At 44.5% G+C, this 125000-nt stretch overlaps 3 protein-coding genes across 7 annotated transcripts; all 3 read left to right on the top strand.

Annotated features, from left to right (window-relative positions):
• The first annotated feature begins 10320 nt into the window (after nucleotides 1–10320).
• det1 (DET1 partner of COP1 E3 ubiquitin ligase) lies at nucleotides 10321–17782 on the top strand. The gene is made up of 10 exons (XM_030365175.1): nucleotides 10321–10631; nucleotides 10896–10953; nucleotides 11102–11499; nucleotides 12047–12313; nucleotides 12790–13002; nucleotides 13934–14157; nucleotides 15315–15444; nucleotides 16157–16347; nucleotides 16757–16948; nucleotides 17202–17782. The coding sequence occupies exons 3-10, from the start codon at nucleotides 11242–11244 to the stop codon at nucleotides 17389–17391; spliced, it is 1665 nt and encodes a 554-aa protein (XP_030221035.1). The 5' UTR covers nucleotides 10321–10631; nucleotides 10896–10953; nucleotides 11102–11241; the 3' UTR covers nucleotides 17392–17782.
• A 5205-nt stretch (nucleotides 17783–22987) lies between these two features.
• On the top strand, nucleotides 22988–29052 carry map1lc3b (microtubule-associated protein 1 light chain 3 beta). The gene is made up of 4 exons (XM_030365176.1): nucleotides 22988–23252; nucleotides 26152–26207; nucleotides 27296–27402; nucleotides 27559–29052. Exons 1-4 carry the CDS (start codon nucleotides 23213–23215, stop codon nucleotides 27734–27736), a joined length of 381 nt encoding a protein of 126 aa, XP_030221036.1. The 5' UTR covers nucleotides 22988–23212; the 3' UTR covers nucleotides 27737–29052.
• Nucleotides 29053–48002: 18950 nt separating this feature from the next.
• On the top strand, nucleotides 48003–118480 carry tmtc2b (transmembrane O-mannosyltransferase targeting cadherins 2b). Of its 5 annotated transcripts, none has more exons than XM_030365172.1 (12): nucleotides 48003–48439; nucleotides 78668–79244; nucleotides 93650–94508; nucleotides 95743–95857; nucleotides 96382–96467; nucleotides 99010–99194; nucleotides 99908–99986; nucleotides 102531–102652; nucleotides 105929–106010; nucleotides 107456–107570; nucleotides 111361–111424; nucleotides 111524–114766. In XM_030365172.1, the coding sequence occupies exons 1-12, from the start codon at nucleotides 48357–48359 to the stop codon at nucleotides 111614–111616; spliced, it is 2460 nt and encodes an 819-aa protein (XP_030221032.1). In that variant the 5' UTR covers nucleotides 48003–48356; the 3' UTR covers nucleotides 111617–114766. The 5 variants fall into 5 exon arrangements, with proteins under 5 accessions (XP_030221032.1, XP_030221031.1, XP_030221030.1 ...); XM_030365171.1 differs by having other exon boundaries at nucleotides 111468–114766; XM_030365170.1 differs by lacking the exon at nucleotides 111524–114766 and adding an exon at nucleotides 115809–118480 and having other exon boundaries at nucleotides 48004–48439.
• Nucleotides 118481–125000: the final 6520 nt, after the last annotated feature.

Below are 125000 nucleotides of genomic sequence, written 5' to 3'. Positions count from 1 at the left end.
AGGTAGTAGACATTTGCGACATGAAATACAATTGAATAAATCAGTTTCAACCAACTGTGGAAGGAATTAATAAAAAAAAATGCTGTTTTTCCTCAAGGTGGGAGACGTTAAAGCACTGGCTTCGGCATTTTGAATGATTGGAATACATAGCTTCAGTGGTGTTTTTTCCGCGGGACCCTAAAGTTAACCGAGAAGCACTCTCCGTTGCATAGGGGAGCTGTCCAATATTGTGGTGCTGAAATCTCGCTCTTTCGGTCGAGCAAACATAGACATTCCTCGAAATAGTATACCTCGACAATCACAAAGCATATACGTTTCAAGATTGTTATATTATTGGAATCAATTTGCTTTTAGTTTGGATACATTGTTGTCGGTCAAAAAACATTTTAAAAAAATAGGCTACATCTTAAATAGGCCTAGATATTATTGACTTTGATTTATCCTGTCCCAGAATTAATCGTCATCCCAAAAGCTATATTTTGTAGTGATGAAGTGACTATAAGAAAAGGTCAGTAAAGAAAGAGCTTGAGGTCTGAGTGTGGAGGTACCTGTTGATGAGAGCCGCCGCGCGCCGCCGTCCTCGTCCCCGCGGAACCGGACTCAGTAGAGATGGACATGCCCGTACTAGGACCAAAACCAAACATATACACGTCACAAGTCATGCTCCGGGACAACCAGCAGAAGTGCTGAACAAAAGCTACAGTCTTTTGCGTGATAGGTAGGCTATGCTGTAACGAATACATTCGTGTGATTTAAATCGATTATCGTGTGTCATTACACTTTGAGCATGCGGCTTCTAGTTTTGTAGAGGCTATATTTGCATTCACGGCCTACATCCTTTTTGATAGATTTCATTTTCTTTACATGTTCCAGCGGTCCTTTTATTGTCAATGACAAAGCCGGCTATTAAATAGCCTACATTGCTATTGCTGCATGCACATTGTACTAAAACCAGGGGTCTCGCCTCTTCTTCCATCTTCCCTTGCCTTTCCCCATTTTTTCCGTGAATTTAAAAGAGAAATAAGATCGACAGAAGATCCCAAACGTACCTGAATCGGGCTCTGACACTTCACCGCGTTGCGAGGCTGATGGTTGGAGGTGGTGAATAAATTCGTCCAGACTGGAGTGAGTAACTGAAGGCGAACTAACCTCCGGCTGGATGACGCGTGTTCCTTTAAACCCCCCCAGTGGTCCAACAGGTGGCCCGGCATCCTCATTGGCCGTGACGTCACCGCTCACACAACCCCCCGCGGATGGTTTTCAATCTCAAGAAACTAAAAAAAAGAAAAATAATTACACCGTGGCAAGTAGTACTGGATGTTCACATGCACTATTTGATTTCCTGTGTGATGGACTGCCTTTTATATGTTTTTCTGTTTATACGTGTTTCTGTTTCTGTCTATATGTGTTTCTATTCCACTACTTATCCTTATTCTTTCTCTTGTCATCAGCTCCAAAAAAATATCACCTTATTCTTATCTCAATACATGGCCCAAAGAAAAAAGCCTTTATTGTTGCTACGCTATTCAAGTTTCTTGTTATAGGTTGACTTATGCACGTGGCTGTAATTTGCTTCTCTTACATCATGTTTGGCCACTTTTAGATCCTTATCGTCAACAAGCAGATGGGTTTATGAGCAGCATCAATATCATATATCGATAGGTTGGATTAGGCCAATCTATGAACTGTTATATTGGAGAGAGGAGTGGACATGAGACGCATGGTCTGTATACAACGACATCATGTCAGTGTACTCATCATAGCGTCCATATTGACCGGTTGCAATAGTTTTCGGGCATACATTTAATCGATAATGCAACAATTATCTCCATTATTTCCAAACGACGCACAGAGCCATTCTGCCGCTGAACAGATCTCCTCTTCACATCTAAATTCAGTAAGGAAATGACAAAGTGGTGTATTTCACTCTAATCTGAATTCTGTACGCTTAGAAACTGACAGCTCTTTGCAAATTTCAAAATTTTCTATTGTGGTTGTCCCTCGTGAAGTGATAAATTAATAAATGGGCTACTTTTGCCGACACAAATGAACAGTTTTTCAGGGCATTGTGTGCCACGCGCATCCAGTTCTGCTTCATTCCCCGCACAGAGGACCCATTGTGTGAAAGGCTTTGTGTTGGCTTGTGCTTTCTGTTGTTACACTTGGGACTTTTTGACGCCTGTTCACGATTGACATTTGTTTGTTCTTTTATTTTTGTTTGGTGTCTGTTCACACAAAGCTGCAGTAGCACAACATTAAGCACATGGAGGACGCATGAAACACTGGTAGGGAGTACTGCTGCAGGACATCACAGCGCAGCACTGCCAGTCAGACTGGTGTAGCTGGATGGCTGTTGCGCCTCACACTGACCATGTTGCCGTGTGCTTGAACACACCGGTCTACAGAGGCCAGTGGAGACCTCTGCACTCTACCTGACTCTCTGGTTATCTCTGCACCAAGTTGTTCACAACTCCTCCAGGGCATGGGAGGCCAGAGAGGGAGAGAGACAGAGAGAGAAAGGGAGAGAGAGGGATTGGGAGGCCAGAGAGTGAGAGCGAGAGAGAGAGAGAGAGAGCTGGAAGAGAGAGAGTAAAGAGAGAAAATATAGAGTTACGGAGAGAGAGGAAGAGAAAGATAAGGATTACCATATCCATTTTCCTTCATCACACTAAATGACCTGCAAGGGGACAGAGTCCTGTCGACAGTTTCAATCATCTGCCAAAACCTAACAAGGAAAGACCCTTTCTACTTGTAACTATCTAGTTTTGGTTTTAGAGGTGTTAGCAACTACCTACCAGGCGGGGAGGGGGGGGGGGGGGGGGGGGGGGGGGGGGGGGGGGCAGTAGTAGAGACAGTGTTAGCCCTGTCTCTCCAGAGTGCTGCAGTTTGGTTTCCCCTCATCGTAACAATGCACCCACTTATGATTTGATCAAAGATGAACATGATTTCTTCTCAATTTTCAAAGTCTCAATGTATCAAATAATCAATCATTATTAAACCAATTTGAGTTGATAACTTTATTTATAATAATAATCCATTAGACCTTCCTGATATCTGAAACTCTTCAGAAAAGATTGACTGAGATTGGGAGGGGTCTTTAGATGAAAATAACATATCCATGGTTATCCATCGATGAATCTGATGAATCTGAACCAACCTGTTTACTGAGCATGAAGTGTGTTTCACTATATTCTATATATCGCATTACTTTTAATCCTTAGCATTTAAAATCATGGTTTGATTTCACAGTTGTTTCAATGGCTTCAAATTTGGGTCGGACCAACAACCTTGGGTTGATATTTTCTGCCTCTAGAAGGAAATACAAACTAAATGTCCCATATTGCAGTCAGTGAAAAAAAAAAAAATCAAATTTGAATAGTGATGGCTGTTAATGAAAAGAAGAAATTGATATGTTTCAGTGTATAAATTAAGAATCCAATGAAACTATGGGATAAATGTCCTGAATTAAATGACATGGCACAGAAAACCCCATTACTCCCACCACCACCACCACACTAATATACACACACACAATAACCAGCAGCCTCTGTTACATGCATAAAGGCACAATTATAGCACGATGGTGTTTTTAATGAGCTGTGGAGTGCCACCCTGGCAGAGAGATCTCTGGTTACCTGTGTCCAGAGAGAGTGGACAGAGCCCGCGCACCTAGGCAGATGGCCCTATCGGGGGTGAGTAAACCAGCGCAACGCTCAGCCGTGTTTGGCTTAGTGGACTATAAGTAATTCATTGTGTTTGTTAAGAACCAGCATCTGTCGACCCTCCTTGGCCCCTAGATACACACACACACACGCACGCACGCACGCACGCACACACACACACACACACACACACATACACACACACACACACACACACACACACACACACACACACACACACACACACACATACACACACACACACACACACACACAAACAGACGGACAGACATACACACACAAACACACACACAAACGCACACACTTACATTTACACACACGCACCCACCCACGCACGCACCCACACACATGCACACACGCATGCACACACACACACACACACACAGACATGGATGCACGCAAGAGCCTACACAGAAACAGATCTGCATATATAGTCAAGGCACCACAGATCTATAGGACAGATCTAACGCATAACAATATCTCACTGCTAAATAAGAAAAGAAGTGGTGCACATTTGTGTGTATGTAGAATCTTTGGGCCCACAGGATTATTTTAAATGCAAATGAATTGTGTTTGGAGGAAGTGTAGCTCAGTACTTAAATCTCTGCAGGGAATGGTTTACTGAAAGGACTCAGATTTCCTCCCATGCACCTGAAGACAATTCAGACGATTCATTAAACTATATTTAATTGCACAAACATGCTAGATTGGCAAGATTTCATGATTAAAAAGGGCTCACCCACCGAGTGGGCAGGTGGGTGGAGGAGAGGTGAAGATTTGGTTCCATGTGGCATGTTCAGATCATAGCCTGACCTTTGACCTCATTACCCAGTGCACCTCATTGCCAAGGCCGCATAGGACAACTGCTACTCCTGCTCCTTCTTCTCTTCTTCCTCCTCCTCTTCTTCTTCTTGTTCTTCTTCCTCCTCTTCATCACCTTCTTCATCTTCTTCTGCTCCTCATCATCTGCTCCTCTAAATGGGAGCCTGAAACCATTAGTAGAAGACATATAGAGAGTGGTACCAGTGAGGGGAACTTCAGCTCCATTTTCTTTTTCCTGCTGAATCTTATTTTTCCCAATCTATGTTCTCCTGTACATTCTTCATCCGGTATGACTCTTGATTGACATGCTTATTGTATTCAGATTTACATTTTGGAAGAGAGAGAGAAATCTTAAAGCTAATGCAGCCAGCCATTTTTGTCATAGTTTTAGTAGTTTTCGTTTTAAAAAGCAATATGAGTTTTAAGAACCTCTGGTGGGTATTTTTGAAATAAATGTCAGCATTGAGATGTGCTCTTAGTGGTACTGCCATGCAGGTCCAGTATTTAATATTCCCTGATGCTGACAGTCAATGCCTTCTTGAAAGTACTTGTGCCTTCCTCTGTTCTGCACAATGCTAACCGAGTAATAACAGAAAAGTGGCCATCACTGCCCGCTTTCAACACTCACTCTCAAATGGCAGAAATTGCAGTCCTGCTAAGAGACCCTGGCTGTTAAGAGGGTGGAGGAGGGAGGATGGGTTGGTGGGGGCTAGGGGTGAAGCAGGTGCAGTGGGCTCAAAAATCTTCCTTTAAGATGGATTTTATCCCCCAAATTCTCTCTTGGGGTGACTGACCCTTATAGTTAAATTAGAACATTTCACCCATAGTTAAAAGGTTTGGATTTTCTCTGCTTGCACTCCATCTTGCTCATACAAGTGAGCCCCTCTGTCTGTTATTCAGAATTAAATTAAGGCAACATCGTTCATATATACACATACACAAACACACAAACACATACACACAAACACACTAACACTCACACAAACTCACAGACACACACACACACACACACACACACACATACACACGTGCGCACACACACACACTTACACACTCTCTCAAACACACACACACACACACACACACACACACACACACACACACACACACACACACACACACACCAACACACATATACACACACACACACACACACACACACACACACACACACACACAGACACACACACACACACACACACACACACACACACACACACACACACACACACACACACACACACACACACACACACACACACACACGGTGCATGTGACAGCAAGTGTTTTTTTTTGTCACACTTACATACACAGACAAAAACAAACATGATGGTAATTCCTACTCTCAATGACCAAAACATAATCATTCTTTTTGACATGTGCCTACACTGACATGTGTACTGGTGGTGTGTTCTCTGTTTTTTTTGCCTGGTTTTGGCTTTCCATGGGGTAACCCAAATCTGAAATTACAACTCACTTGAAGGTAATCTAACCAGAAAATGTGGAACATTTAGCAGTAAGGGTTCTCTTCTAATTCACTGCAAACAGCGACCGGGGAGAGACTAAGATATCATTTCAATGTTTTCAGCTTCTATAAAAGTTCATGTTATCACCGCTGAATACATTTAGATGAATAGATAGGGTAATTTATTTGTGGTGTTAGATGTGGTTTATTTATGCAAAAATAACGACTACAATTAGGATTGGCATTTGGTATGAATATGAATGAATGAACTGTGTAATTGACGTGTACACCACATTTCTTTCAATAATTCAGAAGAGGGGACTCCAAGAGAACCTTCATAATGCTGCGTTGATTCCAAACAGGAAGTACGGGAGACGGATCATCACAGGCTGCATAATGTTCTTTCTACTATGCGTACATGCGTACCTGCCACCCATATTAATGTATATATACATATACATACATATGTATGCATGTATATACATATACATATATATATATATACACATTTATATGTATATATGCATATTTTATATACATATATACATATTTTATATACATATATATACATGGAAAGAAGGATTAGAAATAAGGTTCTTTGATTACTGTAATTGTTTTCCCTTCCATATAATCACCACGAACAAACACATGAAAAGTTCACCAACATAATCAAGATGTCCTACTGAAATAAGGATGGATTGAAAAGTTCAGCGTTCACCCTTTAAATGTCAAATACAACTATCAATTGAAAGAGTATTTTTCACATGTGTGCCTTAGAAATCGTTTTAACACTTATTTTTGTAGTTTGATTGTGGCAGAATACTTTTCATTAAGATGTACTTTGATTGCAATGGTAAAATGTGGTGCACGTGAGGAAACTTAAAATGGAATAGCCGGCAATTATCACTCAATTCCCTAGCGAGTCATGAAGCAAATGCGCTGCATTTGGTGGCTGCGGGGGATGCATTAAACTGTGCGCCTATATGTGAAAAAATCACAGAAGATGATTGATTATTTATTTCTCCTGTGTGAATGACTTCCAGCAACAGAGTTAACAGTTATGTGCGTGGACACAGGGTATTTTGGTATATTTTGGTTAAGTGAGAGAGTGTAATCATCTTAAATATGTCCTCCTTAAATATGGAACAATTTCCATATTTTTCGGTGAGAAAAAACAAAGCATATACTGCTATGCATATGCATGCGATTTTATGGAAGCTACTGGCAGATGGCAAAACTGTTTAAAAAATAATTGTACATTTTTCCAGTAGAGAGGCCTCAATGGCCATTTTGAAGGGGTACGATTTTAGCCCCATCCTGGCAGCCCCATGAGGAAATTTTCATTCCGAGAACATGCAGGCACAAAATAAGAGATAAAGGGCAACATTGGGATTTTCTATTTGCACATTTTACAACTTTCTCTGGATTTCTGTGGTGTGGTGGTTTCTAAAGTTTCCCCTTCTAATTACACAATTACCAAATGCATGCACTTAGTCATACAAAGAGACATAAATAGTAACGAGAAAACAGGTATTTCAATAAAAGACACGCAAATGCATGTAAGCCTGCACGCATTCACATACTCACGCATGTATTCTTAAACAGACACCGACAAGCACGCACACACACACACACACACACACACACACACACACACACACACACACACACACACACACACACACACACACACACACACACACACACACACACACACACACACACACACACACACACACACACACTCATACGCACAGGTCATGCTGAAAAGAAAATGTCATTAGATTTTGAAGTAGGTAATTTCACATCCTTTTCCTGATGCTTCCCGGCAGTTTTCTTTGTAAGACCTACATTTATGGCTCGCTGAATTTGCTTTTACTGAAATTACAACTTGGTTCTTTGGTCAAGGATAATTGTACACTGCACCATTAACTTCTTCCAACACCGAGGTACTCAGGTTGATAGGGAGGAATAATATATGGAATTTCCGCAAGGTATTTGTTTCAAATAACGCCATTGCAGTAATGCTAATAATACAAAAATGCTGTGGTAACATATCTGCATCCAGAAGATTGACACATGTTGGCGTGCACATAATGCAATGTCGGTGGAGCGGTACCATGGGTTCTCCCCTGTCTCATCTGGACAGAGCTCAAGGATCAGAATGGAATCTACTAGAATCCTCCTGGGAGCAAACTGTGGCTCAGGTGACCTCAGTTGGGCTGATGTCAAGATGTGGTGATGTCGTTAAATAAATAATACAGTTACCCATTTCTTTGCCGTTGAGTTCAAATTAAATCTAGAGTAGGTTCAGCGATGACAAAACCCAATTTGTTGTTCTGTGAGCGAACATGGTGTCAAGACCATTGTGACATTACTAAATTCACTACAAAGCGCACACCCAACCAATCCTGCCCTCATTGGGCTTGCAACAGTCCTTTAAAAACGGTGCAGATTACAGTCATTAAATCAGGATGCTTGAGTTAATGTTACTCATTTGTAAATACATCTTCAAGTTAACTAATCGTCATAAGTGTTGGTTTTAAGACGGTTTGGTGAGAGTGGGGTTAATGATGTATTGATTGCTGTTAGCTTTGACACCACTCATGTATTTATTTTGCTGTGTGATTAAAGCCTGGCATTTACTGACAAAGAGCACAGTATTCTGTTGCACTGCTTTAAAAATTGCGTTAAGCCGAAGGGAATGGGCCCGTAATGCTTTTAGTGTTGCTCACTACGGTTTTCATCTGGCAACATACCATCTTATTATTTGTGTCTAAAGATACCTAGGTCCCTGGAGGTCCAGTGGAATATGTTGCTGAGATTATCCCTCGTTCAACCAAGAATTTTTGCAAACCTGAACAAATACATCCTGATAGCGATATATAGAATAGTATTGGATTAGATAGAAATAGAGAAATATAAGGCCTTCCGTTTCAGCTCTAGCATTTAGATAATATACAGGCTCACATATAATATAACATCATATCCTATAATCTCAATATCATATAACATAATTTGACACCTGAGGGTCTTATTATATTGTTGACTTATTGTTATACCCATGGATGTGTAACAATAAGTCACCGTTGATATTCCAGTTTTTTAACTTGAAGTTTTTGTTGCTAAAATAAACACGTGTAAAAGCGCTGCTTTGCAATTGTGCAACACATTGCTCCTTTCTGCAACACACTTCCTCCTGCATACTACACACTATTTCATACGAGACTTAGTTCAAAAATGAAATCTCAGCGTACCATTTGGAAAACACATTTATTCAAAATACAAAACAAAATTGGAAATTGAAAATAGGCCTACCGGTGTGTAAATACAACCCTGACCTGAAAACACTTACTTACAAAACTGAACAACAATCAGCCAGCTACAAAAAGGCCAAAGGGCAATTGTGCACGTCCCGGGGCAGCGCAGGGGAAATATATATCATTGAGTGCCTCCAAAAGACTTCGAGGGTAACTGCACCATCATGCAAAAATAGGTCCCTACAATACCCTACATATCATCACATTTCTAGATGCACTTCATGATGCAGCTGAAGAGGACAGATCAGTACAGCCCCAGTTTGTTGTTGTCTGGGACTATGTTAGTTTCCGTCGGGCTGTTTTGGTCCGGAACTGGTTCAAAATCCACGAACAATTTGAAGTCCACGAACAATACTTGCCCCCTTACTCGCCATTTCTAAACCCTATAGAAGATTATTATTTTTTGGCTTGAGGATGGCGCGTATATGCCAACCACATGCCCGCATGCCTCTTCTGCAGGCAAAGGAACAGGAGACATTGAGCTAAGCCTTAGGTCAATCCATGGATGTTTTCGACACACAAGGCGAGGATCCATAAGTCCACCCACGCACAATTTACGTGTTTTTCTGCGTTTACAGTACCGTAGGCTTCTGGAATGTGCAGGATTGAGTATTAGATTTCTTTTGGTTGTTGTGAAAAACGTGCCTTTCTGTGGAAGTGAATAAAAACACTGAACATGAAAGACTGCAGTGTTTTATATAAAGTAGAGTAGTGTGTTACTGCTGATCTGAAAGTGTATTCATGATACAAGTGTTGATAATTTTGTCATCAGAGTGACATTTTGACAGAGGATTGTTAGGTTTCGATAGCAGAGTTTCAATATGACATAGATGTGAATGGTATATTTCTCAGTGTTGTGTCTTATTTGCTTGTGAGTTGAGTTTTGACACAATGAGCCAAGTTTTGGAAAACGTGTTCAAGCAACGGGCAAAAGCTGTAATGGCGGGTCGGGTCCAAGTTTAAAAGATGCAACGCGGTTTCCATCCTGAGATGACGCTGTTGATTCCTACTGCCGTTAAGTCATCAACAGCCAAACTCCGTACCAACGAGTTCTGGAAGCTCTTCTTCCCTGCTTTCATGCCGTCGCCCTGTAGCTTTAGCTATAATAATATCAGGCATATCCACGCCGTTTTTATAGAAATGTAGCTAGATTGAATACACGTGAAAAACTTCTAATTTCCGAAACGTTCCTATTAATACGGAGACCATTTGCGAATAACATTAACAGCAAAGCTCCACAAGTTCAAATACAAAGCTAGATAGAGAGCTCAGAAAGTTATCCAAGACTGGGATGTATGATGCTTCTTGAAAAGCTGGACGGTTGACTTTCTTGAACAATGAGTGAGTAACCCGTTTATAGTTTAACATAGTAGTGTCGTCGTCCTGGTCGTTCCAGCGCTTCTTTAAATACTTTAGTAAATGTGGCGCTGCCTGATGTTTTCCCAATGCAATTATAATGTGTGTTTACAGAGCAACGCGCCTCTGGTACACTGAACCAGAGTTGATTGAAATCTAACGTTCCTTGACGCCTATGTTTCTGTAACCTTGTGGTAGGTCATTTGAGTCAAATGTAGCAATTAACATAGTTCTCTTCTTGCTTTTAAGATCAAGGGGCAACGTGTTATCCAGCGTCTTAGTTGAATTTACAGCATTCCCACTGATGGTGAGTTAATTACATGAGGGATGGCTGTAGTTGAGCTTTTGAAAAGCAAATCACAGAATAATCTGTACTTTAGCATTAGTATATCATGCTATGTATGACTATGAATGGTTCAGTATTTTTGTCTCCTATCTCTACATGCATCTTGCAGTTTTATGTGCAAGAAGTACCTACACCCAAGATGACTGAGAATAGTTTGTGACGCAAGTCCTCCCGTGTCACCATATTTGGCACCACCACCACAAGTCCTATCCGGCCACTGAGGACACCAACACACTCCCACTGCATCCGATGCGAGCCATGGAAGATGACAGCCCCACGCTGAAGCCCAGGAGGATCCAGAACCAGAACGTGGTCCACCGCCTGGAGAGGAGGCGGGTGAGCTCCGGCCGGGCCGGCGCTCACTGGTACCGCGTGCGCTGCTTCCACCAGAACCTGTTCCCCAACTTCACGGTGGTCAACGTGGAGAAGCCCCCGTGCTTCCTGAGGAAGTTCTCTCCCGACGGACGCTGCTTCATCGCCTTCTCCTCCGACCAGACGTCGCTGGAGGTAAGCCAATGGAAATCCAGGAGATACCTGGGTTGACTTCAATTGAATACACTTTATTGTCTCATCGGGACAGTTGTTCTTGGACTCTGGTTGATGACTTGGTACTAACACACACTGTATGTTAAGCAGAAGTGGAAAGCACTCTACTGCTCCTACAACCAAAATAAAAAAATACAAAATAATTAAGTGATGCTTACTATTTTTTCTTTGATTGTTCCTGTCCGTACTTGTATCTTGCTCAATAAGGATACATGTAGAAGCCTCATCTAAGGTTGATTGGCATTATGCTCACCAATAATGAGTCATTAGTCGGGTAAAGGGATGCAAAATAATAAGAACCTCCTTCAACCTAAAGTATGATGTTTCAATTGTAATGTAGCCCCCAATCCTTCTTTAACTCTGCTACTCACAAAGGACGTGAGAAATGAACCATTGCTGCAAGACAAACACGTCCCCAATAGCGTGAAACCTCTTCAAGCGGAGAGGCTGTGAACAGTTGAACCAACAGATTAACCTCAGGCTCCCCTGTCTCCCCAAACGTCCACAGATCTATGAGTACCAGGGCTGCCAGGCGGCCCAGGACCTGCTCCGGGGCCAGGAGGGGGAGACCCTCTCCACGGCCAACGACCAGCGCTCCCTCAACATCCGGGGGCGGCTCTTCGAGCGCTTCTTCTCCCTGCTGCACGTCACCAACGTGGCGTCCAACGGGGAGCACCTGAACCGCGAGTGCAGCCTGTTCACCGACGACTGCCGCTACGTCATCGTGGGCTCGGCCACCTACGTCCCGGAGGACCCTCCCCCGTACTTCTTTGAGGTAGCGCAGCAGCTCTCTCCGCTCCACACTCGCCCTTCGTCGTCTCCCCGGTCTCCGCTCGTCCAACCAGGGCGGTCTCTGGAGGACGAAGGGATGATGAGTTAGGGGTGCTTTTACATTGAAGTTAGTTTTGTTTGTATGTGGCGTTTAAAAAAAAAAACGCCACAAAGAGGTTTTGTTGCATGTTAGTCGTAATCGACGCATGCAATCGTGCATTTATTCCAAAAGTTTAGTTGGGGATTTCCTCTACAGGGCAGGATGTGTCTTTACTGGTCTACACAAAGTGCTCCCTACAGGGCAGGATGTGTCTTTACTGCTCAGTAAAGACACAGTAAAGATACTGGTCCTTTTTTTTACTGTTGACTGCCAAACCCGGCAGTGCTGGTCTGGGAGTCAGGGACCATCATCGGCCCCTTGTCCCCAGGGCCGTGGTGGTGAGGAGTGCCACTTACGCCGTCCCCTCCTCCCCTGGCCAGGTGTACCGCAACAACGAGTCGGTGACGCCCAACCCGCGCTCGCCCCTGGAGGACTACTCCCTGCACGTCATCGACCTGCACACGGGGCGCCTGTGTGACACGCGCTCCTTCAAGTGTGACAAGATCATCCTGTCGCACAATCAGGGCCTCTACCTCTACAGGAACATCCTGGCTGTGCTCTCCGTGCAGCAGCAGACCATCCACGTCTTCCAGGTGGACTGGCACGCACACACGCACACAGGTTTAATCAGTCATAGAGGGTCATGTGTGGTGTTCAAAGCTCTGTACAGAGTGTCTATGTGCTGCGGGCCACAAATCGTTTTCACACCGTCAAAAATGCCCATCTTATAGCCGCCTTTTTCCCGGCATGGTCTGCTCGTTTACAATGACTGAGGTAATATACCGGCTTGATTTCGCAGCCCAATTCCCGTCTCGAAACCTACACATATTTGGGGTTTCATTTTCATTACCGTGATTCGACGGCATCATGTATCAGGGGCGCGATATGGGTAGCGTCGTTGGATTAGGGCTGGGCGATTAATCACATTTTTTATTTACTTTTCATCAAATGTTTTATAGAAAGTGCAGAACAGCTGGAATCATATCTGTACGTTAATTTAAATTTGAAATTTTTGACCATTCGTGTATGTATAAGGCGAAATTTCAAAGTTCTTAGTTACTAAGTGCTTTTGGGAGAGACATGCTGAATAAATACATCATGTTTTTCAAACTCAAAAATAATCGTTTGAATAAGCGCAATTTCAATATTGACCAAAATAATCGTGATTATGATTCTGTCCATTATCGAGCAGCCCTACGTTGTCTCTACAACAGAAACAACGCAGTGACATCAACAGGAGTTGTTCTAACAGTCGCATTTGACGAAGACGGTGAAAGATGGCGCAATCTCCGAGAAAGCAGCAGAGGAGCTTTCCTTACCAGGCTTTCGCCGGGATCAAATCGTGTTTATAGCCTTCACTCAGAGTAGCAATTTATTCGTAAGAGGTCTACGCTCCGTGCGCAGCCCCGCTTAATCCAACGAACCAAATCACGACCCCACCCGCTTGGCAGTGTAGAAAGGCCTACAGTGGTTAATGTGTGCTGCAGGCCACAGAGGCTCATGTGTGTGTGGTGGCCCCCCCAGGTGACGGCCGAGGGGACCTTCCTGGACGTGAGGACCATCGGACGCTTCTGCTACGAGGACGACCTGTTGACGCTGTCGGCCGTCTCCATGGAGACGCAGGCGGAGGGGCAGCCGGGCTTCCCCCGCCTCTACACCGACAAGACCATCAACTCTCTGAAGCACCGCCTGCTGGTGTACCTGTGGCGGCGGGCCGAGCAGGACGGAAGCGCCATGGCCAAGAGGAGGTGCGTGCTGCCCCTCTCTGCTCCTCCCACTCTCTCTGCTCCCCTCTCTGCCCCTCCCACTCTCTCTGCTCCTCTCTCTGCTCCTCTCTCTGCCCCTCCAACTCTCTCTGCTCCTCTCTCTGCCCCTCCCACTCTCTCTGCTCCTCTCTCTGCCCCTCCCACTCTCTCTCTGCCCCTCCCACTCTCTCTGCCCCTCCCACTCTCTCTGCCCCTCCAACTCTCTCTCTGCCCCTCCCTCTCTCTCTGCCCCTCCCCCTCTCTCTGCCCCTCCCACTCTCTCTCTGCTCCCCTCTCTGCTCCCCTCTCACTCTCTCTGCTCCCCTCTCTGCCCCTCTCACTCTCTCTGCTCCCCTCTCTGCCCCACCCACTCTCTCTGCTCCTCACTGTCACCTTACTCCTCAGAGGCTAAATACAACGTTTGTGAGCTTACTATAAGAGGGTCAATAATATGAATCTCAAAGGCCATTGGAAACAACATGACAGGGAAACATGTCAACAATTTGAATTGTTGATTCATCTTTTGATAATTTTTCTGATTACGTTTGGTAAATAATTGCAGGTTACAGGAGCCCTGAGTGATTTTGATTTCAGGTTGCTTTATCGGCATTGTTTATTGGTGTTTATAATTTCTTTATTATGTTCAACCAAAAAATATTTCTTAAGCTATCAGTAGATATTTGTTGTTTTTACCTAGATTATGACTTGAATTAAATATTCAATAATGGATTTAGGAGGAACAACAACATTCTGCGTTTATCACCATCATTCACAAACCCCAGGTTTGTGAAGGATAATTTCTATAATTTCTTTTTCAAGTCATTATTTAAGTAAAAATAACAGATCTACCAATTCCATAAGAAGGGTCAGTATTTGGTTGCACATAAGGTGCAACCAAATACAACGGCACAGGTGGTGTTATTGTAATGGTCTCCCTCATGTGTTCACCTGCTGGTGGTGCTGTGGTAATGGTCTCTCTCCTCATGTGTTCACCTGCTGGTGGTGCTATGGTAATGGTCTCATGTGTTCACCTTCTGGTGGAGCTCTGGTAATGTTCTCCATCATGTGTTCACCTGCTGGTGGTGCGGTGGTTATGTTCTCCATCATGTGTTCACCTGCTGATGGAGCTCTGGTAATGTTCTCCATCATGCTTTTCCCAGGTTCTTCCAGTTCTTTGACCAGCTGCGGAGGTTGCGCATGTGGAAGATGCAGCTGCTGGATGAGCACCACCTCTTCATCAAATACACCAGCGAAGACGTGGTCACGCTTCGAGTCACCGACCCCTCACAGGTAGGAGAGCAAGCGCCAGCAATGACCAGAGATAAGCAGACATTAGGTGACAGTGGATTGTGTTGGGACTTCTCCTGTGTTATGCGTTCAATATCCAAATGTTTCATATAATGGCCTGGTCAGAAGGGAAACGTAACATCATTTTTTAATACATGGCTTATCGTCATAATATTTAGAAATTGAACATTGGTACATTTTGTTATGGAAATGTGTATGATGTAGCAAAAAACTGACCAATTACTTGTAGAATAGTAAATAGAGAAATGTGCGTGTTTTTAAAAGAGGGAGGTAGCATGGGTGATACCACCGTGAGGTCGACCAATTATTGGCCCGGCTGATATTTGTAAAAAATAGTTTTTTCATGTTTATTATTTTTACTTAATATTTGTGACTGTTGCGTCTTGAATAAAACGGAGCCTAATTTATCGGTGACTATGGGTCCAAATATCGGTTTCCGGGAGGATTTTTTTAAAAAGACGTGGAAATCGGCCATGAAAAAGCAAAACGGGCTGAGGGAACGGCCTTCAACAGGCAGGGTGCTGGGAAGCCCAGGGAACCCATGAAGGCCACCACACGGTGCTGATCCCGGTTCTATCCCCCCACCCCTGACCTTACTCCAACCAACACACACATGGTGCTGTTCTGCAGTCAGAAGCACTGTTTGAAGAGCGAACCATTGACTGACAGCTAGTCTCCCCCCCCCTTCCCCCAGCCGTCGTTCTTCGTGGTGTACAACATGGTGTCCACCGAGGTGCTGGCCGTCTTCGAGAACACCTCGGACCAGCTGCTGGAGCTGTTTGAGAACTTCTGCGACCTGTTCCGCAACGCCACGCTCCACAGCCAGGCCGTGCAGTTCCCCTGCTCGGCCTCCTCCAACAACTACGCCCGACAGGTCCAGAGAAGGTCAGAGGAGCGCCGGGTACTCTGGGGGTTCCACTCATTACCATGACTTCATTTTCTCCGGGTTTGACCTCAGCCATGTGGGTTTTGGTTGTCGCTGGCGGCACAACAGTGTTCTGCGGTGTTTGCTGGGAACTGGATCTCCCCCGGCCTGAACCCAGAGGAACTGGAGGTGTCCCCCCCGGCTGCACATCACGATGTGAACCGGAGCTCGGCCTCCGACCGGGGCTGCCTCGGGAGGGAACCCATTGTGCAACCGTTGCTTCTGATGATGCATTACTTACTGATTTTCTCTGATGGTTATTGTTAGAACCCTCTGGGTTCAGCAGTGCTTATTGAACATGCTAAGGTTCTCCTCCTCCATCCACGGCGTCGTGGTGGTCTACCTAGTGACCACGTCTCCCCCTCCCAGGTTCAAGGACACCATAGTGAACGCCAAGTACGGCGGGCACACGGAGGCGGTGCGGCGGCTGCTGGGCCAGCTGCCCATCAGCGCTCAGTCGTACAGCAGCAGCCCCTACCTGGACCTGTCGCTCTTCAGCTACGACGACAAGTGGGTCTCGGTGATGGAGAGGCCCAAGACCTGCGGGGACCACCCCATCAGGTACCAGGCTGCCGCATGCATGCACCCACGCCCAGAGCCTCCCACCCACGCACGCTCGCTCCCTAACACCCACCCTCCCACCTTATCAGGTACCCGGCTTATGCAACCACCCTCCCTCCCTCCCTCCCCATCAGGTACCGGGCTGCCCCGCCTGCCCTCGCCCAGACCCTCCCACCCACCCACCCACCAACCCTCTCCAGATCAGTGTCAATTGAGTCCTCCAACCGCGCGCCTCTCGCCCTCTTTTCCCCAGGTTCTATGCGCGGGACTCGGGCCTGCTGAAGTTCAAGATCCAGGCTGGTCTCCTGGGTCGGCCCGTCAACCACGCCGTGCGGCGCCTGGTGGCCTTCACCTTCCACCCCTTTGAACCCTTCGCCATCTCGGTGCAGCGCACCAACACGGAATACGTGGTCAACTTCCACATGAGGCATGTCTGTGTGTGAGGCTGAGCGAGAGGTGTGTGTGTGTGTGTGTGTGCGCGCGTGTGTGTCTGTGTCTGTGCCTGTGTGTGTGTGTGTGAGATTGTGTGTGAGACATGCGCTCACACCTGTGGCACCGCGCTGGCGATGACTACACCTTCAATCAGCCCCTCGGTGGGGGGCATCATTGTACGGCGGCCCCCTCCATCCCGCCAGAACAGCGGCCGCCTCTCCATCAGCCCCCCCGCACAGCGCAGAGCTCCGCGGGGAGGGAAGCCCCTGATGAGAGGCTGGGGTAAATTCCCATCCAAGACATTTGCAGGGATTTTAAATGACATTTTAAGTCTTTTTTTTCTATATATTTCTTTATGTAAATATTTTATCGCAATAAAGTGATCGATCTTATATTATCTAACTATTTTGTGTTTGTTCAATAAGGGTGCTTGTGTGTTAGTTCTTTGTAATAGGAGTATATATTGCATAACCAACGCGATGCTTTTTCCTAAATGCCTGGAAAGGCGAATCTCCCGGGAATCCAAACAAACAGCGTTATGTTGTAAAAGACCATTCATGTGCAAAGTCTGGTGAGCAGACGGGGGTCTGAGGGGCGCGGGGGGGGGGCCTCCGGCTGGGACCTGGAGGCAGATGTCAGGGGTCAGGTTGGGGTGGAGAGCAGATGTGAGGGGATTAACTGTCCAGGTAGCCTCTGGTTACATACGGTCCACCAGCAGCGCGCGCGTGTGTGTGTGTGTGTGTGTGTGTGTGTGTGTGTGTGTGTGTGTGTGTGTGTGTGTGTGTGTGTGTGTGTGTGTGTGTGTGTGTGTGTGTGTGTGTGTGTGTGTGTGTGTGTGTGTGTGTGTGTTTTTATGAGCGAGTGAAAGAAAGCAAATAGGCCGTATTAGAATACAGACGGCTCTCGATGGGAGGATGGAGAGAATCAGATAGCGTGGGATGGAGGAGGAGAAGAGGGATCTAAGCAGCGGACAGGGCAGGAAGTGAAATGGGTTTTCAGGCAAACAAGGACAATAAATGTTTATTCATATGTCCAGCGGGTTGTTTGTGTGTGTGCACGCGCACGCGTGCAACTGTTGGTTAATGAGTGCTCATGGCCAATGAGTGTGTCTGACCCCAGCGCATAAGCTCCCTTTAGGTCACGATGATCGGCAGGTTAGTGTTTGCGTAACCAAGGTGACAGCGGGCTGTGTTAATCAGTTAGTGGTGGGGCCCACCCACCAAGCAGGCGCAGATAAGATGACCCGCAGTGGGACATGACTTACCTGACTGGCCCTCTCAAACCAATTGGACTCAACGTTGATACACAACAGCTTTATTCTCTTGGATGTGCCATTGATCACTTATCTGAACCTCAGCAAAATGAAGTGAATGCTTGTATTTTCAATTGCATACCTACTGTTACCTATTCAATGTGCTGAATAGGTTGACCAAACCGAATGTTCGTCAAAGGTGCCATTGATTGAGTGCCTCTCAAATCCTCTGAAAAAATGAGGCCAACACTTTTTAGCATTTTCAATTGCATACCTGGGAACCACTAAGCTGGAATGGAAAATTGAAATTTTAAACCACTCTAAAATAATGACTAGTTTGAAATGGGTTAGATTTTTCTTTTTTAAGCCAGCGAGGGAACCGGATTCTGAATATCAGTTCACTGCCCTAGAGGGCATTCCGTGGACCACTACCAAATTCAACATCCATAAAACAGAAACACTGAAATAACCTCCATTATGGTTTGTACAGCGTATTAAAGCATACAATATACGTTGTAACACTTGTGTTCTTTGTATCCGATAACCCTAGAGCCGTTTTGCCGGGCCGTGGTTGCTACGGAAACATACCCACTCTGCATGGTAACCCAGCCTCTACTAATTGCTGTTGTCTTGGCAACGGTCCAGTCAATATAATCCAGAAAATGGCATAATCCTTGATGTTTGCTATTGCAATGGTGGTTTGTTCAAAAACTTGCCATCGTATTTGACGCACCATGACAAAATTCCGCACATCATTTGGAATGTTAGAAATGGGTGTATTGAATGTAGTTCCAATTGACTTGATCAAATAAATCAAAGTACTGCAGGTAGATTGGCAATCCATTTGCACAGTACCGATTTACATCTAGGCATGGTAATAATATAGAATAAGCCTTGTGTTGATGTGTGATAAATTAATTAATCATGACATTGAAGATGAGAGTATGTGTAAAATGTGTGACACAGAAGTAACACGTTTAGGAGGAATGTGTTTAGTGCCAAAGACATTTGGCACAGCTATTTCTCCAAGCCTGCTTAGGAGGGCTGGGGGATCTGAAGAACCCCCCATGTACTCTCTGCTGTTTGCGCTGCTGCATTATGGACAGCCAAACAATATACACGTCCACAGCTTTGTGTTTTTTGCGTGTGCATTCATTTGACACATTTAATCACAAAGGCCTATTTTGTGTTCTCAAATCAAGACTTTAGATGGCCTATTCTAAGCATACTTGCACAAACCCTTTGGTGCCAAGTTTTTTCTGTCTTTGGTATGGGGTTCTTCATGCAGATTTCATATATCTCATGAGATTATTTCATTTGGAATTATTCGATAATGCATTTAGTGTTTTTCCTTGAACAGGCTTGGCTTTATGGCACATATGGATTTTCTCGCGAGGTTGTGGGCACTGGCAATAGAAGTGTAGTGGTGGAGGAGGGGGGATGTAATGATTTTCCAGAAGCATAATCTAAGACCACTTGGGCATAGACCTGCTGCTTCTTAAAGAGCTGGATTTGTACAAAATATTTCCTGCTTTTCTGAGATGCTTGTGGAAGACGCTGGTCTGTGGAGCACAGGAATATATATTTTTCTTAAGTAGAGGTTTTGTTGGATTCAGCATAAATGGGACAATGTTGAACTCCATTGTCATCTTATTCAACTGGATGGAGAAAATAATAGGAATAAATCAGTTGTAGCATCAGTTCCTCGTTTTACAGTGCCCTCTAATAGTTTAAAGGCAGATGATTATTTTTATGTAAGAGGGTTAATCACAAATAAAGTATTAAATACAATACAGGATGGTGTGCTGAGAGACCAAATACTAACCGGTCTGAATATCTTGAATTGGAAGAGTTACTGCCATTTACACATTAGAATTTATTTTATGAAGACTAGTGCCTGCAAAAAACAGACCATCGGAAAACCAATAGAGGTAAAATAAATGTACATAAATTTCGACCTAAAACTTTCATTCTTTAGATTTGAAATACCACAAGCACGCACGCACATTAAGTAAAGCCTGCTGCCCACCTAGCCTCTTTTTCCCTACAGGGGATGCTATCGATGAACGCACCATTGTTTGTTTCTCAACATGGATTCTTGCAACAATGTCAACATTTAATATCATAAGGATAATCTGGTGGCTTTTTAGGAGGAAGGAAGGGTAGATGGGCTACACCTGGTCTGGAAAACAAAAATCAGTGTACTGAGGGGCTGTCTGGAAATATGAACAACTGAAATATATTAATATTTTATTTGAACCTACGTTGAATTGCAATAATTCAATTTTGAACAAATGTGTTGAGCTGGAGGAGGAGTGTCTGTTCGCCTGACACCTCAGGAGAATGGACACTGAGATTGATGTTCTGTTAGGGAGAGAAGAAGAGTAAAGAACCTAAATATTGACAGCAAATATTTGATGGAGACTCAAGGGCACTACCTGTGGTTTGATATTGGAGACAAAAACACACTTGCCGACACGTGTGTGTGTGTGTGTGTGTGTGTGTGTGTGTGTGTGTGTGTGTGTGTGTGTGTGTGTGTGTGTGTGTGTGTGTGTGTGTGTGTGTGTGTGTGTGTGTGTGTGTGTGTGTGTGTGTGTGTGTGTGTGTGTGTGTGTATTCATCTGGATCGAACACACACGCATGCGCGACTGCACATCATTGGGGGGTCTGGGGTGGAAGTCCGCAGGGCAGACCTCACTGCATGGCAAAACTAAAAATACAACTCATAAGCTGGTCCTTTCTGAAAAACAATATTCCTTTAGGCTGACATAGAATGATAATAAGAGGGGCATGTGATAAATATAAACTGAATATAATTTTACACATTGTTACAGTGCAAACACAAAACATTGTGCCGGCTAATTTCGTTAATAAACTTCTTAACCCCACAATAGCAAATTAACGAGCATTTTGCCATTCAAACCTTTAAATAAGCTACTTCTTAACAGCGAGAAACCACTTGAGTGAGCCAGTGGGAAGCAACTTGTGATCACAGCGCTCCTCCTCCTGGTAGAATGGTAGACGTGCAGTGTCGGCGTCGCTAACTGGTATGGTATTTTAGTTTGACAAGTTTTAACTGGCTGTATGAAGGCTCAAAGACGATGTTGTTTCCATTTCTTATTATTGTGGTTGCAAAGCAACCCACACTATTTTATTCTTGTGTCTTCTCTTTCTTGCTATTACTCTTCCGCCGATTTGGCGTAATTATCATTATTATATTATAAATATTTGCAATATTATTATTTAATATGGAAGAAATACATATATATCAAAAAAAGTTACAAGTAAACCCAAATGACCCATCATTTGGGCCACAAACTCATTCTACTGCGCGACCTTATGGTAATATTTTTGTTTTGATTGTTTTAAGATCTAAGTGTAAATAATACGATTATGCAAATGAGCTGTAATTGTTCAATAAATCCCATTTCCGCTTCACAGTACCCCAGGGAACTATAACTGGGTGGGCCCAGGACAGCCCATGTAATGTGGACATTTTTGTTATAGTTTAAGAAGATGACGTCACTGGGTCAATTTCAAATGATCACTGTTGCAAGAGGTGCTCAGCTATAATAATGGAAGTCAATGGGGATAAAACGCTGTCGTCCACTATTCCGAAGGTTAAAAAGGATTTGTCAAGGTTGGTAAGTATAAAACCCGCACGTGAACAGCACTCCTAAAATAAAGTAGGCTTACTCTTTGCCGACAGGGTGCGCCATATCTCGCAATAAAACAAAGATAATCATCCCCCATTATTGAGTCAATCAAAAGTCCCCTTCAAGCAAGGAATAATGCGCGCACGATGAGTTTGCCGACGCAACCACACGTATTTTCTTCAGCAAATGCACATGTATAGTTGAATTGGGATGTTTTAAATCTGAAAGGGTCATTACCAGTCGATTGTGAACAAAATGTTGGCTAACCGAACCAATTAAGAATTGATCCAATGGGAATGACTTTAAACATGATATGAAGGATGAAGGGGGCACCAGATAGGAGCTTGTTGTTATTTCGAAGGGACATATTTTTGCCTGTGGTTACGTAAATGGACTACCTGGCCTCTTCTGAAAGGACCAAAAACACATATGGCACATGGCCCCGTATACACAACTACTGCAACCCTACAAGGGGTAGGGGGATCTGACGCATGCTGGGACATGTCACTGATAAAACGCGCATTCAAACCATACGTTTGAGCAGATTTTTTTTAATTAATAGATCAATATAATATATTTATAGTTCTTTACAATTTTACGTTGCTTTGCTGTTTATTCATTCAATATTTTCACTTCAATGAGACAGTATTTCCTTTGACATTGATTACCAGGGATTTATGGACCGAGGACAGCGTGACGTCAGAGACCAGCTGACCTAGTTGTTGTGCTGCTGAAAGCTGGTCCTCAGACGGCAACGCGACGAGGAAGCGAAGACATCAAACGACTTTTAAAATACGCAATTTCTCACTGACCATTTTATATTTTAGCAGTTTCTATTTTTAATGCGTGAGTTATTGATATCTTTTCCATAATTGTACAACCAACGCTTTCTTCAACCGTATAACTTGTTGACTTTGACGCAATATGCCTTCCGAAAAAACCTTCAAACAAAGAAGGACATATGGTAGGTAATGTTTAATCAAGTCTCTTTACATCCAGCCAATGCTTTCTGCTGGGACAACATCGGTACATATGTGTTTATTCCCTGCCGACGGTGTTACACTCTGTGTGTTGTTTATTTGAGTATTTTATATTCAACTGAGTCATGGTGTTTGCCAGGCTTGTCTGCTGGTCTGTTTACATTTTATATTAACGTATGTTGGCTACATCTTGACTTGGTAGCCTATAAAAAGTCATCCACATAGTGATTTGGTAGGTTAGGATCTCCTTGGGAACTGTTGTGTCATCGAAAACATTAAAGACACAACTTCTAAAGGATAACTGATCATAAACACATCAAAGCTTTAATCCATTTTGTTTGCACAATGTGTTATGAACGTGTGTGTATGAACGATCATCACATCGAGGTAGGTTGCATTAACGATAGGAGATGAGAGCCACAAAACTGCATTAGAGGTTGTTTTTCCGCTTCACCCCACAGGCCTCCGTATTTGTGTGGTTGGAGAAAAACAAAGTGGTGTCGAAATGCAGAGCAGGGAGAGCTGCAGGATTGGGGGATGGGACTGGCGATGGAGGGGGGGAGTACACAAGTGCTACTGGCACGAAAGCAGCATATATAGACCTAGAGTTGACATGGTTCAGGTTTGTTGCTTGAATGCATTGGTTAGGTTAGCGTAAGCCAAAGTCAGTTTGGGTATTATGTTTCGGTTTCTCATCTGCCTGCCCCAGTTGAGGAGTGGCTAAGCGGTACACAACAGAGGCAAAAAAAGTATTAGATTCGGTGCCAAAGTGTGTATATGTTTCACTTAAATATTGTCACTTGGATGGGTAGGAGAACATGTCTTTTAGGCCTACCTCCAGTTCCACAACATGACTAAGCCAACGGGTTACCAGCAATACCACACTAGGCATTACAAACTTTATAGTTCAGCCATGCGATTAGGTTCAATATTGAAATATGAACTTCATAATTACCAAGCAGTTATGCAAACAAATATATTGATGACGTTGGAGCAATTCAAGTCTTTCCAGCCTTGCAAAAGGTGGGGATGTCATGAGACATCTGTGGAAACCACCTCGTATTCTCCTTAATTATGGAAGTCAGTTTTTCCATGACTTCCATATTTAAATTTGACGAATGTATGGTGAGTCACACAGTGGAGCCACAAGATATGGAAAGTAGGGCAAAAAACCTATCACTATAAAGGCAAGCAAGAGATATTTTCATATTTTGACTTGTCATGGGCTGATCATCTGACAATGAGTTGATGTGGCATATTTTGCCATTATTGGCAAATAGGGATTCAAATGGCCGACATTTGTGTTTCATAGTATTGGAGAATAGTATTTTGTTTTTCAACTTTTCATTACATTTTATATCAACATGACAATGCAGTTATTGATGTTGTTGCACAGTTCAACCAACTAAATACTTTCTACAAGTGTAGAAACTATGTTTTATCTTTACTGTGGTATCATTTATTTAGGATTAGGTACAGATGGGCCAAATAAGGTCAAAATCCTGCCATGGGAGGGGCTTGCTGGTTGGTCAGATCGCCTTTTAATTCTACTGTTAACAAGACGTTGTGTCTATGACATTGTGCGTGGCCAAGGCTTTGGGAGTAAAGCAGTTCATATTCTGTTCAACTCCGAACAACGTAGTTTAATTTGGTGTTTTTAGGGGGAGTTAACTCAGTTCCTGCTCCTTGAAATGTAACGTGTATTATCTTGCTGTGTTGTAAGTAGACAAGAGGAACAGGGAATAGACCGTCATGGCCTAATTTGGTGCTGTTACTGCCCAAAAGGTCCACTACAGGACGTCTGAACTTTAAGAAAGCTCTGTACATATTAATTGTTACATAATGGGCAAACTCTGTGAGGTCTACCAAAGGTGCTACCTAGGATCTCTCTGACCCTAGCGATTATGGTCTGTGGGCCTGAGAGACCAATGTTGGTACCTTTACATCTGAATGAAAAAAATGTATCCGGGTTCGTCTTCTCCTGTGTACTGGAAGGTACTGCAAGAGTTGATGATGAAGTGAAGGAATTTGATTTCTCCTACAAGTTACTTATTCATTTTTATCATCTGTCTGTTTGCACTGATGTGTCAACATGTTTATTCATTTTTATTGCTGGTTGTTAACATGTTTTGCTAATCGAGCCTTTTAGAGCTCGTAAGTCTGCCCCTTCCGGGAGACCCCAATGGGACCTCTGGGCTAGGAAAATTAGAATTGGTTTCAATGGAGAGAAAGTAATTATTTTCTGGTCCCAGTCTTTATATGCCCTGGATTACACTTATGTTGTGTTTTTATTTAAATTATAATTTTTCATGCAAAGAAAACAAAATAATTTTGCGAAGACTTTTGATAATGTTAGGTTTTGCCTAACATCACCCCTCGCTGCTCTCGACGTTAATGTTATACGTCACCACCCCTCTGGTACAGACATGGTGATCTCTCTGCTCCACTTCTCCGCTTTTTTTCCAAGGGGAGGATAACGGCATCGAAAGAGGTGAAAACCATTATACGTCTGGGCATGTGGAGATTTTCAGTTATGCCGATGGGGAGATTGTCGGTCTTGTCCACGCCAGTCGCAGGGAGAGTGACGTCCCACACGAGACGTGTAGTCTCTCTCATTGTGTTTTCTCTACAGCCTTCAACTGAACAATTGCACAATAAACGGTCAAACTGTTGACCTTGAATTTGGATTCATATTATCATTTAAATCCACAAACAACATATGTGTTATCCAGGGCATATACATAACTACTTTCTCTCCATTGAAACCCATTCATATTTTACAATCTCAAAGGTCCCATGGGGGTCTACCGGAAGGGGTGGACTTACGAGCTCTATTATATTAGCTAACTGCTCAATGTGATTTGTCCTGTGTTTTTCCAACAGAGCAGAGAGTGGAAGATGTGAAAATCATCCGTGAGCAGCACCCCAACAAGATCCCTGTAAGTTATGCATCCAATAACCATCAAACTGTGTTTTGTTATGTTAGACCACGGTAAGAGCCACATTACATTATAACAAACGCCAGTGTCCCAGGAATATAATATGGAGTGTCTTTTAGTCATTCTAAAACATCCAAACAGACATAGTGGCATTGACCAGCTTCGTGACCACTGACACAGAAACCCTAGAGCGCTCTGATTGGCTGGTGGTCCCTGGTACCTGTGTCAGGTTGGTCTGGGGAGTCTGCGCTTTATCAACCGGTGTCTTTTGCACCTTGGGTTACACCTGCTCAACCTGGAGATAGAATATCACTGCAGCTCTCCATCTGCTCCCCCCTCCGTGATCATGCCCCCCCCCCCCCCCCCCTTCATGTTTCCCGTCTTTACTCTTGGGGGGGGGGGGGGGGGGGGGTTTGGACCACATGGTGTTCTGCTGCTCAGTGTAATATGACTCCACTCCACTCCACAGGACACAAGCCAGAGACAACGGCCACTCCTCTGTGTAGCTATAGCCCCTCCCCCTTCTCTGTAGCTATAGCCCCTCCCCCTTCTCTGTAGCTATAGCCCTGTCCTCTTCTCTGTAGCTATAGCCCCTCCCCCTTCTCTGTAGCTATAGCCCTGTCCCCTTCTGTGTAGCTATAGCCCCTCCCCCTTCTATGTAGCTATAGCTTCGCGCCCTTTTGTGTAGGTATAGCTCCAGCCCCCCTCTGGAGCCCATATCAGCCTTCTTCATCAGCATATTTGTAAAGATCTACGAAGATCCAGATCACTACACACAGACCTGTACACTGTTCTGGTTGCAGAGGTATCCATCCTCCCTAAGTTTAGCAATGCATCACCTCTCCCCACTTATCCTTGATTGGTCGAACAGGCAACCTGGGTTGGGTTTTGCTTTTCGACAGAAAAATATTTAAACGTATCGAACCCACTTCAAGACACAAACCTTATTTTTTGCTTTTTGTTTTTTACTCATTTACACATGACTGGTGCATACAACGTTCTCTTTCCAGTTGATTGATGAGACCTACTGCTATAACAAGGTTGAGAACAGCATGATAGCAATGTGTGTGTGTGTGTGTGTTTCCTAGGTGATTATTGAGCGGTACAAAGGAGAGAAACAGCTTCCCATCCTGGACAAGACCAAATTCCTAGTGCCGGACCATGTGAACATGAGCGAACTCATCAAGATCATCAGGTACAGTCTTCCTTCTCCCTCGTTTGTCTTTCTCTCTTTCTTCCTATCTCTTTGCCTTGCTCTCTTCCTCTGCCTTGTCTCCTGCTGCCCTCTGCAGCTGGTGTACCAGCTGACCTTCACCCAGGTCTTCCTCCTGACCTTGTCTCCCCCCTGCAGGAGGCGTCTGCAGCTCAACTCCAACCAGGCCTTCTTCCTGCTGGTCAACGGACACAGCATGGTGTCTGTGTCGGCGGCCATCGCTGAGCTGTACGAGCGGGAGCGCGACCAGGACGGATTCCTCTACATGGTGTACGCCTCCCAGGAGACCTTCGGAACGACCGCCGCTGCCCAATGAACGGCTGCGGACCCGCGCCGCGACCCGGCCCCTGTGGCTGTGACAATGATGTTGATGAAGTCCCGACTCCCTCCTCCTTACGTCATTGTGTCATTCGGTAGTTCACTACGAGAAGTGGCCAATGGAGAGCTTGAAATCCCAATCTTCCACTGGTTATAATCTCGTGGGATCATTCGTTGTAGCATTGTGTTGGGCTCTGCCAGAAGGGCCGCTTGCTTCCGTCAGCGCTACAACATCTGTAAACACACATATACGTATATATATATATATATATATATATATATACAGCACATACCATAGGAGATACTTGCGTTATGTCTTTCTGGGTTCCATATTTCATTGTACTCATAGTTAAACCAGAATATGCTTGATTCGACCTCCCGGGTGACCTTGAATGATCAGGATTCAGAATAGGGATGATGACATGATAAGTAGGATCAGAGAGAGATTGCCATCTTCTTCTCTGCTTAATCTCCCTTCTGGGCCCTTTGTGTCTGTATGTTTGAGTTCCTACTTGGTCTATCTACGTTCCTTTGCTTGCTAATATTACACTTTGTTAAAATGAAACTGATTCTTCAGAAATAGATTTTTTTATTGGGAGATTGTGCAAAGGCATTTTTTGACAACATAAGGAGTGTCATTTTAATAGATGGTGGTTCTCAAATGCACGTAATCCCATTGAATGGCAATCCAAGTGTTCTTGAACTTTCAAGCGGAGACCTAGAATGTCTGTTGTGGTCCATGTCCTCTGAGAGACATGGTCTCTACCGCAGTTCGCAGAATCAAGAGGAGAAGTGCATAAGCTACCCTATTTACGAGTGTAAGCGGGCATGGACAAATCAGTTGGCATGTCTGGGTCTGGATAGACTAGAGGCTTGATTAGAGGCTGTATTTACCAATCGGCCCACCTGTTAGGTAAAGATTGCGCCATAGCACTTTACATGCTTCCCTTGCTCTGCTCACTTCCCTTCACTGGTTTCTCCCTGCCATTTGGGGTTGTCGCTTTTATAATTGCAGTATTTTTATCCATTTTGTCTGTTTTTTATTTAAGCTAATTTTACTTTTATGTACTATGTGTGACTCGCTGTTCCATGTGGAGTGTCAAGGTGACTAGTTTGCTAGTTCTGTCTTTCTGATTACCGATTAAATGCATTATATGTAAGTAACAGACACATTCACATTTCCTTTCGATGTAGTCTCTGTGCTTGCTGTTTTAAAAACATGTGCACGTTCAACACAAACGTACACAGTAACAACGCCCAGCTTTCGTATTTATGTTTGTATTTTTTCAACAATAAAAATGAAGAGTAAAAACAGTTTGGGGTCCCTGAAAAGCATGCTGAGGATAAACCTTTAATTTGTAATGTATGGTTATCTTGAAACTGGTTGTCAGATTTGTCATTTTATGGTTAACAGATACCCGATGGTCAATGTGGTTATTTTATGTACATTTTGTATTTTAAATACACAATTGGTAATTATTAATATGGAAGAGATTAAGGAGGTGTAAAACATAGACTTGTTGGTTCTTACTTATGACACACTGACTGCTTATTGACTTAAGTATTATAATCATTGATCAGGGTGTTTCATGATTGTAATAGCGTCTAGGTGGAATGGAAAAATGGAAACAAAACATCCCCGAACCTGCAGAGGGGAGGAAGAGATGAATTGGATCGTGTCAGAGACGCGATCCAATTCCAGCCGACAAGGAGGTGATGTAAATTAGGCCAATTAATTCATTTCAGCAGTGAGGAAACAGTCAGCAGCAGATCACGACAAACAATCAATCCAGTATTCTGAACTTCAAACAAACGGTTAGAAATAGGTAACTGTTTAAAGATAAGCCCCTCAAACACATTTCCCCCGTTCCTAGCGATGTCCACATTAGATATCAGTAGGTACTGCTGGATCCAAGGTTACTACCGAGCTAAAGTTTTTCTCATATTCAGATTTAGAGAACAATTCGAGCAGCCATATGGCAAAACATGTCAGCATTTTTATGTGTTATGCTGGAAAACAGCCACAATATGGGGCTGAAACCATTGGATCCGTGGCTATAAGTAAAATGAGCTAAATATTTTCTAAAATAAAAGACCCATCGTTATATGTAGGGGTGCGTATAAAATGGTAACTAATTGAAAAATATTCTGGCGCCCATCCCCATACAGACCAGCAGAGGGCAGCATCGCATTCCCCTGTGAGACCCTGAGTAGGGCCAAGTCACCTGACCTATCAACAAGGAGGCGCTGGAGAGTGGATTTGTTAATTCGTAAGCATGATTTCTTTGATTATTATTGTTAAATAATATCCATTGTTATAAGCTCTATATATATATCTTTTGTCCATCATGGATCCATCTAATGTTAATTAATGCGATTTGCAATGGGTCGGTTTGTAATGGTTCAAATTAAACATTTTATCTCTTTTCAGATTTCTTAGTAAACGTGGTCACCTTATGTTTTTAAATCTATAGCCTGTTGAAGTCCTGATTTATGTCATGACTCTGACTGATCAAAGAAGAAAACCTTTTGGGATGATTTAAAAGCATTCACTTTTGGCTATAGAGGAACTGAAAAAGGTGGAGGTACTTGCAGCCATGCTTTGGAAACGCCCCAGCTCTTTTTAATAGATTCCCACTAGTTTCAGAAATGAAAAAGATGGAGCATTGCTGCTTAAAGATACTGAGAGTCTTAAAAGTGGTAACATATTCAGTTCCCGCTTAGCTCTTTCTAAATTAAATGTGTGTGTTTACAGGAGTTTATACATTATCAAGTACAGATACGTGTTATCAACAGGCTGCAATCAACTCTGATTCCTACAGAAACAGAATGTTTAATGTTTTTAAATGCCTTTTCAAAGGGGAAGTGATACATTCAGGGAATATCTTGAAAACAGGGGTTTGAGTTCTGAAGTATACACAATGGTGAAGGGTCCTTGTTATCACCAAGGATTCTCTTTTAATGAATGATTTAAATGTGTGGCAATGCAAAATATACCTGACACTGAATCAAAAACCTTAGCATGAAATCAAACCTTCAGTGTTGGCAACAGCAGATTACAGGTATTATATTGCAGTGTTGTCAATGATGTCATCATGGCGCTGCATATTTCCACCTGATGCCCTGGGCTCCTCTTCTCTGAAGCGGCAGCGACGTGGCCAGTGTAGTGCTGGTAAACCGATCTCACCACCACAATCAAACCATGGAGGGTCCTTGATGACCATGGGCCCCCCCAACAGGGAGATTTGTCAAGGCAGAGTCGATGCACACAACAACCCAGCGACGATCTGCTCATGTGAAGTCATTCCTAGCCTGTGATGGATGACCACCACTGTTCCAATGTTCTGCTCGAAGCATGGTTATGTAAAGGCCATCTGCATATCAATCATTGTGTGTGCTTGCTAGCCCAGAAAACGGTTCTTTGGAAATGTCTCTTTACATTGTCTCAGCTTGGCAAGACGCTGCGGAAACACCATGAGGAAATACACTATATTAACATACTGCTTTGAACTCCATCAGCAGAACTCAGCCATTGTATTGGTGTCTGAGTCAGACAGCTCTGCTGAAAAGCTGTCACACGCTTTTAGGACCCCGGTGTCTCTATTAAAACAACCCGCTGGGTGTATGTGCGTGTGTGTCTGCGTGTGCTTGTGCGTGTGTGTGTGTGTGTGTGTGTGTGTGTGTGTGTGTGTGTGTGTGTGTGTGTGTGTGTGTGTGTGTGTGTGTGTGTGTGTGTGTGTGCGTGTGGTGGCCATTTGAATTCCTTAGAGTAATACATGGATAGTCTAGTGATTTGACAGCCAACTCTGTAGTAATTGTTGCATATGGGGGATGTGCTTATTACTGTCAGAGATAGTTGGCTGGATAGCAACGGCTGCACCATGCTGCCATTCTTTTTTGTGTATCTTGGATAACTTTGGGCTGTGGAATCTGCTGTGACCTAATTTGCTAAATTATGGTGACCTTTATTCTAGAATCGGTTATTGTTTTCTGTCTCACACCAATGAAATGACAAATTAATAGATAATGTGAGGGCTGTTTAAACAAAGATTAAAAGATCCTGCATATTTGGATATTCTGTCCCAAAGAAATTGGGGACCGAAATTTCCCCCCTCCTATCTACTTCCATCTTTGTTTTGGAGGTGTGTGTGTGTGTCACATGTGGTTTATGCATGCAGATGTGTGGAAGCTTTCCTCAAGTGCTTTGTGTATCAGGTGTATTCTAGTTGTGCGTCTGAAGCCTCACTGTGGACCCGTGCCCCCTCCTCAGCCCCTCCTCACTATCCCCCCCCCCCAAACACACCGTTTCTCATCTCAGACCAGAGCGAACAGCGCCGGGCCCTCTGGTTGCAGTTGCGTTTCAGCAAATGCTTTGTGCCTTTTGTTTTCTTATTCGTCTGTGGAAGATAAATGTTGTTGGGAACGAAAACCCATCAAACTGACAGAAAACCTGTGAATGAAGTCTGCTCCTCCACCTCTTCCACGGTTTGTGAGATATGAGAGGATGAGATGTGAGGGTGAGTCTGCAAATCACATGGGACACACATTCTGTCTTATGCTTGGAACCCTGGATTTGTTAAGAAGATCCTCAATCTTTTTGCAACGTTGTGTTGTTTATGGGCTCATAAAATGTAGGTGATGATGAGAAAGTGTTGCCGTGTTGGACTCAAACATTTGATATAATGCTTCGTCGTGGCCTTTTTCGTTTCCCGATCCGGACACAAATCCATTCCAAAGTTAGTGCTTTGGAATGGATTTCAATACCCCAATTGTTTTAAGGACTCAAACTAACTAAACATAAAATGTATTAAAATAAAAGATTTTCATATATTTATATTCATACAGTATTTATATTCAGGCTAAAACATAGAGAAATAGTGTGGTCTGTCTATGTTTTATAATTGTGTCTTGTAAGCCCTTGTGGGCTGGGCATGCTAATGCATGACACAATAATAATGTGTCCTTCAGTATGAAGGACACATGGTTCACCGTTTGTCTTTGCTACTTATTTTCTCCTGTTGCACTGTGGCTTTAGTGGGTCTGCCAGAAGAAGGACATCCGGTCTTTTTTCCACATCAAAAGCTGTCTGATTATGGCACCTCATATATTACTGTGATACATGTTAATTCCTGGAGGTCATTTACATTCCTCTTTTTCTTAGATCTTAAGGTTTGACAACATAACCCCATATACCAAATAATAATATGACTCTAGGAAAACAACCCATACTCAAACCAACAACACGCACTCCCTGGTAGTTAGATATCTGCAATGGGCACCATCCACCATTTGGTTTAGAGCCAGGGGCGTTTCTAGGTGTGCCCTTGGGTGGCACGTGCCCCCAAAACATGTTGTTTGGCCACCTGGAGTTGGTTGGATTTTATGCTGTCAATCAAAATCGTACAGACAGCAGTTGTATTTTAAGTACGTTCTTTCATTTTATTCTTTATTGTCCCTTCTATTTGTGGACAGATAATGGGATGCGATATTTGTCAAGTTAATTGTACAGTTTTGTGCTCCGTCGCCTCATAATTCGGGATTGGCGGATGTATCCACAGATGCTGTGAGCATCCGTGAGTGGAGTTTAAAAAAAAATTCTTGCTTCGTCCATCGTAAGCAAAACAAGCGTACAATTCTTGCGTAGCTGGTTTTTATTCATCACAACGAGCAAAATAAATAGAAAACACTAAATGTTTTCTCTTGATAAGTTTGTGTGTGCACCAAACTTTCCCCTCAAGGAACGCTCACAAATCTGTCTCCTGAAGACTGTTACACATACTCCAACATCCACAGTTATCCGTCGTCTAGATGAAAACTCAAGCCCTACATCAGACATATTGATACACGGGAATGCGGACATTTCCTTTCTGTTTTCATAGCCAAAGTTTACAGAACGGCGATGGTTAGTGTAAACAGGGTGATGCATGTGTAGACAAGTGATCTCTGGTGAGAATACAGGGAAAGAATAGCAGTGGAGGCCTGCAACAACAACATCTCTGCTGGCCATCCGTCAGCCAGGTGGGGCTCTCGCGGCGGACTCATGGCTTTTCCTTTCACCTCGTGGAGATGGATACGCTCTGTGCACCGGGGCTCACGACTCTGCTACCCAAAGAATAAATCCAGCTGTTACACACCGCATTATGGGTCCTCTGCCAACAAACTGCGGCTGAGACCTGCTTTGTTTTCTCTCCCCCTCTTCTCCTCACAGAAGTATTCCCTTCCGTTCAAACCCCTTCTCAGGGATACAGAATCAACCATGATTGTAATTGCCTTTGTGGTTCACTGGATTTGTGCACTTTGAAAAAAGTATTTGGAACTGTAGCTTAATCCCAGAAAACAAATCATAAACATAAATCTAATTCATCTAATGCAGGAATATAGTGACATAATGATATTGTTTTATTATGGGAAACGACACTGATTTTATTATGTTGCTGATTATCTCTCAACAAAATCCTGTAGATATGATTTATGATCAATTGCATGTGCACCTCTAATGCATTGTGCATGTACAGGTAATGAGATGCATGGCCAATTATTGCGATGATTAATGGATGCACGAATGCACTCATGCATACAAATCATCCGGTAACACTAATTTCAATGATACAGTAATGTGGTTCAGGAGTTACAACTACAGAAACATATTACAACTACTGTGACAGTAAAAACAAACTGCTTGATGGTAGCATATAATGGTATAGCTAACAGATTGTTTACAACCTTCAGATACTAGAGAACATTTTATATGTACTCTAAATTTGTGCTTTTCGACATGAAATCATATCTGATAATCTTTAGAGAATGTGTACTTTACACACATTTTACTTATTACTCAGCCATATGGCGAAAACTATGCTTGTTGACAGCACAGCCATTACCGTAATTGTGTATTGGAGGTTTGTAGTGCACATTTAGTTAAACAGAAAAGACCATGTATGTGTGTACTGCCGTCGACATGGAAAGCACTTTACTGGTGGAAACAATTCAAATTGCCTCCTGAAGGCTGCGTCAGGGTCAGTGACTCTGACTGTCCGTCCACACCAGAAGCGAATTGAGCGACCAAATCGCCGGAAGTCATTCACTTTCTATGGGCAAGAGCGACCAAAGCGACCAAAGCGACCAACGCTACCAGCGGCCAAAGTTGAGCGACCAGAGCGTCAAAAAGAAGTTGAAAACTTTTTAACTTTATGCAAATGACTATTATTCGCTTCAGCGACCAAACACTGACAGCCAATCGGAATGTAGACGCTCTTCGCTTGCGTGGATCCCAGGGAACATCGGCAGGCACTTTGGTTCCTACCTACTTTTATTCACTCACAGAACAAAATGTCGGCTGAAGTATTAATCGCGGCTGTAACTGGGCACCCGGTGTTGTACGAACCCACCCTTTTTCAGTTCAGAGATCGAAACGCCGTAGTGGTTTGGATATCAAGTGATGATAAGCGGGAGTATTTATAGGCTACATCTAGAACGTTCGTATTTAAGCAGGAATCATTATAATTTGCTACACACATTAAAACACATTATTACACATTAAAACTAGACACGCGTTGATAGATAGACAGAAAGGCCTAGATAGATAGATATGTTCCATTATTTGCCTTGCGGAGCCAACCAGTCCTGTGCACGTAGGCCTATGCAAATTAGCCATGTGCGCTAATGTCCATTTGTTTTGAATGCGACGATGAGTGCAGATCCAGATCAGTGAAACATATTTTAACTACTACAGCACGCAGGGTTTTTTGTTCTCGGTTGTAATTAGCCTACATTTTAGGATTTTTTGTATATTGGGGGGAATCACTGTCCTACTTGTTGTCGAAGCACTTTATCGAACAAGCAAAACCGTCTCGGCAATATGGCCAAGGTGTATGGGAGAGTTCACTGTTTGATATGGCTGTCTGTAGGGCCTACTAAACGCATACGGCTCCTTTAAATGCGTCTGCATAATTGAATTGTACGTCATGAGCGACTTGAGCGACCAAAGCGAACAGAAAAATTCGCAGCGAAACTTTGTGAGCGACCAAAGCGTCTTTGACGCTATGGTCGCTCCTGGTGTGGACGTACAGTGAGGCTGATGAAGTTCAGCTTTTGAATCTAAATTATGTTTTTTTATTTCTGTCTGTGGCACACATGCACATCGTAGCCTCTTAAACACTGCAGATGAAACGTAAACGAGTTCTCTGCTGTACTGCTTGCTAAATGTTTGAGGGTTTTGTGGCCGTCAAAGGTTGCCAAAGAAATTGGGTTCATGTAAAGATAATATTATGTTATTTGGTCAACACAATAAATCTACTTGTACCCACGATTAATGCTTAATATTTTCTACAGATAAACATCAAATCTGACTGAATTCTTATCTTCTTTAACTATGATAATCATAGTTAAAGAAGGAAACAAATTGATCATGGAAACAAATTGATTTAGTTAAATCTGATCATTTTAAAATGACAATGCAACTGCAACATTACCCTCAGGGACAGCCCAACCATTTATTATGTGTTTCCATCTCATCATTACTGGTTGATTTTCTCCACATGCACATCGAGTTCAGACATGTTGGTACCAGCAGGAGAGGGTGTTACTGCTGAAGGTTGGTCAGGTCCAGTGAAGGTCGCAAAGTACTTCTAACTCAATGCCACTGTCTTCAAGGCTCCGTACATTGGGCTTCAATTCCACCAAAGACGTGTGTGTGTGTGTGTGTGTGTGTGTGTGTGTGTGTGTGTGTGTGTGTGTGTGTGTGTGTGTGTGTGTGTGTGTGTGTGTGTGTGTGTGTGTGTGTGCGCATGCGTGGGTGCGTGTGCACATGCGTGTGTGTGTGTGTGTGTGTGTGTGGTTCCAGCAGTGATATGTCATGTTAAGGAGGTCTGTTCACGGGGGGGTCACGTTGTCATGGAAAGCTTGAAGCAGACAGTGATAAGCGATCTGGAAGATCCAATATCCCCTGGATTTATGGCACCAGGTGACGGCGTGCACGCTCACACTGATTGCTGACAGAGTACCAGCCCGGTTCTGGAAAAAGCCACTGTGGTCTCGGGGTTGGGGGGGTGAGGGGGGGGTGTAACCCCACACCCAGAGTAGCGGGGCTTGGGAGTGGATCAGGGAAGACTCAGGCCTGGGACGGGGGAAGCAGGAGCATGTCAGGAGCAGACGGTAATCCTTCTGTCAAACAAGTGAAAGGAGATAAGTATGAGAGATGGAGCGCGGCCCTGCTGCTACCGGGCCCAGAGGGGAGCTGTAGGGTGGGAAGCCGTAGTGGAGCCGTGCCGGGGGATGGAGATCAGGGGGAGGAGCCCTACCCTGGTGCACGATGGGATTTTGAAGCCAATCCAAAACGAACCAGCATGTTTTATTTTTTGTGCAAATTGGTGAGGTGTTGTGAAACTGTTTGGAATCTCGAAGTACAAGGATAAGTGTCTTACTTCAAATCCTGAGTTTACAGAACCCATGTGATCACATGACCAACTTCTGCGCTGATGCGCTTGTTTCATCTCTCCTCTGAGACAAATTCATACCATTGGGCCCGGACAGTCACGTCCCTGAGCATAACCAAGGAAAGACAGACCATCCGCAGACCAACTCAAGGCAAACTCAAGAAAGTAAAATATGTTTGCGATAAAACAAGAAGCAGTAACTGTATTGTGGTCGGTTACTCGTTCAGCGAAGGCTGCTTCAAAGAGCTTTCATTGTTTTACTGTTGTCTTTCATTTGATAGAATACAGTGGGAGCAGAACTTCACTTCATCAGGTTGAACGTCTCCAAGTTTAGTATCTATTCCTCCTCTGCTTTTCATAAAGTGAATTTTATTTGGTGGAATTTCCTGGAATTAAGTCAAGATGGCTACGCTGCAACAAATCAACTGTAAGCTGAAATGAATGTGGAAATGTCTATGTTTAGAAGCTTTACGTGGCTCTGACTTGGAGACGCCTTTTGTTCTTTATTTATGCGGTGGCCGTGACACATCACTATTAAAGATGGGTCCCAGGTGAAAGAGAGCGTGCTTCATGAGAGTAGTCATGGATCAACGCATTAAGGTCATTCTCTCTGTGGCGAAACATCCAGAAATGTACCTTATGTTGCATGATACTGATCCTTTGACTAGTCCACCGAGACAGAAATACAAACTCTCTTTGGACACAGCCTCAAGGGAAGAGAGAGGGTGTGCTTCTGAACGGGTCGATACGGCAGCTCGCTCTCCCCTAACCAAGCCTTGAAGGTGGGCCACCCTTTAGACGCTGCAGCGTGCTGAGAGACACACTGCGGGACACCGGGTGTGTTGTGGGAAACATCTGAAATAATATGCAATACTATTGTCATCCCCTAAAGGGGCTCTCTCTCTCAGATATACGGGGTGGATTTGATGACCTACAAAAAGGTGGGAGAGGGGAAGGGACGGCTTCATTCTGCAAGCCCCTGTGTTTTTAGTAGAAATATCGTCTTTTTTTCTAAGAGATATCCGTTTTATAGTTGCATGGAGGGTCATTGATCTATGACCATCAACAAATTCAAGAAAAGGCAAATCAAAACTGAATACTCTGAAGTGAATACTGACGATTGCCATCCAGCTTTCAGACTATTAAATTCAAACATTTAATGTCAAGGGATTAATGTCTAAACTTCAGAAAGGATGGTTTAATGTAACACTGTGTTTGTGAGCATGGCTGTCGTGACATGATACTAAGGGTGTTCATAGCCATTTGTATACCAACTGTCACTCAAATACAGGATTGACCAGAGAGTTGTCTACTGATAATCACATTTACACTGTAAACAGTGCTGGATGCTTTGCTGTTAACTGCATTTGGAATAAAAAATATTCAAATACAAACCTGATTAACAACTAGACTGATATGTTCTTCAGTTTGTCAACTGTGTGTTGTTATTATGCACACAAAAGAAGAATACAGTACCTTTTTGTTTTGCCAACAATGTGGTGTGTGCATGAATGTATTTTAGTGTCTGTATTTGCATCACTGTGTGTCACTTGTAAGTTAGTTTGGCTATGTAATACCTGTGTATCAATGCGTGTGGTTTGGGGTTGTGGTCTCTGGACATGCATGTGTCCTTGTAACAGGAGAGCCTGTATAATGTGATAAATAGGATTCATGTGCTTGGGCCCCTCCACAGAGATGTGTGTGAGGAGGTTCGCTGCCCTCCAGAGAGGGCTTTTGTCTGTCATCGTGGGCAGATGCGTTCCAGATGCCTGGCTGACTGGGGGTGTAGGAGGGGAGATGAATGGCTGAACAGTGGCTGAGTTACGTGGACATGGGGATGAGGAGGAGGAGCTGCTGTTTGTGTGCAAAGACCGTGTGGTAGTGCGACCAGGCCCCGAGTCGCCTGAGGCCCCGAGTAGAGAGACGAGGAGCCGCGTGACCATGATCATTGTATAGATGGTTTAATTGGCAGGCGGACTCTGATCTGGTAATCATTTCAGTCTCACAGATGATGTTGCTCACACACACACGCACGCACGCACGCACGCACGCACGCACGCACACACACACACACCTTACAACACCTGATTATTGACATTAACAATCATCAGGTGTGTCTCTGTCCCTCCTGTTGGGGGCGCTATTTCCCAAGGGAGATGCCCTCCAATGCCTTGTGATCTTCTGAACAGGCCTGTGTATGGGTTGAGGCTGTGGGAGGGAGATGACAGATGAAACAGGAACAGGAAGCCCTTCAAGGTTGCCTGCAGGTTATTTTAAAGGTAAAAGGGAAGAGGCTACTGCGACCATTTGATGGTCACATCCTGTTCATTGTATCGCTAGGCTCGTCTCCTCGTCATTCTCTCGCGTGTCAGGCGCACCACGGTGGCCACGTGTTGGGGAGTGATGCCGTGTGCGTCAACACAACACAGGTCAACGCACGCCTCTGTTTCCTGGAGTCGGGTGGATGACAGTAAGAGGTCATGTGATCGATACACCTCAGTGTGGCGCTGGACTCACAGCGGTCTTCATGGAGAGCTGCTGACCCTGATCAATCTGACCAATAGCATAAACAATAGGAGTGTTGTATATGTGAAGGTGGAGAATGTTTTGCTCTTGTGTTGCCAGATGTACAATTTGCTGAGATGGATTGGATTGGATTTGGATTCTTGTAGATGTTAAGTACAGGACAAGTAGATCCAAGTAGCTCAAGTCCCTGTTTGTGGTTCAACCATCCATTATCTTCAGGGGGACTGTGGGCTGGAGCCTATGGGGAGATCTGAATGGGACGCATGCACGTACACACATCTGCACACACACACACACGCACACGCACGCACGCACACAGACACACACGCACACGCACACGCACACACACACACACACACACACACACACACACACACACACACACACACACACACAAACTTTAAAAGGAGAACACGTTTAATCCATGCGTGCATGCATTCTAGAATACAGGAATGACCCCCAGTTAACAGGGTTAAGAGACAGCAGCACTACCCAGAGTAACCACTCTCCATATTCAAGAATGAAAACCCTGCTAAGAGACAGCACCAGTACCCAGAATAACCACTCTCCATATTCAATAATGAAAAAGCAGCACATTGAATTATGGAAGAAGGGCCTGCTTAAGTTTCAAGATGCCGTTTCATGGAAGTAGAATAAAAGACCAGTGTGTCTCTCTAACACACATGGCTCGTATTGTGCCTGGCACCGTGTCCTATTAACCACAGCCAAAACATGGGAGATTGCCCACAGAGGACCACAGTGATAAGACTCACGAGTGGATAGGAGGTGAATGAGAATCTCACACCATGTGAAACAAGAGACCCGAGCCCACTGTAGACCATGTGTTCTCTGAGTGTGAACGATCAAGCCTGCTGGAGACTAGTCTCACAAATCAGACATTAGCATAATAATTATTAAATAATTATTAAAGCGGCAAATGCTTGTCACCCTAGCCAATGGGTGATTGAAATAGGTGACATTCATCACCATGTTAACACTGGGATATTTGCCACTTATCTTCAGGGCCTCTGGCTAACCATTATTCTGCAGCACAAAGGATTCTGTTTTCCTTAGCATTCATTTTAGCATTTCGGAAAATAACATGAACGAACATGAATATTATATTATACAATGGGCTACTATATGTCATGTTCTGTCGGAAAAACATGTTAGCAATTATACCTGATATTTGGAATTAGGTTTATTATTTTATTTTTATATATTGCAATTCCATGTAGCCTACTAGCCTTTAACAGCCACTCACTACCAGTGTGGACCTGCGAAGCATTTTGACCCAGAAAGGATCGCAAGGTCAAAGGTTACCGCTCGGCTCAGCCCAGGAAGCAGGAAGAACTTCCCGGCATTTTATGAATCATAGTTATACAATAACATAAGATACCCATATAAGAACAGGATGCACAAAAGCACTGAATAAAACGCCCAACACTAAATCATGAGGATCATTTATTGTACAAAACAATAAACCCTAGGATAAAATGAAGACAATCAAAATAAACATTTATACTGACAAAAAAAGAGACAAAATTAACACAGTTTAACTACTGTTTAGAAAAAAACCTGCATAATGTTGCCAGTCTCCGCATTGTTAAACACCACATTTAGCAAAAGATAAGGGATGATATTTGTAAAAGGATACAGGCATTCTTTCCAAATGACTCCCTGAGCTGTTTATCAACACTCAGTCAACAAGTCCCCCCACCACCTCTGTCTACTGTCTGGTGCAGGGCCCAGTGTTGAAGGGACCCAGCGATTAGACAGGGCTCATTAGAACACAGACTTACACAGTGTCGGTATCAAGGGGAGGGGGGATTACAGAGGGAATTACGTTACCAAAGGATTCTGCGTAACCCCAGACGACGACGCAAACAGTCCCAGAAAACATGGAAGATGCCCTTTAAAGGGCAACTGCGGTCTGGGTGAACAAACCACCAAAGCCCACTCTTCTACCTTCCCTCAAACATCCGTTACCAATATCAGTAGTCAAAATGACTTCCTTATATCCATTCTGACGATGAGCATTTAGCATAAAAATGCCTGCCATGAATGCTATTAATGGCAATATGGCCCATAGAGACATTTTGTGAGTACTTGTATTGCGATTAACTGTTATTTGTTCAAACTGCATGCATATTTATTTTAACACTTTTTGTCAAATTTGTTGAAATTCGCAATCAATTAATCAATGCATGGTATCTGTGGCGGTCGCAGGCCTGTATTAGGCCCATCCAATAATTTTTTTAACCCAAATTAAATGATTGGACCCCTAACCTACCTGTGGGCAAAGCTGCCCATGCTCTCACTTCGAATGACTGGAGTCTTCCATGAGGCCAACAGACCTATTGCTAAAGCTAGAGAGCTAGTCACGTGTTCTGGGGCCATGGCTTTGGCGGGAGGCCTGAAGGGAGGCCTTTTTCAGTTGGATACTTTCAAAATCGAGCTTACTCTGGCTGGTTTCTCCAAATGCAATGCATTTTTTCTCCTTCCCTAAGGCAAGAGCACCAATGCTTTTCAGAGCGTCTGACTCTATGAGCATGTTTTTAGATCATGGAGGTGGTCGGTAGCGCTACAGGAGCAATGGTATCAAAGGATTTCCTTTAATTTCATAGGGTGCATGGGTGTTTTCCCCCCTAATCTTGATCTCCTCTTGCCGTTAACCACGCTGTAGACAGAAGCTTCAAGGTCTTAATTCAACGGATTATCTTTAATATCCTGAAAACGATACTGGAATGCTCCACTCATTCCTTCACTGTGAATTAGATATCTGTACATCTCAGCTCTACAAAGATTTTGGAAATTCCACTGCCATTATACTTCTGCTGTACTCCAACAGTTTATCTTGCTCCCAAATCAAAGGACTATAGTTATGAGTTCTCTAACTTCTTTGATCACTGAACAAAATCCACACAGCCACTGATATTGTTATGGTTCTATTGGATCAGGGCCAGAATCAGCTCCTCACACACTTTGGAGAACAAATAATACAAATTATACTTGATAGTGAAGTATGTTTGTCACCATATCGGTGCTGAATTTGATGCTGAAGAAACTGATATAAAGCAGGTTGGTTGGTTTTCTCTCTCTCTATGTATGAACCAGTTCCTTAACCTTAAGTAACTTGAACAGATCTTACTGTGGTACTGCCGCTCAAAGCAGTAAGCATCCATGTGTGTGCATTCAGCCATATTAATGACCAAAATGGATTCTGATTCGATGGCCTCACACAGACTGGGGGGGAAATGTGAGGGTATATTGGAAGCAGCAGGAGGCTGAAGGAACATGCTTGAGCCATTTACCTCACATAGCGTGTTGCTGTGACTACTGAAACCAAGGAGTCCAACAAACTGTCACTGTGTGTTTTCTTCACCTCCGACTGGAGACTGATTAAGACCGGCAGCAAGAGAATTAGCGAGTACACAAGAGAAAAATGGAATGAAATAGGGGGTGAAACCAACTAGAAACAGTGCACATGTGTGTGTTGGCAAAGAAAAATAAATGAGTAAGCAATGCTGCATACTCTGGAGCCATTAGCACTCAGCCACTAGCCACTCTGCTATTTCGGCGATGGTTCAAGTAGTATGTTAACGAGCGAGGTCATATATTTTAGCATAGCACTGCCAAATGCCACAATGAGCACAATTAATGAAGTAATATACAAAGCTGCAGGACTTAATGGTTATTTTCCAATGCGGAGTCGTTATATTGTGTAAGACAAACAAAACAGTTAGTACATACATACACAGAATTACTTTTGCTAGATTGCATAGAAAGTCACCTACAAAGTGGGGGTTGTTTCCGGATTACCTCATTGGGTCCTGGGGTGAAGCCACAGGACCCAGTGGGACAGAGTGTGAAGAGTGTGTTAAGAGGTGTTGCTGGGTCATGTGATCCTTCGAGTGCTTACCATGGCCCACCTCTACCGTTAGAAACCTTATTTCTGTTTGATTGCTTGAAAGGAGAAAGTAGTTGTTAAAATAAAAATCGCTGCTTATGGAATCATTAGCTAAAGATTTGAGATAATGATCATCAAATCCTCCTGGAGAGGTCCTGAGGAACAGGAGAAGAGGAGGAGGTCTTTGAGAAGAAGAGGAGGAACAGGAGAAGAGGAAGAGGAAGAGGAGGGGATGAGGAAGTCCAGGAGGAGAAGGTCGAGGAGAAGAGGTGGAGGTCTTGGAGGAGAGGAGGAGCAACAGGAGCAGTGGGAGGAGAGGGTTGCAGGCCCAGGCGATCAGAGCTCTAGCGATCAAACCATCACTTGACAGGCTTCTCCCCCTTGGAGCCCCTGCCCAATAAATGAGTAAGTCTGGGATTGTCATCAGAGGTATTCAAGTGTTTCAAATTAAGGCCAGCTGTAAGTATGCTGGTGCTCATATAAAAAGGACTGCAACATTCACTCACACTAGAGCATAGATGAAAGAACAGGAATCAAGCGCATCCTCGGTCAATCTAACACTCAAGCTAAAATACAAACACAATGCGTCGCCCACTGGGTACAGAGGTGACACTAGCATTCTCACCCATTCTAATGTCTTCGATATGTTTTGGTTTGCCTTATAAATTGTAGTCTAAAGTCTCTTGGTGTTTGGTATGGGGCATGGAGATGGTCTTAAATCGAATTTACGAACTTTAAAAAATGAATTATAATAAAAACCACTTAAATCTATAGATGGTAATCAAAGGCTTAGGGTAGTAAGTCGTGGTAGGCTTGGCAAAGAAACACTCTGATTTTGAAACTTTGAATCGCATTGTGTCAGAATAAATCGAATTCAGAAGGAAACCACAGAGCATCTGCATGCCCTGAAACGTGAAGCTGGCCATCAACTCCCTGGCTCGGTAACTGATCTCCTCTGACACGAGTCAGAGGAGGAATAATGGCTGGTTTCAGCCAATTGTCTCCACAGTGAAGAACGTTGATTCATCCATGGAGAGACCTCACTCCGGTCTGGATAACTGCATTATTCAGATGAGCACAGTGGCAGAGTGCTTCTTGCTGGGCTGAAAAGGGCCCAGATGTGGGGCTGGTGGGACGGCGCTGCGCTGGTAGTCATGCGGGGAGGAGTGCCACCACCGCAGCCACCATTATCGCCACACTCACCCCCCTGATCAGAGGCACTTACCAACCCCTTCCTGGGGCTGCTTGAGAGGGAAAACGGTATCCATGAAAGCCACAGCATTCCTTAAGAATGCCTATGTCTGCATAGCATAAACAGATGAGACTTGGTTAAACTGAGGGTGGTTGGACTTGACTTGAAGAATGTATTGTTCTCCATTTAGAAAGCTCCATACTGCTCTTTCCACATTAGTGACATTAAAAATACCAGATATTTGACAGCTGAATGATTCTGAATATGAAACGATGGATAAGCTGTTAAAGATCACGTTGGGAATTTTAATAACATCTAATAAGAAGGAGACAATTGATGCTGGCATTTGATCATTGCTCTTTGTGGTGTACCAGCAGTATTTTACAGGCTATTGAAAATCATACCAATCTTAGCGTGTGTCTGTGTGTGTGTGTGTTAGTGTGTGTGTGTGTCGGTGTTCTTGTGCAGGTATTCGTGAAGAAATGACACAAGATATTGTGATGTGATGAGCTGTGAAGGAACGCTGTCAAACTATGAATGCTGAACGGAAACTTACCATGACAGACATTTGATTATCAACAGCACACAAATCACTCGAAAAGCCTTGACAAGCTTAAACGCTCAATACATGAACATGGTGAACAAACTGTATCCACGCCTACATCAGCAAGGGGCAAGGTTGAGAGCTAGTTATAGCCTGTTAATTCGAAGCTCATGGACTCCAAGATATGAATGAGCGGTAAACAATATAATGTAAGAAAATTAACGTGGGTTGTGTGTTCCTCACAGCCGCTGAGTTAATTGTAAAGGTGATGGAAATCATAATGCAGTAATCACTCACATGTGTGGGCTTCTTTCTAAATGGGGATTGTTGTCCTTTGTCGCATCATAGACGGCCTATTGGGCTTGATTGCTAAACACTACACCTGTGAATGCAATGCGTGTGTCTGTGTGCTGATCCAGGATGGAGGGTTGGAGACCAGATGTATACCTCATAACTCATAACCTTTCCTGAGTACTTTCAGTCGTGGTAAGGAGGGTAGCAAGCAATGCATTAGTCCAGACAGCGGTATAATTCTCATGCAACACGGTCAATCATGCCTTTAGGCCCTTAGATTCAATCACAATTAATAATGCTGCCGTGTGCACATCCTCGCGCCCTAATGGAGAAAGGAACTGCGAGTAATATTAATGGAAATGTCACTGATGCTTGCTTGATGAACAGAGGCTTCCACTTGCGTCCATGCTCAACGTATCCATCACCAGAGCCCCTTCTCTGTAGCGCCGTTAAATCTAATGAGTTGTGTGTTACTTTGTGGCTGATGCTGACCAAGCAGGAGCCCTGTCCTTCTCCTTAATGGTGCTAGATCGTCACTTCTTGCAGCTCCGCCATGCCAAAGAGATGGGGCCTTTGGAGCAGGAGACGTCCTGTGACAGCCGGATAATGTAAACTACGAGGCCAGGGCTGCAGAAGAACCAGAATGGATTGCGGTGAGGAGGAATAACACTACGAGGCTTATATTATATTAATGGCTGACGCACTGAGTCTCCAGCCGCAGTACATTTATTTGTATATTGTCGGCTCGGAAACGGTTATCGGAATACTGCTGACACTCTTTCAGCGGTGGGGACGGAATTGAGCAGAAGTTGAACCGCTTTTCAGGTGTGAGAAGATTTCCTGTCAGAATTTTCTCATTTATTTTTCCGTTAATGAATATCCTGCGTCCCCATTATTCAAAGCAAGTGCAGAATCTCTGGCCGTGCCTCACTCTGGGCTCCGCCGCTCACGCTTCTTCTGTACAGAAGGGATTGGGGCCTGAGTGTGTAATTATATAGCCTTTAAATCGTTTGCTGCCTGTAATTTCTCAGGATCTTGAAGAGCTTCAGGGAGGTCTCAATGCTCTGTCGCTTACAGCCTACTGTCTACCCGTGCTCATTATCTGTTTTCCTTTAGTAAAGTCTGTCTCCTCTCAATCAAAATAACTTCATCTACTGATTGACTTCAAAACTGACTTCTACATTTGTAATAGACATTGACGGATAAAAAAAAAATATGAATGTGAACTACATGTCATTTAAATACACTATACAGTAATATCAACTTAATATTGACCAACCATTATCTAGCTTGCATTATCATTAGTAATGTTGAATACCATATTTGTGTGTGTGTGTGTGTGTGTGTGTGTGTGTGTGTGTGTGTGTGTGTGTGTGTGTGTGTGTGTGTGTGTGTGTGTGTGTGTGTGTGTGTGTGTGTGTGTGTGTGTGTGTGTGTGTGTGTTCGTGTGTGTGTGTGCGTGCGTGTGTGTGTGTTAATGTATTATAAATACATTATGAATCGATTTGTTATAACATTATACAAAGTGTCAGTTTATTTAACTAACTTTATTGCCCTTAGAAATACCAGTAATAGATGACATCATAATTTCATGATGTTTTCTCCTAAATATGTACATTGGCGTAATGAGTCTGTAATTATTGCTAGTCAGCAGTATAAATAAAGGGTGGGGCATGCTATTCCTATATTGTTTATTTAAATTAAGTTCCCTTCATGATTGGAAGAAAGTTATTTCGGCATATAAGAAGGCCATAGTATTTGTGTAAAACGCTGCACTGTAACCCTAACCTTGCGAGCCCTCTAGTGGTCACCTAACGTAGGACCGTTCACTCTCATCCTGGCGGATCTCAGGAACTCTGATCTTACACCATCCTTACATCTTTTCAGAGACTGTTTTATACTGTGGAATCAGGCTATGAAATGCTGGCTTAACGCTGGCAACCAATTTAATACTAAGAACACACTCGGATTAAATTCATGCTTCACTGTAGGATGTATTTGTTTTGAAAATGTTAAGCCCATAATTCGTCCACTGGAATTGTGCAATCTACTCTCATCAATAATTACATTATAGAAGTAGATTGACGGCTGTGAGGAGGGCTTTCTAAATAAATTGGTTCAAAGAATCCGTCTTTTTTTTTTTTTTTTTTTTTTTAAGAGTCTGAAACAGATACATGGCAACTCATCGTGACTATTGTTTTTACCTCTCTTAAATTTCAGAAATTCTTAAACACAAATAAAGAATCAACAATAAATAAAATAGGTCAAAGATAAATCAAGGCAAAGCGTAAAATACTGGGTTTCCTAATTGATGAGGGTGTCTGGAGTCCAGCATCCCTTTATTCAGTCGGGAGCTGGATCAGTGCGCATGCGCCAAGACCTAGCCACATGCGGCTCAATCACGACGTTTATCTGTGGACTGCTATGCATCAGACGGCTGTTTCCCTGGTAAAGGCGTGCAAAAGCTGTCAGAGATTCAGTGTATGCTGGCTGTTTGTCCCGTTACATTCGGATGGACGATATCTTGATCGCGCCCAAAATGGGTTAGAAGATGAACCCATGGATTATCCACTTACTACACTTCGGAAGGATGGGACATCGGACTGTTTTCACATAAATACCTTGACAAAGACGAGGACTGAAAGAAAACAGCGGAATTGATTTCGTCCGGTGTTCTGCCCGTTTTTAACCTTTTTGTTCTGTGTTCTTGCGGGAGAAATGATTGCAGAATTGGTGTGCGGCGTTGTGGCTGTGCTCCTCTATGTCAACACTCTGGGTGCCGATTTCTGCTACGATGACAGGTACTTGAATGAATGACACCACACAACTTGACCACATCGTCCCCTTACTGTAACACTCGCCACACTGTTTGTCTGTAGTTCGAAGTGAACGGCTGCTGTGCGTAGTTATTTGTCCGTTGCGTGACGGTGTCAAACTTAAAATAAACCAAAACAAAGTCCTGGAGGCATTAGGCGGCAGGATGACTCGTGTTGTGCGAGCTACGGTGGGATGGAGACCCGAGGATGGCTCGAGCACGGTGCTGCTCACGTACCCGGCTTTTAGCGCCAAGTGACAATGTGTAAAGTGGTGCCAGCGTAATCAAAACGGAGCAGTTTAAATGAGCTGTCTTTAATCTTAGACCGTGGCACTATACCAAGGCTGTTATTTCATTTGATTAATTGTAGAAAGTCGCATTACAAGTTGCGTTAAGCCTACTTTTTAGAGGCTCTCAATTGTGTCAGAACAAAACTTGCTTTCGAACGTGCATGCCGTCAGCAGTACTCGAATTCTTCTTGAGACACCCGCGATTAAGCCACCCAGATGGTTTTGTTTGGGATGCATATCAGCCACCAGTCTTTTGAGATTGTGTTCCTACTACAGTTGAAGTCATAAATGAAATAATTAGTCTCTGAGGAAGATGCCTCAAGAGACAGACTTTTCCAGACGTAGCCTCTTGAAACGTGACCCAATGAAGTTCCCATTTGACCAATGACACATGGAGATGGTAGTGCTTCCACTCTACGAAGAACAACAAGCCAGAACAAAGCGTCAACATAAGTAGTCCACTTGGGCAGCACCAACCTCCCATTTGATAATTAGTGATCGCTGGCTGATATGGGTCTAAAATCACAAACTTGATTCGCTGGCTTCATTTCAATAGGCTATTAACGCTTACGATCTTTGTTTAATAAGTAAACAATAACTAATTATCGCCTTCTTTCAGTAACATATGAGATAAGAATCTTCTCCTTAAATCGGACGTTCAGAGAAAATGCATCGATGTTGGACCCAGTTTATGTGTTACAATTATTCGGACAATTAAGTCAAAACGTTTGGAATAAAAATAGTTGATATTCTTGATATTACCACAATAGCGTTGGTATATAACCTGAACACACAACATAACCTAGATAGACCATAACGGTAGCAGCCATGCCGAGTAAAAACTACAGCACTCTAATATGAACCGTATTCCCGAAGGCGTTTTGGACGTTATTCGTGGTTGGGTGGCTACGGCTCTGCACTTTGTGCTTTGATCAGGAGATAGGGCATCCGCATGAGAGATGGATGAGGGCATTTTTCCATATGACGGCCAGGGAGTGTCTTCAGAGGGAGGGCTGAGAGGTTCTGCTGCTGAAAGGCTCTGCAAGGCTGTAGTGGAGATGTTGGTCGAGGAACGCCAACGACAGTCACGCATTTATTTTTATAGTATAATTTTTGAATAACTTCATTGTTTCCATGGCAATGCATAAACAATACAGACATAATTGTCGTCCCCTCTATTGATTATTTATATGAGTTATATTTTGCAAAACAATTGATTATCTGAAGTCATACCACACAGGAATCAGTCCAGGATCTTTTATGAAGCGCTCTGGCCGAAAGGAAATGACTTGATGGCTAAAGTTTTTAAAATAGGCCCTCACAGAGAAGCAGCCCTGCTGGGTTTATGATTCGAAACATGTTTTCCATTAGAGGCTGTCTATTATGTATTTTAGGCTCTGCGGGTGGGGTGTGGGGTGTTTGCCATTAGCAGCACTCTCTGCTACCCCTCTGGGTCTTCATCTGAGGTAGGGGAAGAGAGTCCCGCAATATGAAGAGATTGTGTGAACCGGAGTTACTGAAAAGGCTTGCTCGTGGCTTAGTGATGGGAAAATGGTGTGTGTGTGTGTGTGTGTGTGTGTGTGTGTGTGTGTGTGTGTGTGTGTGTGTGTGTGTGTGTGTGTGTGTGTGTGTGTGTGTGTGTGTGTGTCCCCTACAGGTTATGGGAAAGCTTCCTAAGACGGGAGTTCAGCTGCATTGTGAGCCGCTCTTATTCAAACTTTATCCAACAGTCCCTGATGAATTGCCCCTCTGGGCGGGGTGGAGTATGACTGTATTTTGTTTTGAAATGGGGCCCTTGTGTGTTGTGCATGTGTCAGGTCTATGTGATGCACCTCTTATGAAGCAGAATGTGTGCTTACCAGTTACTCATTGATTTGAGTAAACTTTGCACATTCTCCACGTGGTAACCAGAGTGTGTCAGGGGGTTATGGACAGGGTGGGGTGAAAACAGACTTCAATACCTTTTTATAAAAAAACAACACAATTTAAACTTTATAAGGTGCATAAAGAAATCCCGGACAGAGCCGCCTTCTGACCTTGAAGTCAATCCTGACGTGTCCTTAGATCCACATGGCAGCCTTGAGCGGTAGTCTGCTCTGTGGTGCTAAATCACCGCACAGAGCCTTTCTAGTCCCTCCCCAAGGACCACTCATCATTAGCACAGCCAGCCCTGACACCGCTGCTGGAAAATGGGACTCGTACGTCACAGCAGTTCCTATCTGCTGCCGTAATCTGAAGGCAGACCTGTGGAAAGGAACGGGAGAGCAGAGATAAATGTCAGGGATGAAATATCTGCCCAATCAGCTGCAAACTTGGGGAAGAGCTTCTTGGCTGCCAATACGAGACGGTACGACAGGGAAACCTCGGTTCACTTGATTGGTATTGATCTGTTTGATATTTACGACTTTCAAAATATCTTGAATTCCCCTGAATGTTTTCAAGTGTTCTCTTCTGTCAGAGACTTGATGCTGTTGAATAGAAATATAATAGTTACTATTAGTATACTCAGCATGACTTATGACCGAGACTGGATGCGGTTGACCCTTGTCATGTCATACTAGTAGTTACTAAAATAGAAAACATTTGATATCCTAAATTAACTATGGCTACAATATCAGGACTTTTCGGGCTCTGGTGTAGCGTGACGGAACCTGTGATAAATAGTTTAGATTGCATAATATTGCACCAGGTTATGAGGGTACTTTTGGAGAACTACAAATAGCCATGGGTCAGCCTCATTGGCCTGATTTTAAGTTGCATGATGGTCTGACAGCGGCTCGGTACGGCTTGACCCTAGATGGGTCTGCAGCTTCTCCGAGGCTGCCCTGAAGAAGCCTGCAGGCCTTGTGGTAACAGTGAGGGCCCCAGGGCGGTAACCTGGTAGTCGAGGAGCTCCTGTTCCACCCGGCTGCTATACGCTCCTGCCCTGTAATTACTGCCTCCTCTTCAGCTCCAGACCGACAGCAAGGCACGCTAGCCATGGCTTCTCCGCTCCCTCTCTCTTCCGCTCTATGCCACTCTCTTTTTCTGTTTTGATCTCTTCCTCTCTCTGCCCCTCTCGCTCTCTCTTTCTCTCTATATCTCTCTCTGCCTGCCTTTTTCTGCCACACTCTCTCTCCTGCTAACGGCTCTCTGAAGTGCGATCATACGATGGCTGCCTCCCAGATGGTGTTGTTTTTCGGATGCGTTTCAGGGCTTCTGCTCCTGTAGCTTGGTTAGCATGGTTTGAGATGGGAAAAAAAGGCTTGATGCTGTGAGTGTGTTTGTCATGTTGCCTGGAAGTAGATATCACATCACATTAGACGACATTAGACGTATTGGCAGAAGCTGACGTTTTTTGGCGGGGCAATTTTCTTTTGATTTAGAACAACAAGCACATTTAAAAGTACAATGATAAAAACATTTTATTATCATATCATTTTGTTTGACTGTTGTTTACATTCAGTATGAGAAGTAAGGCAAATTAACAACAATATTACAATATACAACAAATGATTATTAATGACAAGCAAGGTTTTAGACACTCACTGCGCTCTAATTGTTACCTGGTTACGGCTCTAAGAAATATGTTGCAGTTTAATCAAGGACCTTCATATATACATCAATCATCCAACAATCCTGCTGACGTCTTCTGCTTATTTCAGTAATCCGTGCCTAAACCTACCCTTTGTTATTATATCACTACTAAATAATATTTATGACACGATGTCTCGGTTATATTTAACCTGAGTGAATGTTATCGCTTTCAAGCCATATTATCCCATAGGTTGGCTGTGTTGAGTGTGTTGGGATTGTTCAAATTGGATGTTCGTTGCACCGTCACCACATTGGAAAGATAAACTAGGCTGGTAGGAGAGTGTATCTAAAAATAATATTAATGAGGCGGTTTGGATACGTTTTCATGCTGCTTGCCTTCACTGAAAAGGAAAAGTAATACATTGATGGGTCCCAGATAAAGGGGGTTCAGATCTGGGTCACTTGGAAACAGCTGAGGTAGGATGTGTAATTTGTGTATATGTATTCTTCTTTTTTTATAATCGTCATCAAGCCCAGACTGAGATTCAAGAAAATCTCAAGACTGAATTACACATCCTTAACACTCTAGTCGTAGTAATCTTCTCTCACATTCCCTGTGGTGAAGACAGATAGGGAATTTCACAAATGGCTGCATATTAAATGTGTAGTAGGAATTGGGTTTGTATTAAAAAAACCTCCATACCATATGTTTGCTATTTAGCCATCTTCTTTTGCACATTTCATCTGGGCCACTCGTTTATGAGGTACAATAAAATCTAAACCTTGGCAACACTTGGCAGCACTTAGCAAATACGATCATTTAAAATACATTCTGTTTGTTAGGATGATTTCTATGTTAAAACTCAAACATTGTGATAATACGACTTCGGCAGTATCTTTATATACAAATTTCATAGTAAAACCATGCAATAAAACTCTCTCCAAGCTACTCTCGCAGACACTACAGTATATTTTATACAATTGAAAAGGGAAACCATACAATATAACTCTGTAAGCTACTCTCTTGGACGATACACTATTCTCTACAAGATCTGCAACATTCATGAATACTGTCGGCATTTATAGCGGCATTGACTTGACATTATACACATAAACAAATCAAGATGAATCAGGAGTCTTGGGAAAAAAGCATTTGGATGAAAACAAAAGCATCTTGTGATTTTGAAGGCATCTTGTGATTTTAAAAGATGCATCCAACAATATGTGAATACATATTTAAATTTTAAATTATATATGCCATTACTGTGAATCTTGTTTACTATCTAAATCGTACTGCAATATATTAACATATTGTATTTATGTACGATATCAACACATATTTGACATGTATTTAAAAAATAATGTACAAGGCCCATGTCCATATTTGCAATAATTCAAAATTGTATGTCTGAGTGCAGCTCCCAGTCCAACACATACCGATAATTACAACATGCATGTGTGTCGGCTGTCACCAGATACCCATAACCGCTATGATCCAGATGGTGTCTAGACTAATGTTTCTTAGATACATAATATATACATTATGCTCTCTACTTCCATAAAACTATCAGAGATGGCTTAGACGGAGATTGGTAGTTGCAAGGAGTTGAAATTAGATAGGTCGGTTTGCATTTTCTTTCCTCGTGACATTTCCGTCATGTGTGGTATGCTATGACACTCGGGCCTGGCTTGCCACAATGGCCACTGTTAGATGAAAGAGCCTGTTGTACATGGCCTGGCCAGGGGGAGCTGGCTCAAAGCTGCGCTAATCAGCACTGCTAATCACCCACATGCTGTGTGGAGACTGGCCTCACGTAGGCAGCAGGTCAGCTGCGTCATGCTGGAGGAAGCATTGGAGTTGTTAGAATGCTGATTAGAAATCGGTTGATTCTTTTTTTTTTTCTTCCTCATACCACCCTAATTTTAGATATCGGTCATCTTCTCGCTAGGAAATGTAATTAACTGCAAACAACTTATCCCTACAAGGCATCATGTGACCACCTTATCGGTAGAAATAGTCATGCTCACAAGACCCCATTTGCCTTATGTGGAAATAAATATGAATAGAAAAGATTTGCTGCTCGGGAATGAGTTTCGCGGTCCGTATTGCTTTGGAAAACATTCACAAATAATCATGCTCAATATTGTGTTGAAAGCATTGGTATCCCTGAAGTCCAGGGATTCCATGCATCACTTTTTCTGTGCATGTGTAAATGTGCTATTGACCACTGAGTGCTGCACCTCGCTCAATGTTTGTTGCGGGCCATCTACCTATGATGAGATTAGACACGGGTCTCCCATGGTTTGACTCTGTCAGGCTAAGTCCTTAATGGGTCTAGACAAGGGCTTGGGTTTCTGGGGCTAATGTTGGATGATGGATCTTAAGCAGTTGCCTGGCCGGTCTCAGCAGCTTTCTGGAGCTCCTCTTCATATTAATGGGATTAACAGCGCTTTGGGTACGAGGGGGTGAGTAAGTGGTGTGGTAAGCAGAGAAGCCCAGGCCATTAGAAGAAAGCCCTGTCCCCCTATATCAGAGCAGAAGGCTATAGTCTGGCCTTTTTCAGTCAGGGCCTTGGCTGCTCTGTGGCCTTGGTCTCTGACCGGGAACCCTGGCCCTCTCTAATCAGGTTATGACACCAGTTGGCTCGTTGAGGAACGGGCTTTGTCCATTGGAGGAAGGGTTTGTGTGGTCCATTCACTGAAATGAACCACACAAACAAGGCTGTTTGTCTCTGAATAGTAGGGGAATTAAGCTGTGGTTGTTTTGGCCTCTGACAAAGAGGCCAGACCCAGTGTTCAATGTTTTTTGAGCAGGGCAAAAAACCAACGTAGAACAGTTCAGCCTTATGGACCAGCCTGTCACAGCTAATGGGGTCAGATCATTCTGGGGGTACGTGCTCTGGTTGGCATGCTGGACTATTGCAACGGGAAGACCATTGGGGGTAATGTGGGCAACAAAGCTGTATTGTATTATGGATATGCCAGCATGACCTGCTGGCTTTTGGTTGTTTAGGGTGTGGAATAATGATATCCTGACTGAGTCCATGCCCCGCCAGAATAGAAGATGGATTCAGTGCTCCGTCATCTGCCAAGAGTCTGCACAGACATTGAGTGGAATTCTTCAGAATAATTGTCTTGGTCTATAACTAATCCTACCCTTGTGTAAACTATTCATATGCTTATTACCTTTATGTATGAGGCAAGGCCTATTAGGCAGCACTGAAATGTTGGCCTTTTTCACACATTATACATTTACATGTGTAATTATTGTGGGTGATAAATGAGGAGTGTTTGCTCAAAGGCATCGTTCTCTGTAATTCAGTGAACAGAGATCCTGGGGTCAGTTAAGTTCCTGGTGTTCCCGACTAAACTAAATAGTTAAGTCGAGTGAACAATATGCCCCCCGGTTTGAACACACACACAGACACAGACACAAAAGCACACACACACTCGTGCACGCTCCCACTATAAAATTATAAAACACGCTTGGAAGTGACCTCAGGCTTCCCGGCGAATAGCAACTGAGAGGGTAGCTGCTGGACCTGCTCCAGTGCTGTAATCCCTGCCCTGGGGGGGCTTCTCATTGCGCTTGTGAGGGATATGAAAGAATGAAACTGTAGATGTTTGTAGGCTAAGTCATTGCTGTTAGAGCTGGCGACGGCATGCTACTGTGCCCCTCTGCTCGGATCTTTCTAGTTCCACGCTGTTAAACAGGATGAATATGCAGAAATGCATCAAGTCATTTTGTTCCAGTTCATCTGCTGCTTGTGCTTTAGGGTGGGTGTTTGGGAGCGCCGAATGCCACATTAGCGTTACACTAAACCCAATCACATTTGGTGTAAATTGACTGCTTCTAATTCTACTTGTCATGGCTCCAGGAGGGTGACAGGTCTGACACTTCTACAGATGGAGAACAGCTTGGCTTGTATTGGCTTTCACAGATGCAGCCAGGTCTCTCGCTCACTTTCTCTCTCTGGCTTGGTGTCTCTCTCTCCGTCGTTTGTTTGTTCGGTGATGAAAGAAGCCGCACCAATGAGAGCGTGATAGGATCATGATGCTTTAGAGCTTTGATTTCAGCAGTTTATTTTGGCTTAGCATCGACCCCCGGTGCTTCTGGGCCTGATCATTACCCTCATGTGTGACCTTCATATGAGTAACACTTTCCCCTGCTGACGTCCTGCCAAGAGGTCCCCCCCCCCCCCCCCCTTAAACAGAGAGGGACACTCACACCCACGCAGACACCCTCACACACTAAGCCGAGGTTTATTTTGGTCGGACAAGGAAGTTTTGCTTCGGAGAAGTGCGCCCAACTGTTTTTCTTCGCCGGCCCCCAAGGTTTACGGAGCTCACGAGAGGGGTTGTCAGCCTCATTGACAGAATAATGAGACCTCATATATGTGCTCTCAAGAAAAATAAATATCTAATCCAAGAGAGAACTAGTCAGGAGATGGAATACTGTTCACTGGAAAATGGCTGTGTTCGATGCCTTTATTGATATAGGCTTACCTTTCGGAGACTTGATTAAACCCTTGGGAATAAATACCACAAAACCAAATTTTTTCCCTTCCATTTCTTCTCCGTTGCATTTCGCCAAAGTTTCGGAGCAAAAATTAGGAAAGATTTCCTCATACAGTAACTGGAATTGCAAGTAAAACTGAATATTAAATACCAAATGCTCAGAGTTTGGTAGATTGGCTATGAATTGTGCATTGATCAAAATAATCCTTTCTACTTGCCCTTCATCCTTCCATTGCTCTCTATTATGTCTGAGCATCATTTGAATGAAAGGCTGAAGTGGCAACTCATTGTTGTGTCTTCGAACTCGTTGGCCTCCAGTTCCTATAGCGTATGTGACGTGAGTAGGGCTCGCTACCGGACCAGATGTCCCAGGTGGCCAGGACACAAGCGCCGTGGCGTGTAGCGCTTGTGGTTCTCCCTGGCACCACATGGTAGAAACATCAGCGTTGCCGTAATTAAAAAACAATTCAAGTCCAATGGGTTCCCAGCTTTGTTTTTCTTCAGGCGATTGACTGCCGTAAAAGGCTGTGGTTCGAGAACAAAGACCATAATCATTCTTCAAACGTGGTCGGGAATCAAACCAACCTCAACCCTCCACACCCCGCTCTGTGCTACAATTCAAATGGCTTTAAGTCAGTGCTTTTCGCGTCGCCTTAGGTCTAGCCCAGCAGCTTATTGTCATCGCTGGCTATGTTGGGCTGTAATTCATTTGCTCTAGTAACTTGGACTGATCTTTTAATGGTACGTTGCCTGTGTGCGTGTCTGTCACTGTTGGTTTTCCTGACGGATGTGAGGGTGATTCTAGGCGACAGCTGCAGTACAACAGGAAGTGACATTCGACACCAGTCGCTCCCCAGGGGGAACTGCTGTTGTTTAGCGACAAAATAGCATCACACTTTCCTGAAAGTTTTGGTTGCTGTCCTTCATCGTGGTCCTCATCTACAGCGTCCATCATCACTTATGATAATGGGTCCGTCAGCGGCTCATTTTGAGATCATTGATCTTTATTAATGGAATAATTCTGTGGCATAGTGATCGGTTCCTGTTTGGTTACCACGGATGTATTCCCCCTGTCCCTATGTTGATGATGAAGAGTGGACTAATGCAGTCTTTTGCCTGCTAACACATCCATGCTTCCATCACTCGTGAACAGTATGTCCGACCATACACCAGCCTGGTACCTGCCCAAACTCCCCGAGACCTTTTAATTTATGTTTGTGTAAAGACTGGAGCCCTTGAACCCCCATCCCAGCACTCAGCAATGAAAGAGCACACTTGGACCTCTTGCATGCGTCTGACAGAGAGATCAGCGAAGTGCAGGAAGGTCAACTATATCATACTCTATCATGGCAAGGCATTGTAAATGGGAGTTAAATGATTGATTTTACTTGTCGCAAGCAACAGATGAGTTGGCAAAGACCCCCACTGCGATGTTTGCATTCTCAATGGGTGCTTAATTTGCGGTGATGTTTCAACATCAGCAGAAGAGGTAGTAATCCTTCTGCTCAAAAATCTACTTTTTCTTTGTGTGGAGTGAGCTTGTGTTTAAGGGGCTCTGGACAATCCCCCACAGCTGCACAACAGACAGCTAGTATAGCTGCAATGTAAATGTGGAAGAGTAGAAGGGATGCTCAACATGAAAGGTTCTCTAACCCATGTGGCGGAGTCTTTGTCAGGCCAAGCCTTGCTCCTATTACTGGGTAATGTTCTAAATCATCCTTCTCTATAGTAAGCATCCTTGAAAAAACACTGTTTGGCCTTTGTTTGTAAGATTCTGTTCATTAAATAGAACAGAAATTGGATATTTGGAGATTTTCTTTTAGTTTTTTACCACTGAACGGAAAATGAATCGTTCATATTGTAATTTTCTGTAACAAGATGATATTCTCTTTCTAATTAGCCTGCTATGGGAGACTCTAGTTGTGTTTTTACATGGCTGTCTCTAGTACCAATACCATTTGTTATAATACAGGCTTTCTTTAGAAACACTTGGAGTTTAGATGGTCAATCGGCCAGCCTATTGCCAAAGCCTAATCACTTTACAATCCACTGTCTGAGTAAGTAACGGTTTGCCATAAACACATCATCATCATTATGAATGATCTATGAATGATCCCATGGCTGCTATTAGATGTTGTCCCAGTTTTTTCTCATGAATACACTGCTGCTTTTTGATTAATGGAGAAAAGAGCTGCTCCGAAGAGTCGTTCTCAAAGGAACTTCCACAAAAAGTGGAAGATTCTCCTGAAGGAAGGAACAGTATCACAGATGATGAAACAGGGTGGAGTAGGGTGCTGGCTCCGAGGACCTTGAAGGATGACCGAGAGACCCAGAGGTCTACGGGCTGACCCCCACACCAGCTCCACCTCTCACCCTAGTGGGTCAGCTCTACGCCAGGCCACAAAAGTGTGTGTGTGTGTGTGTGTGTGTGTGTGTGTGTGTGTGTGTGTGTGTGTGTGTGTGTGTGTGTGTGTGTGTGTGTGTGTGTGTGTGTGTGTGTGTGTGTGTGTGTGTGTGTGTGTGTGTGTGTTGGAATGCACACGTTCCTTAATCTATATCCAAGGTATAATTCGCTGCACACTGACCGTAAAGTTAGTTGCTTATGGAGTCATTGGAAGGCACTGAATGTCATTGCTTTCTCCATTCTAGGCCTGCAGCTTGAAAGATGCAAGATAATGAGGCAGACAAATACCACTAAATCTCTTTTTGTTATTTGCAGATGTGTGTGTGTGTGTGTGTGTGTGTGTGTGTGTGTGTGTGTGTGTGTGTGTGTGTGTGTGTGTGTGTGTGTGTGTGTGTGTGTGTGTGTGTGTGTGTGTGTGTGTGTGTGGACTCCCTGGGGGTGATCCCAGACCCCCCTGCCTTCGGAGCTAGATTAAGACCTCAAATAATTTTCCCAGTCTGAAGCTCTTAAACCTCTTGTATGGCTTTTCTTTCTCCCACTTGTTTAAGAAGGATTCAAGCATTTATGTATTTCTGGTATTTCTAAGAAATGGCTCGAATGCTGAATGGACGTAATTACTACAACGAATGGATGAATTGACCAAACATGGATTATGGATTATGGTTTGGATTATGAGCCATGTCAGAGCTGGATGAAGGACACGTTTTCTTTCATTCTCTCTTTTCAAGACGTCTCCAACATGAGGGAAATACTGTTTTTCAGCGTGGACTTGCTGTCTGTTGGGTCTTATTCCTCACAAGACTAACAGATTTTCGCCTAAATTCTGTTGGGCTGACCGGCTGAATCCATGTGTGGTAACCTTCTCCAAGGCCTTCTCTCAGGTTGTACAAGGCTGACCTCCCCACTCTTTAGTCCCATTAAGTCATTAAGATCTCAACAAATTTGGCATCTACATTACAGGCCAAACATAAATCTAAGTGCATTCGATATTCAAAATGTGTTGGCCCAACTGGCGACTGAGAACGATGCAGCTACCATTACACTTTCGTCCGGTCAGTCCTGAATAGCTGTCTGAGATGTCATATGGGGATGCCCTTAAGCTTTGATGTCTCCTCTAGCATGCTCGTGCTGTGGCCAGCCCTTAAAACCACACCTTTAACCGACCAAGGTTCTAAGCTGTGGAAATACTTTGTTACATGTTAAACTGTATTATTACATGGCAGAGTGCCATTTCTGCTAGCTAGGTTTGGCTATTAAATCAGATATCTAATTCACTTTAAAAACTAGAATTAAGTGGGCTCTCAATGTGGCAGCATAAGGCATTACTGTCTTCTGAAGCACTTTGGAAAACATTTTCAGTCAGTGACTTCATCGTTTGTTGCCAGTATAAAATTAGAAGCAAATGTCAGTTTAGAAAGCTATTGAATAATTGAACTTGTAAGGTTTGAAGGGTAAAAAGGGAGGGTTATTCGTGTCCTCACGGCCACACGGGTGTACAAAGGAGGCTAAACAAATTGACATAATGACTGTGGAAGAACCGTAACTGGTTCCATGAGTCATGGCTTCACTCAGTGAACATGCAGGGTAATTGACTGTGTCCCATCACTACAGGGGTCCCTGTGTGTTCATCATGGTAACTCTCATCTTCTCTCTTTTCTCTCTCCAACACATGTGTGGAAATGGCATGCCTCAACTGCCTCCCCACACAGGTAAAACCATTGCTACATTTTGTTCTTCAGTGAACACTAGTTTGTAGAGGCACTTTGCAATAGTGGAAGCAGCTCTTCTTATGTCTGTTCGTCTGTCTGTCATGCAGCAAGAAAGGGATTCAGGTCTGCACTCGGTTGAGTCTAGAACCATATGTTCTGTACGATTAGTGAGGATGAGAAGGGCACAGCGGGGGGGGGGTGGGGTTGGCCTCCCGCAGTGAGCGACCAAGCGCTAATTGATTTTCTAGAGACCCCCTACGGAGCAGGCGAGGACCATGCAGGAACCCCGGCATGGTGATGTCTAGTGCAGGGTCTGGGGGGGCTGAGACCCTTGAGCATAAAGACAATCAGAACTAGGAGAATTAAGAAAGCAAGACTTTTGGGTTATCTTTCCCCAATTTATAAAAGAAAATAAATGGCCATCTAAATATATACTATGATAAACTATTTCTATAAAATAGAAGTTCAATGTGTGTTTCAAACATACAAATGTTATGGTTGAATGTGTTGTGTCAGATGATGATGTGATATGGAGGTCAGAATGCACAAAGAAGAATGTGAAGCCATGAACAGCCAAGGTATTGAGTGGTGCTTTCAATATGTTCATAAGCGGTGATCCATCAATCAAAAATCTGTTTTATTTGAAATGGTCGAGCCACAGGCTGACTCTTTATAACTGGTGATGCCATACAGGATCATATTCAAGGCACATGGGTCATTATCTTTACTGATTATTGACAGTGCGGCTCACCGCATCCCGGGCTTTTGAAGTGTGTTCTGGAGCGATGGCTGGTGATTTGTGATGACATGGCGTTCTGATACCATGTTGGCTCTGGGGAGGTTATTGAAGCTGCAAACGGTTGGGTTGAACACCTCAACGTCATAATTAAGATGTTATTGTGGTGCTGCCTGTGGTTCGGACCCTGACACGGGACACTTCTCAGAAAACACCACCTCGGACCGCTTGAACATTTCAAACACCATGTTGATTGATGCGCTGTGAATGACTGAGTACATGTAATATCATGCTGGCAAATACTTTCTTCTTATGAAACACAAAGTTATGCACGACAACAGCACCGCCTTCCAACGGCGTGCACCCCGGCCAACAAAGGGGATTGGTCAATTGCATGAACACTTAGCAAGTCGTAAAAATCCATATCCTTGTATTTTTCTTGGCATTCAGACATCATTCTCAGCACTTAGGAAAGGTGCATGGAGGAGTTGGACGGGAATAATATCCTGCTTCCCAGCTCATAAAGAGTAGGAGCACACCTCTGCTGTAGAGGCCTGGCTTCAGAACGTACCTCTCCTACACCCCACTTTTGAGAAATCCCAAGGGGTTTCTTCAAAATACATGCATGAATGTCTCATTGAAGACCTACATTTGTGTGTTGGCCAGTGGTTGAACATAGTACTCTCTCTTCTCTCCAACATCCAGCTCTCTACCTTACTTCCTTTGGCCGTCCATGAGAAGATTTCTCTCTGTCTGTCTCTCTGTGTCTCTGTGTCTGTCTCTTATTTCTTTTGCCAGTTGTCACTTACTAGTGCTAAACGGTGTTCTCAGATTATCCCCTCCCGTTGCCAGACCCTGCGCCCCTGGCTGCTGAGCTCTGCTCAATGTGTGCGGTGCGCTGTGTGTTTCGTTTTAACCTAGTTTGCGTGACTGGAATACTTAATTGGTACTAAGCTCCAAGTACGCACTCCTAGGATGCCTCTGCACTGACATAGCTCGGCAGAGAAGTCCCACCTGTGATCGTCTGATCATTTCTGTTCACTGACGGCCAGCTGTACCTTTTTTTTTTTTTTTTTAGATCCAAAAAAGAAATGGCGTAAAAAATACAAACGTTTCCCAAAGTAAAAGAAGAAGGAAAATAGTCTCCACATGGGATCTTGTCTTTTACACGCTTAATCCGGGAACATCCCGAGGACACGCTGAGGAATTTGGATGCTGTTGATGCAGCTAAGTAAAACATGGTGCGGCTGCAGGGAGACGGCGTATCCATCACACCTTAACAAAGCACTCTGTTCCCGTCCCGCCATCGACTCAATCTACCTCAGGCGGTGTAGGCTGCAACGGCGACCAAGTCATTTGTCAGACGGCGTGCAAAACGGCGCCAGAGGACAAGAAAGTCCTCAAATTGATTATCTGAGTTGCGGCGTGCGAACAGAGGGGAGAATGTGTTTGGAGTCTTTTGGTGTTGTATGTGAGGTATAAGGGAGCAGCACACATGGAGATGAATGCACTCTCATACGCCATGCGTTAGGCTTCTGGACTTTATAGGACTGAAACCAATCATCAACCAGTCATGCTACAAGTGAATACCTTTTTTGTTTGATGTATCATGGGAATAACTTGGTCATTTAGCATGGATGCGTTTATCCAAAGGAACCTGCACTTTTATTCTTACTTACTTAAGAATATACTGCCTACATTGGGCATCTGATTTGGACTTTTCGTTTCTAAACACTACACCAGCCTATCTCCTATGTGTGTTTATTTATATATATATATATATATATATATATATATATATATATATATATATATATATATATAAAAAATTAGCTCCCCTGGGTAAATTCTTAAAATAAATTAGCTTCACTTATCTTGGGTGAAAGAGGTCAGGAAATTGTCTCATGAACTCTTTATCATGACAGGATCAGACACGCTAGCAGGCTTGTGCAATTTGAAAAGTCTAATATAGGCTGGTCCAGTCATTTTCTCTCTCTTCTCCTTTACCACTGCCGGTTCGCTCTTAATGAAGTACATCTGGGGTTCAGTGAGGCAGGCTGGGGCAAGCGGCACGCTGGAGATCACAATGACTCTCATTATCACCCGCTCAACCTCCCCCTTCTCGTCTCCATTCCACCTGCGATCAGTGGATTCGCTAGATCCACTAAAGTCTGCAGGTTGGTTGCAATAATGAGTTCTGGTAACCATAATCAATTCACATCAACTCATTGCAAGCAGGAATTTATCAACATTGTTTTTATATTGTTTAATGCTTATGCATCTTTTAATTTTAATTTTTGAAATGTATGTAATTATATTGATGTTATAATACAAAGTATAAAATATTTCATAGATATATTATATAAGAATATATGGAACTAGACTTATCATACATTCAAATTAGTACACTAGATTATGTATGAGCAAAGAAGACATATTTATGAATACATAGAGGAGATGACCACATAATTAGGGTTATATCCACAAATGAAGCCCATTTTTGCATCCTTGCCTCTGTACAGCGTTTTACCTCCTCAATGGTACTTCCCAGTTTATTAGCAGATGACTCTTTGACTTAGTCTCCCTGCTGTACCTTCGCTGGGTTGAGGCTTCCTTCCTCTCTAAAGGGCTGATTATGGTCCCATGTTCAAGCAACGCAATGACCACGCAGACGCTTCGACGCAGCCGTGAACCTTTATGGTTCTGCGTCAGGTTTTAGTAAGGGGACCAATCACAGCCCTTGCTGCTCATTAGTGTACTGTAACGAGGAAGAGATATTGTCCTTGTTACAGTACACTAACTAAGCGGGTTGCAGCAAATCAAGCAAATGAAAGTATGACAACAAAAGCAGCAGATTAAATGAGAAACCGATTGATTTCTGAGGATTAATTATTGAACATGGTGCCAAATTGAGATGACCTGGATCAGCAGTGATTCCCTGGTATGCGCAATCCAGAGATTCTCAATCACTTCACAGAGCGCTCTCCTGCCTTTTTAATCTGTAAGGCTTGCACTGTGTTTACAAATGGCTGCGTGGTGTAGGTTTTATTTGAAAGTTCTTCTCCTTTCAGATATGCCATCCACAACAGAGTTTCTAATCCCGCCAAATGATCCGCCCCGTCATTTTTAGTTGTTCGTCGCTTGTTAAACCGTAATGTCTCTCGGCTGGGAAGAGGGACTTGTCCCTAGTCTCTCCGGCGCGCCTCCTGACTGTTCTCCCAGCTGACGCTTAATGGAATCAGATTGGAGTGCTTGTGAGTAGTTCCTGCGGGGGATGTGGTTTGTAGGTCAGTGTGGTCCCTCTTTGTTCCTGGTGTGCTGCTGGGGGGGGGGGGAGTGTGTCGTGAGGGAGAGAGGGGGGGGGGGGGGGGGGGGGGGGGTGGGTGTCAGGAGGCGTGAGCCTTGGTTCGCTGTCGGGTGTCTAGTGGATTTCCTTAACAGACTGATGAGAAGTGAGCTGATGATACAATCCCAACCCCCAGGCATTACCCAGAATGCCCTGCTTCTAGGATAAGGGATTATTGGAGAGAGTGGTATAAATTCATCAGCGGTGCCTCTCCACTCCACTGCCATGATGACATGTGCATGTGATTTGATCCTGGAGGACAGGCTAGTAGGATTATTTATAATGTAATGATGCACTGGTACATTTTTCATTTTAAAGTTAGCAAAAATGAATTTGGCTGTAGTCATTTCAATGATGTACAGGTGCTGGTCATATTATTAGAATATCATGAAAAAGTTGATTTATTTCATTAATTCCATTCAGAAAGTCAAACCTGTAGAATGTATACATTCATTCCAAACAGACTGATACATTATAAGTGTTTTTTGCCAAAAAGAAGATGATTATAGCTGACAACCAATGAAAACCCTAAATTCAACATCTCAGAAAATTAGAATATGGTGAAAAGGTCAGATATTGAAGACACCTGGTGCCACACTCTAATTAGCTAACTAACTCAAAACACCTGGAAAAGCCTTTAAATGGTCTCTCGTTTTGATTCTGTATGACACACAATCATGGGGAAGACTGCTGACTTGACAACTGTCCAAAAGATGACCATTGATACTTTAAAGAAGGAGGGCAAGACACAAAAGGTCATTGCCAAAGAGGTTGGATGTTCCCAGAGCTCTGTGTCCAAGCACATTAATAGAGAGGCGAAGGGAAGAAAAAGATGTGGTAGAAAAGAGTGTACAAGCAAGAGGGATAAACGCGCCCTGGAGAGGATTGTCAAACAAAACCGATTCAAAAATGTGGGGGAGATCCACAAAGAGTGGACTGTAGCTGGAGTCAGTGCTTCAAGAAGCACCACACACCGACGTATGCAAGATATGGGCTTCAGCTGTCGCATTCCTCGTGTAAAGCCACTCTTGAATAAGAGACAACGTCAAAAGCGTCTCGCCTGGGCTCAAGACAAAAAGGACTGGACTGCTGCTGAGTGGTCCAAAGTTATGTTTTCAGATGAAAGTAAATTTTGTATCTCCTTTGGTAATCAAGGTCCCAGAGTCTGGAGGAAGACAGGAGAGGCACAGAATCCACGTTGCCTGAAGTCCAGTGTAAAATTTCCACAGTCAGTAATGGTCTGGGGTGCCATGTCATCTGCTGCTGTTGGTCCACTGTGTTTCCTGAGGTCCAGGGTCAATGCAGCAGTCTACCAGGAAGTTTTAGAACACTTTATGCTGCCTGCCGCGGACCAACTTTATGGAGGTGACGATTTCATTTTCCAGACATGACTTGGCACCTGCACACAGTGCCAAATCTACCAGTACCTGGTTTAAGGACCATGGTATCCCTCTTCTTGATTGGCCTGCAAACTCACCTGACCTTAACCCCATAGAAAACCTATGGGGTATTGTGAAGCGGAAGATGCGAGATGCCAGACCCAACAATGCTGAAGAGCTGAAGGCCACTATTAAAGCAACCTGGGCTCTCATAACACCTGAGGAGTGCAACAGACTGGTCGACTCCATGCCACGCCGTATTGCTGCAGCAATTCAGGCAAAAGGAGCTGCAACTAAGTATTGATTGCCATACATGCTGAAACTTTCCATGTTCATACTTTTCAGTTGGCCCACATTTCTAAAAAATCATTTTTTGTACTAGTCGTAACTAATATTCTAATTTTCTGAGATACTGAATTTGGGATTTTCAGTAATTGTCAGTACTAATCATCCAAATTAAAAGAAATAAACATTTCAAATATATCACTCTGTGTGTAATGAATTGATATAATATGTAAGTTTCATGTTCTGAATATAATTACTGAAATAAATCAACTTTTTCATGATATTCTAATAATTTGACCAGCACCTGTATGTCCTGCATGCAGGCAGTAGACCTAATATACTCTTGTGTCACTAATTGGTATTTTAATAATGTGTCGGCACAATTCATGATTTTTGTGTTGATTAAGTGTTGATTCTGATACACCGTATAGAACGGCTGTAGCTCTATTGCGCCTATCCACTGCACAACTGTTTTCACTGAACGGAGCAACAACTGTGGTGAACAGCGCCGACTGCAATAACACACTGCTCCCCAGAGTATGCTTAGACGTGTGTGTGTGTGTGTGTGTGTGTGTGTGTGTGTGTGTGTGTGTGTGGTGTGTGTGTGTGTGTGTGTGTGTGTGTGTGTGTGTGTGTGTGTGTGAGATTGCTCAGGCACACATGCCTCTTATGACAGTCCATTACAGGGATAAATGCTCAGGGACCAACTTTCACCTCCTAGTGGTATTTCTGGCCAGCTCAGCCTAAACAGCTTTGATCTGGTCTTGAGGTTTGTGTCTGGATTGTCTTACGGTGTGGTGAGATGGGAGTGTATCCATGGTGAGTGGAGGAGATGAGTGGAACTAATAACTGTATTCCCCTTGTTTAAAACAACTTGCTTTCAAGGTGTGATAAGCTATATCCCAGGCTCTTTAAAAATAAATTGGCAGACAAATACTATATACTGAGTATGAACATAGAGATATTTAGTCAATAGAATACATAAATATCTTCTATATATAACCAGATGACCATTGTAGGAAACGGATACAGCCTCTTGTCAGAGAAAATTATGTTGGACGTTCTGTTAAAAAATGGTGATATAGTGATGTTTTCCTCTAGGCATGCCCTTCCTAGTACCTATTAGCCTTGTTGTTGTACAGTAATCCCTATTCTAGTCACAAACTTGAACTTCGATTTGAACTGCAGCATGCCGGCGATTTTCCAAGGTTTTCTAGGATGCTTAACTTGGGTGGTCACAGCCATTGCGATTCGACAAGATGCGATTCAGCGTCCTGTTTACCATGTATTGTTGTTCCGTGGTTTCACTATTGTGAAACCCTGTCTCGTCTCTTCAGTTCCAGACTAACCTGTTGAGGAAGCAGCATGAATGTACCACGTAACTACACTATACCCTAAGCCTCCTTAACCCAGTCTGACTCTTTCTGAATCAGTTCTCCAGGATGACCCAGCACTGTTTAGCCACGACCCACTCTCTGTTGATATAACAAACAGGGAGGTGGTGTTTGAATAACGTGTGATAAGGATCCCCTCCTTGCTAGGTGTTCAAAGATGTTTAATGCCAGGTCTGAAATAAACAGCCTTGATTGATTGATTGATTTTATTTCACCATTTTGATATCAAATATGAACAGCACTCTGTGTCATACATTAAAATACAAATAGTCAGGGATGACACAATAAAGCCTGAAGGCTTACTTCCATTGTGGTCCCATCGCTCCAGAGAACGCTCTCCTACTGCCTTTTTAAATCAATAAGGCTTGCACTGTGTTTACAAATGGCTGTGTTGTAGGTTTATTTGAAAGGTCTTCTCCTTTCAAATATGCCATCAACACTAGTAACTTATGAACGTGGTGTGTCGGCTGAGCAAGGTGCAGACCCTGTTGGCCCCCCTCCCCGCCGTGCTCTCCTGCCTCTCCCAGCAGATGGGCCGCTCCGGAGTAGGTTGCATAATCAGCCTGACCTCCTTCTCCTGCGCCGGTCCCTCCAGGAGGAGGTGACCGAAAGGGCGACGTTAAGGGGGATGACGTTAATGCTAACGCACTCCTTCCTTCCTCGTGCTCCTCTTGCTGATCCCAGATCCCGGTTCCCTCCAGAAGGTGCTCTGTGGCCCGCTATAGAACCGGAGAGGCCATTTATTACAGTCCCTCATTATTCAGGGAGGTGTCCTTTCAGTTAGCCTCCGGGTCTCGCTCGCTCCCTGCTGGCTGCTGACCTGGAAATGTTGCGGACAGGCCTGACGCACATACACACACAGGGCTGTTTGTGCTGCAGGGCGTAGGGTTTAACTCCACTGCATGGTGTTGATCTGAGGACATGGAGGCTTGTCTGCGCCGCCATGCCGCACGGGACAGCAGTGTGTGCAGTTGGATCAGATGCATGTATGCGATGAGGAGATGGGCGCTTGATACAAAAAGATGGCTGTTGCTTTACTGCATACGAGGAGTGAACAAATACTGCCGTCTCACTGTTGCACAACAGATGACTCCGAGGGTGAATGTGTTTCAGGCTTGGTTGAGCATGAACAACATCAACAATAGCAGCCAGCCTGACAACACTGCTCTCTGGGGCTGTTTACCATTTCAACATGAATGTGTTTACTTGGCGGGCTTCCATTGTGTGCTCGTTCAATAAACAAGCCAACCCAAATGTATGACATCGATTCATCTGGCGCTCCCTTGGAGAACAACAAACCATTGGCTGTCGAGCGTCGCGTCACCCATTCCTTCAGTCAGTCATCCAGATCCGGTGTCCAGTGACCCTTCCATCTCCTCGCTCCTGATCCTCCGGTCAGCTCTTCTCTTCCTCATGGGTCCTTCCTTTAACACCTGTCACTTCCATTGTGATTCGGCAGAGAAGAGGAAGTCCAAAGCCCAAGCTAGCATGGTCCTACGAGCCTTTTGCCAAGCCCCCATCCCTCACCCCCCCCTTCCCCTCTCTTTCATTCTCTCCTGGGCTACAGCCTTTTGTTCCTGGGGGCCTTTCTTTGCCAGGGTTTAGGCAATCAGCAAGGGGGCATCCGTCTTCCAATTGAAGGGGGCGTGGAGCCCTGCTTGTGGGTGTGATAATGGACCACACATGGTTGTGCTCCAGTGGGCTCTTTTAAGGCAGGGCCTCTGTGAGCATGGGCACAGGCCCGGCTGTGCCTCTTCTCCATCTGCAGCCTATAGAGTGGTCCTCTGGGCTCTTTGTCTTGGCTGTGCATCCAGCTCTGCCCGAGCTCTGCTTGGCCTGAGCCCTGCCTGTCCCCTTTTGTCCCCCACAAACTGGGAGCTGGTTTTCCCCCATCCACTCCTTTTCTTTTTTGTTATCCGCGCACAAAGACAATATGCCACCAACAAGTATCCCAGAAATGTGGTGAAAGCAGCCCTCTCGTCAACCTCTATGTGCTTAAGCAAAGAGCGAGGAAAGGAGATATTTGATGATTCAGGTTGTGCGGTTGGTTTTTCCGTTCAGTTAGGTTAATGATGTATGTTAATGAATGTCTCAGGTTGGCATTACAAAGCATATTTATTTTTCGATGTTGGAAAGATTTCACATGAAAAATATTAGAACAGTAGCCAATTTATAAAAGTACGGTTTTACGATGGTGTTGAGGTTAACCATTTGTATTTGCAAACCTGGTTACACGAAGATTGGTGAAAATTGGGCCGACTGAAACCTTTTTGTGTGCTTGAGCAAATGCAGCACCCACATGTTATTCTAAGCATGAGGTTTTGATATTGTAACTTCTACTAAATAAAATGTGCTTTCTCCTTTAGGCTGACTTGGCACCCATAAATCCTGCTGTTTATGTGTAGAGCTTATGATGGGATTTACCAAATGCAGGGCAAGCATTTTGATGTGTCACACGCATGTTGGTTCAACTTTCTTTGATCTCGTAGCCCATGCTAATTTCTTAAACTTCTGTTGAGTCTTCTAGGATTTATAACCTTTAAACACGAGAAACACACTCAAGTTAATCTACTATTCCAAAAATATCTCATCAAGCTTTACTACTCAGGATTGTAATAAAATAAATAGGAAAACCTTTTTTCCATGGAAATGTTGACGTGCCACTATTTAATTTCTTTCAAACAGACTCCATGTCCAATGGTATCATTATTTAAATACTCTGGACAGGAAATGCAGTATCAAAGCATTTGATTCATGTACCCAGAAGGGATCATCTCAAACAAACAAATACATAGATGTCCACCTTATTTGATTGATTTTGTAAACCAAATCTCTTGGTTGTTGGTAGTGTAAGGTGTGTTACTGTTGGTTCATCTAGTTGAGGAAATGCCTCAACTACATGAGTAAGGGATGCACAGGAAATCCCAACGCAGTAAAAGCTCACCCACTCAGCACGCTGGCCTTGCGGTTTGTACAATGTGGTGGCCGTAAAAGTTTTGTATGCGTAAATGAGCTCTTTAGCAAAAATGATAATTGGCATCATGTGGAAGACGAAGCGTTTAAAGACATGTTAGAGGTTATTTGGGTTCCTCTCCGACATGGTTGTGGGATTAACGGGCTCTGCAGTCTCACGCCACATCTGCAGCAGGGAGGTATGTGACGTCCAACTATATTTACCAGGAACTTAAGGACACAAAGTCTTTGTCAAATATACTGTACTTTTTTTGTCATTTATTGTAATGGATGGCTGGTCGTTTAGTATGATTACATTTTTTTATGGCACACATCTTTGTTTAACAATCGGTAACTAGTATACAACTTGCTTTTAACCTCATGACAACCCTAAATCAAGAACAGTAGGCTCGGTTTGCATTGATTCATGAGGTAAATGGCCCTCCCTCAATGTGACCGGCTTGCCCTGGCCCGCGTGAGTAGCTTCTACTCACTCCCAATGTCCCAGAACACTTACACATACTGGGTGGTTTAACCCCAGTCTGTGAACAACTTCAACCCTGGAGGTACGTGCCTGTACCTCCACTGAGAAAACACCTCAGGGTATACCATTGGCAGATGCAGTTTTCCATTATTTCAATTATTACCCGGAGCAAGGCCGAATGGTAAAATTTCAAGAAACAAGATTTGGATAGAGGTATGTGTAGACAGGCTAGCCCTGAGTCTATCTAGTTATACCACGCTGTGTTGAAGAACATATGAAAAATTAAGGTTAAGAGGAAGTTATAACTTTATGAAAATTTCTTCATCTTCCTGCTTCTCTGGTCCCCTCAAAGACTCTGCCCTTAAACCTTCTTGCAGTAAACATCAGAGACTTAAGGCTAGTTGGTGGTGTGCTATGATCCCGGGTCTTCCTTCAGGGATGCTGTCCCCCATAAAATGCCTGTCCCCCCCCCCCTTTTATGTGCAGGGGGGGGGTGGGGGGGCAGGAGTCGGCGGGCCCCCTTCCTCACTTCCTGGGTGGCGTGGGTCAGACCTCTGGTGGATTTCCCATCCCTGACCCCAATGGCCCCGTCCATTTGGCGGTACTGGCCCACCATATCAGCGGAACACTCTGCTGGGTCAACAGCGCATCTGCCAAGGAGCGAATGATAAAACAGGCCCGGGATGGACCGGGCCAAGAAGTCCTCGCACGCAAGAGAATCCCACCACCCGCTCCTCTGCCTGACCTTGGGACGGAAGAGCTTTGTAAACAGCAGAGGAGGAACAAATCAAACAAATTTATTGCTGTTTGTCTGAAAGGTCAGGGCGTGACAAAGAGTCTCCTGTTGTTGGGGGTTCTGGGCGGGCGGCCCCAGACAGAGCAGGCTGCTGCAGCATTAGACACGGCACCGCTGTGACGGAAACTAGCCTGAACCCTGGGTTTGACCCCAGCTCATTATAGCCTTATAGAACTGCGGTTAGGTCAGCAAGTTATAGATTAATTCAACTGTAATGTTGCACATATTTTCCAAATTGACAATGTAACGAGCACAAATGCGATAATTCTTCGACATTTCAACTTTTGGGTATTTTTATTGTCTCCGGACGTTAACAGGCATTAGTGGCTGTATTTCAATAAAACAGTTTGTGGGCGATCTCAGTAGTCCTACTGTTAGCAAATGAACTAATCCCTCCTGATGATGTTCTGGAACAGAACTTTGTCATGTTTTCCATCATAGAAAATAGATGAGAAAGTCGGATTGGCGATAATGAGACAGTAGGGATGATAAAATGGAAACCGTATGTGGAACAAGGTGATGGAGGTTGAAGCAGTGAGTTAATTCATGTGTATAAAATGGAGAATGCGAGAAGAAGCTTACATAAAACAGAGTTGACCTATCTGCTTGTTGCTGCGCAGGCTCGGCACAGAACATGTTGACAGATTTATTGAGGGCAATAATCACACTGTATATCACCGGCTCTGCAGAGACCCTGCAATCCACCATCTCACGTGGAGTTCAGTAGAACCATGACCATAATCATATACTAAAACCCAAGCAGGAAAGCAGAATATTTGTCGTTTAAATAATTGTGTAAATATTTACAACTGATAGAGCATTGTCAAAAAAGTTTAAATGGGCGAGAAAATGATCTGTGTTGACCATCAGGCTAGGTGAACCATTGACTTCTGCATCAATTGATGCTGTAGTTGCAGTCATTTTGACCTTTTATCCTTATTTCCTAATGGAGTTTTGATGGTTGACTGGCAGGGTAATACGGGCTGCCTTTGTTTGGCTCAATGTCTGTCGGTCGGCCGGCCGGACTGGCTGGTTAGGAGATGACTATACAGAGACCCCACAACACACAGAGATTATCCATGATGCCGCGGCACAGGCCGACGTGCACAGTGAGCTGGAGCAGCCTGCCGTTCTCCCAACCAAAGGTCTGCTCTCACTGTGTTTTTTTAGCTTCTGTTGCTTGACAGTGTTATTATTACATTGTGCTTTTAGGCTCCACGGTTCTGTGGACACTAATTTTCTCTACATTTTGCGAATTGAAAATGGTTGAGATTGCGATGTAAAGAGATGTTTTAAAGCAAATGTGAACAAAGTTTTGTAAACTGGTTGACCGCTAGATCTACCACTAGAAACTATCTAGAGTTTAAAATTGTAGTAGAACCTAGATATTTCTCTAGTGTTAACAGGGCCCACGTTACATGGTCACAACACAATACACAATTTCTTTCTTGAAAACGTAATATATCTCATTTGTTAAATGTTATAAATATGTTGACTGAAATATTTGACGATTGGTCACCTTTTTATACAAATAATATTCCATAAAAGTGAATGATGGACAAAAACCTTAGCCGGCCCACCCACTATCTTCCAAGTGTCTGGCCTTTACCCAAGTTGTTCATCACTAGCATCTCATGTTGCTGGGCTCCGGCCTTACATTAATTACCATGAAGCGAGGAGGTCCTGCATGTCTGTGTCCAGGATTCATAGCCCCGGACCCCAAAAAAAAAAAAAAAAAGCCAACTGCTAGTTTTTGGAGACAAATATGTAGAAGCTGTGAAACTATTACTCTGACAAAATAACTTGCTGAAAGGGCCGGTGTTTACTACCCTTGTGTCTCTTTGTGTGTTCCAAAAATATGTTTTGTGCTTTATTGTTAAAATTGTTAACTTTTTTTTTGCAGTGTTTTGCTCGACTCCTTTATCGTATGCTAGGTTGTCTTTATCTTTGATTTTCTTCCTATCGGTTTCAAGTTGCATGACATTTTAAAACTATTGTTTAAGCTTTTATTACAGAAAACCTACACAATAGGGGCTATCGATGATGAATTCCAATTTCTGACTTCAAGTGCCTCATATTTTATGCGTTGTCCAATTTCCGAATACAACGGCAGCCTCATCTCAAATTCATATCGGTGCTGTTGAGGAAGAATCCTGGTTTCAATTTCCCTTGGCAATACCCTGCCTCATCTCCTTCACGGTACCAAGGCCTCCATCCCATCATTACCACGACAACATGGGGACAGAAAACCAATCAAATTTCTCTTTGGGCTTCCATAACCATTTCCCGGGGTCTGATGTTGGATACTCTGCTAGAAACAGGCTGTTCCTCCAGCCTTTGGTTGAGGATGCTTTCGGGGCCAAGGAGGTCCAGTTGCTGTCAGAACCAGCACACATCCATAGTAGTGGACCTTAGTATTTTGGTATGCCAAAGAAGTTGGCTAATGTGAATCACCACTGTATCATCTGTATGGAGAACAAGTACACCAATGTCTTGGAAAAATTAAAATGTTCCTCGAGGAAGCCATGTAGTCAACAGCATGTTTTAAAATACTGGCACTGGCTGCTGCGCTGCTTCCAGGAGCTATTTTGGAAGTGTTGCCTTTCCTTTTGTGAAACGTGCTGAAGTAACGGATCGTCGGCAGGGGGATTCGGAGTACGCACAGTGTGGCACGCGTCCGATATGCACACCGCCTGCGAGGTGTGTTTGGGGAATCTCGACTTACACTTAATTGAAAATATTGTCCTTAATACTGTAATACCGTAATAATGTAACTTGTGTGCATACTGAGTAAACCATAAGAATTCTAGCTGGGACCAACGACGCTCATGTCTGGCTACTGTAGTCTAGACAGATTTCAGGGTTATGTCTTTCTTTTTAAATATATTTCCTCAAATGCATGTGGAGAAAAAACTAACTCGAATTCAGAATTTGATTTAGTAGTACAGAACTTGAGTACATAAACATGTCAACAGTAATCGTATGACTGCTGCACACACCCATGTTACAGATGAACATGAAAAAACTAATAGGAGCCTTTGTTTGTTGTGTTCCCGACGATAAGCATCCAGACTGCTGGGCGGGACGGAGCAGAGCATTAGGGTATGAAGGAGAGACTGATGAGACAGTGGAAGACATGGGGCCGCTCACTGTCTGCCGTCTGCCTTGTGATTCCCCCCCCCCCCCCCCCCCCCCCGAGCCGCTCCTCTGGGAGCCTGCACACAAGCGTGCGGTCTCACATGGAATGTGCTCCCGGCTGGAAAAGGTTTGCCGTTCCCTGAGAGGTCCTCTGTCGCTAGCTCCCTGGCCGGCCACAGAAATTCAATATTCCCCTCAAAGGGCGGGTTGAGCCCGGGCCTGGAGGGAGGGTCTGATGGGGCTGCAGCATGTGAAGCAGGGGATCGGTGGGTGAACCAACCCTGGGAGGACCTGGTAATGGTCCCGGTGGCTCTGTCATGTGGTCGCATGTGGTCGTTCCACGGTGGGCGGATGCAGTTCACTGGCTCTTGAGTAGCTGTTGCTGGATGGGTTGAAAAAGTTACTATGCTTTATATTTTCCTCATTTCTTTTCCGCCTTCTCTATATTCATTTATTTTCACCCAAAATGCTCGCCTGTCAACCACAGTGCTGGCTTGTCTCTGTGACATGTACAGACAATAAGAGGTAAATCACATACCCAGTGACCCCAGAATCCAGAAAGGCTGTAACCGATGGTTGGCTTTACAGCGACTGGCATCACTGCATGCCTGTGTTGCGCTGCCAACAGTATCTGCTGTGGGTTTTTAAGGCAATATATATTGTATCTGCTGCTCCCACTGGCTGCAGCACCACAGGATGAAATGGAAAAACAGTGCACTTGTCTCCAAAATGTCTTGGCGACATAATTGAACCATAATGCCTCTTATGTGAGCATCCTGCGGTAAAAGGAAGATTTAATTTGACAAATGGGCCAGAGAAAGTATACCGGCACATCTGAGTCATGGAGTGTAGCTAAGCTAGCGGCTCAGTCCCTGCCAGTCTGACCTGAGAGGCCACGGCAACCCAATCATCTGCTGCTCACTGACAGCCAAGGCCTTTCTATTATAGCCCAGCTGATTATGTCTGTGGCGCTGCCAACCGCCTCAGGTGGGATAGCATTCACTTTCTCTCTCATCCAGAACAAAACCCACTATTGAAACCCACCTCTGTCTCTCTTTGGTCATTTCTTTAGGCTGGGTAATCGCTGTTCCCTCTCTAGACCGTCTGACTTCACTCAGTTTCAGAGCATTTTCCCTTTTGTATTTTTACAATTTAAAATGCAATATCTAAAAAGAAAGTGTTTAATAAGAAACAGTTCGATACTGAACTAATTGCTCTGCATGTTGGTTAGTTAAAACTAATAAATAACCCTCTGATTTGTTTGACAATTATTGACTTTCACTTTACCTACCTGTTTGTCATGAAACTAATCATGTGCTGCTAATGGTCACTGCCGTGGTAGATGATTACATCTGTGTGCTCCTGGTGGTTCCCCCGTTTGTCATGTCTTCATCCATCACTCTTCTCTAATTATTACACCTCTATCCCGCTGTTGCCAGGCTGCTGGCAGATGAGTGATCCTTTTATCACTCATCGTCATCAGCACCTACCGTCACCTCGTAACTCCCCGCGGGAGAGACGTGTCACTCTGTCACTGCATGGCGCACGCTGTGGGCCATGACGATCACGAGAGTCTAGTTAAAGCTGAAATCTCCCTTCACTTCCCCGAGACGCCAGTCGTAATCACCAACGGCCTCTTGGAGTATATCACATCATGGGTGCACATGCCCTTGTGTGGTAAATCTCGGGGGTGGGTCCGGTGTGAATGGACCCGGCCTTGACCGACAGTAGAGTGAAGTCCTCGGGGTCTGGAGGAACACGAGGAAGTGCATACCCCTGGCCCTGGCTGGGGGACCCCGTCTTAAGACGACACACATCCTTTAGCTCCCCTTCTCTCCCTGCTCCCCTTTCAGTAAAAACGGCTCATCCGCAAACTAACATCAACGGGCCATTTTGACATCAGGATCACAGGCTTCAACTAGCTTATTACAGAGATGGTATTATCACATTTTGTTCCTGCTATGTGCCTAGAATGCTACTGCGGCTAAGGGTGTGGTGCCCTTACTTAATCCCTAAGTCTACAGCTGTAAGAGCTTTGGCTACAGTGGTGAAAAGGCTCAAATCTTGAAGCTCACCCTCTGATTTTCTGTGTGAGAATGCCACTTGACCACACTCTCGAGGGAAGCTGAAAGCAAACTCAGGATCTGTTATTGCAACCTATACTTTCTGCTCAGCCCGCGCAGGCAAAGAATAGCTGTAAGTCTCTCTCCTCCCTGGAGGAGCAAGGGCTGGTTCCGCCAATGGATTATACGATTGTATGATAAACACTTTTTTTCGTCCTTTTATGTTGAACATCGCTGCGATTGTATATGAACTAATTAGAAATATGGAGGCTTACTAAGACTGTACACATACACATCAAAATTGTTTTTGTTAGAAAGCAACTAATTAAAAAAATGTATTCTCATCTAGGTTGATTATTTTTTTTCATCTCTAGCCAGTGAATCAATTTGTTTCACCTATCTTTCAGGTATCTTTGTCATGGTCACCATGGTCAATGTTTATGTTGTTGGACAGGGCAGAAGTTATCACCTGTTACTCAACGCATAGTCTTCTTATTGCATCCATGGTGGTGAACTACAATTATAGACCTGTAATTATCGCTATGTTGAATGATCACGTAACATATACATTGATCTTTAATCTACGTAGCAGTCAACGCTACAAGGCAATGTTTACTTGCACAGCGGGACATGAATAATGGATAACCAGAATTTGTGCAGTTGTATCACAAGTTCTCCAAAAGGGTTATAGACACATGTCTAACAGGGAAAGGTCCAATACTAACGTCGCCAAAACATGAATGTAATGCATGTAATGGAGGATGTACAGCAATTTATCATTATACCATTCGCTACACAAATGTACACTTTGATTGGTAATAAAATAGAATAATTTAATCCTCTAAATATTAGGGATATTTTGGTGAAAGGACAGAGCAAAAGCTTGTCTTCACGACACGATTGACGGTTCCATTGTTTCGCTAAAATTTGCCTTGTGGCTGAGGTGAATAGTTTTTCCAGTTTCGTCATTTTCTTTTGCATTTTGGCATGTTTTATTCGCTACACGTCGGGTGTAAATTGACCTTTAGACTTGGCACATTCTAGAAATAGGATATGGTTCGGCAGAAAACCGGCATTGTCAACATTGATCATTTGCTTGGGAGGGTTATTCTGAAGCCTGCTGTCTACATTGACTCTCCGCACCTAGCTTCCACGTGGTATCACGTGTTTCAAAGGACTAACCGTCTTACTTGTCTCATTCCAGCCGCGCGATCAAGACCAACCAGGACCTGCTGCCCGAGACCCCCTGGGCCAACATATTCTACGACGACTTCTGGGGCACGCTCCTCACGCACAGCGGCAGCCACAAGTCCTACCGCCCGCTGTGCACCCTGTCCTTCCGTCTGAACCACGCCCTGGGCGGGCTGGACCCGCGGGGCTACCACCTGGTCAACGTGGCCTTCCACGGGGCCGTGACGGGCCTCTTCACCCTGCTGGCCCGCCTGCTGCTGGGCCGGGGACCCTGGAGCCTGCTGGCCGGGCTGCTGTTCGCCTCGCACCCCGTCCACACCGAGGCGGTGGCCGGCGTGGTGGGCCGCGCCGACATGGGGGCCGCGCTCTTCTTTCTGCTCTCTCTGCTGTGTTACGTGCGCCACTGCGGGCTCAGGGGCCGCGAGGGGCCCCGGGGCCCCGGCGTCTGGCTCCTGGGGAGCCTGGGCCTGGCGGCCTGCAGCATGCTGTGGAAGGAGCAGGGGGTGACGGTGCTGGCGGTGTCGGCGCTCTACGAGCTGTGCGTCTTCCACCGGCTGACTCTGCGCCAGGTGGTCACGCTGCTCTACAAGGTAAACCGCGGGTGCTCGCCGCGACGGCTCTGGTTTCAAATGCAATCGCTGAGTTGTGTCTGGCAGGACCCTGCAGGATCACGAGCAGGGATCCATGGGCCTGTTTGGATTTAATGGAAGGGAAAAATAACATTTATGTACGGCCAGCTGTGAAACATGGCTTCTACATGTATTTTTTCATTTCAAACCTTTATTTACACTCGTAGGGCATCGAGGTTTCCCTCATTTACAATGACGACGAGTTTTACAGGAAGGGACATGCATAAAACAACAAAAATGACCAATAAAAAATAGCAAAACAAATAAAAAATCAAAAAAAACATCTAAAAACCGTTGCAATTTGATGAGGTGAGATGAAACATCATGTATGAACATAAGAATAAGAAAGCAAATGATTAGGTTAGCTTTCTGTTCAGGCAATCATTATCTCACTGTCTCAAAATCATCTTAAAACCCCTTGTCGTGAGATAGTTTTATGTCTGCTTGATTGTATCCTGCTTATGATCAGTCCCCAATAACTCAGCCAGATAAATTTGTCTTAAAACCTAATTTGCCATAAAGAATTGAATGACAAATTACTATAAAAGTTAATGATCGAGATTTTATAGACATTTTGATCTTTCTATTTTGATCTCTATCAGAGTACGGTAGTAGTTTTAAACCCAAACAAGAGATTTGGAACACGATTTGTTTTAGTTTCCAAGAGCATAGGTTATTTATGTTTACGGCTTGCTGTCCAATGGATTTGACATCCATAACTCCTCACCCATTACCCTACACCCAGCAGAGACAAAGTCAATAAAACCCGGCCTTCAGATAAGCCAATGTGAATATAGCTCTCTGGTGCAGCCAACCAAAGGACACTGCTTTCTGCTCAGTTGTTTAGGACATGCAGAGTCTAGAGGGGCCAGAGTGAGACAGCGGATAGTGATGGTTGAGAGAAAAATGAGGAGTCGTGAATGGAGAGTGATAGAACGAATGGAATAAAGGAGCAAATAGTGCCCATGTCATCCAGATCTGGACCTGATAGGGAGCTGCGTCTTCCTGCCTCATGAGTTGGGGCTCATCTCTGGAGAAGGGCCTGTCCATTGAGGCAGACAGGTCTTCTTAATGCCTTGTCAGGCGTGTCTGGGCCAGACAGAAACGGGCCGAGAGGGATGCAGTAGATGATACCTCGTAGCCGACACATTTCCAAAGTTTGATTGAAAACCAACCAGCCTCCAATATACGCACACATACACGTACACACATACGCTCAGACTCACAGACACTCTACCAATCACTCACTCACATGCACACACACTTTAGACCCAACTGTCGGGGAGACAGTTTGGCCCGGTGGTTGGCTGGGTTTCTGAGCGGGAGCTGCGCCTATGGAAGTCTTTCATGGTTTGCCACTGTGGTTCACTAGTTTGGCAGGAGAGGCCGAGGAACATCAGGAATTGCATATAAGGCAGCAAATTAAATGACTTCTTTGGCAACACTTCTCCAACAATAGTGTGGGGCTTCTGATTTGATTCACATTCCTGCACACTCAAAAGCACACTTTACATATTTGAAAAAGTAGAAGTCAAGTTTGAATGCAAAGTAATGGTTAAAAGGTGAAGACAATGAATGGCGGGAACGTGAAGGAAACTTATGCAGCGATGAAGATATGAGAGCTGCATAAGCGGCACAGAACGGCACAAGGAGAGACTCCTCTGCGTCGCTGCTGCAGGGACTGCAGCCCTATGTGCGGAGATGCTAAAATTGAGTGTTTTCCCCCCGAGAAAGAAAAATAAATGCCATTTCCGTTGGTATTGGGAACGTGAACCCGAAGAGGGTTTTCCACAGCGTGTGATTTGGCCTCACCACTGGCACCGTAAGGGAGAACCCTTTGACAGATCACTGTCATCATCTGCTCAACCTGCCAGGGCCCCAAGGTTCCTCGTCCTCTTGTTTTGTCTCTCTCTGCTGCGTTCTTCTCCTTCTGATCTCAGCGGCGACCCAAGGCCGTGTGTAACCTGATCACACGTATTTATATCAGTCCCACTGACGGCGGGCCGCCATGGTCGTCTATGTTTTCGTCTCTGGCTGTATTATTCGCTGGGTCTCTCATTTGCTCTCTTAGATGACAATACTAACAATAATACATTTTAAGAATTTAAAAGCAATCCAAAGTGTAGCAGAATCTTCTACTACCTCGAACACTCATACATGAAACATGGGACTAGATGGAAGAGAGGGCAGCGGACCCGATAGGTTTGAGCTCGGTTCTGCCAGGATATCCTCCGATATGTCATTCAGAGCAGGTCAGAACGGCCCATTAAAGAAATTTGGACTTGGATAGAAACTAGGCATATAACTAATAATTGGAATGTGCTGCAGCATGCTGACTACAGATGAGCTGGATCTTTTTCGATGCACTCAAGGTCGGAATTTGGAAGCCCAGACAGGACCAGGTATCACCTTAATAGTTTAAATTCTTATCAGTAAAGGGGTGAGATGGACTTATCCCAATTTGGCTCTCAGACAGTTACATCTTTGATTGAATCTGCTCCAAGTTTTATTATAGTTTATAATTAACTGCAAATATGAGTTGCTGTCCTTGTGGCTCTGGTCTGTCTTGAAGGACGTGCCCACAGGACTATTCAACACTGCACCTCAACCTATTATTCTGGCTGTCCGTTGTTTGAAGTCAAGTAAGGACGTGATGATGACAATATGCTCAAATATAGTGGTGAAAGTAGTACTTGCATACTGTTTTATTTGTCGTGGTTTAAATTATGCAACAAATTTGTGTCTGAGCATAATGTTATTAATTATGAGTTTATGGATGATGTGTCCACAGATTATTTTAATTGTTTAATCTGTATAAATTTACTCAAGGTGTGAAATTTGTTGTGTCTTGAATACTTTGGAAAAACGTGAAGATGTACATTATTGCCATATGCTCACAGTAGTTTCATCCCTACTGAGATATATTTTATATAAAACGTAATCATGGTCAGGTTCATTAATGTTGCCCAGTCGGCCTAAAAACTCATTTTAATCTTCATGTCTCTTAAACTCCAGGAACAAAGGTAACCTGCAGATAATATTACAAGAACTTGTACACAATCTTGCTGCGGTTGTGGTCTCAGGCTGGTAGTGTTTGTGTCTCTGTGATTTTCACTTGCCGTTGTCCTGCTTTTATTTTTGTGCCAAGCTTCTTGATAAGTAACACACATAGCTTTTCACACCTTGCCTCCTGATGTGCACGCAAGTTTAAGATTAATCCAAGAAGATCTAATAAAACATGAAACAATAGTGGTAGAACATTGAGCTCCTACAGCCTACAGTCCTTCAGTGGGCCAGACACAGCGCTAGTATATAGCATTGAGCTCCTACAGCCTACAGTCCTTCAGTGGGCCAGACACAGCGCTAGTATAGAGCATTGAGCTCCTACAGCCTACACTCCTTCAGTGGGCCAGACACAGCACTAGTATAGAGCATTGAGCTCCTACAGGCCTCCATCAGTGGACTAAGCACAGCCCTATTATTCGCAACTCTAGATCTTCACCTCTCATGATGGTGTACATTCATGAGCATTTGCATGCGAGTACATCATTGTCGCACACCAACCTTATAAAACCCTGAATAACATATAAACATGGACCTTTCTGTAGGACGATGCAGTGGAATCATTGAATGTTTTCCATTCTGTCAGAAACTCAAGGCTTAGACTTGCAAGTTAATGTAATTTTTCCTTCCATGTATGATTTCTTGCTTTTTCGAAAGTGGAGACTAAATGTGATATTTTTTCCCCATGTAGCTTTTATGTATTATTAATGAAGCTATGAGAATATGCTTTTGTTGTATCTTAAAGCATATGCCTTCAGTTCCTAGTATTTACCAATTGTTATAGCCACCTACTATTACATTGTTAGCGATAATTACTACCACTCTTAATGTGGAAAAACAACGTGTTTTTAAGAGCCAGTTTGCCGACAGCGTTTGCTCATAAGGCTTATTTCTGTTATGGGATTCTACAGTTAGACGACAATTAGTGTAGCTCATTTAGAAATTAAATGCATTTCACTCTGCTCCCAGGGACGGTTCCTGAACATAACGTGTTGAACAGTTCTCCAGAGGACCTGGCATTTCCATTTGAGCATTATGGGTGTTTTTCCATTGTTAGACTGAAAAAAGATAAAGAAAACTGATCTGTTAGCTGTAGTTTGAGGTAAATATTTGGACAACCTGGTGACACTAACTTTGGACTACATTGAAATACCTGGCTTTTTTGGTCATGATTAGTGTTGTGATATTATCTTTCGTTTGGTTTGTTCACTTTCTATGTTGTGAAGCAAAAGATCAGAAAACCCATCATCTCTGTTTGTGAATGTTGACCGACATTCGTTTTGCTTCTTCCCCAAACACTGTTCTGGTGGAGAAACCGGAGACTTGACAACCATGGCGACTTGTAAACACTTTCGCACAAAACTGTGCGTGTTGAGTCCGTGTAGACGTGAGTCGTCTGTGTAGATGTGAGTCAGCGTCTCCTCCGGACTGCCTGGATGGAAGCCTCTCTGAATCCCCGCAGTACAATGTAGAAACATGATGCTGTGCGACTGTCACCGGACAAAGAGGAGTCGCAGTGACGTGAGTGTGATGGCGTGCGAGCAGATGGTGGACTGTGACGGTGAGGTCATCTTTTTAGCAGTGTGTTATGAGCCCACCCTGAGGATAGACTTCACAATGTTTTTCCAACATGCAGCAGCTTTCAGCTCAGGGTTTATACTGTTTGTCCAGCTTACAATTAAAAATGACTTATTTTTTATTTGTAGCCAGAACCAGCTGTGCTATACAGGCACAGTAATATTGTGTTATCGCTGATTCATCTTCTTTGCATCCTTCATATCAACCACACAGTGCAGGTGCTGGTGCAAGGTCAGCACTCACGTGTAATCTAGGAGGGGGGTGATGATAGGTTTGGAGCGTTAACGTGGGCGGGGCTCAGGGGTTGCTATGGTGATGGTAGGGTTTGAGCGTTAACATGGGCTCTGGTGTTTCAGAGTCCCGTAGTGGAACCAGCAGGCTAGGCTCTGATTGTTAGAGATGAGGAGGGGGGGAGGGAAATGGATGATGCTAAACGGAAGCCCCCCCCCCCCTCTTCACTCTCCATTCCCTGTGAGGAATGACAAAAGTATAGAGCGGGAGGCTACAGCTATTACAGGTTGTAGGGCGAAGAGTGTTCCGATGAGTTGTAGGCCCTGAATACAAAGGAGACCTCCTCCTAGTCCTTCTGCGCGGTTCCACGGAGGTGGAGGCTCTGCTCCACCCGGGGCTCCACAGAAGGTGGCTCCATGCTCTAATGGCTTCTGTCACGTGTGATGGAGTGGGCCTGGTGGGATCAGCGGTAACCCCTACCCTCCCCTACCTGTCTCCCACCGGGGGGGGGGGGCACTCGGGCGCTGGCACTCGTCCGCATTGGGAAATGTTTTGTCCTGGTAGCCATGCATAATTCATTCGCATCTAAAAAAAAATAATAATAAAAGAGGAGAGACAGATGGGTGTAGTTTTGTCAACCAGCAAAGCTCTGTTTTGCCTTGTTATCATAACAGAATATGTGATAATTGGCGGAAGCAACGTGCAAGGAAATGGATGGAAATGGGGCACAGTTCGGTTTGCCTCCAACTCTCTTATCTACCGAATAACGTAAGGAGGACGAGTAGCACTGCGTCAATATGCGTACTGGCTTTGATGTTATGCTTTTCCCTGGTCTTTTAAAATTTAATTGAAACTGATGTGTGATGCTTTGTGTAATTTGTTACTATATATGCATATGCAATGCTGGGTGACATGCAAATAACTTTCCATCTTCGATATTTCTCAAATGTCCTGCTAAAACCGGTTTAGCCCGACAACTTTTTTGAGAAAATTTGACTTATGCCTTTTGCTTTAAGTGAATAATTACTATGAAAGTAAGTACGCTGGGCACGTTATTCCCAAATGTAGGATGGAAAAGTGTGGCTTTAAGTTGGCTCGGTGTGCAGCATTTTCCTTTTCCCATCCAGCGAGGTGGTCGGCGGGGCAGCCTTGAGACGGAGTCTGAGTGGTTCAGTCTTCTCCTGGAGAAACCTCTCAGCCATAGTTGTGATTCCTCTCACGCAGTATTTCAGGAAGGACCACCGCAGAGAGGTCTTGTTACGCTCCCGGGAGTACCCCACACACACACACACACACACACACACACACACACACACACACACACACACACACACACACACACACACACACACACACACACACACACACACACACACACACACACCTCCATGCAGAGCCAGACAGAGATGGACAAAATGTGTAAAGCCAGAGAGAAAATCAGAAGCATGGAGAGGACCTGAAAACAATGGGAGATGCATGGGGAGGGGGGCATGAACCAGTGACGGGAGTACCCAAGTGTAGCAGACATGGAGATAGAAAGAAATAGATTAAGGCTGCAGGAGAACCTGCCCCGGATAATCCAGAGACGGTGTTCTGTCTGATGGGCCCTTGGTCAGACATGTTGTCACTCTGGATGAACTCTGTAGCACTCTGTTAACCACTGGAAGCTCTATTTTAAGACGGGCATTGCAGACATGCTAGCGGTTAAAAGCATTGCTGTGCAATCGCCAAAAGAAACCCCAAGACTGTATTTAATGCTGGGTGTTTCCTCTGCCTCGTTGCTCTGTTGATATATTATATTTTTGCTGTTTTTTTATTTTCTGTTATAAATAATGTCATTTTTTTTTCGTGGTTTTCAGGGTAAACTGTCAGATTACATTAGGCTGAAAGGGAGTGTTTTTATTGGAGAAGTTCAATCGAATGATTATTGCCAATTTGTTCAGTCAAGCTATACCATTATATTAGTCTCACAAATGAGACTTTAGATTTACATCTAAAGTCTGATCATGGCCGACAAGCTCAAATCTGGGTCAACGGGGCGTTTCGCTTTCTTTTGCTTCATATTTGTTTCAACTAATCATGTAGCTGGAGGCGTGGCTTTGTAACCTCATAATTGGCGAACAAAAAAAACAGCCAGCAGTAGTGAACAGTAAAGAAGTGTCTGTAAAGGTTTCAAATCAAACCCTTGTAGATAAGCCACTGGAGAATTATGCTGATTAAAATCTGCTTCTGAAAGCCTCAAGTCTTCTTCGCAGAAAGGTAACAGGAAACTAGGCCTAACTCCGGCCCTTGTGTTTGATGGTTTTTCGGCCCAGGCTCTGTGCAGAGGTTTTGCTATAACATGTTGGGAGTGCTGGATCCGACATTTCCATTTTATTCATGTCACCTAAAGCTCTGTGGAGTTCATCAGCAGCCCCCCAGCCTCTAGAACAGAAGTTGAACCACAGCACAACGCTTTAAGACTGAGTGATTAACGAGTTGTCTGGGAGCGCCCAGCTCGTTTACTTAGTTTATTGCAACAGTATTTGTGACTAGCTGCTGTGTGGCACTTTCACCTTCAGTCTGACATTCAGGGCTAAATAGTCTTTGGGGTGAAACCACTTATCACTTTAACTTGAAAGGAGAAATGTATTTCTTCTTTCACATTAAAGCTATATCGGTGGGTCTATCAACTGCAATCTATTCTGATGTGGGCGTACTAGGGGTCACACAGATTTTACCCTATTTATGGTTAATGAAAAACTTCTTTAGGCAGTTCAATGTAATCCCAGAGAAACTGTCCAAAGCATGATCAATATGGATATGATGTGTTATCAATAAATGAATGATAACGCATGAACTACTTTCTGACTTCACAATACAGCTAGTTGTGAAAAATATAGATTTCAAAACGCAATGCAGTATGGAGGGTTCCACTCGACTCAGACTCAAGTCAAGCTAGGCTACGAAATAAGCCTAGCTTATTTCTCCCTATTTCGTATTCTCTGAGTCACCCCTCATTTTTCAATTTCCAGTATCTGCTCCCAAGATCTCAGATTGATCTCACACAGGAGCCAGGGTCCAAGGTCCATTGCCAGCCCATCTTGAACGTCTTCCTTAAATCCCAGATTCATTAGTAATCTCTAGGCACGCAGGGGGAAGCAGAGGCAATATGAGTTGCAGTACCCTGGCTGGAGTCCAGGGCTTGTGTTGATATACCAAGACCTTAAGGACAGGAGGCATACTGTTCCAGGACACTTCCCCTCGTGCAGCAAAGGCTCCTCGCGTTCCCTCTATCTCCATCCGTTTCTCTTTATTCTCCATCACAGGCGCTTCCTTTCTTAATAGGTGTGCTTATGTGCAAAGGAACCAACAGCCCGTGGTGTACCATCATATTATGCCTGGTAAAGGGCCATTACTTTTATGAATGCACAGTAGGGATATGGTGCTGGTATAAACACACCCCACAGTTTGTCTGAAGCAAGGCTCTGTTCGACTTTGTCATAGCCTTCATGCATGCTCTGTTGGTGGTTATCATCTTTGGTAAAAGCCTGCTATACAGTTGCTCTGGTCTTCTGAATGAATAATAATGAGTAGGAACCCGGGCGTGGACAGCTAGACAAATCTATTCTTGACAGCACTGTTGAGGGTAAACCAAGAACGTGGGCTGTCGATTTAAGTAATAAATCAACGTGTGTGTGTGTGTGTGTGTGTGTGTGTGTGTGTGTGTGTGTGTGTGTGTGTGTGTGTGTGTGTGTGTGTGTGTGTGTGTGTGTGTGTGTGTGTGTGTGTGTGTGTGTGGTTTGAATTACCATCAACGTTCTCCATCTCCCTTCTCTTCAGTCCCTCCTATGAAACTTGAATCAGCATCATGTCACGGTTCAATCGCCGCAACGTTTTGCAGCCACATCATGGCTGGCCTTGGGAACCAATTGCTACAGCGTTTACAAATGTATAAGTTAATGGAGAAACAATTTAGAAATTAGTAACACATTTATTTTTCTGTTCACTGCTGAATTAGTTCAAGTCATTTCTACCGTTTCATGGAAAGGTCTTGAATGGTGATTCATATTTTCAATTGAAAATATGAATGCAAGGTCTTGATGCTTTTGCCTTTTTTAGGTCTTATAATTGAAATTCTTGAATGACAGCTTTGAGCTGAATGCCTTCTCAGCAAAAAAAAGCTGTCAACCGTATCCCCAAACTTGTTATTTGTTCATCTTCACATACTTTCCCCAGTATCTTGGGAACCAAGCATTTTTTCTGGATTTTCATGATTCAATCTAATCACTAGTACATAGTAGACAAAGTACTACCACTATGACAACCCACAATGCATCAGGCTAGCGCATTTCCCATTGTTTAGGTGTTTCTATATCTCGGGCCTCAAGCGTAAAGTCAGGGCCATCTTGGACCAGGGCTAGAGATGGCTTGTTTCTTAGCTGCGTCTGCCTTCATAGTCCACCTGTATGCCTACACATCTCATTACCCCCGGCATCTCATCTCTCCTCCCCCATCCCCCTCCCCGCTCTCCATCGGGTTAATATGAGATATGTTTTTCCTATGCCAAGGGTCTGTAGATTGCTATGGCTGATTGCTGCTGCTGATGACAAAATGGATGTGTTCTGATTGTGGCAATTGTAGAGCAGAGATCATTTTGTATGATTTTCTTTTTACTGTAGTCCAAAATTCAGACATTTATGTTGCAAAATTGGCACGTCTCTTAGACTTTAAGAGACGTGCCGATTTTGCAACATAAATGTATGTAATGTCTAAGACTTTAGAGGTTTGTTTCAAAGGAACTAAATTTCAGTAAATGCTCATCTTGAATTGCTTGGAATGGACACAGATGGTATTGGGATTGTAATTGATCTTCTGTTGGTCTAACAATTATCATTAATAAAAGACAAGAAGAGCCCATAAGTTGTTTAGATCAGACACATTTGCAAGAATTTTCCCACTATATTTTGGTTTCAACTATCAACCACAATTTATATTCTATAATTTGTATTTATTTCCCCTCGTTGAGACATTGTCAATTGGTCATAATTGGAGGAGGGTTGAATACTTCTATAGTATTGCTTTGAAGTTTTGTGTTGCTCCCACATGTTAAATGAGTCGTATTATATAAAGCTTACTTGAAAAATATATATTTTATTTTCTGTGTCTCCAACCCCTTTTCCTTGTCACCAGTGACCTGATTGTCTCCTTATCTTAAAAGTTTCATGGTCGATAAAGCTGTAGGGTCTTTATCCCTGTTACACAATCCTCATAGTGACCGGCCTATTTCCAGGGTTCTGCTCGGTGGCAGACCCCCCCCTGTTGGTTTGGAGGTCTCTGGGTGACCGGCTGACTGCATGGTGTTGTGATGGCTTCACCCGGGGTGAACCTTGTGATCAGGAGCGCTGTGTTGAGCCAGACCTAGCGGAGGGACCGCCCCATCCCAGTCAAGCTGTGAGCATCACACAGTGCTCCACATGAACTTGTGCTGTGGCACCCCACTGTGTCTGAGAGGAAGTCGTCCACATCATCGCTGTAGGTCGCGCCACTGGAGCATTCTCCTAATTTGCATGATGTATGTACGTTGCATAAGCTTTTTTGGGGGGGATGTTTTTATTATGCATTTCTCTAGTGTTTCTCGAAACAACTTTGGAAGATTTATCTCATCCTGAGACAAACGGTTGCTGGACAACCACAAGAAGAATAGGATTGCTCATGCCTCCATCTTATCTGCCGTATTGTTTACTCTAAATGTTTTAATTAATCTCCATCATTGATACTTAGACTCAATGTTTACTCTAAATGTATTTAGGTACCTCCCTCATTTACAATTGACAGTCAGCCATGTCAATCAGCTGTGGTTTAGGAAACAAGTAAAAGCAGGTATGTTGTTGTGTACTCCTCCTGGCGCAGGCGGAGGTGTGTGGAGGCTTTAAAGGTCATTGTGTTCTCTCTGTGGGAGCCTATAGATAGATGGGTGTTGTGATCTCTATCTCACTTTCATTACAAGTCTATCAGGCCCCTGCAGGATCCTGATGAAAGTCCTTCCAAGACAATTGATGCTGTGGATAACCAGGGAAGGGGGTGGGGGTAAAGGTCATCCGCGTGCTACTGCACACCCTGTACACTGTGCAGGGCTTCAGTTAGATCTGACAGCTGATTGATTGTTTGGAAAATGCTGTTGAAGGGGGGGGTGTGTGTGTGTGTGTGTGTGTGTGTGTGTGTGTGTGTGTGTGTGTGTGTGTGTGTGTGTGTGTGTGTGTGTGTGTGTGTGTGTGTGTGTGTGTGTGTGTGTGTGTGTGTGTGTGTGTGTGTGGGCACATCTGGCCATTCTGTGGAGGAAGAAAGATATTGGTATGGAGGGAATGCACCACAGACTCTAAAGCAATTCATTAATTTTCCCCCACGTTTCCCCCCACATATATTTTCCGCATTATTTGTACACACACACACACAGATACATTGCCTGCATGAGTAGCCATGGCTGTTCTTATTTCTCTTCTGTTTGCTATTTCATCCAATCAAGCGCAAGCAGTGGCACAAATACGGATGGCGTAATTTGGCCTGTTTTCCATCTCATCTCCAGGGATTTTTTTTTACAAGCTGCCTTATAAAGGCTAAATTGTTTCAATGCTGAACGGGCGAGGGGAAGTAAAAGAGCTCAAACCTCCTATGGAGTTGTACTAAACCACTTATTTCAAGCTAAAATGGATTAGAGACGAAGGAGACAAAGGCGAAACGCCTTGGCGCTCGACTTAATGGAGCCACAGCTCTGGGGGAGCCCTCGCCTTGCCTGTAATTGAACTTATCGTTGTTTAAAGGAGCTGGCATCGCTTTATCCGCAGACATATTCAGAGGAGAATTGGCCTTTGTTTTACCCAGGAGATGATAAAGATGACACGTCTGCATTGTGGCTCTTGTCCCCGGGTCTACCCTCCCGGAACGACTCCACAGACTACTGATGCCTTTTCTTTTCACCGTCGTCGTAGCCATTGTGCGTGTTCCCCCGGCAGGTCAAAGGCGTTGGGGAGTCGGCGGGGCTGCATTCAGGAGGGTATCAGCGTCGGCACGGAGCGCTTCTGTAATGCTCGGAGCGTCGCTCAGAACGAAGCCTTACCCGGCTAAGGGTTGTAATGAATAGGAATGAAACCCGCATGGCATCGCAGCGCACGCATGTAAATGAAACGCCCCAGTTGCAACTTGCTGCTCAGACATATGGACGTGGTTTGGCCCAGCCATGGCTCACTGGGCCTGGGAAGAGTCCCAATGACATATTTGTTTGTCGCCGGGCCAGGTAGCAAGTATTAGTTGGCACACGTCCAAATGAACAACAGCAGTGGGATGCAGGTGTGAAGGACTAGCGCACTTCCATGTACGCACATGGACTATGGAACACACACACACACGCACGCACACGCACACACACAGAGCGTGGTTCCCTCCTGTAGGGTGGTCTAATTACAGCCGGGGATAAAGGTACTTGAGAGAGTCCGGGGAAGGAACAGGGGGTGGAAGTAATAATAAAAAGCAGCCTTGTGCAGCTCAAAGCCCCCTCCAACCAGGCCGAGTGGCCGACAGCAGGGCATGCTGGGGGATCTGGCACCCCGCCCATCCTCTCAGACCCAGGCGTCCATTATCGGACCCCGAGACGGAACAACCCGGAGTGTTTGGGGGGGGGGGGGGGGGGTACCTTCAAGGCACAGTCATCTGCTTGCCAGGAGTTCAGCAAAACGTGTGAATACATATTTGAAATGGGCCCCAAGGAAATCATGGACATAAAATCAACTGGGCCCTGAACCTTTCTATTTTACAGCATAACATGTTATTTTTGGCTGTAATCGTGGGTAAACTAGGCTACTTCCCATAATTGGGTTTTGATTGGTTTATTCTTTACTTTGCTCCCTAGATGAGTGCTATTGGCCAATGCAGTGGCCTACCCCCGCAGTAGCCAATAGGAGAGGCTGTAGAGGAACATGAATCCAGTCTGGACCCGAGTCCCATGCAGTAGAAACTAATTTAACCCTCCCAGCCCAAACCTTTAGCAGAGTCTATACTACATGTTTACCATAGACTCTGTTAACAGGTTGGCAAACACTTTATCACAAGTTGGGGAAAGCGTTAATGATTTAATAAACACAGACAATAAAGAGGGTATGCTCTCATACCCTCGGACATACAGAGACTACAGAGCGATTCCCCTTTTTTAAATGGTTTTTAAATTAAATCTGGACTTTAAAAAATCTCTACTCCATGGCACCTTATCTTTGATGATCAGAGAGTTGTGAGTCCTTCAGACTTCTACCAGAGCAATTGGTTACCAAGCAACTGAATCCTTTGTTTTCCAAAGCCGAGGTATCTTCCTATATTTTCTGACAGGTGACCTTATGCATTTTTTAATGGTTGCCTTTTAAAGTTCAAATAAAGGGATATTCAGACAGCCTTGTATGCAACATGAGTCAACTGTATTATAATGCTGACAATGCTAGATTTACATACATAGAAAGGATCTTTCATTCATTAGAATCAGGCAAATGTTCAGTGTGTTGAGGTTCACTTTGTTCAAGTTTGTATGGGAATAGCATTGCTCAAGGACACCTCAGCAGGCCATAAGGTTAGATACATTGGGCCTTAAGCCCAGAGATCAAAGATTCTCTCTCCCGCCTTTGCTCGCTCTCTCTTGCCCTCGCTCTCTCTCCCCATGCTGTTCTGCTTTGTCCTTGCAAGCAGTCTGAGCCGTTGCCAAGGAGCCTTCCACGGCCAGGCTAGCGTGATTTGAGCAGAGGTCACCATAGGGGATGTCTGGCATGTTTCTGTTGTCTCCTTGGCTATTATGGTGTCTCTTCAGAGCACAGCGGTCTTTTTCTCTAATCCCATGTGGGCGCTATTTCAGTCACATGATTCCGTCCAACAAAATAACAGTTCTGTTAAAAATGTCTCTAGTGGGCATCAGCTATGGTTGTTTCTGAAGGCCTGTAAAGGTTGCTCAAACCACAGAGAGAGAAACCAACATGCAACCGCTGTAGAAACTATAGGCTGATCATCTGTTGGCCATGTGTGTTCTTGATTGACGATAAGCTCAGTGAACATGATTGTTTCAATCAGTCTTGTCTTATAAGGAATGCTGGAATGAAATCCTTATTTTCAATAAATGATGGTGGGTAGAGTTGGTCTAAGAAGTCTTCATTTTGTATTTGTTTAGAGAGATGAAATTCTTCAAAATGATTTCTTCCTTCTTCAGCCAAAACAAATTCTTTAAAGCCAAAGAAATGTTCTTTTGGATCACACAGTAATTTATAAACCACAAAGCCGTTTAGACTAGCACTGTTTTTGTCATTTTATCAGCCATATCGTTATTGAATTAACATCTTCATGTCAAATAATAAATAGCATTAAATTCAATCTCACGCTCAGACTATAGACCTAGCTTTGGCTCAACTGTTTTGAACAATCTCGCGGATCAATGATCCCTTGTCAGTATATTGACCGCTTGAACTCTCTCCTTCTCCGTCTTCCAGAGGAAGAACATCCACCTGCTGCTGAACGTGTTCCTGCTGGCCGCCTGGGGGGCCGTGCTGCTGGTCTGCCGCCTCTACTGGATGGGCAACAAACCCCCCAACTTCTCCAACTCTGACAACCCGGCGGCGGACTCCCCCTCGCTCCTCACCAGGACCCTCACCTTCTTCTACCTTCCTTCTGTCAACGTTTGGCTCCTCCTCTGCCCGGACACCCTCAGCTTCGATTGGTCCATGGACGCCCTGCCTTTGATCAGAAGCGTAGCCGATTGGAGGAACCTTCAGACGCTGGCCTTCTATTCGGGATTGCTCGCGCTGGCCTGGTTCGGCCTGCGAACGCGACCCCAGAAGGCCAAGGGCAAGGAAACCAACGGCAAAGCGCAGTGTACTTCCAACGGCCGCAATGGACACAGCAATAGCAACGGACACGGCTACCACTGCGGGGACCAGGAGCAGGCCAATCACCAGCACCCAGAGGCGCCCCACGCGAGCAGCGCCCAGAACGGCACCCGAACGCCTCACCACGCCGGCACCCTGCTCCCCACTACTGAAAACGTTGTGGTGCTCTCGCTGGGCCTGATGGCTGTCCCCTTCCTGCCCGCCACCAACCTCTTCTTCTACGTGGGCTTTGTGGTGGCGGAGAGAGTGCTGTACATCCCCAGCATGGGCTTCTGCCTGCTGGTGGCAGTGGGGATGAGGTCCCTATACGTGCGTGTGCCTCGACGGGGCTACAGGACAGTGTTGCTGGGCTGCAGCGCGGCCCTCGTCCTGATGTTTGGGGTCCGAACCATGTTGAGGAACCGGGACTGGCGCAACGAAGAGATGCTCTACAAGTCAGGGATTTACGTCAATCCTGCTAAAGGTGGGACCTTTTTATTGTGGTTTGTTAAGCACACACACACACACACACACACACACACACACACACACACACACACACACACACACACACACACACACACACACACACACACACACACACACACAACCACACACACACACAACCACACACACACAACCACACACTATCAGGTGTTGATACTCACTCACTCATTTGTTAACACACCGGCTACAAAAACAAGTGTGTCTGAGAAGTGTGCCAAACAGCATTCCACACTTGTGGACCAAGTGTGGAATGCAATTAAGCGTGGATTCTGTTGAAGCCTATTTTCGCCATTGCTAATTATGGTTAAAGCTGTTTTTAATCCTCCACCTTACATCCTCTCATTAACCTATTGCCAATTATAATAATTAGTTGAATATTGGAGTACTACTTGAGAGTTCTCCACACACACGTCTTCTCCATTTAATCCAATATTAATCCGACATCTGATATAGCGCCCCTCCGCCTGCCAATCCTCTTGGACTGAACCCAACACTACTAAACTGTGCAGGAGGGCATGGATCCCGGACCCTAGCTAGCAGCCTGTTGAGTAATGGTAGGAAGTGATGTGGAGGAGATGCGCTAGTCAGCGAGGCGGTCGGGACTCGCTGCCTAAAGTAAAGCAGACGGGAGGTGTGGAGGCAGGACAGCTGTTTGTTCTGGCCGGTCCTCGTCATACAAGCGCTGCAACACAGCGACTGCATGCTGCTCTAATGTGCATTCTGTGGGACTCGGGTGAACCATGTCCTCGAAACCTGTATCCCGTCGCTGGCACGACGCGAGCCAAAAGGAACTGTTTGACGGTGGAAGGGAGAACAAAAAACAACCACAGCTCGATCATTTTTCTCATTTACATGTACTCGCCTGACCGACTCACGCGCTACCGCACGCTGGAAGTGGTGTTAGCAGCTGTGCGTTGCATTACGATTTCCTTATACAAGACTGCGTGTATATGTATTCAATATCAATATTTATCCTGTAGATGAATAGTCCTCTGGTGTGTGAGCTCATTCAGCCATCTGAGGTCCTGTCAGCAGCCGTCTGAGCGCCAGATGTCCCAGCGTCTGCAGGATCAACATTTGTCTTGGTCGCGTCTCCGTAGCAGTGAGCGATGAAGGCAGGGAGACAGCCTGGCTCATTCTTTAGAGTGATGGAGAGCAGTCCTAACGGTATCTTCATCCCCTGTTAACATACCTGTTGTGTCCTGCGGCAGCATGGGGGAACCTGGGCAACGTGCTGAAGAACCAGGGCAAGATGGAGGAGGCCGAGCAGGCCTACCGCAACGCCCTCTATTACCGGAGGAACATGGCCGACATGCTGTACAACCTGTGAGTTAGCTCTGCCGCCTTTTATGTTTGCATACCTGTATGTTAATCGAATATGTCATATTCATATTTCACTTTCACCTTGTCCGTCATTTTGACTTTGGTTCATCCCTTTTTCTGTAAACATTTAACAACATCTTCGATCCCATGGGATAACATTTCTAAAAATCAATAGTTTTCTGTCACGTTTGTTCACACACGCACACATGCCAGTTTCCGGATACTTAGAGGTGTGCGTAATGATTTGACCATACCTCCCCTTTCAACACCGTCGTCAGCCTCTGATCCGGGGCCCCAGAGGAAATGCTGTCTTGTGTCCTCCAGCAGGGCCTCCCTGACAGTGTGTAGACTGTTAGTTCTACATCGTTGTTCGTCAGCCATAGGGGAACCTTAGATCCAGTCACGGCCAACAGACGCTCCAACCGGCATTAATCAACTCCCTTTAACATTGAATTCCTTTGTAATAACAATGTATTTGTGTTACTTGAGAAGCCCCTGCTAACTCCTCCCTCTCCTCGCCTCCTCAGAGGTCTGCTGCTGCAGGAGAACAGCAAGCCCTCGGAGGCGCTCCACTACTATAAGCTGGCCATCGGGAGCCGGCCAACTCTGGCTTGTAAGTAATAACCTTTTATTTTCAGTTCATGGGCAATCTAGAGCTCTTTGCGCTGTGTCCGGACACCAGTGAATGACCTGGGGTTATGAACCAGTAAATGGGTTCTGAACCCCTGAATGGTTTGTGACCCAGTGAAGGGGTTCTGAACCAGTGAATGTGACCTTGGTTTCTGAACCAGTGAATGGATTCTGAGCCAGTCAATGACCTGGGGTTATGAACCAGTCAATGACCTGGGGTTATGAACCAGTAAATGACCTGGGGTTCTGAACCAGTAAATGACCTGGGGTTTTGAACCAGTAATTGACCTGGGGTTTTGAACCAGTCAATGACCTGGGGTTCTGAACCAGTCAATGACCTGGGGTTCTGAACCAGTCAATGACCTGGGGTTATGAACCAGTGGATGTGACCTGGGGTTCTGAACCAGGGGATGTGACCTGGGGTTATGAACCAGGGGATGTGACCTGGGGTTATGAACCAGTGAATGTGACCTGGGGTTCTGAACCAGGGGATGTGACCTGGGGTTATGAACCAGGGGATGTGACCTGGGGTTATGAACCAGTGGATGTGACCTGGGCTTCTCAACCAGGGGATGTGACCTAGGCTTCTAAACCAGGGGATGTGACCTGGGGTTTGAGTGACAGCATCCTCATAATTGAGCTAAAGATACAGCAGCTCGTGGACCAAACAGCTGATTGAACCCATCGTGTTTCAAGCACTACATATTTTATAATGTTCATTATTCCAGGTTTTATTTTTTTTCTGACGATTTCCACTAAAACAAAAGACAATTTCACGTTCATTTTGTCCTATTTCTCCTATTTCCTATTGGCTGGGACCAACTCAGCCAGCCAGGGTCACACTGGGTCTTAAACGCAATCTCTTTTCCTGATTAGTATAAATTGGTCCTATTCCTCACTGATCACGCTGTTAATGAGCTCCCGTTGTTACCGACGTTTGCCAAGGAAGGATGAACACAGAGTCTTTAAGGTTCCTTCCTTGCTTCCCCAGATTGATGTTGCGCCAAATCGAAATCCCGGGAACACTATAACAATTGCCTTTGCCGTTCAATCATCCAATCTGTCTGGGCTGATAACAAGGTTAATTAATTAGCCTTAATAGCAGGGACAGGAAAGGCAGAATGGCATTGTGACTGTAGAAAACATATTTGATCCTTTGAAGGCTGGGCCATTACTCGCTGCCTAATGACATTTATTTGAGGGGGTGGTTATCTGGGCTGCAGCCTTTCTGCTCTGGGTTTTTAAAAGTTAAACAAAGGTTTTGGGTGAGTGAGAGGCGTTTAGGAGTGTTGATAGTAAGATTCTTGTTAACAAAGAGAGATATGGCCTGGCCAACATTTTGTTATGGTTACAGTACGTTATTTTATTGATAACGGTATTAAAATAACTATCATTTAGCAATGACTAAATATATATTGATAGATTTCAATTAATCTGTACCCTACCGTTCAAAAGTTTGGGGTCACTCAGAAATGTCCTTATTTTTTAAAGAAAGTACAGTCTTTTTTCAATGAAGGTAACTTAAGATGAGTAAATTAATCAGAAATACAGTCTAGACATTGTTAATTTGGTAAATGTCAATTCTAGCTGGAAACTGCACATTTTTAATGGAATATCTACATGTGTACAGAGGCCAATTCTAGCAACCATCACTCCTGTTTTCTAATGGTACATTGTTTAGCTAATCGTGTTAAAAGGCTAATTGAAGATTAGAGAACGCTTGCGCGATTATTTGAGCACAGCTGAAAGCTGTTGAATAAAAGTGAGTTTTCTGGGAAAACATGAAATTGTCTTGGGGAGACCACCCTTTTGAATGGTAGTGTATTTTCGGCTTAATTTAAGCGGCGAGCTACTTTAAATGTTACTCATTGCGTCTTCAATTTTATTATGTGGTATTCAGATTCAATGAATGGTATTATGGTGCCATTTGTTTACAATTGTTCATAACCATTATAATATCAACATCAAAAAGGACAATTTTTCTATACAAGTACCCCTGAAAGCCTTCAAGTACCGCTAAGGGTTATTTTACCCCCATCTGACAAACGCTGCTCTAAGGGATACGTATAAGACTGAAAGTAAATCACACAAATAGTCCTCGGCGACTTGTAGTACTTGAAGTTGAGGAGGTATTACACAAGAAACTAACATCCCAAAGAGAAGCTGCACTAGATGAGACAGCCTTTGAAAACCAGGGCTTCAACGTTCTCCCGCCCCCGCATTGGCTGGCACGGAGCCTTCCTGTGCCAAACTGGGGATAAGCCGATCGATCCAGCAAAAGTCAATGTATTCCAACAGCCAGTCGGTCAACTCCACCGAGGCTAATTACTCAGCAGTCACTTATTTATAATTTTATGGTGCATTTCATTGTAGAGCCCTGGGCTGTAACAATAACACTATATATAACACCCCCAAGAGTATTACAGAGGTCAGGGAACACAAGGAAACAAAGGGTGGATTCACATTTTTCTGCAGAAGTATTTTTCCTAACGCTGGCACCCCTTCTGTCTCTCCTGGGTCCACAGCGGCCTACTTGAACACGGGCATCGTCCAGATGAACCAGGGCCGGCTGGAAGAGGCCAAGCGCACCTTCCTGACCTGCGCCGACATCCCCGACGAGAACCTCAAAGACCCCCACGCGCACAAGAGCTCCGTCACCAGCTGCCTGTACAACCTGGGCAAGCTGCTGCACGAGACGGGACACCAGGAGGTAGGGGCGCATCAGTACACCCGCACACGGTGCTCCATCAGGGGGAGGCAAAGCCAGGGGGAGGCAGGACCAGGGGGAGGCAGGACCAGGGGGAGGCAGGACCAGGGGGAGGCAGGAACAGGGGGAGGCAGGACCAGGACCAGGGGGAGGCAGGACCAGGACCAGGGGGAGGCCGTCTCAATATGTGTTAAAGTGTGCTCGAAGGCAACAAGTCCACCAAAAATCCCCAGGGACCAACCTCCGTTCTTTTGCCCTTCTTTTGTCCTCCCTCTCTCAAACACATACACCCACACGTACTTGCTTTGTGGCTTCGGTCCTTTGACGCCGATGAGTGAATTTGCGCTCCACCCCCGCTCACCCCTAGTGCCCAGAGCTGGGGTGCTCTTCCTGTTTGTGTCCCCTTCTCCCCGGCTCCTCACCCTTCCTTGTAAGCATGAAACGCGGTTCCAAGAGGCGCCACAGAAGCTTTGTGCTCCAGAGTCAATACGTGACAACACTCTGGTCGTCTTAATGTTTCTCTAACAGGCGTGACGCCAAGGATAGAAGCTTGTTTCTCTGTTGACCACCCTCCCGGCGACCCCCAATTCCACGCTGCGTTTTCACAGCAACCGAGTCCACGGGGCAGGGGGTGGGTGGAGGACTCGAGTTAACCCCAACTCCAGCCTTCCTTTCTGGCTTTAACGCTCCCCCTTTCCTTTGTTTGATCCATGTAGGAGGCCCTCTCTGTGTACAAGGAAGCAGTGCAGAAGATGCCGAGACAATTTGCACCTCAGAGCCTGTACAACATGATGGGTAAGTGTAGTGTGTGTGGATGCATCCATGGTAAAGGGACCTGTTTGGTCTTGCGGTAGAGGGAAACGTGGCTTGTGGCATGTTCAGATGAAATGAGGGCTTACTGTGTACAGCTCGCCTTCGGTCAAAGAACAATGCATCTCAATCTGTTTGGGGCCTTTCCAAAAAAATAAGCCTTGTGCCTGAACTATTGGTTTTTAGTTCTCGCTAAGGTATAAAAATATGAAAGAAATATGTGGAAATATCATTGAACCATTTCCCCTGTTTTAAAGGATGTGACCATCTCACTGAAAGACTGTTCAACAGCTTTATCTGCTCCAAAAAAACGTATTGTTTGCATTTCAATTCTGGGGAAACAGCTGTAGCTTAGAATTGCCATCTGGGATTTCTAAATAATAATAATATCCATTTCAAATGACACCAACTCATTTCCCTCCCTGATGCTTATCTCCCTGAAAGATACGGCCTCCCCAGTCTCCACAACAGTCTCAGATGTCTTGCTCTGCATCTTATTATAGCATCCCTCCCCCTTCTCTCCCTCCTGCTCCCTCTAAATATGTGCATTCTTACCCCGGTGTAATCCGTATCCCGGCATTCCACCGGACTCAGTGTGTTTGTGCATTGGCCAAATGCATACTGACAGAGGTGCTGAGATTACGTCAAAACGTTGACTGAGAGTCCGCTCACCGTAATGGGGCGTGATTGGCCGGACAGGAAAAGAGGCTGCAGGTCCTTGCCTCCGCCGGCCCGGTGTGTGTTTCTGCACAAAGGCTTGGTTTCACATTTGGCACACCTGCTCGTATCCGTTACCGGAGCCACACACACTGCTTGCCGGGGCTCGGAGCAGCGGCGCCTTTCATCAGCACAGGACCGGGTGGCGGTTGGCTGGCGCTGGTGGCCGGCTCCACCCCCCCACACCCATCCCCCCCCCCCCCCCCCCCCGCTGGTCCCGCTCCAACACTCTGGTGGCTCGGGGAATGTTCCTCCTAGCGAGGTGGTTTACGTCTCCTTTAGGCTCAGGGTAACTGCTTATTGCACATGTTTTCGCTAATCTCAGACAGGGCACCGCCTGAAACGCAGCCAGCCTATAAGGCCGTGAGTCAACCAATCAGCTAAAGCAAGCAGTTTGTACAGTAATCAGTAGTGTTGCGTTTTGGTTCGTTTTGCCGTACCCAAATACGGTGAATCATGTATGCAAAACTTTGTTTATCTGCTTTTGGAGATACCCTGCGGTCTAAGCCAAATTGCTAACAGATATCAATATACCAGTGGAACAAATGTGGCCAAGCAATCTGCTGCCACATTGGAACTTCAAAGCTGATGAATAAGATTAAAGTAATTGTAAAGTTTTATAAAAGAAAGAAAATGAGTCAGTTTATTGCTTTTGGATGGTTTTTGGTTTATGGATTTTATGTGAATTTATCTAAAGCACGAGCTAAACTGATAAATTACATAATGAAAAAACTTTCCTTAAAAGAAACAATACCTTGCATAATTTGCATTAGCATTTATATGCAGCAGCATGGAGTCTTGAACGATATAATGTCGTTTTTGATCTTAAATTGACACTGACACTGACACTATTCATATTTATTACAATTTATATTCTTTCTTCAGCTCATTACGAAAGTTGCTGAGTTTCCAAGACTCCAGCCCACCTGCGTTTTATCCTAAATTCCTATCAGTTGAAATATAAGTTTGTATCCCCCGAGAATTAGAGTCTCAAATCCCCTAGATAAGATAGCTTAGCCCCTTTCCTCGGACAAAGTGCAGTATCTGGGTGAGGACTGCAATAAAAGCCCTGTTACAAGTCAAAGAGCAAGGGGGGGGACGCCTGTCACATCCCCCCAGCGCCTCTCCTTTCACTTTATTACAGTTTGGATATTGTTTTGGCTGTGTTGTACCCTATTACCAACCACCGAGTCAAAGTAATACCAAGCCCTGCAATAACACCCGTGTAAAGGGTGGGATCTGCAGAGGTCAGTGTTTGCACAGGTGTCAGCCGACAGCGGTATCTGAGCTGGCCGCGGAGGAGGAGGGGGTATCAGATGTTGTCTGACAGATTACAGAGCACATTGATGCTCTTGTCATTAGGGTGTGTGTAATAACATCGGACAAGACAAATGGGCACATCTGTTCGGAAATCAGGGCTGCTCGCAAGCGGCGGGACAATCACAGACCGCGAACAAAACGGCCCACGATATCTACATACTTGGCGCTTGCCCTTGTTTTTTTCATGTATAAATGATATAGGTTATATAAATTGATTGAAAAAAATAATCACTAATCACTTACTTACCTTACACTGTGGCAACGTGTTTGGTTGAACTCAAGATGTGGTAAAGATTGTTACTTATGGTTATGTTACTCCTGAAACAGCATTTTAACGGGTTTAATAATTTTGTTTCAGGCCCAAACGGCTTGAACCTAGGGCCTCTCAGCTTGACCTCACCTTTATTGGATTCCTAGGTAGAACAATAGGGCGATGTGTGAGATCTTAACCTCTGACCCCTGACCCCTGACCTGACCCTTCCTCCCTCTCAGGAGAGGCCTACATGAGGCTGAACAAGCTGGAGGAGGCGGGGCACTGGTACCGGGAGTCCCTTAGAGCCAAGCCCGATCACATTCCCGCCCACCTGACCTACGGGAAACTCCTGGCTCTGAAGGTAAGCCTGTCTCTTGGTTAAGAACTTCATCTACAGCCAAGCTGTTCATCTGCTTGGTTCAAATACCTTCACCCTTCACACAGTTGTCCCCCAACTGGAACCCCTTGATTTTTACTCTTGTCACAACCAGCTTTTTCTAAGAAGCTGTCACCTAATCTTTCCTTTCTAGCAATTTCTTCCCCACTAATTCTGACTAACTACCTTATCATTAAGACGCAACCTATGTCATGCAAAGGGCGATCATGTGAGCAGAGAGGACTGTCTTTGACTTGGATACAGACAGAGAGGCGACATGTGCAATGCCTCTGACATTTAGTCAGAGCATCTTGTCTCGTTCAACGGAGATGACATTCTGCCAGTGTTATATGAATGACCCGCACTTTAATGAGAAAAGAAAGGGGCTTTATGTGTGTGTGTGTGTGTGTGTGTGTGTGTGTGTGTGTGTGTGTGTGTGTGTTGGTGGGGGGGGGGGTCTAGTGTGAGGCTCTGGGAGAAGGGGAGGGCTCTGTGTGGCGGACTGAAGGCCAGTTCAGGCCGTCGGGTGAACTCAGGTAAACAGAGGCAGAGAGGGTGGTCCTTAGGGAGGCCAAAGGGCTGGCAAGGGGGTTTCTTCTCATTTTTCAGACACTCCTTCATGCCAGACTCTGCTCTACCTGATTGATATTTGGTAGAGAGCCAGGATTGTGTTCTAGAGCCCCATTGAGTGTCTAAAGTTTGTTTCTTGTCTTGTTTTGTCATTGCCTTCTTACACGCACATCTTCTGATGCATTCGATAGCATACCCTTTGAACAACTGGTTTCAGGATAAAGTGTTCTAGATTGCAATGCCAGGCTGAACCATGCACACCCCCAAAAAATAGCAATTCCTTAATGGAGAGGGTTCACTTGCACTCGTCCTAATGAACCACGAAGAGGAAATTAGTCACTAGAGAATGTCTTATTGATTTTCAGCTGAGAGTTTGGACCTGCAAGGGTGAATCCATCCTTGTCTTTTATGATAGTTGTAATGGCTTCTGTGACCTTTCGAGCGTAAATAAAATTAAGTTAATAAGTAAATTGATCAGTCTTATAGCACTTTATCCTTGAGTGAAAACTAAAGAAGTGCCATGAAACTGTGACAGAACCGTTTTGTAGAGAAGAACTCTCCATTTTACTCTTTATTAAAATGTCAAATTTCGCTAGTGGAGTTAACTCGTATCTATGACAGCTTTCTTACAGCATAAGTGAATCCCTGTTACAGCTTGAATTTGAACACTGAATAAATCAAAAGGTTTTTTAAGAGTTAATAATTCATTTTAGTTCTAGGAAGGCAGGGGGCCGCCGCGTTAGCTCCATCGTCTCGACCCGAGAAGACTCTGTGATACGTCTGTAGGTTTTGCATACGTTGAGTATGATGGTTATAATGAGGAATGTGTTATATGACACATACAGCGAATCCTAACCCGTTCTCTCTTCACGATCATAGAAGAAATACTAACCCTTAAAACCCACCACACTTGGTTCCCTTGCACTTTAATACGTGACCAGAACCAGAGCAGGAAGTTGACGTATCTTGACGGGCTCTGTCAGCTGATCACCACACTCTAACCCCACCACCAACCGCTACCCACTAGTCCAACCCCCGTTAGCGTAGAGGAAGCCCTCATGCGACCTGAGGTTCTAGGGTCACAGTCCAGTGGGAGAGATTCAGTTGGATGTTTTGGAAAAGAGCAGAGGTGAGGCCAAAGCAGGCTTAGAACCCAAAGCCCAGGTATGGGTATGGATGAGCTAAGGAGATGACAGAATGAAGAAGGATGAGGTATGGGGAAGAAGAGGCGGGTGGAGGTGAGCCAGCAGAAGAACTAAGCCAGCTAGATGTTTAGAGGTGGACCATAGAGATCAGACCAGGAAATGAGAGTGATTACCATCGGTTCCACTCTCTGGCCTCGTGTGCAGCAGCAGAAGCGGCAGACACCCCAGGGTGCCAGGATATATAGGAGTGTCTCTACACTGAAGCCTCTGGGAATGGGCACAGGAACACTGGTGTCTGAGGGAGTTGGATTCATAATGATATCATTTCCTCAGTTAATCCAATGCAGGTTCTGTTTGGGACAACCTTAGTGACTGCACAAGTAGAGCTGTGTATGTTTCGTGTCGTATGTCACATAATTAGGTACCAATCATACACTCAGTATGTTTAGGTCTATGGTAGTGTATTTGATTGGTGAGTATCATTAGTTTGAAACCTTAACCGAAAATGTTCTTCTTTAGGCAAATAGAAAATAATTATCTGTTGAGGAGGCTGGCCATGCCTTCAATGTATAGCTGATGAACATGAACAACTCCCCATTTTAGGAGATAAAAGATTTCGCAGACCTTCTCTCAATGTAATACACTTTACTACCATTGAATTTCCTCATATGTTTCATAAGGCAAGACACATATCCACATACAACTGTGAGTCATCTCATTGTTTGAACACTGAAGGCCAATGTTATTCTAAACCAGCTGCACCTCGAGTCTGCACTTAGCTCTCTCTGTGAAGGGTGAATGCAAAGTAAATATATTATGAACCATGATGGCCACTTGGACACCGTTGGCTGTGTAAAAGATAAACTTGGCGTGGTCTTGATTTTTGTCTGCATCAAAACTTTGAACACTCAAATACGCTTTAAGCCTTGGCTCATAATGCACTGGATATGTATCTGTCTTTATACAGTGTCACATACAAGCCAGCTCTCTCCGTTCTTCCACAATGGATCTGGATTTTGCTTTGGTTGTTTCGCAAGCTTTTAACGTCATGCATTACAAAAAATACATTTTGAAATCTTCTTTGTAGTCTTACAATATGTAATTCTCTGTTCCTTTGTGGATCAAGTGCATTTCTTTTCCTGCTTCTCTCATTGCTATTCTCACTCTAACCTCCCCTTTCATCATTGGTCTCTGTGAATGAACAGGACTCTGTGTTAATTGCACAGGTCACACCAGCTACACAGTAGAGATAACGTATGTAATGGATTGTGACCTACACCCTGCCCAGCAAGGCCTGCCAAGCATGACATCTTGTACATTGGCTGGATAACAGATGTTTCAAATGTTTTTAATTAAAAAATGAAATGAAATGTAAATGCCATTCCTGTGGCTCAGACAGGCTCATTAGCTACACCAGGTAGGATTTGAGGATTTGTAGATATTTTCATTGAAACACAGTCTTTGAATCCACCCTAACAACATAATAAATCTGTCTATTTCACTCTCCCTCTCTCTTTCCCATTCTCTGCCTCTATTTCTCTCTCAGGGACAAAAAGCAGAAGCAGAGAAGTATTTTCTGAAGGCCATTCAGCTCGATCCAACAAAGGGCAATTGTTACATGCATTATGGTAAGTGTTCATTAGTGGACGTCAACTTCCATTGATTTTCTTATAAATATATCACATGCTGCGTTCCACCATTCCCCATTATCTTCCATTGTCTACTCCTGAAAGAAGAAGAGAATTAAAATGTGTCCAAAAGCTACCTGATTGCCGTTTCCAGTTCCTATGGTCGGGACCATGATCATAAGCACAAAGACCCATAAGTGCTGCGACACATATATACTCCTTTGCCATCTTTTCTTTCTTCATTTTGGAATGGCATAGAAGTGAGCATAGTGAGCTCCCGGTAGAAGGTAGAGATATTTACACCAAAGTCATGGCGGGCGACCCAGTTCCCTCCTCCTGTCTCCCTGGTGACAGGTGCAGGTGTAATTAGTGGCATGCCAACGGTGTGTGCTCAGGATTCAAGTGGACTTGTCTTTCCCTTTTACACTTTTCTTCAAAATCAGCCCTTTCCTCTCACCTTTTTTTATCTTTACAAAATGGTTAGTGTGAATATGCTCCAATGTCAGCAGTACTTTTTGCGGTGGCGTATAGTTTACTCTTGGTCTTGGGCTTTTGGTCCAATACGCTTGCTCTTTGTTTCATGTAAACATACATGTTGGCTGACCTTGAAGGCAAAATGTCACCCAGTCCCCCTGCCCTGATATGTTTTGGCGTTTCCTTAAAAGCGTTGCCGTTTCATGATGAATAATTAAATGCCGTTGATAGTGTTTCGCCCTGCATTTGGAACTGAGCAAATCTCTTGGTAAGAGTACCCTGAACCCCATGATGGTTTATAAGGTACCGTTGTAAAATTATTTCTAAAGAATGAGAAAATGTAATGCTAATAATAACATAATAAAGTCATTTATTGAATGTTGTTAATATTGTGAAGTACTAACTCAATTAAACCATTTGTCTTTGATGCAGTACATCTACAGATACACGATATGTAAAAGTGGTTTACTGGTCATGTTTTCTAATTTGATACGCATGTTTCTCCCGCCAAGTGCCAGACTCCCGCACTACATTTAGTAGGGAAGGTCGGCTGGTTTCCTCTCAGTTTAGTGGGGCTGAACACAGTCCAAAGGGTATTGAATCACCCTTTTTTAAAGAATGTATTTTCTTGACTGCCTGTTATCTTGATTCAGAATTCCACAATAGCCCCAGGATTTGACTTTTCTCCCAAGCACACAATCTCGGTAAACCGCAATACTCCGTTTGGGAATATTCCCTGAACACAACAAGCACACACACGCACGTATCACCATCATGTATTTAAACACATGAGTCTGAGAGATGGCCAAGGAGTGATAGCTTGCTGCGGCTAATATCTAGTGTTTCATCACATGATCGCCGGGAGCTGACAGGGCTGGCTCGTTTTAGCCCCGGCCCAAGGCGACACCAGACGGCCATGTTTCCTCACTCTAGCACGATGCTCACCCCCCCTCTCTCTCTCCGCCCGTCAGGTCAGTTTCTGTTGGAGGAGTCGCGTCCGTTGGAGGCTGCAGACATGGCGGAGAGGGCGGCCCAGCTGGACAGCGGCGAGTTTGACGTGGTGTTCAGCGCAGCCCACATGTTCCGGTGAGTCTCAGAGATGGATGGTGGAGGAACTTGAGGTTCCAAAGATTGCATGCTTTTCTGTAACGAGTGGCGGGTGAGTTTTAAATTAAGGTCTGATTTTAATTCTGGTCTGAATCCTTGGGTCCCATGAGGAGATGGGTGGGCACCTTGTTCCTAAACAAAGCTCTGTGTATTGAGAACCGGAGGGAGCGAGGGCGCTGTCTCCAGCGTTTATCCGGGAGCTTACAGTGTTCGCTGGCCTGTGTGATTTAGTTGGCTCTACCTTGTAATCCTATCGTCTCGCCGCAGTGCCAGCAGAACAGCTTCTGATTCTCTATATTCTCCTCATTTGCCTCCTTCTCCCTTTTTCCTCACGCGCTCTACCCCTCTCCTCCCTCGGCTCTCTCTCTGTCTCTCTGGCTCTCCTCGCCTCGCTCTCTGCTGTTTCTGGCTTGTGGCTGGCGTTCTGCGTCCAAATCAGCGCAGAGTTCAGTTGACAAGTCGAAATGAGAGTTCTCCTGGAATGCACATGCTGCTGTATTTCTCCACGAGAGCCACGGACGGAGAATGGTAAATAGCACCATGTGCCAGTGTACAGTATGCTGCGGCACGTACCGAAGCACTTCCATGCCAACAATATTATTATCCAATGCTATTTTTCCAGTCGACAGTTTGCCATTTCCTGACTTTAAAATAAAACTCAAGGTTTTTCGGCATTGGAATCACCGCCGTCTGCCGAGGGGAAGTGATTACCGCTGAGTCCATTAATGCGTGTCTTGAATTGTTGAAGTCCTCCACTGGCATGGTACCTTCTGCTGCTCTACTGCACCGATGAGTGCACGCTCTCCACCACAGAAGATCGTCTAGCCAGCTGCCTCTTTCCTCGCCTACTTCCAGGCTGGAGTAATCCACCTGCAACCCTTCTCGCGGTGGAGGGTCTCTTCCAGGGTCCAGACCCCTGGCACATAACGGGAGGCCCAGGCAGACCTGCCGTCCCCGTCCCCCCCCCCACCTCGTTGGCAGGGGGCTTCCGCTCGACAGCCTCAGCTCTCAGGTTCTTCATGTGTTTGTCTTGGAAGCACATGCTAAAAGGAAGGTGGGGGGGGGGGGTAGGGAAATAATTGGATAAAAAGCGGCTGTCAGAGGAGTATAAGTATCCCCTTGCTGTATTCCTTTTTATTGCCTTCTGAAAACGCTCAGTGTACGACTTTAAAAGCAGGCCTGCTCTTAAGGGCAAAGGTAAGCCATGGAGGACCTGCTTAGCGCTAAGCTCTGCGTGGACTGGGTCGGCTGGGTCTCTCCTCTAATGGACCACGTCTGGACGTCAGGGAGGCGCTGCGGCTACGCTACACTGTCCTCACAACGTGTACTACATATAACATTTTTTATTATAAATATTTATTTGTAAATATTTGTTACTATATAACACATGCAAGCAGTTCAAGCAGGTCACCTTTTATCATTATCCACATGAAGTTCCCTCCCGTTGTCGGGTTAGTCAACTCGTCTAGTGGGAGACGTTCTGCCTATGAGTTTCATATCAAATACATGGTGCATTCACAATCTTAGGGTTTATTTCTTTTCTCCTCTTGATGATCCCAGCCGTGGCGTACTCCCAGTGCTTCACATGGTTCTTGAGCGTCAATTCATGAATCATCAGTCCCAAAGTTGCACCTGTGTTGTGATTTGTACAACACATGTCTCCTCCAATGGAGGACAAAACGTGATCAACGTGACATATTATCCCAGCCCAATGGAAGAGCACCACTGCTGGATTTGATTTCCATCTGGGATGAGTTCTCCGTCATTCCTGGTTGTTCCTTGGGTTGTCGCCGTTACCACTGCTTTGAACCCAAGCAGTGGTTCCTGTTGTTGGCTTCCTTGTGTCCATTCAGCCCACCAGGACCATCCGTTGATACTAGTTTGGCTAGCGTCTCTACTCCTTGAGGTAATGGTATGGAAATCAGATGACGTCTATCGCTGTATCACATGTTTTGTTTGAACTGACATTTCACACAATAACAATAATGACAGTATTTGTATGTTCTGATTGACCTGCAACAAGCACATATTAGAGTAGGACTTTTGGATTTCACTTCACCCTTATCGGTTTGGTATGTTTCGGTAGCGGGTCATATCTCTTGAATAGACCAACATGAAGCCAGGATGGGTTCATGTTGGTCCTCCAATGCTTTCCTCGCATGTGGAGCTTACATGGCCCATTTGTTCTGGGACCGCAAACAACATTATCAAGTAAAATGTCTTTGGAGTAAGTGGTTCTGCGTGTCAGTTTATGAGTCAGTCCTGGCTTCATGTTGAACTATTTTATTTTATCACAAGGTAAACATCCCAACACGAACCCAAAGCATATCGGAATACATTGTGACTAAATAACGGCATCTCTTCACGGTTCTTCTTCTGGTGACTCATAACATGATTGAAACAAATATAACTCAGAAGAATGGTTGGGTTATAAGCCAAGCACTGCATGTCCCCGATGTTGAAAAATGGTGTGTTTGGCCGCGTAGTTCAAACCATATGGACGGAGAGCCTGTAATAGGGCAGGACAACCTCAACGAGAGCGTGGCTCCAGCGGTCTGCAGCCTTTCATCATGGCAGCTAATGGGCTCCACTGCCACTCACTGCTCACTCTCCTTGGCTTTGTCAAAGTTAAACTGTTTGCAATGGGACAATTGTTTCCATCAGTGAGATGATTGAAGCTCAGGGTCATAAAGGTGTGTTTGGAGCCCGGCCTACCAGAGAGCTTTTTTCTATGAATGCAAACACTTTATGGCCCAATGGTATGGTGGCAGGGGAACCAGAACAGAACCAGTATAGAGGCAGTGGAACCAGCACAGAACCAGTATAGAGGCAGGGGAACCAGAACCAGTATGGAGGCTGGAGAACCAGAACAGAACGAGGTATATTGGCAGGGGAACCGGCACAGAACCTGTATAGAGGCAGGGGAACCAGAACAGAACCTGTATAGAGGCAGGGGAACCAGAACAGAACCAGTATAGAGGCAGGGGAACCAGAACAGAACCAGTATAGAGGCAGGGGAACCGGCACAAAACCATTATAGAGGCAGGGAACCGGCACAGAACCAGTATAGAGGCAGTGGAACCAGCACAGAACCAGTATAGAGGCAGTGGAACCAGCAAAGAACCAGTATAAAGGCAGTGAAACCAGCACAGAACCAGTATAGAGGTAGGGGAACCAGAACAGAACCAGTATAGAGGCAGGGGAACCAGAACAGAACCAGTATAGAGGCTGGAGAACCAGAACAGAACGAGGTATATAGGCAGGGGAACCAGCACAGAACCAGTATAGAGGAAGTGGGGTCCCAGCATGAGGTTCATAATGGCACACATTCCTTGGTTTAATGTCCTTAGGCACTGAATATTTTAGGTCTCCATGGGACCCGTATGGGCAAGCCATCTGTTGGAGAGGAGAAATCTGCCAATATGGGTTAGACATCATGGTCTCCTATGTGTGTCAGTGGCATCGAGGTCAGCTTGTTTCCTCTCATGTCGTGACATCACAGGATCACCAGCTCTCAACAGACTCTCCCCACAGGTAGGTCCACTGCTTTAATGAACAAGCCAACCATTGAATCATGTGAAGCATTACTTTCAGGATAATGAAGGCACAGGGGCGGTTGATTGATGGGGTCATCCTTGGCCCTCGGTTCCCTTCCCTCCTGTCATTTCCCGGTGAACTTTGGAGAACCGGTGACCCCGCCACAGCTCGGGCCCCGTCCCGCGGTGGGGCTTAAGATGACTGACGGCTCCCGTGTCCTCTCTGTCCGCAGGCAGGCCAGTCTGAACCAAGCAGCCGAGAAGTACTACGGCCGGGCGGCCAACCTGAGACCCAACGTAAGTACCGCTACTACGGGCTAACCACCCCAAAGGTTACCAGAAGGGCCTTTCTGCTGGACACCACTACTACAGGCTGATCAACCTCCCTGTTACCAGAAGGGCCTTTCTGCTGGGCACCACTACTACAGGCTGAACAACCTCCCTGTTACCAGAAGGGCCTTTCTGCTGGGCACCACTACTACAGGCTGAACAACCTCCCTGTTACCAGAAGGGCCTTTCTGATGGCTACTGCCACAAGCTAACTAACCACCCTGGTACCACAAGGGCCTTTCTGATGGACAGCGCCACACAGGCTACAACCGCCTGGGTGGTGCTCCCCTGTCAAATTATTCCTATTTTATTATTATTACACAGACACGCACGCACGCACACACACACACACACACACACACACACACACACACACACACACACACACACACACACACACACACACACACACACACACACACACACACACACACACACACACACACACACGCCAGTGTTTGGGGGCAGCGGGCCCGGGCCAGAATCATGCGGGCCGATGTTTTCATGACCCCCGTCGGTTTGTTTGTGCAGCGTCCATCTGCAGCTTCAAAGGAGAGGCCAGGGCCAGGCGGAGAGCGGGGCGGTTTGAACTAATGATGATAGCGCCATGTCAGGTTGACCAGAGTGAGAAGGATCGGGCTACTTCTTGTCTGTGATGCTTACTTGAAGGGGGAGTTAACTTTGAGATTTAGGCAGATGGATTATATGTTGGCAGATGTTTGCCGGCTTGTTATTTGGGCTTGATTTAGAAGACGTCCCGTCACGATGTCATGTTTGAGGACTACCCTGTATGGTTGGTTTGAGAGGCGGCTACATGGCGAGACCCTGTAGACGTATGATGGAACTTAGTTGAAGGAGAATACAATGCATTATGTTTCCAGAGACTTAATCACAATAATTTGATCACGGCGTAGATACTGCATGTGATTCTGTTTCAGTGCTGTACTCTTTGTGTTGTTATAAATTTAAGTTAATTAGAGATTTGAAAGAATGAAATCACCCCTCTTCTCTTGGAACTCAATTAAATGGATAGAGGAATATAAAGCCTTTAGTAGTGCAAGTGAGAGTTTAGTGAGTTGTGTGCACGGTAGCATCATCATTTCCATGGCCCTGGTGTACGCCTCTTCCAGCATCAACTCAAAATTAGTTTCCCCCCCTTGTTCCCTGTTTCAGATGGATTTTACAGAAGGATCCAACTGATACATTCAGCTTAATTTTCTGGAACAACTTGTGATATTTGTATTGGAAGTATTGTTTAAAAATCCACTGGACTCTGCATTGATCTGCAAAATCCCATGGATTTGAGTTTTCTTAGAAAGGACCTCCTCCCACTGCACATGACAATTAGTCTGACGTTTGGACCTGTATAAGGAATGTTAATGAAGGATATATATAATGCACTACAAACACTGTCACTCAGTAAGCCTGCACTGTTATTTCGGACGACTCCCTTGCTATCCTTATTGCTTACAGCTGAGGCGAGTGGTGAGTGAGGATGAGCATCAATCTAAATATGCCATGACTCTGTTCTCCGACTTGACAAGCTGTAGGCTCTTTCATCATTAACCACTTCGTGCTTTGTTGCAACTTGACTCTCCACTCTCTGATTTGAAGTTAAAAAGGCTCATGTCCTCATTTTGATTAGAAGGAAACAACTCAGTCGGGAATCTTGATTTAGAGTTCATACTTATCTCACATTTTCAGAACTCTTTACATGAAGACCGCAGGCTGCTGAAAATCAACCTGTGTTAGATTTCCCAGTTGTCTTGCCACAAGGGATACGATGCCAAGTAATTGTCTGTCTCCACTCATATGAATGTTGGAGGTTCTTTCGTTTCAATGAAAGCCCCCAAATAAGCTCCACTAAATGTGTCCAACCAAAGCCATTATGAACTGCAATCCATTTGTAGCATCCAGCCCCATGATATTTATCATTTAGTGTTGGTGGGTTTGTTACGTTTTCTTCTGTGTAACGCTTCACAAATCACAATCATGCTGTCAGGGGGATTCCCTGTGCCCCGTTCTGTGTAATGAACCCCCTTTCATTAGTTTCATGTTGTACCTAACAGACTGTTGTTGCAGTTAACATTATTTTTTTTTTTTCTCAATTATAGAGAATCTTAACTTGGTTCATTAGATCTAAAAAGTTGTACAATAGTGTTTCGGAAATGTCAAACCTGGCTGGTAGAGATGCTGAGCACATTAAGGAGGTATTGGCCATTCTTACCTGTCTTTTGCAGATTGGTTCTCCACATTTGTATCCATGTTGAGAGACAATGAGGGACCCCTCTTGGGGACATGGTGATTATTCCACTCACTGTTTGATTTATGGATCGATGTAGTCCAGCCTTTGAGAGAAGGGAGGATATATTTGAACATAATGTTCCCATTGAAATCCTCATTGCCATCACTCATGTACCCTCGACACTGGGGAAAACTAAAGATGACGAGTGGCCTGGCTGAGAAAGTGAAGAACCGCTGTAGGGCGAAGGTCAAAATGTATGAAGATTAAGCAGGGTCTTGAAACTGATTTCATTTGGTGTGTTTTTCGACCTTTGGAAACTCAAACCGACCTCAGAATCTCTCCTGTACTTAAGTTTTTCTTAATGTTTGGTTAAAAATGGTTTTAAAAATAGGTTTAACAGGTGAAGGATTGTGCTTTGTCGCCTCCCCATAATTGGGAAACACGATGGTGTTTGTTGCATTAAGCCTCATCTTCATTGCAGCACTTTTTTTCTTCAGATAGTTCTTATAAACATACTTTCTAAGCTCTTGTATTTATATATGTATACATGTATTTATAAAATAAAATAAATCCCCTCTGTTTGCTCTCGGGAAGACATTAATGCTTTTGATTACATCGAGAAACAAATGAGGGCTTGCAGTGTTTCCTAATTGTACGGACACTTTAATCATGGCCATGGCACGTGACAGTGATAAACGAGGAAATAATTGTGAACAGAAAGTCACGAGGCTGTCCAAAATGGACATCATTAACCATTTATTGAGATGAATTACATCTACCGCCTCTCTCGGCATATAGAACAAGATTACACATCCAATAACAAAGAAGGGAGGTCTGCTCAGTAATAGCGGGCTAATGAGGCAGAATTAGCCATCCTTCTCCCCGCTCTCTGCTCCTCAAATGGAGATCAGATGCGGGCTTTGTCCTGCCGTCTGATGACTGCGTGGCGGCGGACGCTAGCGTGTCCCGGTGGGTCTCCGGCGTGGACCACTCACCTCTGGACGTTGTGTTTGCGTAATAGCGCCAGCAGGAAAAGCCATTCATCTGCACCACTTCAAAGGGGGGGGGGGGGGGGGGGGGGGGGCTGCGGTGGCTGCCCTGACAGCGGTGGGTGCAGACAGGACGTGGAGCAGCGCAGCCCCCCCGACCTCAGACCTCTGTACCCGCACGGCCCGTGATCCAACCAGCAGAGCCCGACTCTCACGGTCACAGCCTGCTGTCTCGCTCCAGTGAATCAGGAAATGCTTCCATAAAGCGATTACTTTTGTACAATATAGAGCAGTAAAAAGCACTTCATTGTATCAGTTATTATATTAGGTTTAACATTTTGACTGCCTCAGTCATGTGGTTATAGTCCCAATGTAATGAAACTGGGACCTCCGGCTAGAAGGTCCCGGTCCACAAAGTGATGTACCAAGCTTTCTAGCTTGCACAACTACATCAAGCATCATCCTTTCCAAACTACAATTTTACTATATTTAATGACCATTTAGTGCCAGCTCTCTGGCATCTTGCTAAGTGATATGCAATCGTTGTGGTAAATCCCTGAATGAATACTGAATGGTGATTATGTTGATAGTCTTAATAGAGCCATCCACACACGCAGACTCTTTCAACATTATTCATCTCATCAAACACCGCTCAAGGCATTTCAGCCTCCGGCTTTTTCCACATGAATTTCTCATTAAATTCCTCTTTCATATATATTTTTGGATGTTTTCTTTTTTACAGCAGGGCAACATCCCTGTGGAAGTTCATTTGCAATTTAGATCGGATAAAATCATTTATCAAACTAAATGTTTGTTAAAGTGTAAATAACTGCTAAGGAGAAAAAACAGAGATAAAAATCAAACAAAAATCCCAGGGCTGTGTTGCAACACTGTCGAAAAACCCGTCGTCCTCACTCAAATAAGGGAGAGCAGCTGATGGGGAAAAAAGACCAGCAAAAATACCACTAACCAAGTTTAGCCGGAAGCTAGTTCAGTCTTTGAACAGACTTTCCCCCATTTCTATTCCCCCAAACTCTCCTCATTGTAGTACAACATAACAGAGATGTTCGCGGCGGCGGCGTTGAGGTGTTTATCCCTGTGTGTGTTTGTGTTCCAGTACCCCGCGGCCCTGATGAACCTGGGGGCCATCCTCCACCTCAACGGGAAGCTCCAGGAGGCGGAGGCCAACTACCTCCGCGCGCTGCAGCTCAAACCCGACGACACCATCACCCAGTCCAACCTGCGCAAGCTGTGGAACATCATGGAGAAGCAGGGCCTGCGCACCGCGGGGCCTTGAGCGGCCCCGGCGTCCCGCCGCCTCCGCCGCCCACCCAGTCCATCTGGTGTGGGCGCTACCGAGGGAGGGGGGGGGAGGGGGGCAACGCACCCTCTCCCCCCTCTGCCTCTCTGGCTCTGCCGTGCAGAACGATGGAAGCAGAGAGTACACAGGAGGATGTTTGTTTCAGATGAGCCGTGACCGGGCCCCGGTGCCATGACTTCCAAATGATGAAGCGTCTCTGGGCGCTGGGCCCCTCTGGGGCGCTGTAGCAGTGGGGGTCTCTGCGACGGTACTCCACGGCTGCACCGCGGGCAATTCAGGACAACGTTCCTCGGAGAACACGACCGTGGTTATTTTTTTAATTCAGTTTTGTCTTTTTTTTTTTTTATTGTTCTTTGTTTTGTTGTTGAGCTTTTTGTGTTGTTTTCATTTTACTAGAGCACTTAAACTTGAAGTCAGGCCGTAGGCGAGTCCTTCAAGGGTTTAAGGGTTGTTCCACAAGGGTTATCAATATGTTTCGGAGGATTTACCAGGACGCCCTGGAGAGATGAGATTACACAAACATAAAGTATTAGACTTCAGGATATGACAGATGGTCATTGTTTGAAGCAAGGAATTATTTCAATCATGTGTGTAGCACACTGAAAAACATGAATAAATAAGGGAAGAATCTGTTTTTAAAAATTGAAGTTGACAACTTTTGTAAAATGAAAGAGATTAATCTATAAGAGTGTACTAAAATCAGATTGGATGATAGAGAAGGAAATGGAAACGCTTTCATCTCAGCTTTGTGATGCCTTATCATAATCCAAGGTGCAAATCTGCTGCACAGCAGCATGCTGCATTGCTAACACACAAGCTCCTTACTGCAATGGCTTTAGCATAAGACAGCAGCGTACCGCCACACTAACAAACAAGCTCCCTATTGCTGCGCTGTATGACAGCAGCTTGCCGCCACGCTAATACACTAGCTCGCCTCGGCCACCAATCAACCCTGACAGTTGCCGGCGGTTACGGGCTCAGAAATGTGGCGTTAGTCATGAGCTCACAGCCTCTCCTTAATCGCTTGGTGGATGAAAGTGGAAGACATGGCGAGCAGCTTTGGGCAGGTCAGAGCTGACAGAGCTGCTGCTCATTATGAAGTCGTTCTAACCAAAAAGAGAAAAGCCGCTCTAACCACTGCACTCCTTAATGTCTGGGAATCGCTCGGGGAGCGCTTGTTTCCGTTGGGTCATTTTTGACTTGTAAGTGTTTTGTATAAATGAAGCCTAATATATTATGTACAGTATAGAGAACAGATCAAATCCATTCTGCAATCAAGTAGTCGGACATGTAATAAGAAGCCATGGAACACTCTTAAGGTTTTAGGATGAAGATGAACACTGTTTTTCTCTTATCACTCTTGAACCGAACCCTTTTTTTTCCTAAAAGCTCCCGTTTTATTTGATCTTAAAAGCTCCTATTTTATTTGTCTTAAAACCTCCTAATTTGTATATATTCTGTGTTTAAAGTAACTCCATTACAGAGCACCTTCCTAGATGTACGGTTATCTATTTGTGAGAGTGAAGAACATTCTCTTATCTAATATTATTGCCCCCCCCACCTCCCCAAAAAAGATCTGTCAAATTCTGTCTATGTGGTTTATTTAATTATTACTTGTTGTTGCCTTGGCAACAAAAACCAGCTGGCACTGTGTTTCGGACACTTATATATGTTGAACAAAGATGAATGGGATAGCTAATACACCTCACTATTGTGGTCATGTGTGGTAATATACAACTATGAGTCTGAAGAAAGGGCATAAATGTAATATTCCTTATTAATCAAATCCTAATCGAAAGCCTAGGGTTTGTCTATTTGTATCTTCCATGAATCTTGCCTAATGGGAGGGGCACGCTGTCGGCTTATCATCGTAGCCGTGTTCTTGGATGAGTCAGGGCTGAACTCCCTCTGGCTGTGTCCTCCCATCCTGTCAGTCCGTCTACGTCCCAGGCTTGTCAGAAGACCCTCTCCACATCCAGCATCGGGAGTCTTGTTTGAGACGATGGTGTAGACGGATTGTTGTGGTTATTAGACGGTTGCAATGTTGTTATTCTTGCTGTCTCGTTTGAATTCGGTGATCTCCATAGTGTTTTGTGTTGGGTAAAATACTCCCTGTGCTTTAGTTGAACCTCCTCACTCACTCACACACGCACCCACCGTGGTGTTCACTTCTCTGTGTGTAGAGTGTCAACGGGGAGACACCGTCGTGGCTGGGGTGAAGATGGAACTAGGCTGGTTCACTCTGTGCTCTGCTCAGGGATCTCAAGTGCTAGGCTATCGCAGAAACTTGCTCACAGAGACTTTACTAAATTAAAGATTTATTTTTTGAAAGTTGTTGTATTTGTATAAATTATCAAGATTTGTAGCCTTTCCTTCTTGTAATATAAAAGAGACGATGCAATTGTGTCAGAATAGACTTTTCCCAATGTTGCTTTTTTCACAATAAAAGTATTGTGTTGTGCTTTTAATTTTGTTCCATGGCGCTTTCCTTCCCGGAGGTCTACTCCGCCTTCTCTTACATCAGCATTTCACTTACAGTAGATCCATTCAGCACCATGAAAAATAGTGAATTCCCTCTCCTCAGAGGACAGAATAATACGGACAAAGCTTTGTACTCTTCAATGCCTTCCTGAGTAATATTGTCTTTGCATTCACTTGGGATGTTAGATTAAATGGACCAGTATGGCAGGCTCGGGAACAGACTTCAACGCTGCATTTAAGTCGTCTGAAAATTTGCTAAAACATGTCATAAAATCAGCTCAAATGAATCTGCTCCACTTTCATGTTTGGGTAGCAGGGAGGACGTGTAAACAGTGCCATATGGACGTGGGCAGCACAGGCGTTCCACATCTGGATGCTGCTTCAGCCACCTCCCCCCACTCAGCTGACAGGCACAGACCCTCCCTGGGAGTCTCGGACCCAGAGGGGTCCGTGTTCAAGCTTCACTCTAAGGGTCTGTAAGGTCATGTGACCTTACCTAGTCCTGATTGGACTCTCAACTCCGTTCTGTGAGGCGTTAAACGTGCCACATATACGTTTTCAAAATACAAAAGTCTCGCCTTGGTACTAATGGCGTGATCAGGTTTCTAAGATAAATAGTGAATGTATATTTGTAACACTAACATATTATGAATGTGTACTATATTTTATGATCATTGTGGTTTTGGCGACAGACCTCAGCAGATGGAGGTATTGAATAAACAAAAAATGCCTCTGTTCCTCGGCCCCAATGCATTTTAACGCAACTTCAACATCCTGGATGTTCATCATAACACTATGAGATCTCAGAGCGTCACCGAGCTGAGAGATGAGCAGATTCCCCTCTGGCCTGGAGGATGGGGCCGGCTCTCGGTCGTTCCCTGGAGTAAGCTAGTCCACAAGTTTGAGGCTTCAAACGTAAGAGAGGGGTCTGCTACATTTCACAGAAAAATGTTCCGTTGTGAAAGATCCCCATCTCTCCTGTGAATTGATTTCCTTCTCCTTACTCACCAACACTTGGCAAGTTTTCTGTCATGGCATTAGCCGTTCACTCACGGATTCTCTATATCCACCACCTTATTGAAATAAATAACATCTGTCTTTCATTTTCCACGCCGGCTTCTACACTGCACGGTGCTGCCGCTCGCTTCCAGAGGAGGTTTTACTCTGAGCAGAGGGGCTGACCCTCAACTATGACGGTTCCCTGCACAGACTGGCTCTGATCTAGCAAATCTGCTAGCTGTTATCAGGCAGGTTCTATTTATCTTTTTGGTATGTGCATAGCTCGATCTGTGGTTTGATCTCTCCGGGCGCTCGTAGCAACGCTGGTATCAGAGGAATTGATGGCCGTGCGTGTGCTGGTCGATCCCTCCCTTCTGCAGGCAAGAGCTGCTGGGATTTCATAAAGGCAGAACCAAGAATGCAATCATGCATCCGACGTCAAGCCAAAAGGCAGGTCTATCTGCCTATGAATATTGCTTGTCTTTTGTTTTGTTTTGCTTGGGAGAAGAGGCATCTCTGATGCCAACATTACAGTGTACCTCAACCTTATGTTATAAGGTAGGCAAAGAATTGCAAAGTAAAAGTTCTAACTTTTGTGAAAAACGACAGCAGTTCAAAAATATAGTGTAATGCAGATCCAAGTGTAGCAAAGACGTAGGCCTACATGTACTCCTAAGGGATGTAGTAACCTACCTTATATAGCAAAGAAGATTAAACTAATATTCAGGCGGCTCATACTATGCCACATCCATAGATGCCAAGAGAACTGACTCAAGGAACATCCCAAGCTAGTCATTATATAAATGTGACACTGGTAGTCACACACACACACAAACACACAAGCCTCACTTATCCCAATGACATATTACGCTCGCCAGCTGATGACAGCTCATTTAAATACGAAGCACAGGATTTAATTTGCATATATGCACAGTAAAGTGAATCTGCTCTCCTCTGTCACATAGGCTGCAATGTTACCCAGATGAAGGAAACTTGATCAATCAAAACTGTGGGGTTTCATGTTTAAAGAACTTATTTGTGGTCCATGCTTTTACTAATATTATTATTATTATTATTATTATTATTATTAATCTTCCATTATGAGTGCATGATATCATCGTTCTCATTATTGAAAATAACCTGGTGGTGTGTGTGTGTGTGTGTGTGTGTGTGTGTGTGTGTGTGTGTGTGTGTGTGTGTGTGTGTGTGTGTGTGTGTGTGTGTGTGTGTGTGTGTGTGTGTGTGTGTGTGTGTGTGTGGTTGGAGGACAAAGATAAACAGATAAGACATAATTAAATACCTTTGGCCAATAAATCACTAGACTTCATTTTATCCCCACAATTATGCACAGTTTTCCAACAACGTCAGACCCCAGTCTTCATATGGCTGCTTTCTTGTGGAAGGACTCATTAATCCATTAGGTAATTAAGGCTGCATGCATTATTGAATCAATTAGATAAATCAATTAGGGAGTTCCCAACCCACTATCATTGACAGGCAAGACACATTCTAGCGCGTCAGAACTTATGGCAGAATCAGTCGATCACGTGACGTGACCACGAGTAGGATAACAACACACTTTGGACGGAATCTAGGTCCATTCAGGAAGGAAAAGTCTTGATGTGTTTTGGCTGCAGCCATCCATCCAGTAAGCTTATTGTTGCATTATTGATTATACCACATGTGTTTGTGTACACTTTGTTAATGAGGGAATTTAAGTGTCGGTTAATCCTTCTTTCTGAAGCGGTAAATTTAGGTCTATCCTCAGGAGTTTTATGTGTGCACCACTATCTATGTCTATATATTGTGAATATGTTTGTGAATGTATAAATGTGTATGTGTTAGTCTGTGTGGCAGTATGTCTGTCTGTGTGTGTGTGTGTGTGTGTGTGTGTGTTTGTGTGTGTACGTACCTGTTACTGCGCGCGTGCATGTGTGGGTGTGTGAGTGTGTTTGTACAATAGGAAACAAGGAGTGAGAGACCCAATACAGATGTCTGTATTCCTTAAAGATTTGTTGTTGTTACCACGTAGGCCCTCCAAACAGGCACACAGGAAGACGTGCACGCATGCACGCACTCACGCACGCAGGAACACACACAGACACAATTCCTGGCAGCCAGGGGCTGCATGCTTGAGCTAAATTCTTCTGTGTGCCTCTGACTCGGGCACCTTCAGCATGTGTCTCAGTCCTTACTGATGTGGCTCCACGAGGGCAGACGCTGTCGTCTCTTGGGCCGAAAGAAAGTACAACAGACCGAGAGAAAGTTGAGGTCAAGGTGTGTGTATATGTGTGTGTTTTTGTGTGTTTGTGAGTGTGTGTACGCATGCAGGTATGCGTGTGTGTGTGTGTGTGTGTGTGTGTGTGTGTGTGTGTGTGTGTGTGTGTGTGTGTGTGTGTGCGTATGCATGCATGCATGCATGCATGCATGCATTGGTTCTATGTGTATGCGTGTGTGTGTGTGTGCGTATATGTATGTGTGTGTGTGTGTGTGTGCGTGTATGTATGTGTGTGTGTGTGTGTGTGTGTGTGTGTGTGGGAGAGCAGGTGCGCCCCTATGCAGAGCGGGGTGTCAGGATTGATTAGTTCCACTGAGGGACGGCCGGGAAGATCCACTGTCAAAACAACAAGGACAGCTGGGCTCCAGAGGCCGGGAGCCAGCGGTGCTGCGGGGGTTGAGGGACTGTAGCTGAGGTATCTGTTGGATTTAGAGGGGTGTGTTTGTGTAGGTAGATGAGAGACAGGGAGACAAAGAGTGAGAGAGGGAGAGAGAGAGAGAGAGAGAGAGAGAGAGAGAGAGAGAGAGAGAGAGAGAGAGAGAGAGAGAGAGAGAGAGAGAGAGAGAGAGAGAGAGATAGGCAGAGGGAGAGAGAGAGAGAGAGAGAGAGAGAGAGAGAGAGAGAGAGAGAGAGAGAGAGAGAGAGAGAGGGAGAGAGGGAGAGAGAGAGAGAGAGAGAGAGAGAGAGAGAGAGAGAGAGAGAGAGAGAGAGAGAGAGAGAGAGAGAGAGAGAGAGAGAGATTTAGTCGGTCGTCTGAGACAAGTTTGGTTTGTTAGTATTTTGGGGGTCGGGTGAGTGTGTAGGGGGTGAGAGATGGAGAGAGAGAGATAGAATGAGAGACAGAGTGTGACAGATGGAGAACAGCTGGACATTGAAAGAGAGAGAAAAAGAAAGTGAAAGAGGGAAGGAGATAAGAGAGGGGAGCCTGGGGTGAGATGGAGAGGGAGAGAGGGGGGGTGGGGAAGGGGGGGGAGAGTAGGGCAGAGAGCATCTTTCAGTAAGGAAACAAGTGCTGTGTTGATGCAGGAGATAATGAGCTTTTATCCATTCCACAAGCACAGCTTACCTGGTAGCTTCATACTGAGTGTCTGGCATATTTTCTTATTTGGGTTTAAATGAAAACAAAGGACAAAACCAAAAAACAAAGCATGTTTGTATTTAGAATAATTACTGATTCCAGTGTAATTGAATTATGAAAACAAACCCCACCCTGAGGCCTCTGTAATTTGCCAGCCTAAATGTGAGCCTCCACAACACTGGCATTTAGGTTTGGGTTTATAAAAGAGTCTTCAAAGTCTGGAAACGGCTAAAAGTGCCTGTTTCAAATTCCACATGTCTGGTGTTGGACTCTGAGGGACTAAACATTTGACTATGCGTTGTAAAGCTGCACACAAAATGACATTTTATGGTTACAATGTGACCGTCTCCATTGTTGTCTGTGGAATGATGAATGGCATACATATCCATTAAAGACAGTGTGCCCAGGAACAGATATGAATAGCAAAATAGTCAACAAGGAAACTACATACATACGAAGAGTTGATTACATTTAACAAAGAATATTCATACTTTTTTATCCTTACCTTTCTATATATACATGGTTTATATATCTCTTCTCCTAAGTTCTTTGAACATCAATCATTCCGGTGGAAATGCGAAGCAAGACGCACCACCCCTGCTAGTCTCTCCGGGGAAAAAGCTAGTTTTATTGAGATTTGTCTGCTCCCTCCTTTGAGTTCATTTTAAACGTATCCAAAAATACCATCTTCTTGCTTGCTTCTTTCAGTTAACTAGCAAGACAATTAATTAGTCAATTGTAATTTGTATTATCTATTGTTGGTTAGTTTGTGATTCAAGATTCAAGATTCAATAGTTTTATTTGTCACATGCATACAAGTATACAGTGAAATAAAAAAGTGTGACTAGCTTGCTATCTACGGTAGTTCATTAATTTGTTGGTTAATTTGATTGACAGGTGGTTTAGTGAACCTGTGTACCCCCCCAAACACCGCCTCCTGGATCCTGGGTCCTTCAGCTTGTCACTGGTTCCCAGCAGCAGCGCAGTGGGAACGCTTGATTCTGATCCCCTGAGACCCATTATGGCAGACAAGCTCTCCTACTGTCTCCGCCATCATCCATCATGCAGATCTGTAGCACTAAACACGCTCGGCCTACCTGCCTGAGTCTACCTGCCTGAGTCTCCTACCGTAGTCTACATAACTGTAGTCTACCTGTAGTCTACTTAGTCTACCTGTAATCTATCTGTAGTGTACTTACCTGTAGTCTACCTGCAGTCTACCTGTAGTCTACTTACCTGTAGTCTACCTGCAGTCTACCTACCAGTAGTCTACCTGTAGTCTACTTACCTGTAGTCTACCTGCAGTCTACTTACCTGTAGTCTACCTGTAGTCTACCTACCTGTAGTCTACCTGTAGTCTACTTACCTGTAGTCTAACTACCTGTAGTCTACCTGCAGTCTACTTACCTGTAGTCTAACTACCTGTAGTCTACCTGCAGTCTACTTACCTGTAGTCTACCTACCTTTAGTCTACCTGCAGTCTACTTACCTGTAGTCTACCTGTAGTCTACCTACCTGTAGTCTACCTGTAGTCTACTTACCTGTAGTCTAACTACCTGTAGTCTACTTGTAGTCTACTTAACTGTAGTCTACCTGTAGTCTACTTACCTGTAGTCTACCTGCAGTCTACCTACCTGTAGTCTACCTGTAGTCTACTTACCTGTAGTCTACCTATAGTCTACCTACCTGTAGTCTACCTGTATACCTACCTGTTGTCTACCTACCTTTAGTCTACCTGCCTGTAGTCTACCGGTTTTGATCTAAGTCCTGGTCCTAGTCTTGGGGTCATTCCTAGTGTTGGTCTGATCCCAATTCTTTTTCCCTTGCATTGTTGTTGTGATATGTGTCCTGGTCCTTATCTTAGTCCTGTTCGTGGTCCTATCCTCTGGTCTTGTTCTGCTCTAAGTCCTGTTTCTTATCTGAGTCCTGATCCTAATCTAAGTCCAGGTCCTGATCTGAGTCTTGGTCCTGATCTAAGTCTTGGTCCTGATCGAAGTCCTGTTCCTCATCTAAGTCTTTGTCCTGATCTAAGTCTTGGTCCTCTTGAGCTGAGCTCTTTTTCTTTTTTTTTGGAAGCCGATCATGTGCAAAGCATCTCACCATCAAAGTCCGCCCTGAAGAAGTCCAGAGCTCTCTACATTCTCAAATACTG

Source organism: Gadus morhua, chromosome 9 (genome assembly GCF_902167405.1).
Source record: "Gadus morhua chromosome 9, gadMor3.0, whole genome shotgun sequence".
Taxonomy (NCBI): domain Eukaryota; kingdom Metazoa; phylum Chordata; class Actinopteri; order Gadiformes; family Gadidae; genus Gadus; species Gadus morhua.
Note: the sequence above shows the minus strand (reverse complement) of the source record. Positions and strands in the feature narration are given on the sequence as shown.

Excerpts from the sequence above, each read along its gene's own strand:
- det1 (XM_030365175.1), top strand. The coding sequence starts at position 11,242 with ATGCGAGCCATGGAAGATGACAGCCCCACGCTGAAGCCCAGGAGGATC. Across the intron at positions 15,445-16,156 it reads GAGTCACCGACCCCTCACAG|CCGTCGTTCTTCGTGGTGTA; the intron begins GTAGGAGAGCAA and ends CCCTTCCCCCAG. Across the intron at positions 16,949-17,201 it reads TGCGGGGACCACCCCATCAG|GTTCTATGCGCGGGACTCGG; the intron begins GTACCAGGCTGC and ends TCTTTTCCCCAG.
- map1lc3b (XM_030365176.1), top strand. The coding sequence starts at position 23,213 with ATGCCTTCCGAAAAAACCTTCAAACAAAGAAGGACATATG. Across the intron at positions 23,253-26,151 it reads CAAACAAAGAAGGACATATG|AGCAGAGAGTGGAAGATGTG; the intron begins GTAGGTAATGTT and ends TTTTTCCAACAG. Across the intron at positions 26,208-27,295 it reads AGCACCCCAACAAGATCCCT|GTGATTATTGAGCGGTACAA; the intron begins GTAAGTTATGCA and ends TGTGTTTCCTAG.
- tmtc2b (XM_030365170.1), top strand. The coding sequence starts at position 48,357 with ATGATTGCAGAATTGGTGTGCGGCGTTGTGGCTGTGCTCCTCTATGTC. Across the intron at positions 48,440-78,667 it reads GATTTCTGCTACGATGACAG|CCGCGCGATCAAGACCAACC; the intron begins GTACTTGAATGA and ends GTCTCATTCCAG. Across the intron at positions 95,858-96,381 it reads GCCGACATGCTGTACAACCT|AGGTCTGCTGCTGCAGGAGA; the intron begins GTGAGTTAGCTC and ends TCGCCTCCTCAG.